Source organism: Pyrus communis, chromosome 5, assembly GCF_963583255.1.
Source record: "Pyrus communis chromosome 5, drPyrComm1.1, whole genome shotgun sequence".
NCBI classification, from domain to species: domain Eukaryota; kingdom Viridiplantae; phylum Streptophyta; class Magnoliopsida; order Rosales; family Rosaceae; genus Pyrus; species Pyrus communis.
The window spans coordinates 6,062,046-6,187,754 of NC_084807.1; the positions used below are offsets into that span (position 1 = coordinate 6,062,046).

Here is a 125,709-nt window from a genome sequence, read left to right on the forward strand (position 1 = left end):
GTCTACAATAACATATAAGCACAGATATCGTTCCACAAAGATCGAATTGATTCTAAAGTGTTACTAATTAAATTGAAAATAATTATAATCGTGAAGTTTTGACGTAAAAGATAGAGAATTTGATTAAACTAAAATGAAATAGAACTTGAAAATAAAATGTATGAAATAATAAAATTAAAATATAAGAAAATAAGACCTAGGCATCCGAATTCACCGCAACCACTTATACTTAATTCCCTTAATATGTTATGCTCAAGTAGTTCCCCAATATTGATGATTAATTTTCCCTAAATTATTCAATGGACATGGCATAAGGTTGCATCAAAAGTAGCTCTACATTTTAACCCTTTATGGCATCTAGATGAATTTAAACAAGTAAGAACCCCTTAAGCTTTATAGAAATCGTTGGAAAATCGCACAAACCCTAATTGCATGTCATCTACAAATAGGTGTTTGATAAGTAGATTTTATATTATATATTTAATTCTATTCTTAGTATATTTTGGCTATTATTTTGGAAGAATTTTGATACTTTGAATTGTATTTTCAATATAGGACTTTTGACTTCATTTGGGACAAAACGTAGTCAAATGAATGAATTTTGGAGTAATTCTAATTGGAGGACGTTCATAAGTTGTTTAGCTTAATTGTGTCAAAATATCAGATTTTTCCACCAAGTGGTTATTTTCTGACGATAGAATAAAGGAACAGTGCATGGTGATGGAAAAGTGACGTTTTGGGCTTGATTGCGAGTTTTGGAGCCCAAGATGACCTATTTTGGATTCGGCCCTTTCTGGATATGTGTTCAGACTATTTTGATCTTTAAAACAAGCTATCATGGACCGGATTTGGAGGATATTTGATGCTAAAACGTGGCTGGACAGTTCCCTAGAAAATTCTCCTAACTTAATTAGGACTTTATTTTCTAGTATATTTTATTATTATTTGGTTTCCTAGTTGGAGCCAAAGACTTTTATTGAGGGATCGTTTATGTAGAGCGATATAAGGCTTTGGCCGGCCCTAATCTTTTACTTCTTCTTCTTTTATGCGACTTGGGAGATAGGAAATTGGCTAGGGTTCTTGAAGAATTTCAAACTTTTACTTTAAGGTGTTTTCAATCTTTTTCTTCATAATAATATTTTCTTTGATTTTAATTATGAATATGCGTAACTAATCCGTTTTGCTAGGGCAAAGCCTTGAGCCTTAGCATGAATATGTAATTTTTATTTGATTGCTTATGATTGAGTGCATGCATGCTTTGAATTATTTATCATCACTATTTTAAACTATCTAATTGTCTTAATGCTTGATCACCATTAGGATCTTTAGAAAAGTAATTTGATGCAATTTTGGTCTGAAGATTCCCTAAAATTGATTCTGGTTTCTTGTGGTCAAAATTGTAATTTCACTTAAGATGAACACCACGTCTTAAGGGTTGCATGGTTTTTCAAAGGGTTTTCACAAAACATAATGAGTCTCTCATGTTCATATTTGATCCGAACATTCGGACAGATTGCATGTTAGATATACATTCTATGTTGGAGGTTCCAAGTATAATATATATTAGGAAAACCTAACCTTCAAAGTGGTATGTGTAGATCTAAGTAATTGGAAAAAAATACATAGGATTGCTGGGTGATGGTGGAACCCTAGTGCTTTTAAAAATTGGTATTCAAAAACTCTTTTCTTTTGTCTTCTTAATTTTGGCCGAATATGCTACTTGGTTTTTAATTAAAATTCGCTTTTAATATTACCGAAATTCAAAATCTCCTTTCTAAATTTTTTTAGTTTTAAGTAGTTAATTAGGAATTGGTTTTACATAAATTATTTAAATAGTCTTTGTAGAGAACGACCTTACATGAGCATCTATATTACAACATCCTTGTACTCTTGCAAGTATTTTGTGTGATTTTTACCTTCTTTTCGTAGGTACTAAAATTCCTATTAGTGTTTATGGTATCAATTGCAAGAAGCTAAACTCAAGTTAAGTATGACATCTTCTCTAACTTGCATCGAATCAACTTAATTGAAACCTAGATGGTGATCAAGCATCTAAATAAAAATCAAGCACATTACGAATAGCAAAAAGTACTCAATAAGGAAGAAAAACTTGATAATAACAATGCCACAAGGAAAAAAAAAAAAAACTCCAAATATCTCATCAGAGATTGCAATTTGTATCAACACTAACGCTCTAGCATCATGAGCAATCAGATCGTGAGCAGCGATTTGTTGCTTCTCGGTGATTTCTTCATACGAATTTGAGGGAAGTTCATATCCTTCTTCAACGAACTTCTGGAGGTTGTGCGACTTGGTGATCGTCTTTATTCTGATACACCAAAAGTCGTAGTTCACTCTGGTAAACACTGGAGCTCGATGATTAGTTCTACATCCACCACCGCAACTACGAGTTGTCTAAGTTCTTCTTTAAAAAGCCAGAAACCACAGTCACAGTTGATGCCCCTTGATTCAAATCAAACCAAGTTTTGAGGCCATGTTAGTGTTTGTTAATTGAATTGAATCATATTTTGCTGAATTTTATTCAATTTTGGAAAGAGAAGATTGTTTTTAAGCTATCTGAGCTTAAGGAAGAAGAAAGGTGGAGTTCATAGCTCCATTTCATTCACACATTCAGCATTACATCTTGGATCCGAAAACAAAGGGAAATATCAACATGATTGTTGGAGATTCCCACGCTCTGCACGAGCCACTCTCTTAAAACTACTCACGTGTTCTGCACATACATCATTTACTCTACACAATTGCTATGACAGCTGCCCTAAACAAGCCCTTAAATTGTTCTAAGCCTAGCCGTACATTGCAACTAAAACTAGGGGTAGAAATTTTTACCAAATTACCGTACCAACCGCCCTACCAACCATACTATGCCAAATTATTACCAAAAATTTGTACCAATTGGTAATGGTACAGTATCGGTACCGTACCACATACTGTTTTGGTATGCGACTAGTATCCAAAACCAGTACCGGTGTTATACCATACCTATCAATATTATTAATATTATATTATGTATTTATTCATATCATTATTTGAGGGCAAAATTAATAATAATTATTGTCGAAGTGTAAAAAATGTAAATAAAAATAAATAAATAAAATAAAAAAACAATTACTCATAGTGACAAACTTTGCAACTTTCATGAAGAAGTCAGCTTCAAAATCCAACGCTATAATTCATAAACCTTAAATTTATATTTAATCGTCAATTGTCATTTATGCTTTATTTTTCTTATTGAATTTCATTTTTAAAATTTTCTTTTTTGAAAACATGATCATCTGGCGGATGTAAGAAGATGAACGGTTCAGATATTTGATATCACGTTTCGATATTTACGGTTAATTGAAATATGAGTCGATGTCATATAGTTTGTAGAAACTTTATAAACATCAAGCAATATTTTTAGTAACCGTAAAACTCTGAACATAATATCAACGATCCAAATCGTTCATCTTCCTGCATCCTCTAATAGATCATGTTTTCAAAAGAGAAAATCCGAAAATAAAATAAAATTTGATGAGAGAAATGAAGCGTAAATGTAAACAACAATCAACGGTTAAATTTTAATCTATTATTTATATGATTATAATGGTGAATTTCAAAGTTAAGCTCTTCACGAAAGTTGTAAAGCTTGTCATTACAAGCGTTTATATATATTTTTTATATATTTTTTACGCTTCTACATTAATTAAAAAATATTAGATTTTGGGCAAATTAAGTGGTGTAAAACAAAATGGCAATTGCCATTAGCATACCATACCAACCAAACTATTTGGTATACCAAAATTTTGGTACGGTAATAGTAATAGATTTTGCCGTACCAAATATTTGGTATGGTAATTGGTACAGAGGTTTTGGTACGGTAATGTACCAAAACCACCCCTAACTAAAACAACACACTTAAAACAGAAATGAAAATGAAGAACAAAAACAAACTGCAAAATTTGAACTTTGTTGATTTGCAACAAGCTTACATCTCAAAAATATATATATGTGTATATATGTGCCAATAACTTTTTTTTTTTTGTAAGGTAAACATAAAAACAAAAACTGTTTACACTAAAAATATTATTGGGCCTTGGTTTTGGCCCAAGAAAATAGAGTTTGGACCTTTAATTTACTCTAAATGAACAATGTATGGCCCAAACCACTTTCACTTGTCGAATATACCAAGCCCCAGTTTTTCCTCTCCACTGCTATGAGCATTGAATGCAAAGTACTTTGATTATTATTTTAAGGGAAGATGATAAGAGATTTAGGCTAAATCACCGTCTTGATTATGCTAATCTGCATTCACTGCCTAGATATTTTGGATTACTTTTCCATTGATGCAATACTTTCTGGAAAGTAATCCTAGGTCAGTTTCAAGTGAAACATAGGAAGCATTGAAGAAGGAAGTGAAAGGTCTATAAATACAAGTAAAGATGTTAGAACAAAGGACACTCAAATCATTCAACAAAACAGGCTTCAAGCTTAACAACTAAAGCTCTCTACCTTTATTTGTTTCATCCGTTTTGCCTTGCTAAAAGATCACTTTGAAACCAACACCTTAGAACTCTAGGGAACCTTCCCTTAGACTCTAAGACCAATTAGAATTTGATTTGCTACCATCTCATTGTGTAATATCGATTTACCATTCATTACATAGGTTAATCTCTTTGGTTGAGATCCTTTATAAGGAAGCATCTTTAACTCAATCTGACAACCTTGAATCCAATCCGATAAGAGTTTTTATCAAATGTTTTAAGTTCATTTATGTATATATATACTTGTTTTGTGATATTTAGTATTTTTAATATCAATTTCAGTTATGTACTTACTACTTATGTTACTGTCTTTACTTTTTCTATTGTGAATGACTGAAGTAATGTATTTGAATATAACCAGTTTATATTCAATCTCATCTCAGTAGTTTCTAGTCTAATGCTGAGAAATAATTAAAGCTTTTAACATGCAAGGCATCAGAAAGAACCAAACTAAAGCCAAACATTGGCACAACCAGTTTTGACAAAGAAGTTTCATTTACTTGTGGTGCAAGTATCACAAATGCATATAACCTATTGTAAATACAACATATTATTTTGTTTTATGGCTGAAGCCAACGGTGGCATGCCTTACAAACAACAATCAAAGGATTCACTAAGCCTCTTTGAAGGCCAAAGAGTGAAGCCTATAAAAACTGAGAAACAAATTACTCAATGAGCCATCGTGTTTGTTTTTCACGAGAACAAAAACTTTTACTGTGTGAAGAAATGAAATTTGTAGAGCATGTGGAGTTTTTCATGTCTCCAAGGTTGAGAAAAAAAAAAATTACCATAATTATGTTGTCAGATTGTAAATTTGGACTATTGATTTTGTATTAATATACGTTATTTATGCTCATAGTATGTAAAGTAATTAATCACCTGTCTCGTATGTAGTATATATGGACGATCGAAATAACATTATCATATTATATGCGAGTGTGTTTCCTTATTTTTATTTCCCTTTGTATTACATGGTCCATAGTTGAGCCACCTAACGGAGCATTATGTAAACATGCGTTGCCAGGTGCTCATACTGTAGAGGTTGATATGGAGAAAGGCGAAATAAAGGCAAAGGAGTTTTCGACCCAACAAAAATTCAGAAACGGCTAGAGAAACTTTGTAAGAAAAGGATCGAGTTGGTATCACCCAAAATTCAGATCAAGGAAAGCACAGTAATAGAGAAAAAAGCTCTGAAGGAAACCAAAGAGATGGTGCTCTCTCTCACCCATATACTTCAAATATTTTATTGCTTAATATGGTTACCACTACTTAACAATCCAGGTGAATTATTTGATTGTCATCAATTACATTTCATTGATAGTCTGTTTAATCAACAGTCATGGCGGGTTCTTTTCCTTAAAAGTTGGCGTTTAGTTTCCACTTTACATTTTATTTATTGTTTAATCAGTGCACTAGTGTAGACATCTGCCAAAGTTAAGTACACAAGATACATTGTTGGTGATATTTTTGAGTGCTTAGTTGCTAATCAATTCTTAGGTGTGTTTAAATCCCACACAGAACTCTAAGAAGCCTCACATAGTAGTTTAACAGAGTTTAGACCGCTCCATGATTGCCAATTTGTTTTGAGTTAGATGTTCTAAATCTGTTATAATGTTGAGCAGGCCAGCATACTTACACTTTATCCCATGTCATATAATGAGTTTGAGAAACCTTTCATATAGTAGTTTACACATGGATATAAGCCCTATTTTTCAAAATTTCAATAAGCTATAATCGATGAAATGAAAGCATTAGAATAACCAATTCTGTCCTTTTATTCCGAAGGCAATTTCACGACAATAGTGGTGAAGTTTCACATGCATTGCGACAAATGCGAGTAAGATTTGAAGAAGTTAATAAAGAACAAAGGTATGATTTCCAAAGTTTGTTTGTGTATAATTTAGGGTTTTTTTTTTTTCTTCTAAAGAACATATATATATCAACGATGTATGTAGGTATTCACAATGTAAAACTGACATGAAAGCTCAAACTCTAGCAGTGGAAGGAACAATCGATCCTGAAAAACTAATATCGTATTTGTGAAAGAAAAAAAAGGTGCACAAACATGCAGAACTTGTGCCCTCGAAACCACAGAAAAAGGAAGACACAAAAGAGAAGGAGAAGGGTTCCCCAAAACCACCAGAGAAGGAGGAAAAGAAAGAGAAAAGGGAGGAGAAGAAAGACGGTAATCAATTACCAAGGTTATAGAAGTTAAGGAAGAGGTAAAAGTGGTGGAGGTTAAAACAAAAGAGACGTTGTTGCTCCCAAACCACAGAAAAAGGAAGAAACAAAAGAAAGACGGTAATCAATTACCAAGGCTCCATACTTCATTCACTATGTTTATGCTCCCAAACCTTTAGCAATGGAAATCCAAATGCTTGTTTTCTAATGTGAATAGGAGAGGGTAGAGTGTATATGTATACCTGTACTCCGGATTTGTTGTTTGGGACTAATTTCTTTATATTTGGCTGCTTGAATTGAAGAAGAGATGTTGCGTACATGGGGAAAATCAATTTCGCACCAGATTGTAAGAAAGTATATGATAAGGAAACTTAATGTGGATACTATGAACAAAGATGAGGCACTTTGTGTCTCATGCCGGAAATCTTACTAAATAGATCTCAACTTAAGTTAAGTGGTTTCACTTCTAATTGCATTGATTTTCTTCTGTATAAAGCTCCACCTTTGTTGGACTCAATATATATATATATATATAGGTATATATATAGGTCATGTGACTAAGTTGGGAACAATATCGATATTGGTTAGTACTGGTCCACTAGTCTCTCTTTAAAACTCTTAACATTAAGTAACACAACATAAAATGCACATCTTGCGCATATAAATCTCAAAGGTATAAACACTAGTGACTATACTATAGACAATATATTCGTTGCCTTATTTTTCAAACTCCTATATATCATCACCTCTTAGTTAAAAGACTATAAACTGCATACCACAACCATACCACAGAGAAATAATTATTCATAGTATTCACATTAATTTCTTGTAATGAGATACGAAGTGCCCTGATGGAATTTTTTAGGGGTGAAAACATGTGTGAAATCAAGTGCCCTAAATCATAATATAAAATCAACCTGAATCAACAAACATATAAACAGTGTTATCGATTAAGCCTCGTGAATTAATAGGTAGTTTTGGTTAGTTTATCGCAGCCTTACCCTCCATGGAAGCTCATGCTGCTGTGTGAGGTTCGCACTGGTATTCGCTGATTTTGCGACTTAGGTTGGAGAGAAGCCAAATTAGCTAATTCCTGAGATTAGGGTTTATTCTGAAAGTTTGATTTCCTTTCTCTGTTGTTTGAGTGAAGTGCGTCCTCTTTAACGAGGCCACACTTACAACCTTTCCCATGTATTTGTTATTATGAATGAATCAAATTTAATCTTGCAATAAGAAAAAGGAATTCAAGTATCTTTTCTTTTTTCTTATTGTTTAATAATATTATCATAACAAAGCATTTCCTAGTCCTTAATGTCTATCTGAATTAATTTCTTAAAGAAAAGTACTCCTTCAATATGTACGAACCATATAAACTAAGGATTAATTCTTGAATGAAAGAACCTCCCAAATAATTAGGAATATTTTAAGAAATGATAGAAAACTGAGAACAACTAAAAAAACCCCCTCTTATTATATACAGTGCAAGAGACTAGCTAGGACGATTTGGTTAGAAAATTGATTATCTGATTATGTGCGTGAAGTGGCCAGATCATGTGAGAGCTTTCTTTTAGTAGGTTTTGGTCGTTTCTTTCTTTATGGTGGAAGATAGGAGAGATATATTGGGGGGGGGGGGGGAGAGAGAGAGAGAGAGAGAGAGAGAGAGAGAGAGAGAGAGAGAGAGAGAGAGAGAGGGAGATCTAATTATATAAATTCACGTTTTTAATATTAGTTTCACTTGACCAAATATCATATAATTGTATAGCCTTCGAGTGGAAAGCATGTTTTCTATAGGTATATATACGCATCCTACACAGATGGACAAGGCACAAGTTAATCATCATTTTTATGACAAATCTCTAAGTATTAATATTAGCAGAAAATATTACCTGATTAATAATTTATATAATTTAGATTTTTTATCAAAGCTTATGTTGGAGGTTGTGATACTTATAACAAAATTATTTATCAGTCATATCATTCTGACAAGTATTATATCAAATTCAAATTAAGCTAAAATATTCTCTGAAACCATTTCTAATTAAGAAAAGTCATGAGTTCCAAAATCCAAACTTCTATCAACATTCCATGGAGATGATCATCAGTACAAGACAATATTAAAAAGCAATTCAAATTAGGAACCAAAATGAAGTTACGACAGGATAGATGAAAGAAATTAAGCAAGAAAAATAATTCTCCAAGGTTGGGAATGGGAGTGATGATATTAATGTAAAGATCGATTCTCTGACCTTGATTGACCTGACCTATAGCTAGCAAAAACTATCAATACGGCGGCCGCCCAGCAGAGTTTCCTCCCCAACTATCAACCTGCAGCTGATGAGTCATGTTATTGAGTGGCAGATTAAAAAAGGGAAGCCCCGAAGATGGATCTGGAAAGGGGTTGCTTGCTCCTCCGCCACCGCTGCCTTCACCACCGCCTCCGCCACCTGAGGACTGTGGCAAAGGCTGCTGCATCTGCAGCTGCTCCTCTTCCTCCAAGGGCAATCTCTCATAAGCCACGTTGGTAAAGGATGAGGCTATGACAATAACAGGTCCAGATGCTATTAGTGCTCCCACAACATTTCCGCCCACAACCTGGCCTTGTCCAGCAGCCAAAAATATTGTGAGGCTGGTGGCTCCAGGTGGCGCAGGTGGTGGCAGAAATGAGCCTGTTAATGAAAGAATCTCAAATCTGCCGTGCAGTGTGACAACTGCGCCAGCCGCAGTTGGCTGGCGCAAGCTCACGTTGGTCACCATTCCACTCCCACTCAAAACACAAATCCCTCGCTGCCTTTTCCTCGCGTAGGTGCCAACGGAATCAAACACATCACAACCACTGGTGACTTCCAAAATATGTGCTCTTAGGGTGTTTGCGCTCTCACGAGTTATGATCACCGGGGGCTTGGGCTTGTTTCTAGACCCTGGGGGCCGACCTCTGGAGCGTCGGCCCCCAGAGTCACCGGAACCAGAATTTGGGGTCACCAGGTCAAGCCCTTGATGATGAGGATTGTCATCATCAACATCATTTTGGTGGTGGTCAGAGGAGAAAAGATTGTTGCGGTTGGGGGTGGTGTGGTCATCTTCGGAGTCCGGTGGTCTTTGGAGGTGGAGATCAGGGAGTTGGAGCTGCTGATGAACAAACCGAGATGCCGAACCCAAGTCTAAGCCAGCCATACACAGAGAGCTAAAGAGAACAGAAAACAAGAAAAATATAGTAAAATATATGTATAAATTTTAATATAGCAAGGTTCAATATTTTATGGGTTTTTGGACAAAGGAGAGCTCCATAATTTCAAACCCTAGAACGAATAGAAAACAAAGGGGATCGAGTGCAGAGAAAGGGAAGGTATTAGTTGAGGAGAGAGGTGCAAGGAGGAGGAGAGGGATATCATAACGTGGCAAACGCAGCATTCTCAACATCCAAAGTACATAAATATAAAATGTATATGCTTATAAAATAGCAGAGATAAAATATTTCACTTCTTTAGTAACTTTTACTTTTTTATATGTGGGAATTGAATTTTCTATGTTGACACTGAATGTGCTTGAAATTGAATACTCGAATATGCTGAAACATTAGTTATTGTAAAGAGGAATAGCATTTTATGACCATATATATTAGTTGATAAGTTGGTACATAATCAATTATTATGCATGTAATAAGTGTGTTATCAAGCGTTATTCTATTTAAACTAATCTAAACAATGGTGAGAGAGAATTCAAACTAAAATGAGATCAACCGGGAAATCAATTATGCTTATACACTTTGGTTCGGGTTTGATAGATTACCACTGATTCCCCCTCCCCTCCTTTAACAACTAACTATCCAAGAATTGATGTGCTTAAAAAGTAGCATCCAGTGTGATCATGGCGACAATATGGACATAAGAACTGATACGTATTGTTTTACATCAATTATGATGATAAATTTTAACAAAAATAAATAATTCAAAAAACTTCTCCATTTCTACGAAGTGTTCTTGAGACCAAAAAAGAAACCCTAGCCATAAGGGGAGGAGGATCCTCCTCCCCATGCCGTACCTTCTTCTCCTTCTTTAGTCTTTTGTGGTGATTCCGTCTGAGTTATACTTAAGTTTTAGTACTTTATCATAATTTCTAACGTGCTCCTTATTTTTGAGAAATATATACGATATTCATTAATGAAAGAAATACATACAAATGGATGAGGATATGGTGCATATAAATGTGCTCCTTATTCAATGATCAATCCAATCACTCTCTTAAAAACTCTCTGCAAAATTTGTTTTCTCTTTGTTATAACTGCTTTTGGAGGAATTCGTTGCTATCTACTTAAGTATTTTTTGCCATCTTCACCTATATATTAGCTAGCTACTATATGTGCGTAAATGTACCGCTAGAGATCATGTTTTCCGCAGATCCGCCCATTATCCCACAATAATTTCCATGAGTTTAATAGTGGCTTTGCTTCATGTAGTGTCGGTGATTGTCATGATTTAGGTTTGTGGGTTGTCTTAATTTGGTGATTTGAGTTGTAATGCTGACACGGTTTATCCGTTGATGTAATTTTAATATTTTCGTATTGAAATTGAGTTCTTTTGTTTACTTGATAAATAATAATACACAAAAAAAATACTAACCGTAGCCGTTTTCGTTATCATGTTGCCATGAATTGTTAAATTAAATGAAGTCTGGTGATTTTTCCCAATATTAAAAGAAGTATCAGTTCCGATTCCGTACTTACCATTGATTAGCAGGAAAAAAAATAAAAATAAAAATAAACTGTTACATAATTTTGTTCATAAAATATGTTACAAAATGATGTTGGATCAACTAGCTAGTGTCGCTTTCTTTAAATATTACTCAATATTTACTTGAGATTATACAGTTTAATTAAGTACTACCTTTGTAAAAAAAAAAAAAAAAAAAAATCATTCTATTGGCCAAACCTTTCTAACAAGTTTCTTTAATTAAATGTTGGACCATAGATGATGTTGAACCTAAGGGATCTACTGTTTGATAGATATCCTTGGTAACTATAATCCTCTTAACAGTTCAGTAGTAGCATCTAAATGTGCAATTGTCATGGGTGGGGTAGGATCTATCAAATCGTCTGCAGGTACATAAACTGCTTGAATATAAGTTATAAGCCCCTCTTTGGTAGAAGTAGTTTTTTCTTGTTAAGTACCCATTTCAGTACGTACTATGGGTGGGTTGATAACCCACATAAGAATGCATTCTACGCAATAAAGCAGGTAATTAAATATTTGTTTAAATAGCTTCATGTGTATATCTACATTTCTGTCCACCTTTCTGAAAAATCGTATTCAAAGGGATTTAATAAAAGTGGACAGAAATGTAGATATCTCAAGACCTCCCTCTCCCCCTTAAGATCTCTTCCTTAAGAGATCTAACATAGGTAGACACAATTTAGTATGTTTACATAGGAGAACAGTATATATGGGATCAATTAGCACCCTAGTCTTTTTTTTTTCCTTATAAATTTATTATTATTAGAGGGAGGGATGTGTTCAAAACTATTACAATAATTTAGAGGAGAAGATCAGTATACAAATTGTATGTGAATCCGCATATGTTTTCATTCATGTGTAAATATATACATGAAAAGTCAATTATAATAATATAATAATTGTTTCTTAGTAAACGCATAAGAAAGTCACTCGTTTTATGTAACGTGTAAATAGATATATTATCAAAGATAATAAAATACTCCACAGAAACTCAGGATTATTTTTTTTCTTTCCTCTCATATTTAGGATCTACTATAACAAGAAACACAATTAGGAGTATCCTTCATCTCATCGTAGTTCATGTAACTTGAACGTACTAAGGTTTTTGGGAGACCAATGATTTTTTGGGAGAGAAATATATGATGAAGTGTCTTAAGCCGATGCTTTCCTTTCCTTAAAATTTGTCCCCCTCCTTTATATCTTTTAATAGAATATTTAGAGTTCATCATCCATGTGCATGGCCAGTATGTTAATCATATAAGAGGGGCTTGAGAGAAATTAAATATTCATATTCAGATAGGAAAAAGCATGTATTGAGTTAAACTTGAGATGTGCATTTAATTGTATTAAAAAATATGAGAGATTAATCAAATATTCTTTTAAGTTGCCGCGCTAGAATTTTATATTTAATTTTCGTATTTTTATATTTTTAAACATTTGTGTTATGTTGGATAAAGCAGAATGGCATCCTGTGTTGGATAAAGGTTCAATATTTTATATGTAATTTGCTATTGTACATCCAGGAGGATTATCTCCTGAATTTCTTTGAGATGATCTTGGAAATTCTTAAATCGTAATAGTTTATCGTATACCGTACGTTTAATTTTCATCAGGTACTATTTATATTTAATTTTAAATAAAAATATTTAAAATAATTTCTAATCGCATAAAATACGGTGAACGGATACGATTTAAAAATTCTCATGATGCTCACAAAGAGGATCCCGAGACATCCTCATTCATTCTTACATGGCTCGGTGCTAGCTAGGTAGCTATTTGTGTAAAGTGTCTATCACATCGCAACCCATTTTATATGCCATCCATTTGTGGTGCACCAGTCGTCATGATGGGTTCACAGAATCGAAGAATCTCATGATTCTCATGCGTACCTTAAAATTTTTGAAGTGTGATATTAACACATTCTTTTTTATTTTTCACATATTGTTTATCGTTTTTGGCAGTCAGATCGGATGAATTGAAGAAGATTAAAGGACAAAAATTATTAAAAAGTGTGTAAGAAATAAAAAGAGATGTCTGGATAACATTTCCTAAATTTCAACTCGACAAAGATATGCCTAATTTTTATTTTAGATCATCTCTTCTTCTTTTTTTTTTCCTTGGAGATTTCTTAGTTTTAGTTCTGTAATAATTTTGTTTAAATAATAACTAATACAGAATGCTATACTTTGTCCGTGGCTAATTCAGTTTCAATAGTTTTTTGGCCAAAACATAATGAAAGGCCTCGTTTGATTAAATGACTAGATTGAAATAATAATTCTCTAAATTTAAGGTATTTTGAAGGTGAAGAATATATTTTCATTAAGAGAGAATTGAAGGAAGATTAGACCAAAAAAAAAAAACTTCTCTCTTCTAATCAGATCTCATTTTAGAGAGAATTATAATGGAATAAACCCTAATCCTCTAACAATGAAGGGCCTTGAAGATCATGCAGTAAAGCATCACATGAAGTGGCTGCATATGTTTCCAGGGTGAACGATATGTTCTGATGGATACATTCGATTATAATAAAATCTAATATCAGTCTACCATTTAGAAAAAAAAAATAATAATAATAAATAAATAAAAGAAGCCTATTATGCAGCATGAACACAAAATGCCACGACAATAAAACGACCTACTAACTAATATCTTTTGTTCAATTATCTAATCCAAATGATCAACATCACCGTCACAGGAATAGTGCATGAAAGGAGTGAAGGAACTTTTATTTTATTTTTTTTGTTTCGTTGAACTTTCAGAAAACAAAAATTATTAAAGAAATAAGAGTAAAGCATGTATTATAGAATTGGCTAATATGTTTGGTTAGTGAAAACCTGAGAGCAAATAAAAGATAATACTTGCATTCATGGGAATGCACATATTTTACTTTTTGTGAATAATGTATTTTTATAGTATAAGTTCTATAATTAGAATCATTCAATTTCTCCTTCATCATTTGAAATCAACTATACAAAAAATTCATTTGAATAGAAGATCATTTATGCATTCCAAAGTTTGTAACAAATGGATAATGTGAGTCCAAGTAACACATTCATGATGAATCATCCATTTATTTGATACATTTGAATTATTCAACAATCTATGATTCGAATGATGATTTTTTGTCTATAAAGATGATTTTCAAATGAAAATTAAGAAATTGAACGGCTTTGATCATAAAACTTATATACTAGGAGTGCAATTTGGTTTGGGTCAGCTCAAATCTGTTCATATCCAACCCAATTTCAAACCCAATTGGGTGGGTTAGAAAGAAGAAAAAAACCGCCCAAACCCAACCCAACCTCAACCCGATCATTTATTGGGTTGGGTTGGGTTGATGTCTTGCCTGCCCATGTCAATCCAAACCCAACCCTATTTTGAGCTTGAATCCTCTCATACACATAGTATCCATCCTACTTCATATTATATAAATTATGTGTAATTTGAAATGACTATACTTGAAGTTTATTGTTAGTTTTTAAATGGATAATGAATGTTAGTGTCACTTTTACATTTCTTTTGGTTGAAGATTTGGTATACGTCTTGTAATTTAATTTCAATTTTTCATGGTTGAAACATTCAAAATAGTTTCCAAGTTGATTGATTTATCTTTTGTGTGGTTGATGATGTGCAAATGAAATTTTAACTAATATTAATTTTGTTTGGTTCATAATTTGAAAAAACATGCAAAACAATGTGTGTTATAATATTGAACTCGATAAAGTTGGGCGAACCTGAACCCAACTTGAAAAAACCCGAATTCAATTAAAACCCGAACTTGACCCAACCCAAACCCAAATTGTGAAAGTTGGTTAGGGTTGGATTGATGATCCAACCTGCCCAACCCGTCCGAGTTGCACCATATTATATATTGTAACAACAGTGCTCTCCTAAGGTCTTCTTTTTGAGGACCTGTAAGGACCTCTTTTATATTAGTCATAGGATTAATCTAACGGTAGAAAAACTATTGAGTTTATATAATCCTATTACACTAAAACAAAATCAAAACACCAAAAAAAAATAAAAATAGGGTTCACGCTCAAATTTTCGACATTGAAGGAGAGCAATGCGACCCGATTTCATAGTGCCCTAGGAAAATTAAAATTCTCTTCGAAGCTACGAAAAGGTATTTCCTTTGTGGTTGTATTGATTTCAATTTCTCCCTCTCCGCTGTTGAAAAAAAAGTAGAATGGAAACTGTAATTTAATCGAGAGCACCATTCTTCTTTTAATTGGGTTTCATCTAATGCTCTCCTAATAGCACCATTCTATTTTATATTCCTTTTTGGTGATGGTTCAACCTCGACTCCACTCTTCCCTTTTTTTTTTTTTTTTTTGCTTCACTTTTAATTTTAATTGCAGATTGCTGTATGATGGAAGAACAATCTTCCCAGGGACGATCTCGAACTGTTAGCGATGATCTTCAAGTGTGGGAGCGTAGCAGTAGAGAGGGAGGGTTGGGACGACGTCCTTGACAAAAGATTTCCTCTGAGATTGAATGGGTTGCAATTTTGCTCCTCTCTCGCGAAGCAGGAAGGTAGGATGAGCGTGAAGCCTGTTAGTGTGTTTTGATTTTATTTAGGTGTAATAGGTTTATATAAACTCATAAATTTTTTTACCGTAAGATTAATCTTATGACTCATATAAAAAAGGTCAAAAGATCCTTAGGAGAGCATTGTTGATATTGTAAAGATACTTTATTAGCAAAGAATGAAATACGTGTTGAAAATATGTAAATATTATCTAAATAAAATTAACCTTTTTTCTCGTCGAAAGAGGATAAAATTTTCATTTGAGTCCAAGATTTTGGTAAGTGCTCCCCATGAATTTCGGGCAACAAGGCCTACAGGTTCCAAAAGCTGTCATAAAAGTGACACAAAAAAAAAGCTATGCATTTGGCACTATAAAATAAAAGCACACATAAAACGCAGTGAGTAAAACACAGACAATCGATAAATAAGAATACCATAAGAGAAAGAACAAATAATAAGCCATATGTATGAACGAAGGGGTTGCCCTAACCTAAAGGACGAAAACCCTACCTTTGCTCATCCAATCCCATCTATCCTTGGATGCGAGATTTGACCAATCCTCTTATATCATTTCTGTCCACATCATATTTCACCATCATTCTTTCTTTCACTCCCCAATTCGCAAGGTCATCTTTGTTTATTTGTCGATGAGCTTGACCATACATACATACATACATACATTTGTCATACGTATCAACGTGTAAGAATGTCTAGGGACAGTTTTATGGATATTGACAAATAGTATTATTCAAAGCTTTCATGCTTCATACGGAAAGCAAATGTTATTATCAAATAAGTAAGATAATTAAGTCAATAATTATAAGCTTCAATTGACGAATCAAATGACCTAAAGCTAACTTTGCACATTGAATACCAAAATGACCCATCAACACTCAGTTAAGATGGCTAATCGTTTTGGGAGGAGCCTATTAGTCTTATTAGCTCTAATCTTGTAGAATGGGGTGCAAGGGGTAAGATTTTCCATTTTCACGAAAGCAAACATTTTTGTTGAGGGAAATTCACGTCTCAAGTGTTTTGTATGTTGATAGCGTGTGTTTATGACCTGAACACCATCGTTTTAAGTTGTCCAACATAAATTATAATCTTCGAATTGTTTTATTGACTCTGAGCAAACACCCTACCAATAAATTATAATAATCATCCATTAAATAAATGGTCATGTGTTTTAGGTGTGAAATGATGCTCCAAAAACCTCTTTACTGTGTAAGACTTGGCTCATTATACACTTGACATGGTTTAATAATGAGATAATTGGAACAGTAGTCCTTGATTTCTAGTACAATTGGAGCTTTGGTCCTGAATTAAAAATTTGTAAGTTTTGATCGTTGAACTTGTTATAATGTGTATTAATTGTCCGTTTGGTTAATTGCGTTAGAACTTTCATCCACTTTTTGTACTTTCCGAACCCTTTATTTTAGACGAAAGTTCTTACGAAATTAACCAAAAAAATTATAACTCTATATTATAACAAATTCATAAACCAATAATTACGAATTTTTAATATAAGAATCCAAGTTCCAATTGGGCCAGAATCCATGGACTATCGCCCCAGTTTGCTCTTTAATAATCTTTGTCCAACTTTGACTATTTCAAAAGATGATTAAGCACTTGGCACCATTTTACAATTGTTTAAGGGCAAGTGCTCCTTATGGAACCTAATGACATGCAATTTGTCGTTTTGAGAATTAAAATATTGACAACTTTCATTGATTATCTCAACAACGACAATATCATCGGCCAATCAAAATGTGTCTACGGACACAAGAAAAGTAATTAACAGTACCCTAATGTCTCATCAAATCCGGGGTCCCCACCACGTTGTGATTAAGAGTATTATATTTCCAACCCAATCTTGTCATATGAATTACATAATGTTGTGGGATTGTCAATTAGATTATACTTGGAGGGCAATTAGATCATGGCTCCACCTAACCTTTGTGCGCATTTTAAGCAATTCGAAGGTTAATGCTTCTTCGGTGCAAGTTGGATTGAATATTCCAATTCGAAATGAAAATTTATGCTCTAGGTCGAACATTTTGAACATTTTGAATTCCGAACATTTTCTAAAAGATTTAAACGGCAGTTGAAACGTATGTATCTGATTTGAAATTCTGAAAATTCTAATCGAAAATTTCTCTAACTTAGTTTGTGACGAATCTAGAAATTGTCAAGAGAAAGGAGAAATTTAAAAGGGTAGAAAGTCCCAACAAAATTTAACTAAAAAATAAGTGTTCTTTGCAACAAGAGGCATGAGAAACACACAACAAAACCAAAAGAAATCATCTTTTCATTTGACATTCACAGAAAACAAGAACTATTATTCTCAACAGGTTTAACAGACTAGAGAGTATTGACCAAATGGAAAAAGGCATACTAGCTGAAAGATGGTTTTGGTTGCTACTAGACCACGAATATACTTGAATAACAAACACATGAATACACTTGAATAATAAATAAATAAATAAAACACGATGAACCATACTTGCAGCATTCGGAGCTAACTTGAATAACAAACACATGAATACACTTGAATAATAAATAAATAAATAAAACACGATGAACCATACTTGCAGCATTCGGAGCTAACTTAAGTTAATGACTTATGCCAAAAGGGTATGGGCATCTTCTAATGTTCAAGTTTTTTTGAAATGTGAGTAGAAATAATTATCCCCCTTTTCTAAGAAATTGAAAAGATTTCGTGAATTCTACGTTTTAGATAATCAATCGTCAAGGATAACTAGACTGCCCATCAACCAAGTGCTAAACGAGTTAGATGGGGAGGTCTAGAGATAAATAAAGCCAATTGTTGGATACCATTCCCGAATCTGAACTACCAATTATAAGGTTAAATGAAAAAAAAAAAAAAAAAAAATCCTTTTCATATCTGAGTCAGTGAGCAATAAAATTAAAATTGTCTTTCTTATCTGCCACAGTAAACCAAAACTATAACCTAGAGAGTACTGACCAAATGACTCATTCTCTCTCTCTTTAACCTTCTCTCTCATTCAGTTAAATTTAGGCCACAACAACTTTTAAATAAGGTTTTTAGTTAAAATGATTTTTGAGATTTGTCTAACTTGTCATTTTGATCCTTAAGATTTGAAATCAATAGAAGTGGTTCATGAGATTGTCCACCATCAATCATTTTGGTCATTCGGTGAAAAATTATGTTAAATAAGGTTCAAAATGATAGAATTACCCTCGATTTAATAAACAATATGCCAAAATGATTTGACAAAAATTGAGGGTATTTTTGTCATTTTATCCTTATTTTATGGAGATTTTTCACGGAATGATCAAAATGATTGATTGTAGACAAACTTAGGGACCAATTCTATCGATTTTAAATCCCAGAGATCAAAGTGAGGAGTTATGCAAATCTTAGAAACTATTTTGGTTAAAAAAATATTTAAATAATTAAAAGTATTTTGATCGTTGATAAAAAATTAGGTTCAAATCTCGTGAATGGTAAATTCGATACCAAATTAGATTACCCATTGTGTGGCTTAGCTGAACTCTCATTCCTCTAGTGTAAAAATATCGATGTACTCAAAAGAAATTATAAAAAAATGTTATATTTCAAATGGTTCCATAGAAATCGGTTCTAATTATTTTTAAAGATGCAGACTAGGATCTTAATGAATTTTATCTTATTTTATGTATGTGTTCTTAGTAAAAGCAATATCAACAAAAGCGCTGTGAGCAAAAGTATTTCTTGCATAAACAAATTAATTTGAACAGAAAGTGCCTTGAGAAACTTTTGCGACTGAAATATCCGTAGATGTTAATTAGGTTTTTTTGTGACATCCGCATTAATCAATCGTGGTCAATTATTCATGCTATATGGGTGATTAGTGCTAACCTTATTCATAAAAATACACATAATCAACTATACTTTCGGTTGGAATTTGTATTGTAAGTGCTGGGCGCTTTTAAATTAGGAACAGAGAGCATGGTTTTATCCAATATTTTATGAGATAGACTATGTACAAGAAACATCGTTTTATTTATTTTTTAAGACGCGATCCATTAGGTTTTTTGTAGTTAATTTCCTAATGAAAGAGGCACACAAAAGTTGATTGATTAATTAATTAGCACCAAGTCGTTATTATCCTTCTTATAAAGGAAAACAATTGACACAACAATAGTATATCTGGTGATAAGCTTTATATTTAGTATCCTTTATCTATAGTATCCTTCATCTAGTGATTAACAAGACTTGATATGATGGAAATTCCTTAGACCGTGAGAAGATTCTTGGGTAATCATTTATGGACGACACACATCTCTGATTTTTATAGTCATAATCATGCATTTTATAATCTAAATTTGAAGGCTAAAAGGATTAACTTTCATCATCTTACAACAAAGGGGTTAATTACACCACCCCCTCGGTTTATCTCGCTTTTACTAACACCCCCTTGGGTTTAAGATATTACACTAATATCTCTCGAGTTTTAATTCACTTTTACCTAATCCCTTCAGTCAAAATTTTGTTAATAAATTGACAACTTTACCCTTATAACTAATTACTTAAACAATAAAAATTTCTTTACAATTATACGTAAAACAAATTAAAAAATATATTAAACATTAAGAAAAACCCTAAAGGGGGTGTATTCAATTGGAATTTTGAGGGATTTAAATTCTTTTAATGAATCTAGGCGTATTCAATCAGAATTTTAAGTGATTCTCTAAAATTCAAGGTATATTCAATTAGAATTTTAAGATAGTTTATTAAAAGGCCAAATTGGATAAATAATCCATATGGTCATAAGGTATTCAAAAGATAGCTCATGTGCTAAAAAAACTCGGAATTAAACCCCTGCGGTGTACTCCGTTAGCAAATGTAGTCCAAAAATGATTTTTCCATTAACTATTTGTTAATACATGGGTAAAATTGTACTTTGACATGTGCACTATTCCTCTCTTTCTCCTTAGTTTTGCTACGATGCACTCACTGTCATCACAGGCAGCGCACCCTCTCTCCTTTCCCTCTACCCACTCTCACTACTTCTGCCGTGTCTTCCCCCTCTCGCACCCCATTTTCCACAATTCCAAGTCCCACCCCAAAATTTTCACTATTTCTCCAAAAGCTCTGGCCTTGACGATCCGAAATTGCACCTCCATCTCCGCCAAGCCTTCATCGGAGCTCCGAAACAAGCAATCCAGTTCGGATTCTTTCGACAAGAAGCTACACGCCCTCCGCCAGCTTTTCTCGAAGCCCGGTGTCGGCATCGACGCCTATATCATTCCTTCTCAGGATGCTCACCAGGTTAAATTTCGTTGCTTTTTGGGTTTAATTTGAGGTTTTACTGTTCATTGGGAATTTAATGGCTGTACAATTTTATTGTGCTTTGTTTGGCTTGAGCTATTAACTACGAATTACGAGCTTTTTTATTTCTGAATTTTGGATAAGAAAAAGGTCTGTTTATCCATACTTCTCGAACATGGTGTTGTGAAAGTACAAAATACAGACCTTATTCTTATACATTGGACAGTATAAAAGACGAGGAAGAAGAAGGTGCACACGTCAAAGTACAATTTTACCCATGTATTAACAAATAGTTAACGGAAAAATCACTTTTGAACTAAATTTGCTAACGAAGTATACCATAGGGGTTTAAATCCGAGTTTTTTTTAGCACATGGGCTATCTTTCAATACCTTATGACCACAAGGATCATTTATCCGATTTGGCCTTATTAAATCCTTAGAAATCCGGTGTATTCAATTAGGATTTTAAAGAATTTTATTCAATTAGAAATTGATTTTAAAGAAGTTGAGAAAGTTGAGGAATTAGAGGGAATTGGAGAGATTTTGCAGTGTATTTTAAGCATCCACAAATCTCACCTATGTGGATACAAATTTTCGCAGTCTTCTCCTTTGACGAAAATGCACCTGCAAAATAATAACACCTAAGATTAATGTCAAAAGCCTCACGTGCCCACGATGAATGGGTGGGGCATTGGCCAAAGAATCTTCAATGCCAAAGTTATAATTTGAGAGAAAAAAGTGTTTAGGAATTTTGGGGAGAGAATAAACTTAGGTTTTTGGAGAAATGTGGGGCTATATATAAGGGTATGGCCAGCCCTATTTTGGAGAAATAGGGACCGGCCACTTATGGTGGAATTTTGGCTCTATTTGCAAGATATTATGTCAAATAATATCTTGCAATTAATTTGGTAATTAATCCCAATTTGAAAAGAATAATTGGAAGTTACCTTGTGGATGAGGATTTGATGAGAAATGATGACAGAGTTTTGAATAAATACCATTTTGATCTCCTTTAACCTCGATTGAGCTGTTATTGTCTATTGCATGTGCATGGGAATCCCGTTGTGTCTCGAGGGTAATTTTGTCTTTTTACCCAAAAGTCCATGTGTCGCCTCCATAATTTTTTTTATTATTTTTGGCTCCACAAATGCCCCCACACATGCTGGGCTACTCGCAGAAAAAGGCAACAATTGTAAAAATCTCCAACTTTGATGCACATTCCCATTTGGACTTGGAATTAGATTCTTCTAGGAAAGGAAAATAAATCGCCTCCAAAGTCTATTTAAGCCTACCTTAAGTAGGGGATTAAATCAATTTCGGAGGGCAATTATTTATCCTTACAAGAAAGAGAGAAAGCTAGAGAATATTTTTTTCTTCTTCCCTAACACTCTTATTTGCTTGCCTGTGCAAAGAGTCGTCTTCCGTTGATTTCTTTGTCTTCTTTGTGCCACACCGATGTAAGAAAAGCTTAATTTTCTTTGTCTTCTTCTTGGGTGATGTTGCCACGGGGCAGTCGTCGGGGTGGTGCTGCACGTCGGTTGGCAAGGGCCGGGAGTTCGCTTGGCATGAGGCGATGAGGTGGTGTGGCAGGGACCACAACTTGTGTTGCTCGGCTTGACTGAAACCAAGGGCTGGCTTGGCATGGTCCGAGGAAGTGGAGTGGCATGGGCCATGGTTTGGGCTACCACATCTAGGTTGCTTGCTAAGAATTAGGAAACTGCTTGAGTTTGACTTCTCAGTTGTCGTAGATAGAGCAATCAAGGATGGAGTTTCTAATATCGAAGCTATTGAAGATGAGTGTCGGATGAGCGAACTGTTGAGTGCGAAGTGGCTGTTGTCCCCTAACCATTTGCTGCTTAGCTGGTGTTCGAGTATTCGATCTTTTGAGTTGTGTGGCCTTCTAGCACTGGAGAGCAATTAGTTTATCCTCTCACACTAGAGAGCAGACCCGTATGGGTGTCGGAGAATTAGTTTACCCTCTCGCACAGGAAATCAATTAGTTTATCATCTCGCACTGGAGAGCAGACCCAGGTAGGTGTCAAGGAATTAGTTTAACCTCACTCACTGGAGAGTAATTAGTTTATTCTCTTGCACTGTAGAGTAGACTTGTATGGGTGTCGGGGAATTAGTTTATCCTTTCGTACTGGAGAGCAATTAGTTTATCATCTCGCACTGGAGGGCAAACCTATATGGGTGTTGGGGAATTGGTTTACCCTCTCGCATTAGATAGTAATTGGTTTATCCTCTCGCACCGGAGAGCAGACCCATATGGGTGTCGGGGAATTTGCTTACCCTCTCGCACTGGAGAGCAATTAGTTTATCTTCTCGCAATGAAGAGCAAACCTATATGGGTATCAGAGAATTAGTTTACCTTCTCGCACTAGAGAGCAAAGTTTACCCTCTCGCACTGGAAAGCATGGAAGTTGTTGTTGTAACCGCAGCTAAGGAAAATTGGACTGCTAGACAACTGAAATAATCCTGAACCTGTGAGGTCTTGTTCGACGATTTTATTAAGACTTCGAACTGTTTGTGGAACCCACGTAAATGTGTACGTGGGAAGCGTGATGAGCTACTCCCAAACTTTCTTCAAGTATTGCGTCATCGTTAGATGTTTAGTCGTGTGTCCTTTTGAAGCTTGGTTAGTGATCAGCTAAGAATATGAATGGATTGTAAGCTTTTTCACCGCTAAGTCTTTCGCTAGCAAAGGCTGCTAATAAAGCCATGTCTTCTGCTTCGTCGTTAGATGCTCTGAAGTTTGGAGTATCATAGGTTTGGTTGGTAAAAGCAAGTCAGGTCACTAGAGCAGGTCGGACGGCTAACGTAGGCTACCCCGCATGCAGTGCGCGTGGATGATGGGTCTGGGCTCGGTTCAAGAGTGTGATGGGCTCACGTTGGCCTTGGGCCCTGGAGCGCTAGGTTGTTTCTCCTCCTGCAGTTACTTAGGCTTGCGCTGATAAGATTATAGCTCGGGTCTAGTTCAGCTTCCTTGCAACGTAGGCTGCAAATTGGCCCGTGCGCCAAGTGGACGAGGCTTGGGCCTGCACTACTGGGGCGGCGGCTTGGGCTGTTTTTAGAGCTTGGGCTTGCTGCTTCAAAGTGGCATGGGTCTGGGCTATTGGCTGCCTCGCTGCTCCCTGTTTATCATAGGCTTGCTGCTATAGAGCTGGCTCACTCCCCACTACCACGGTGGTCCATGTGGCTATTATTGTGGTGGTGTTCCTTGGTGGCAAAGTTGCTCCTCTTACCATCATATTGAGTCTCGTGGATTGTCGTGGTAAGGCTACTTCTCGTCCTCCATTATTTGATCTGGATCTTTGAACGTATAAAGAATCATTTGTTGTGATTTTTGAATTTCCCGTCATTGTATCTTTTTTCCTCACCTCTATTCAAAGAATTAAAAAATTCTAGGAATAAGAAAGTATGAAAAATTTATGAACGAACGAGAAACGAGAAACTTTGAATGTGAGATTCTTCTTTAAGCGTATGAATCGAACTCTCAATGAAATTTGGGTCAATACAATCCCATGAATAGATGCCTCATACTTGGAGACATAAAGAGGCAACATCATGAGCAGCGTGGGTATACATGAACGTTGCGTTTTGGAATGTTTGAGCGCAATTCCAGATGTTGTGAATGATACCCTCCAAAGATGCATTCGTTCCAGTTTCCTTATTGATCGTTCACACAATTGGCTTTGCATCAGTTTCAATCTCAATAGATTGGATGCCTTGTTTTGCACACTCATGTAGCACTGCCCTCAACGCAGTAGCTTCAGCAATTTCAACATAATGGAAGTACAGGTTTCCCGATCCTCCTGCAGAATGCAGTAGGCTGGCAAAGTCCCTTATAACCCATCCCACTCTACCTTTATGTGATTGTGGATTCCAAGTTGCATCACAATTCACCTTAAGTGTCCCAAACCATGGTATTTTTCATCTCACCTTTCTTCCTACAAATTCTAGTTCATTGGCTCATTCCATTGCATGTGTGGTTGTTGTGCTTTCTCGTTGTGCATTGTTTTATTCAGACATTTGGATTCTATTTTTCACATTTGGATTTAGACAGTACAATGTAGTGTCTACTTCTTAGTTCCATTTCCTTGAGTTGAGTAGGCTCCTCCATGTAAACGAAGCGCACGAGAGAGAGAGAGAGAGAGAGAGAGAGAGAGAATAATAGAATATTCATGTTTCAACTATTTATAACAGCTAAAGCCCATATGACATTCATAGAGAGTGAGAGAGATAAGGAAAAAAGAGTCAAGTTCTAACTATTTATAATGACATAAAGCCCATATGGCATTCATCATTGTCTTGAGCCTAATTAATAAAAATGAGTCATTAATTAAGTCCAAAACAAAAATATGTCATTGATATATGGCTAGATAGTAAAGCTTTTATTGACTTTTACCTAAATTACCTTTATTTATTTATTATTGTTTAACTAATTAGTTAAAAGGGAAAATTTGTCAATTTATTAGTAGACTTTTTAACTTAAGAGGTTATGTGAAAATGAATTAAAACCTGAAGGGGTGTTAGTGTAACGGATGAGTCAACGAGACATATTCAAGATGATATTCCTTGGTATATGCTTTTCGTAGACGATATGGTGTTGATAGATGAAACTCAAGAAGGAGTAATTACAAAGCTTAACCTTTGAAGGGAAGTGTTGGAATCTAAAGGTCTTCGCTTTAGTTGGTCAAAGACAGAGTATATGAAGTGCAAGTTTAGTGCAAACGGAGGCTTAAATGAGTTAGGGGTGAGAATTGGAGATCAATAAGTACCAAAGAGCGATCGCTTTCGCTACCTAAGATCTATCTTGCAAAATAACGGAGAGTTGGATGGAGATCTCAACCATAGAATACAAACTTGATGGATGAAGTGGAAGAGTGCATTCAGTGTGTTGTGTGACCGTTGTATGTCACTGAAGCTCAAGGGCAATTTTTATAGGACGTTAATAAGGCTAGCAATGTTTTATGGCATGGAATGTTGGGCAGTGAAGTATCAACATGTACATAAAATGGGTGTAGTGAAGATGAGAATGCTTTGTTGAATGCGTGGGCACACGAGAAAGGATAAGATTAGGAATAAGGATATCCGAGGTAAAGTAGGAGTAGTCGAAATTGAAGGAAAGATGAGAGAAAATCGGTTACGGTGGTTTGGACATATAAAACGAAGGCCTACTGACGCTCCGGTTAGAAAATGCAATTATGTGACAGGGGTTCAGGGCTGAAGGGGTAGAGGAAGACCTAAGAAGACTTTGGAAGAAACTCTAAGAAAAGACTTAGAGCACTTGGATTTAACGGAGGACATGACACAGAACCAAGCACAATAGCGTTCTAGGATTCATACAGCCGATCTCACTTAATGGGAAAATGTTTTATTGTTGTTTGTGTATTTGTTATTAAGGTTTATAATTAAAAAGAGATATTAAACAAGGAAAGTAACTATACCTCGTTATTGAAGATTCTATTGAATAACAAGGTCAATAGCTTTATGATTACCCAAAAAAAAGAAAAAGAAAAAGGTCAATAACTTTATATAATTACCTGGTTTGAGGATTTTTCCGAATTTAAAAAGATTGCTGGTTTTTTGAGTTTTGTATATGGACTTGAATTTTGAAGGTCAATTATTAGAATAACTATGCCAGTTTTTGTCTTCCTCAAGCTGTGGAAAACATTTTAGTAAGAAAATGGAGGATGTAAACTCAATTAATTAATCAAGAGCCCATTTCAAACACAAGGTGATCACTTTTTCATTTTAAAAATGTGCCGGTGTAGATATAATAAGTGGGGAGAACAAAATGTTTTACACATGAGGCATGTACATGAACTGCCGCCAGCCAGAAGGGCAAATGAATCCTTTGCATGCCTTAACCTATTCTTTCGTTTTGAGCATCATCAATGAAAGATGAAAATACTTTAGAATGGACATTTTACATTTGTTGTTGGTTAGATACCAATTTAATAGACGGGGTCACGGGCTGTATAATGTTCATGTTGGCCGAAAAATATAAATTCACATCTTTTTACATTTTGAGGTGGGATCTGTGGCAGAGTCAAGATTTCATGTGAGGAAGGGCCTTTTCCAATTGCAAAAAAAAACGACGGATAACAATTACAAAATTATTGACCAAAACATCATAATAACACATGCATTGATAATATTATATATACTCAATAATCATAATTGCCTCTTACAAATTTTCATATTTTGAAATCGTTGAATGATGAACGATCAACAATAAAATGAAAGATAAACGATCGACAATAAAAAATAAAAAAAATTATAGAGAATAAGATAAATTTTACAAATAATATTGTTGTTTGTTGAATTAATTTGAACTTCCGTACGACGATAGATATGAAATTTCTAGAAAGGGGAAGAAGAATAGATTTGTAGTCTTGGAGTCCTACTTCCTAAGTTGCACCGTAAAAGAAAAAGATCAAAGAAGATTTTTTTTAGTTAAAGGTTATTGATTTTATATCAAATAAATATAGTAAAATAAATAATGTTGGGATGGAATCAGACCTAGGAGTTAGGAATATTTTTTCTTTTTTTTTTTTTTTTTTTTTTTTTTGGGTACAAAGGTGAATACATTATCAAACACTAATAAACAATGCAAGGCCCAAAGATAAATGAGCACAAACAAATAAAAGTGGACATGCCAAACTAGCCCAAAACCTAACCAACAATTGAGGCCCAAATTGTAAAATGCAGCAAAAGAAGGCCTAGCCTTCCACTGCAGCCACCGCCACCGAGCATCTCTACCAGCACAATCCCACACCACCAACCGACCAACGCCCTGCCAATTGCAACATCTAGCCACGAGCACCTCACCGAACACAACCATAAAGACAAGAACCAACAACCAAGTAAAGAAAGCCCATGGGATTCCACGAGCAACACTGCCAACAAAGGTAGACAGTGAGAAGGTTGTGGTATTGAACACCCGATCCGGTGGGAACACTGGAATTCTACATACCATCTCGAAGTACCTCAACAAATCGCGATTATGAAGCGGTTGCATATCGGAGCAAAAATGAGCAAGGAGGAGGGATGCCGATGGGGTGTGAAGAAATAGGCAAATTAGGAAGGATAGCAGGGGAAAAACAGCATAAGGAAAGAGAAGAGAAAAAGGAAAGCACATAGTGGCGGAGCTAGAAATCAAATTAGAAGGGCCTTTAAAGCCCTACAAAAAAAAAAAAAAAATTAGAAAAATTAATTACAACACAAATAATGAGAGGAAAATTAAAGTTTTTGTTTTTTGTGGTGATATGGAAAATTTTAATCAAACAAGAATGGTGGAGCCTTAATTTTGTATAAAAATCTTAGTATTAAAATGATTACATCATAAGAACAAAACTTGTTACGAGTTTTGAAATAAAAAAAGTCACACATTAAATTAAAACTAAATTTAAGGTTGTAACTTAAAATAAGACATTGCTCTCGACTATATGGTTTTTATAGTTAAAACATAAGGCCAATTATAACATAAAAAATAAAAATAAAATTAAAAAATTAAAAAAAAAAAAGATAAATCATAAGGGTTTTTTTTTTTCTTTCAGTTAAAAAAAAAAAAAAAATCTAAAAGTGTTGCCATACCAAAAGGTCTCAAACCATGACCTTTTGGAAGTGCAAAACATCACTAAACCATGGGGCACACGCTAATTTTTGTAAGCATTTGTAGATAATAGGCATTAAACGTTGTAATTGCAAGGTAGGCCTAGGCCAATCCTAGGCTTTATGTGGCTCCCCCATTGAAATCCACCGACTCCAGCCATGACTAGGGTCGGTGGCATCAGATTTGAATGGAATTGAAACCCTCATAGAAACAGTGAGAAAAACCCTCAAGCAAGGAGAGAGAAGTTTTTTGGAGTTGGAATTTGGAATAGGAGACAATAGGAGGGTTGTAAGGAAGAATAACAACAAAATGTCAGGATAAGCCGAGTCCCATCCTAATCTCTTCATCCTTTTGTCTCTGGAAGATATCCGCTAGTTAAAGAGAGAAAAATAAATTAGATCCCATATTTATATCTCACCATGTTGTGAAACTTATGTTTACATATCTAAAAAATGTAAAATAAAGGGCTGCTCAACCTTTCCTTTCACCTCTCTCTGTCGTTTGCTTGGCCCAATGTTGTGTTTAAGTTATTAAGTTGTTCAAGAGTCCAACAATGAAAGAATAGTAGCCTTATAACTGGGTTAGGATGAAAACAAAGGGGCCTAAGATATAAAACTCAGGCCCAACTACTTAGAATCAACAAAGCAAAGCCATGTATTTCCCATCCTGACCAATTATTTACTCCTCAATTTATTACATAACTTGACGTTGTCTCTTCTATTCCTACCCATTAATTTTATTCATACCAGTCTTCATGCAAGCGCTCACGCGAGTGCAGAAGGTATTTTTTGAATCACAGAATGCTATGCGTGACTTACACGTTTTAAATGTATTTATATGCGCATATTGACAAAAGGAAAGTTAAACATTTGAAGTAAATGAATAATCTTAGATCATGCTAGAACAAATCCCTCATAAACCAATTAAAGTAGTTGAATTTACATAATAATATCGGTCTATATAGAATTTACATTAAGAATAGAGAAAATAATATTTAATAAACAATTGATTGAATCACATTATTGATAGCTCATCGTGAGGCTAAACGCACCCCCTCCCCCTTAGTGTAGATAATATCGTTTGTTAAAAAAACAATCATTTGACAACTAATTTAATCACATTATTATCCGTGTGTGAAATACCTTTTTTTTTATAACTGACATTACACGCCTCTTAAGATGTTTTAAATGTGTTTAAAAATCGAGAAAATAATATTTAATAAACAACTTATTGAATTACATTATTGTTAGTCCATTGTGAGGAAGGAAAGGTAAGACGAGACATCTACCGAACATCACTTCCAAGCTTCACATTGGGGAGATAAAGTGGATTTGTTCTAAGGCCACCTCCCCTCCCCTTTAATGTAGATAATATTATTTGTTAAAAAAAAACAGCAATCATTTGACAACTAGCTTAATCACATTATTATGCGTGTATGAAGGACCTTTTTCATAACCAGAATTACACGCCTCTTAAGATGTTTTGAACGTGTTTTAAAATAGAGAAATTGAATCACATTATTACTAGCCTACTGTGAGGTACTAATTAAAAAAAAAACAGCACAAAAAAAAAGCACAAAAAAACTAATTAAAATGACGAAGGCATTTTTTGAATCACGGTGTGCTACGTGTGACTTACACGTTTTAAATGTGTTTATATGCGTAAATTGACAAAAGAAAAGTCAAATATTTCAAGTAGATGAATAATCTTAGATCATGCTAGAAGAAACCCCTCATAAACCAATTAAAACAGCTGAATTCACATAATAAAATCAGTCTCTATAGAATTTACATTAAGAGTAGAGATAATAATATTTAATAAACAATTGATTGAATCACATTATTACTAACCCATTGTGAGGCTAAGCCCACCCCCTTCACCTTAGTGTAGATAATATCGTTTGTAAAAAATAAAAAATAAAAAATAAAAAAAATCATTTGACAACTAATTTAGTCGCATTATTATTCGTATGCGAAAGACTTTTTTTATAATCGGTATTACAGGCCTCTTAAGATGTTTTAAATGTGTTTAAAAATAGAGAAATAATATTTAATAAACAAGTAATTGAATCACATTATTTGCTAACCTATTGTGAGGCTAAGCCCACCCCCTCCCCTTAGTGTAGATAGTATCGTTTGTTAAAAAAAAAAAAAAAAACCAATCATTTGACAACTACTTTAATGTAATTTAATCACATTATTATCCGCGTGTGAAAGACTTTTTTATAACCAGCATTACACGCCTCTTTAAAAATAGAGAAAATAATATTTAATAAACAACTGATTGAATCACATTATTGCTACCCCATTGTGAGGCTAAACCCATATTTGTAAGAGTATATAACTGAATCATTTAGATTGTGCCATCTGTTGTTAATACAACGGTTAGATTGAAGGATATGGTTGGGATATCCTAGCTGTCATAAGATCAAGATAATATATAGCTAAGATTCTGTAAGAAGGTTGTATGCAGAAAAATATTTCTTTCTCTCTCTAAAGTCTTCTCTCATCCTTTCTCTTCTCTCTCAAGCTTTCTTTCTTCTTGTGTTCTATGTTAATGGCTTCTGTGTGATATAGTTAACAACCTCCTTCCCCTTAGTGTAGATAATATCGTTTGTTAAAAAAAAAAACAATCATTTGACAACCAATTTAATCACATTATTATCCGTGGGCGAAAGACCTTTTTTATAACCAGTATTACAAACCTTTTAAGATGTTTTGAACGTGTTTAAAAATAGAGAAATTGAATCACATTATTGATAGCCTATTGTGAGGTACTGATTATAAAAAATAAAAATAAAAAGCCATAAAAAAATTAATTATTAAAAAATTACTATTACAATGATGAAAATACCCCTGCCTTATTTGATGCATTATTTTGAGATGCCTTGAAGTTTTTTGTCATGGGGGTATTTTTGTTCAAATATTTTGTTGAAGTTTGGTGACACCAAAATTACCATTCACCTTTCCATTGACTTTATATATAGATTAGTCATTAGTTGGAAACAATAATTAATCAACACAAATTCAATGTCATTAAAACATGCAATTCATTGATCAAAAAAAAAAAAAAAAAACCATGCATATTCAGATAAAAAAATTAAAATAAAACATGCACGAAAAAAAAAAAAAAAACCACTCATTTTAGAAGTATTTTACCAGCCAAATAACAACAAAGAAATAGTGAGTGGTTAGTGTCGGGAAAAGTTATAATTGTTTTTCCTTTAAGGTTGACAACCAGTGATGAACCATGGTTATCCACCTCTTTCAAGTCTGGAGGAGGCTAATTGGAAAGTGCACCACCATCACGCCTTTCTTCATGGAGACCTCCACCAAGTTTTTGAGCTCAAGGGGAGGAAGGGAAAGTTTTCAGGTGAAAAAAGGCGATATATGGTCTCAAGTAGTCTCCTCGGGCTTGGTTCGAGATATGAAGTTTGGTTATGACGAATGATTTTGAAAAATGAAAAGTCACTGTGCCAACATGTTAAATACAAGGACCATACTCATATAATTGTCATGCACCACTGCATCATTCTCCCCTTATCGAAAAAACTTGTTCTCGAGTTTTGCATTTTTTAATCTTGATTTGAAGTTTTTTTTTTTTTGAAACCCGATTTGAAGTTAGGTTTTCGACCTTCCCAACAATATGCCATCTGTTGTAATGTTCTCAAATCTTGATCTTTAAGATTTCGGTTATGATTAGTGATCGTACAGTGAAATGATGTCACGTTAGTAGGTTATTGAAAATGAGAGAGAAGTATTATTCTTTCTAACAATATATATATATATATATATATATATGTATGTATGTATATGTATATGTATAGACACACATACTTTATTTAAAAAAATGAAACGTACTTGGCTGCAATATTGGACAAGTTCTTAATTAAGTTTAATTAACAGTCACAATGAACGATATTAGGGCATATTCGTTCACTAGAAACAACTTTCTGGAATACTTCTTGGGGGTGTCATGATCTTAGAAACAACATGAGATGCAACCAACAAGATACATGTTTCGCCTAATGAACCGTAACTTATAGCTTTTATTCCTAACACTGTAATAAGAATGCAATCTGAATTCCATTGCAAGTATAAGAGTACCTTTCCAAGTTGCGACAATCTGATTCCATGAAATGAGACTGAACCATTACAAACATGATTATTAGATGATAATAAAGAGAATGAACAATTTTATAGATCTATATAGCCAAGTTAAAGTAGAAAAGGATTATCGTGTTTAGAATTTTTCTAGACATTGCACCTTGATTGTGATATAAAAATAAAAAAATAATAAAAAAAAAAGACGACAAATTTGATTATGATATTTGTACGGTGAAATGTTGCCACGTTAGTGGGTAGTGAGGACTTCGCTTCTTAGTAGAAATATATAAGCGCAGTATTATTCTTTCTGATGAATATAAGTACTGCTAAAAAAATGATAGAATTACAGGGAAAACCTGCATACATCAACAAATCCAAAACACAAAGTAATCAATCAAAGTTAGCATAATAAGCAAATTATTAAGCTGGATCGCACTTTGTTATGTAGGAGCTATTGGGTTGTGAAGCCAGTCTTGATATTCTCAATGGTACTAACATCTGTCTTAAATGATTTGGCAAGGATCATGTTGTTGATTCCGGTGCCAAAGACAGACGGCAGGACTGTAACTGCTCTAGCACTTGCACTTCCGAATGCTGCAATGGCAGTGGCTGGCAACTGAGGATCCGAATTGTACTGGTAATGGACTAACCCTTTGGGAAAAACAAACAGATCTCCAGTTTGAAGCTTTTGCGTATAGAGATTGTTTTTTGTGTCGATCAACCCTACTTCCAAGGTACCATCAAGAAGAAACAACAATCCAGTTGCGTCGGGGCGGGTGTGAGGTGGTAATAGCGAGTTAGGAGGAAACTGAAGGACTGCATACGACACACTTTGGCCATTGAGAGCGGGGAACTCAACACTGCTTGCCTTTCCTGCCTTAATGGTTTGAGGAGCTTGATCGAAGATGCCACGAAATCCAGTGAAAGTGAAGAACGTTCCATCAACCGTGCCGTTGTAATTCGGTGGGACTATAAAGTCTGAAATAATGTCAGGATCGCTTGCTAGTAATGCCCTTTCGAAGGTGGCCAAGGAAAATGCTAATATGATCGGTACTTGAATCAATCTCATAGCCAAAGCCATGGCAGACAACTAGAATGTATGGGATGTATATAATGCCGCTGTTCCTCTTTAGGGTTTTGTTTGTGGAGTTTGTAGTGCATTGCATCGATCACTGACTCGGTATTTATAGGGGTTTGTAGGAGCTAATCAGTTTCTATAGGAATGTGTATATATTGTTGTGTGCATGGTGGTGCTGAAATTTTCTATGTCATTTCTCCTTCTCTTTGTCCTGACTGAAACATGCCAAAAGCCGGCAAGAATATTATTTAGGAACTAACTGTACACAGCTAAGTAGCGCAACAACGCAATTACAATTTTTTTCATGGCAGATACATAGAGAGATCTGCCTACTTTTGGACATATGAAAATGAGGGGAGTTAAAATAAGTACCCCTCAATCGTTGCAAAGCACGTATAAGCGAGCAATGCGCACTAGCTAGTGGAATATCTCGCATACTTGGTCAACGATGATCATTACAAGCTTAGGAGATATTGAATACTAATAATTAGTTGGTTACAATGGATATTACTAAGTATATTATTAATTCTCCTTTGATTAACAGTGTACATTCGAGTATTGCCTTCCATCGTTGATCCCTTATACCCCATATTCAGAGATGAAGATGCAAATTCTTATATAGTTAACGCAAAATCCAATGTGGCAGGCTTCGGGCAACTGGGGTAACTTGGGCACTTGGTTAAGCATATGTAACAGCAATTGCATGCTCAAACACAACGCATGTATTTTTGTGGTATGAATTTCATAATCAGAATCGTTCAATTTTTTAATCCTTAGTTGAAGATTATCCGTATAAAAGAACATTCGAATTGGAAATCTATTATTCATCTAAATGTATTAAACGAGAAATTAGGTTCTCATCCCTCTTTTTTCTATTTAATTGATTGAAACCTTATTCTTTTGAATTTTTTTATCAAGGTCCTGTGATTTTATTCACTTGTTACATGTCAGCATATTTAAATTTAATTTTCCAAATGTATCGTTAAAAAGTTACATTTGGTGTATTTATATTTAAGGCTAAAATTTGTGTCATATATCGGTATTTTTAATTTTTACCCATTTTAAATTTGCAACCATTTTTTTTTTTTAATTTGTACCAATTTTCTTTCTAGTTTTAATTTGTATCCATATAATTAATTTCTTTTTATGCCCATATTTTTAAACTTTTATTTGTACTAATAATTTTTTTAATCTCTTATCCCTAATTTATTAATCATGTACCAATTTTATATATATAAAAATGTACCACTTTGTTATGTAAAACATACGAATCTTTTTTTATATAAAATGTACCCATTTTTTTTTATGTAAAATGTGCCTAGGTAAAATCTATTCTCTTTTTTAACTATAATGTATCCATATTTTTTTTTTTTACAATATTCATTGAATTGTAGAAATACATACATAATCGAGGATAGGGTGCTAACAGTGGACCTCAATAAAAACCTTGTCCAGGCTTTCAACCTGATTGAAGGAAAAAAGAGTATCCCGCACCAAATTAACTATTAAGACTATCCTCCAATAATAAATCAAAAATAACATCAAGGGGTTCTTCGAACCAAGAAATTAGGTGATCAAGCATTAGACTCAACTGTGCAAGCCGATGTGCCACTCTGTTCGTCTCTCTTGGTCCGAAAGAAATCTTCCATTGCTTAAACCCTTGAAGGATCAGCCGTGTATCAGCAAACAGGTGACCAAAATTACCATGCAAAGTTGTTCCTGCATTCTTAATATCAGCAACCACCATGAGAGCATCCCCTTCCACCTGCACTTGTTCCTCACTCCAATGTCGAGCAAACATAGCTGCGGCCTGTGCAGCATCAGCCTCTGCATGCATCGCCGAGCTGACTCTCATCTCCTGAACCACCATTGTTGCCATGAAACCTCTTGTTGAGTTTCGAACGACAATCCCTATACCCCCATACGAACCATTCTCATCCCAAGCAGCATCAAATTTACACTTTATCCAACCGAAATCCAGATGTTTCCACTTCTGAACACCAACCATTGCTGAGTGCGGTTGAACCTCATTCCATTTCTTGAATTCCGACAGCCACGTTTGGGCTTTAAGTTACATATCCAATGATAATGCATCCACACCCTTCCAAAGAAACTCGTTATGGACCTTCCAAACGCTCTACACCAACACAAAAAGCAACTAAAAACTATCCTTAGTTACTGTTTTTGCCATATTGATCAACCACCCACCAAAGCCCTCCACTACCCTCGAGAACATGCGAATTCCCAATGGACTACCAAACCAAATAGCATATGACCGTGGGCACTGTAACAAAGCGTGTTCAACTGTCTCTGCCTCTTTATCACAAAACCCACATATATCCTCTATAAGAGTCTATCTATTCTTCAAATTCACCTTCGTTGGCAATGCGTTCATACACCCATGCCAAACACATATTTTGACTTTCCCCGGGACCTTTGCACGCCATAGAGCTTTCCATAGAAATTTTGTCACCTTATTTAGTGTAGATCCATCCAGTTCATCTCTACCAAGACCATGACATGTTCGTGCCACAAAGTAAGCACTCTTAGTCGTAAATACACCCTTAGGCTCTTTAGTCCAAATCATGGAATCCGCTGGACTAAATAAACTCAAAGGGATACTCCAAATCAATCTTGCTTCCTCCTCCATAAACGAATTATGAATTAAACTTGTATTCCAATGCATACCATCGTTGTCCACCATCAAAGAACGCACGATAAGAGAAGGGTGCACCCTGACCGGTCTGGGACTAAGCACTTTATAAAAACTATCCCTTGGCAACCAACTATCCCCCCTTATCTGTATACATAATCCATCTCTAACCCTCCATCGAGCACCTCTCTAAATGATATTCTTGGAAGCCGCCACACTTATCCAACAATAAGAAGAATTAGATGAAGCTGAAGCTTGTAGAAAATATGTTGTGGGATAATAACGAGCTTTAAAAATACGAGCAACCAAAGAGTGAGGATATTAAATCAATCTCCACCTTTACTTAGCCAGCAACGCCATATTGAAAGCATATAAATCTTTAAATCCTATTGAAAGCATATAAATCCTTAAATCCTAGGCCACCCTCACTTTTTGGTTTACACAATTTTTGCCACTTCACCCAATGAATTTGACACTTAATTGCTTCCTTGCCCCACCAAAATTGAGCTACCATTTAGTTCAACTCCTCACAAATTGACTTAGGTAACAAGAATGTATTTATCATATACAGTGGTATTGCTTGAGCTACTGTTTTTATCAATATTTCTTTACCTGCACTACACAACATGGAGCTCCGCCATCACTTCAGCTTCTTCCAAAGACAGTCTTTAATATATGCGAAAGTCTCCTTCTTTGACCGACCCACAAAAATCGGTCAACCAAGGTAACGGTCATGATAATCCACCATTTCCATTCCAAGACAATCGGCCAGTAGTTGCGCATCCATAACCGTAAGGTTTCTACTAAAAGCCACACTGCTTTTGGCAAGATTCATAGCCTGTCCAAACGCCCGTTCATAAGTTTGTAGCAACTCCTTCATCTGTAAGCATTCCTGGAGAGAACTCCTAGCAAAGATAAAACTATCATCCACGAAAATGTGATACCTTGAATTTGACCTTGTGTTTCCCATGAGTCAAATAAACCTGACAGTCCCTCTGCACATAACACAAACAAAAACGGAGACAACATATCACCTTGACGAATGCCCTGTTTAGGTTGTACAAGACCCACAATCTCTCCATTTAGCTTGAATGAATAGGATACAGTAGTAACACACATCATTATCCAGTGAATCCATTCCTCCGCAAACCCTAACCTCCTCATCATTTGCTCCAAAAAACTCCATTCTATACGATCATACACTTTGCTAATATCTAATTTCAATGCCATCGCCCCCATTCCACCCATTGTTCCTTCTATGCATATAATGAGCGATCTCTGAAGCTACCAAATAATTATTTGAGATTAATCGGCTTGGAATAAATACACTTTGAGAAGGCAATACAATATCTGGCAATATAACTTTCAACCTATTAGTGAGAACCTTAGAACAAATCTTATAGATCTAATGTACCCATATTTAACATTTTATTTTGAAAAATAAAATCTAATCAGATTTCACAGAATTCCAATTTGAAGAAAAAGATTAAAAATTCTTATATGATATAATCTTTGCATGATTAGACCATCTCCAACCATTGGCCTAAAACCTAAAATTTTTAGCCTAGAAAATTTAGGTTTTAACCCAGAAACAGCTTTTCTGCTCCAACCCTTTTGGTCTAAAATTTTAGCCCCAAATTATTAAAGAATGAATTTAGACTAATTTTTTTCTTAAAGTAACTTTTTTAAAATAAAAAATTATGTAGACTATCCTAATTTAATTTTATGAACATTTTAACCTAAAAATATTTAGATTCTAACAAATACTGAAAAAATCACTAACCGACACCATGAAACTCGTTAAACACTATGAAAAAAATATGAAACAAATGAAAGATTTTTTTTAATTGTTTTAGCCGTTAGATTTAAATTTGGACAGTTAAATTATTTTTTTACTGTTGAATTTCATCAAATTAGATCTTAACCGTTGGATTCAATGAATTTATAAATATAAAACTAAATAATATATATATATATAGTGGGCCAGCCCTACTAATCCTGGGCTAAATTTGGCTTCCATTTGAGTTTTAGGTTTTAGGCCACATTTTAGCCTTGGATTGGGTTGAGTTTTGGAGGGGAATAGAAGTGGAAATTTGAGTTTTAGCCGAGGGTTGAAGAAGGGCTTACAAGAAGAAATTATCAATTTTCGTTATTAAATTTCTTAATTAATATTGAAATTTAACATTTATATACATTTTTTCCTTACAAACACAGAAACTAAAACCCAATAAGTAGAACACATGGGCTATTTTAACTTTTAAGCTTAAAATAAATATGGGTCGTAAGTATAACATTTTTATAGTAGAAAAGGGCGGTAAAAAGTTCTAAAAAGAAAGCTTACTCACCTTAGGCCCACTTGGATGATGAAGGTGAAACTTGCACGAGCTTAGGCCATCTCCAACCGAAGAAGGGTTAGAGGGGTCGTTTTAGCTCTATAGCCCTCCAAGAAATTAATATTTTAATGAACAATACCATACCATATTTTTTACCATCTCCAACTGAAGGGCCAGAGGGCCATAGGCCAACTGTGACAAAAAACCATCTCCAACCGAATGGGCCAAACATATTTTATTATTTTAATTGAATTAATACGATTACTTAAATTAAACTACCTCAATCATTTTTCGAGATGGAATGTCAATAATTTCTTGTCGATAAGGAATCTCAATAATGTTACATCTCGGAGATCGAGTGCCACATGTCGATATGTGAGTAACTCTCTAGATTTCTTGTCGATATGTAAGCTCAATATGAAACATTTTGTTGAGTACTTTATGTATATATGAGCAGCCTTGTTTTTTTCTTTGGAGATTAAAAGTCTTGCTAAAATTTTCAGTGTCAAATTTTCTTGACATCTAATAACTTGAAAGCTCTTTCTTGAGAACAGGTAAATTAAAGGGTTATTATTATTTTTTTTTTAAATACTCTTAACTTGCAAGATGTTTTTTCACTTGAGATATTAATAATTAAGAGGTGAAGTCATACTAGTAATTTAAAAGGAAAACTAATGAAAATGACTTGAAAACTTTGAGTTTTAACGATAAGGACAAAATAAAGGGTAAAGTGAATAGTACCAGGATTGACTTTTTAGTGTAAAAATGTGATTTTTCGTTAAAGTGAATAATACCAAGAGCTTTTCATTAAATTTCCTTAATTTAAAAGGTTAAAAAAACATATTTAGCATTCAATACTTCTGCAAGAGATGGAAAAAAGGGTGAAAGGCAAAATTGGGATAGAAAAAAATATTTAAATAGAATATGGTGGGTCCAAATTAGAAAAAGGGATAGAAAGAATGCAAAACGACAATGTTTCTTAAAAGTAAAAAAGCAGGGTGCAAAAGGACAACCCTTCTTCTTCATTTTGCCGGTTCTGCAACTTGAAATTTTATACTCCAGCGAATAAAACCCAGCGAATGGCGGCTCTTATATCTACTATGTTATCTTATTAATTCACTATACTTTATCATATCAAGTCCTTCATAGAGCACTGCCTAGGTTTTAGGGTGGTCCTTCGAGGTTCTTCACAAGCGTTTCTTCGATGTTCGGAGGGTCCCAGGACCACCCTGGTCCTTATAAATGCGCCTCTGGGTATACCCCGTTCAAAGTCCTTTTTTGTCCTAAAGTGGTAGCTTCATGTGCTAAATTTGCATATATCATATCTCAATTCTCCTTGCCACGAGGTCTATAGATGAAGCAGATGAAGCGAAGGTGAAGGGCTGGCCGTTCTTGGGCAGCCCGTTGGCCTGTTTTAAGATTTTTTTGGCCTGGTGGGGCCACAAGCCCTTTAGCCTAGCCCTCAGTTCAAGACAATTTTTTTATCAAAATGGGCTTTTTTTAGCCATTTGGCCGGGTCGGTTGAAGATAACCTTAGACCATCTCTAACTGAAGGGGCTAAAGGGCTGAAAATAACCTGAAAACCGTCTTCAACCGAGGCAAAGCCAAAGGGCTCATGGGTCCCACGAGACAAAAAAAAGAGGCCAAATGACCAACCGGTTGGCCATCTTCAGCCAGCCCACTAGCTAGCCCACATTTTTTTTTTGTTCTTTTCCATTCGCACAGCCCATTTTTTTTTTTAATTTTTTACTTTATATATATATATATATATATATATATATATATTTAGTTCTAATTTTTTTCCTACACCATTTCTCACATATTTTTCACCATTCCATACTATTTTACCGCACTTTATTTCAATTCTTCACATTCCATATTATACCTCTTTGGCCCTCGATTGGAGACTGTTTTTTGTGACAGGGCTAAAATGAGCCCTATGGTCCTTTGGGCCTCAGTTGGAGATGGTAAAAAATATGGCTCTGCACTATTCATTAAAATATTAATTTCTTGGAGGGCTAAAACGAGTTATTTGGTCCTTCTTTGGTTGGAGATGGTCTTACGAAAAATTTTTAAGGTCTGGCACCCAGACCACGTGTCCGTGAACTTCAAACACGAACACCACAACATACCTCACCCTTAATTTGTCATGCTAACCCTAGCCCACTTTAGCCCCACCTTCCCTCTCACATCAACCACAATTTGATTTTCCTACACAAAAACTTATCGAGCTTACGTGAGGTTGTGGTGGGTGTAAGCATGAGGTGGCTAGTCTATTGTGATGAGTAAGCAGAGAGCTACTACACTGAAGGGGAAAGGATATAGGCAAAGAATAGGAGAGCAACTTATATAAAACGGGTTCATTGTCATATGACGTCTTTAATCCAATAGTACAATGGCATGTGTTGAAAACTTTACACGTGTCAGTGTTTTATGCGAATGAGACGCCACGGTTGAAAGGGTTTGTATGAGTTAAGATTAAATTTTTATAAATTATTTAACCGTGCATGTACATATAAAGGAAGATTATAAGAATGCATGCACATATTAAGAGCAGAAGCAACGAAGCTGTTATTACTCAAAATTGATAACAAGAGTGATTCACCCTTAAAATTGACAACAAGGTCAACACAAGAATAGTATGGTTAACTTTTCGTAGTCTCAGTGTATAAAGCTAAATAATTGACAACAAGAGTGATTCACCCTTAAAAGTGAGCTATGTCCACAGTGACGATCTTGTTTGGTTCCTGATAAAATGGTGGAATTTTCAGAAGAGAAAGCAATGCGAACAGTAGAATATGCCATAATACTTGGTCAACAAAGACGTATACAAGCTTAGGATTTAGGATGGATACTAATTAGTTACTTACAATGGATATTACTAAATATATTGTTAATTCTCCTTTGATTAACTGCAACAATGGGGTATGTTCAAGTATTGCCTTTCATTGATTCCTTGAACACCATATTCAGAGTTGATGAAGGTGCAAATTCATATTTAGTTAAAGCACAATCTAATGTGGCAGGCTTCTGTCAGCTTTGGTAACTAGAGCATTTGGTTATGCATACGTAACAACAATTGCATGCTCAATCACAACAAATGCATATATTGAGAAACGCTGGCCTGATAATAAAACTTATACTTCCCTGGGATGAGCTTATTTCCTCAATTATAAATACTATATTTTTATTATAAAAATTTTTATAATCAGAACTGTTCAATTTTTTAATCTATCATCCTTATAAAAATCATTCGAATAAATGGATAGTTCATTATTAGTATGTTACTTGATACCTACACCGTTGATTTATATAATACATTTGAATTACTAAATCAATGTCCATGCGCTATTAGCTCATTTAAATCTCTTCACTCCGATAACCCTTCAAGAACCCGATAGTAAGCATGTGTTGGCGAGTCAACTGATTTTAAGTCTTATGAATGAGATCCGAGCTACCCAAAACAATTGAAGGGCTTTCCATCCTTTTGCAGGCTAAGTAGAATTTTGTCGTTCCTGAACCGACAAGGGAAGCTACTGGCAATCTTATCCCATCTTTTATGAGTATGTCTTCAACGTATAAATTTCATAATCGGAACGTCCATTTTCTTAATCTCAGTTTGAATGACTTGGGAATTGGTTTCCTGACTCATGGGCAAATAGAGGTGAAAGTGAAACCCATCCACCCCTCTTGGAAATAGGTATGAAAACCTCACCCAAAATATGACTAAATCCTAATCTGAATCATCAACTTAAAAAAAGAAAAGTTTGCTTGCGTGGGATGCTTGCCAAAGGGTGTAATTTGTCATTTACGATTCTTGAGTTTCCCCTAAAATAGTTTATCACATTCAGTCTAAAATCAAATCTTCTATTTAATAAATAACTATAGCACTTAGTACTATGGTCTAGTGGTTCGATTTTTTTTTCACTTGTAAGTAAGTGGTCTTAAGTTCGATTCTCCTTAAAGGCAAATTTGAACCACATTTTTTGCTAGCTCATTGCGAGGTTAAACCCACCCTCATCTCTCTTCATGTAAATAATATCGTATGTTAAAAAAAATAAAGTAAATTAAATAAAAAAAAAGAAAGAAGGAATTGGCTAAGCCTGACTATAGGCTAGACATAATAAAGTATGCATATGCTGCACATACATCTCGGATACGAAACTTGCCTATATTATATAACAGATTTAAATCTTTTCCCCTCCCCTGACCAAAAGTAATTGTTTTAAAAAGTATACATTTTAAAAATAGAAGGGGGAGATGAAATATATGTTAATGTGAGTCGTAATTGCAAATATTTTAGGAAGGATTAGGATTTGTAATCTCTTATATTTAGTTTCTGTATCTTTGTAATTATATTCCTTGTAGAATAAGAAATATACACATATACTGTAAATTCTAGAGAATGAATAGGTAACGAAGTATATTATATTCCTTGTAGAATAAGAAATATACACCTATATATTGTAAATTCTAGAGAATGAATAAGGTAACTAAGTATTTATCGTATTTCTTCTTGGCATCAAGAGCTTGATTTTGTTCAAAATTATAAATAATAAACCGTGTACAAGTGTTGTGATTTTGCAATTGTGCACCGTGTATAATTGTTGTGTAGCGGCCATATCTCTTTGTGCCGTGAGTTGAGCAATTTTTGTTGGGCCGTGTATTGGTGTGTGCTGCTTCCTATGTTGTGTGTGTCTCTGCAGTGGCTGCAAGCTTGCTACGTTAATAATTTTTAGGATAAATTACATAGAATTACTTTAATTATTGGGTCATTAACAGGTTTCATACTTCGTCTTTAAAAAGTGTAAACTTTTGGATTCTCATTATCTTTCTCTACAAGGCTACAAGGATTTATATACATGACTTCAAGTATTAAGATCAAATCACCCTAAATTAAGGGATACAAGTGTGTAGGTAGGACGGCTTATACTTTGTAGGTAGGACGGCTTATAGGACGGCTTATACTTTGTGGGTAGGACGGCTTATAGGACGGCTTATACTTTGTAGGTAGGACGGCTTATAGGACGGCTTGTACTTTGTAGGTAGGACGGCTTATGACTACTAACAACCTTATCAACATCCCCCCGCAAACTTGACTCCGGGGAGGAGACAAAGTTTGAACACAGAGATCGAAAACGCGCCGTAGACAGCCCCTTCGTAAAGACATCTGCAAGCTGCAATGTGGAAGGCAGAAACTGAACTCGATGAGTACCAGAAGCAACTCGTTCACGAACGAAATGTAGTCAAGGGCAATATGCTTAGTGCGAGCATGAAACACGGGGTTAGCAGCCATGTACGTTGCACTTAAGTTGTCACAATGCATCAAAACAGGAATACGAACAGGCACCCGTAGTTCATGTAGTAAACTGAGGATCCAAATGGTATCGGCACAAGCAAAGGCAAGAGCCCTATACTCCGCTTCAGCACTAGAGCGAGACACTGTCCGTTGCTTCTTGGCACACCAAGAAATTAAATTATTCCCCAAGTAAACACAAAAACCAGTTGTAGAACGGCGGGTGTCTGGACACCCCACCCAATCCGCATCCGAATAGGCAGCAAGCTGAAATGGTTGAGCAGAGGGTGTGAACGTAATTCCCATGCCCAAAGTCCCTTTAAGATATCGCAAGATACGTTTAACAGCATCCATATGGTCAGTGGTAGGACGTCCCATAAATTGAGCAACAGTTTGCACCGCAAAGGAGATGTCAGGACGCGTTAACGTGAGATACTGAAGTGAGCCCACAATTTGTCTATAAAGGGATGCATCTGGAAGAGGTGAACCTGAGGTAGCAGATAAAGAAGTCTTGGCAGCAACTGGAGTAGGGCATGGTTTACACTCAAGCATATTACTACGTTTCAAAATATCAAGAGTATATTTGTTTTGTGTCAACCGGAGGCCAGAAGATAGATGGGAGACTTCGACACCCAAGAAATAGTGTAAACGCCCAAGGTCTTTAAGTTCAAACTCCTTACCCAAAACTGCAATAAAGGTTTGAAGTAGAGAAGAAGCATTACCCGTCAACACTATGTCATCAACATAGAGAAGAAAAATCAAAATGGTAGAACCCTGATGAAAAGTGAACATGGAGCTATCCGCCCTACTTTGAACAAAGCCAGAATGGACAAGGAAAGCACTGAGGCGTTGAAACCAAGCACGTGGTGCTTGTTTAAGACCATAGAGTGCCTTGTGCAATTTACACACATAATTAGGGCGAGTGGGATCAACGAAACCTGGCGGCTGCTGCATATAAACCTCCTCCATAAGAGAGCCATGAAGAAAAGCATTCTTCACATCAAGTTGATGAAGAGGCCACCCAAAGTGCACTGCTAAACTCAAAACTGTGCGAATCGTCGTAGGTTTAACCACGGGACTAAAAGTTTCTGAATAATCAACACCGGCTTGTTGGTGAAACCCCTTGGCGACAAGACGCGCCTTATGACGTTCAATCGAGCCATCCGAATTCTGTTTCAACTTAAACACCCATTTACAACCGACGATGTTGGCACGAGGAACCGGAGGAACCAAAGACCACGTACGTTGTTTTAATAAAGCATTGAATTCATCTGACATCGCCTGTCTCCATTCAGGGGACCTAGATGCTTGGCTGTAACATGTAGGTTCAGAATCTTCCCCAACCAAAGCAATGAAGGCGTGAGGAATGGGATGGCGCGATGCAAAGTAAGACCGAGCTTTGGGTTTAAAGATACCCGATGTGGAGCGAGTTTGAGGTCCAATATATGGAACTGGGGCAGTAACAATAGCTTGAGATGGCTCGCTAGCTGACGGGAGTAAGCTACCAGATGCAGGTGGAGCTGTGACGCCAGGACCAGAGGGAGGCACAACACCCTGTCCAGTACCAGAATCTGAAGCAGCTGCTGCAGAGAGAGGAGCAACAGGTGGTTGCAGAGAACTAGTAGATGGCGGTGTAGGCAGAGTTTGCGTCTCAGAAGGCAGCGAGTAAGGTGCATGAATAATTGGCACAAATGCAAAGTCTGATGGTGGCATCGTGGAAGAAGCAGCAAGAGCACCATAAGGATAGGAGTCCTCATTAAAAATAACATGACGAGAGAGATATACTCGGCCAGTCGGAGGGTGAAGACATCGATAACCCTTGTATTGGTCACTGTAGCCAAGAAAAACACAAGCCAAAGATCTAGGTTGTAGTTTATTAGTCATATAATCACCAAGATACGGAAAGCAAGCACAACCAAAAGTTCGGAAAGCCATATAATCTGGAGACCGTCCAAATAGCATTTGGAATGGAGAGGCCCACTTAAGAACATGAGAGGGTAACCGATTCAAAACATAAACAGCGGTGCAAAGTGCCTCAGCCCAAAATTTAGGAGGAAGATTGGCAGCAAGTAACAATGTGCGTCCCATTTCAGAAATATGACGGTGTTTGCGTTCAGCAAGGCCGTTTTGCTGCGGGGTATGCGGACAAGAAAATCTGTGGTGAATCCCTTTTTGCGCACACAAGGTCCGAAACGATAAATTATCATACTTCTTACCCCCATCACTTTGGAAGATTTTAACCATGGTCGAATATTGATTATAAATAAGAGTGAGAAAAGTATTAAAGTGAGTAAAAACCTCTGACTTATTACGCATGGGATAAATCCATGTATACCGTGTGTAGTCATCGGTAAACAAGACATAATAACGAAAACCGGAGATTAACAAAATAGGAGACATCCAAACATCAGAATGAATTAATTCAAAATGAGACTTAGCATAATGTTCAGAAGAATGAAATGACAGGCGATGGGATTTAGCCAACGCACAATGATTACAAAATTTTTTATTTGAAACTGAAAAAGACGAGCCTAATACATCACTAGAGGCTAATACACTAAGAACTTGACGAGATGGATGCCCAAGACGACGATGCCAAAGTGATGACGACGCTAAAACGGAAACAAAAGCACGTTTGGGAGCTGACCAATTCCTAGAGGCAAGACCAAGCTTAATGGGATAGAGGCCATCCTCACATGGGCCCTGAAAAAGAACAACACCGGTTTTTAAATCACGGATGACAAAACAACGTTAAACTAACAAGATTATCACGTGTAAACTTAGCAACCGACAATAAATTCTTTTTAATTGCTGGAACATGTAAAACTTGGGATAATCGAAAAATAAACGACCCAGACTCAAATGAAATATTACCAGTGTGCGCAATAGGGAGGGCCTCACCACTACCAACAACCACCTTATCATGAGAACCATACCCAGTAGCCGAAGTCATTGTTCGAGCATCACTCGTCATATGATGAGTAGCCCTAGTATCGGGATACCATGTTGGATCAGAGGGAGAAGCAAGATGCATACCAGCAAAGGCACGAGAGATATCATCATTTGAACGAGTAGCTTGAGGACACAATGCAGCAATGTGGCCAAATTGGTTGCAGGCCCAACACTGAGGACCACGATTTACAGGAGCAGGTCCAAGAATACCAAGGCATTGTTGTACAGCACCACGTTGACCATATCACCCAACACCTCCATGTTGATTCAATCGGCCACCACTAGGGGTACGGGGAAACCAATTGCCACCAGAAACACCATTGGGGCGAGAAGAAGAGTGACCACCGCGTCCATTAGACGAACCACCAACCGTATGACGGGCAGAATAGAAAGCAGAATGGGATGATGCAGCAACCTGTTTCATGGCGTGCTTGGACTCAAAGACTAGGAGACGGGTACGCAGATCATTAAAGGATGGCAGATGTGGAAAATTGGTCAGGGCCAAGACAAGCATTTCATATTCAGGCCCCAAGCCGTTAAGCACATACGTAACCAAATCATCATTCTGAACAGGTTGACCAATGGAGGCCAATTGATCTGCCAAATGCTTGGCCAGACCCAAGTATTCTGCAATTGTTTGGTTCCCTTTCTGAAGAGAAAGCAACTGAAACCGATTATGGGTAGAATTGGCAAGGGATTGTTGAGAAAAATTCTGACGAAGATGCTCCCATATCTCACGAGAAGTGGACAGCCCAACAGTCAAAGAAAGAACGGGCTCAGTAAGCGTAGCACGTAGCAGGCTCACAAGTGTCTGATCAGTCTGGTACCACACAAGGTAATCGGGATTAGGAGTCGTAGTGACCACAGGAGGAACCACCGTAGAAGTAACATCAGAATCAACAGAAGCAGTGGGGGAGGCAACAGGCGCAGGGGTGGTGATAAAGAGAGGAGGACAGGGGTGAGTTCCATCAACAAAACGCCAAAGATTTTGGCCAATCAGAAAAGGCTTAACCTGACTTTCCCAAGGAAGATAGTTGGTTTCAGAAAGCTTAACGGAAACGAGGGTAGAGATATTGGGGATTGAAAAGGTGGAAGATGAAGTTGCGGAAGCCATGAAAAAAAAAGGAGGATCAGAGGCTCAATACCATGTAAACTTTTGGATTCTCATTATCTTTCTCTACAAGGATTTATATACATGACTTCAAGTATCAAGATCAAATCACCCTAAATTAAGGGATACAAGTGTGTAGGTAGGACGGCTTATACTTTGTAGGTAGGACGGCTTATAGGACGGCTTATACTTTGTGGGTAGGACGGCTTATACTTTGTAGGTAGGACGGCTTATAGGACGGCTTGTACTTTGTAGGTAGGACGACTTATGACTACTAACAACCTTATCAACAAAAAGTTTCAATATCATACCGTATCTTCGAATTTATTGTAATGTCATACATTCCGTCAATTGTCTGTCAATTCCTCATGTTAAATATTGACGTGTCACATTTTTTTAATTAAAAAACTAATAAAATATTATTAAAAATATAAAAATCATTTAATATTTATTAAATATTAAAATAATAATTAATTAAAAAAAAGTTACTTAAAACAATCATTTAAAGATTTTTTTTAAAAATAACTTTTCTTTAATTAATTATTATTTTAATATTTAAAAAAGGTTAAATGATTGTTTTTCAGTTTTTAATAATATTTTATTAGTTTTTTAATAGAAAGTGTGTCACGTCACAAGCCACGTTAGCATTTAACAGAGGAATTGACAGACAACTGACGGAAGGTATGACATTGCAACAAATTCGAAGATACGGTATGACATTGAAACTTTTTAAAGACGAGATATGAAACTGCTAATAACCCAATAGTTGAGGTAGTTATGTGTAATTTACCCTAATTTTTATCGGCACCTGGAATCTATTCATGAAGGATAATGCTAGGAGACTAATTGACAAAATTTGCGAACGAAATGATGTGTCACTAGTAAAAAAATATGCACGTTTATCAACACTTAAGCAATATCCAATCATCAACTTACATGTCATTTAATTTACAAAATTTTATCTATAAATTTAGTTTTTGTAGCATTACATTAATCATACTTCATCGCTTTTTTGGTTCAAGGTTGGGTGGCTTCGTTGCCGGGGTTTTGGGATTTTTTTCAAAGGGTTTTTAGAGTAATGCTATTCATACCATATTTTTGTACCACATTTTCATACCACATATGATGTGGACATCCACATCATTTGAATTGATCAGATTTTTAAATTTAGTTCATTATTTAATAAAATAATAATTAAGAAAAACTAGTTAAGTAAATAATAATTGTGGTATACGATGAGTTTTTCTTCTTCCTTTTCTTGGGTTTTGCAAATTTTTCAAATAATGTGGTTGTCCACATCATATGCCACCTAAGGTGGTATAAAAACATGGTATGAATAGCATTACTTGGGTTTTTATCACAAATGGTATCTGAAATTGACCACCTCCATCAAGATAGTCACTTAAATTGAAAATCAATCAATGTAGTTCCTGAAAATGGGATGTCGCAAATCAATCTAGTTATTCTGTTATAATTTTGTCAAAAATTCTGTTAAGTGATGACATGACCTATAACTGAATCCTACAAGTCTAATTAAATATGTCACGTGGATTAAAACAATTTTTTATTTTTTGTATAATTAAAAACTTAAAAAAATAAATAAATAAAAAAAGAAGACGAACGCATCTTCTTCTCCTCCCAACTGAACACAACCACACCTGCACTACACCCAAACCCCTCCTCACGATTTTAATTGCCAATACATCAACAACTTTGAAAAGTTTGGTGATGGAATTGATAGAACAATAAGCCAAAAAAATTAGCTACTGCTTCTCCACCCCCGTCATCACCTCCTCCAGCATAGCCACCACCTTCTCCACCAGCTGCCTCCTTCGGCTACGTCAGAACCCCACCAGATGCTTCCCCACCACCTCCATCAGAAGGTTCCCCCTCCCAAATCTTCCCCAACACCTCCAGCAGAAGCCTCACTCACCTCCACCTAAATCCACAGAGTCCCCACCTCCTCCAGCTGATGTCCCGCCCCCTTCGTCCGATTCTCCACTAGCACCACAAGGAGAAGCACCAGAAAAATCTCCTCCATCCCCCACCGTCACACCTCCTCCATCTGGTTCCAAATCTGCTCCTCCACCAGCTAATAACTCACCCCCTGCACCCACGATGCAATCACCACCTCCTTCGGTCCCTTCACCCCCTGGTACTTCGCTCCTTTAACTTCCCCATTAATTGAGAAATTAATACAATAAGAAAGGATTTGGGTGTGGTTGTGTTCGGGTGGGAGGAGAAGGGATTGACGCATCTTCCCTGCCTTTTTTATTTATTTTTTATTTTTTAACCTTTTTATAAGTTTTTAATTATACAAAAGATAACATTGTTTTAAATATTGTTTTTAATTATTTAAATATTTTTAATCCACATGGCAATATTTAATTAAACTTGTATGACCCAGTTATGTGCTATGTCATCACATAACGGAATGTTTTATGGAAACGTAATGGAAGGACTAGATTGATTTGCAACATCTATTTTCAAGGACTATATTGATTGATTTTTAATTTCAGGGATCATCTTGATGAGATGTGTCAATTTCAAGGACTATTTGTGATAAAAACCCTTTCTTAAATGAGGTGGAGATTGTCCTAATCTTCCTAATCAAGATTGGGAAATCAAATGTATTATATTTGTATTTTTTGTCTTGCTGTATATGGAGTTGTATATACAGTTTATGTTATAAACCGTATACCTTCTCAGGTCTTAAATTATCGAACACCAGTTCAAGAGCTTACTCAACATGTTCTAGTGGTTTCTACAAATACTTTTTCACCTCAAATCTTTGGTTGTGTGATCTATGTTCATATTCAGAAAGCTCATTGCAACTTGATCCATGTTCACTTCGCAATATCTTTATTGGATTTTCCCCACATTTGTCATGCCCCAAACTCGGGGTCGATAGAAAAACTCGAACCCGAATCCGAAATGTGAGTTAAAAGAAGAGGATCAAAACAATCTTAATGAAAAACCAGTAACAGACCTGAAATAAGTTTAAGAACCCAATGGATCAAGAGGTAGAGGTATTCCCATGTCTGATTTTAGCCGATTTGGTGCATCAAGTTGACCTTACTATTTTCCCTTTTTTACTAAGATCCGAGGTGGAAGCAAAGCTGCTCGGATTCAATAGACAATGCCTTTTGACAATGGGATTTGTCTACTTTGTTTTTTCCCTTGCTTCTTTGTTGCTCTTACTTTTTTGCTACTCCAAGGGACTTGCTATTTAATAAATAAAAGGACATAGAAACGGGTTGGAAAATAAATTCCTCTTATTAAAATAATTCATGATTCTTAAACAAATCTAGAATTCTTTACAACCTACAGTAAATAGATGAATAAACATTTTATTATCACATTTAATCCGATCTCATCCTACCTACCCTCTTGAATGTCTAGTTCGTAAACCTGCATAACAATAGAAGGATGAGTTTCAACAGCTCAGTAGGGACATAACCTTATCACAGTAAATTGACAATATTAAATTAAGTGTCATGAAATCATATAGCCAAATATCAAATCATAAATGATAACAATGCATGTATGCAATCCAACCTCTTCAGCTACACTCGTTAATTTATATAATAAAATACACAGACTTGCACGTCTCATACCATGCATTTTACCACTGCAATGGTGGTTCAAATGTTCTATTATAGAAACCAACCCCTATACGATATCCCAAGTTCATAAACCCTTTTGCTAGTCATCTTATCTAATTCATTGATCTCCAGCCCAAATCACCCACATCGACAATTATCCTGCCGATATCCTATTCTAATGTGCACACTGGGCTCGCCTGGAATTGGTTTCACAATGAATAGATTCAACTACACAAAAGATCATTTCCAACTACCCTCATTTCTCGAATTCCAATCTCAAATACTGAAGTTCCAACCGCATCTCACAACATGAGTGATGCACAAATAATGTCATTTCATCTTTCATATGTATCACGATATATTCTCAATGAATAGCATTCCATCAATAATTTCATAACCAATAACAAGTAAACACTTAACTAAAGCAATTAGTCAATTAATATCCAATCATTAATCAACCAAAAAGATAAAAAAATATTACAACATTTCACGAAATTTAATAAAATCAATTTCTGTAAAGGACTGCCTTAATTATTTCCCCTGCTTGGATTCCAAAGCTAGCAATAATGTAGGTTAGCTTCATATACCAATGCCACACCTTGTGAGACTTTCATTTTGATTTTTCGCCTTCAATTCAAAGCTTTGCAAGCTACAAATTAACCAGATATGTAATCATGTTTGATTCATGATTCAGACCCCATCCTTTTTGATAAACTACTTCTTCCTTTCTCATCCCTACCTTCTTTCTCTCTGCATGCCTTTCTCTCTCCTTGTCTTTGTTTCTTAAGATACTATGGCTCGTTTACTAATCCGTAATCAGATTGAGAGGAATTGAATTGAGGAGGAATTGAATTAAGGAGGAATTGAATTGAGGGGGAATTTGAATGATGTAGAATTAGAATCAGATTTTTGTTGAAGTTGTTTACTAAAACTAACTGGAATCGGAATATGAATACTATTGATCCACATAAATTGTTTACTAATTGTCATGAATCGGAATGAAAACTAATGTCATTACTAAAATGCCCCTATTCTAAATAATCTATATTATATGCTAATCTTTTTTATCTTTAATAAAAAATTTATGTTATTTTTAATTTATCTGAGAAAGGCTTTTTAAGTCCTTTTAAATCCAATCTAATCATTCTTCTTTATTCTCTGATATGCTAACAAAACGCCTCCTCCCCACCCTCTCACTCACGCTTGACCGCGACTACCCTCCCTGAGACTCTGACCATTCTTTGCTCTCCCTCCCTACCTCACCATCAAAGATTCAAGGTAAGCTTTTTATGTAAATTTTTATTTTTGGTTGATTTGATTATGCTGCGCCCTGACCTTCCCTATGCGGCTCTGTGTAATGATTCAAGCTAATATGTTCTTGAATTGTTGATCTTTCAAGTGTTTTAAGGATGCCCAATTGCAATCTTTATCCCCTATAAATTCTAACGAGAGTTTGAATTTGCAGTATTTGGAATTAGAATCGGTAGTTGAGCCCCAAATCGAAAGAGTTCGACATGGCAATGGATGGGGCACAGAGAGGTGGTGGTGGAGGAGCATAGAGCTGTTGGAGAGGATGGCGGAGGACAACGAAAAGATGGAAGGGAGTGCTGAAGGTGAAGGGTGCTTTGGGAAGAAACTTTTTATTCCAGATGAAGCCTTCTCCCCGGAATCCAAATACTACCTCCGTTTAAGTAATCCAATTCCGTCAATATCAGTAATTGAACTCCTAATTTTACATGGATCTCGCAACACTGTGCATTCTGATTGAATTGGTAAACAGAGGAATAATCATGAATGGGGAATGACTCCCATTCTGCCATTTCCTTTCCCCATATGTAAACACGCCACTAATCTCTAAAAAAGAATCAAATGTCCCTAGGAGAAGGCAACAACTTCCTAGTGTGTTGAATAAGTACTTAAAGAACCTTGCTGGCAACACCTCAACCATCCTCATCCATATATTTCTTTTGCCATCTAAAAATTCTACACGTCCAGCTTGAAAGAGTGCTTAGTAAGCACTACTAATGGTTAACTTTGAAAGTTGACACAACCATCAGCACTCCTGCTTGCTAGTCACTCTAGCAGCTGTACGTGGCAAGTCAGCCACATCTTGGCTGCCACATGGCTCTCATTCATTGGTCCACATAAAAATTAAATTAAAAATTCATCCGATCTCCACAAAATAATCCAAAAAATGCTATGAACTCGTAATGGCGGGCACAATCTTTTCATAAATACCTTCTCAATAAATAATCTAAACATATTTTTCCAAATATTTCTCTTCTTAGATAATAAATTCTTGGGATCTCACAACATTAGAAAGGAAGTGGCATCGATCTGCTTTTCGCATAAAATTGAACAGATTTCCCCAACCTTCGTCGCCAACCTTCATCGTCAAATAATCTTATCGCATAAAATTTAATAGATCTTCATCTCCCCAACCTTCCGCTGTGAGCTGCAATTGTCCCCCAAGCTCGAGCCACATTAAAGCAAGCACCCTCGACGACTTGGCCACAACGATGATGCCGAAGAAGAAGAAGGCAGAGCCTAGGGACTGGATGTCAAAGTTTAACAAGTGAAAGCTCAAATTAGATGTCGGCTCGCTTCTTTTTAGTCCTGGTTAATACCAAGTGAAAGCTTGGGACTAAATAACAAGGTTGAACGAAATGCAGAGGGTCTATTAGTCGAGGTGAATCCCATTTATCCTAGTCCAAGAACAACTAAATATAGGATTATTATCCTAGTTAAGCCCAATCCTTGCTGAAAAGTTGTAACAAACGCACCCTCACTCTAAAAAAAGATAAAAAGGGATTACACAACTAAGGCCAAATTAATCATTTAAGAAAAGTTTTCTCAAGTTTTTATTTATTATTTTGTTTGGGTCTGACTGAAATTTCGCAAAAAGTTTTAGTATGTGCTATTTACATATTTTTTATTAGTTTTTGTCTTTTGTTCTTTTTTAAATTATTTGGTTGAAAATTGAAAAAAGATATGAGAAGTAACTACGGATTTCACACAATGGGGGCAACTAAATTAACTAATAGTGTTTCTCCCTTGCATTACCCAATCCCGCAACTCGCAGCAGCAGCAGCAGCTGAGAAAAAACCAACAAACCTCCCACGCTACCACCACTCTTTCCCGTGGCGACCAACTCTCTAAAACTATAACCCTAACCTCTCTCTCTCTCTCTCTCTCTCTCTCTCTCACTGATTGCTAACTCCAACTCCAAGAAATGGCGTCGCTGCTTCACACAGCGTCCCGGTCCTCTCTCGCTTCTCGCGACTCTCTACGCCATCGCACTTACCTCCCCAACTACTCTCGCTCTCAAATCCCCATCCTGAATTACGTGGTAAGCCGCCGCAACCTTTTCGTTTTCTTGGTTCAAGAAATGCTTTAATTCTTGAATATTATCGCTAATTGGTTTCAGTTTCAATTCGAGCGATATTTTGGATAATATGATTTGAAATTTGTTGGTTCTGACTAATGTATTGCAGAGGTGTGGTGTGGGAGAGCCTCTCAAGTACGCAAATGGAAAGCCGTGCGTTCCACTCCTCAGGAGTGAAGATTTGGTGCCGAATTTTTCGGACACGAAAACACATTTGGTGAATGAAATTAGCAAGAATGATACCAGGCTCAGAATCTTTTCCGGCACTGCGAACCCTGCGCTGTCTCAGGTTTAGCTTTATACAAATTTTAACATTTAAGTTTGTCTATGTTTGTTTTATTGAATGGTAATTTTTTTATTCAAGGTCGACTTATTGAGTTTTAACAATTCATTTAGTGTTTTATGGATTGATCTGATGTAGATGCTTAGATACGAAAAGTTTCGCGTGCGATTGTTTGATTTTTATATGTTGCGGAAATAAGAATGTTAATAGTTATGGGACGAGTTACTAGTAACAGCTTGAGGGACACCTGCTCAGGATAAGATAGGGGAAAGTAGATACCAAAAGTATCGCGTTGCGATTCTTTGAGTTTTGGACCTTTTGGTTCTGCTGTAGTGTAGGAAGGACTTGGTAGAAGAGTTGTGAATCAGGGTTCACTTCTTTTTCATTGTTCATGTTTGTTGTGTTTCACTGATAATTTACAGTTGGAAACTCTCAGATTTACTTGGGAAAATATGAGGATAAAAAAACCCAAGGAAATTATGCATAGGATTCGTCCCTTGAAAAAAGAAAAAGAAAATGGTGATTTTGCAAAGGATTGCAATAAAAAATTGTGCAGGAAAACTGTCGGATTTCTATGTACTACTAGTTGACTTTATTTGGTTTTTCCTGAAAGTATAGAAGGAAACTGTTGGAAGGAGGTTATTGTGTTGGTGTAGTTTTCTGCTTTATATGTTTAGTTGTCAGTGCATTATGGTTAATAGTTATAATGACAAAGCTAGTGGGAAGAAGGTTTCATGAAAACAATCTAGATTCATGAAAATAATCGAAATTCATGAAAGCAAGCTAGTGTTTATTAGTTAGCGTGTCAAGATTTGTATGTACAAATGCTGTAGGTTATTGATTTTTTTTTTTTGTTACAGGAATGCGTAGTACCATCAACTTCCAATATATTTCAAAATACACCATTCTTCCTCGTTTAAGTAATGATTTGAGTTTCCTCTGTTTCTATAGCTCATGGTGATAGTCATTTGCATTACCCATGATTTTGGTGTTCATATGTTTGGAAAATGCATCCTTGTCTAGGAAATATAAATTTGAAGAAAAAAAATCTTCAATCACAAAAATTCTCTGGGAAATATACTGTTGGTAGATTTTAGAAAAATAATCTCTCGAGAGAATGTTTTCTTGATTATGCCATTTGACTTAACACAAAGAAGGGAAATTGTTTTTTTCTTTCCTTGTCTCTTAAGAAAACATTTCCTGACACACAAGCTGAAAAAATGCTCATATGTCCCAGGAAGTTGACCATTCAAACAAACATCAGAAAGTTTTTCTAATTAAGAAAACTTCTGCTTGGAACATTATTCCCCAAGGCAAACGTAGTCATAATGTATTGTAAACTTATTAACCATTTAGCACTGTGGTCTGACCAATTTTTTTTTATTTGATAGGAAATTGCTTGCTGCATGGGCCTGGAACTTGGAAGGATTAAGATCAAACGCTTTGCTGATGGAGAGATATATGTTCAGTTGCAAGAGAGTGTAAGAGGGTGTGATGTATATCTTGTGCAACCCACATGTCCTCCTGCAAATGAAAATCTTATGGAGCTTCTTGTCATGATTGATGCTTGTCGGAGGGCTTCAGCCAAGAATATCACTGCTGTGATTCCATATTTTGGCTATGCCAGGGCTGATAGAAAGGTAACTTCGTATTATCAGCAAGGACAGCTTTTCATCTTTGGTAAATTTGTACTTTCAGCATCAAAATATAGCTTAATGGTAATAGCTTATTCCTATTGTCCTAGTACAAAAATTCAATGAAGTATCTTGATGGAGAGTTATTACGAATATGCAAGTTAGATTGGTTAACTTGGAATTTAAGGTTTCTTAAGAAAGTTCAGGTCATTAACATTAAAATTGGATTCAAATATCATTTTTGCTTGAATTATTTCCGCAGATAGGTTGAGCTACACTATAGAATTATGAATAAGCAGAAGTTTAGAATGCTGAGTTGATAACATATATGCAAATGCATTCTGTAGTAAATTCCACAATGCCATAATTTTAGTTGAAATTGGTATGTAAACCAATTTTAGTTGAAATTGGTATGTAAACTAATTTTAAGTTCGAATTTGTTTTAATTATTATCTTAAATTGTTTTTGTTCCAGACTCAAGGGCGTGAATCTATTGCAGCCAAACTTGTTGCAAATTTGATTACAGAAGCAGGTGCAAATCGTGTTCTTGCATGTGATCTTCATTCTGGGCAGTCTATGGGATATTTTGATATTCCTGTGGATCATGTATATGGTCAGGTAATACCTGTAATACTATGCTCTATGCTCTCTTTTGTCTCATAATTCACGGACAGGGGGGTGTTGGACTCTTATAAGAATGTTACTTGGCCACCTGAATTAAAATCAAGTTGAAGTGACATAATATTTGTTAAATTGGCTGAAAGAGGTATTCCCTTGAATATATTTGTATCTGGACATCTTTTAAGGAAACAAATCTACAATGTTTTGATAAAATTCATTATGCTTGATTTAAGCTGTTTAAAGTATATATGCTTATTTACGAGTTGTCCTAGGTTCTTCCCTCGACTCCTGAGAGGCATATGATTCTAAATACTGTTGGTCATGAAGTTCGAATTGTTGGACATCTCCTCCTATGTGGTTCCCCTTCTTTATGACTTTTTTTTTTCTTATGTCCTAACAGCCTGTGATACTTGATTATCTTGCCAGCAAGACTATATACTCTGATGATTTGGTAGTGGTCTCACCCGATGTTGGGGGTGTTGCTAGAGCTCGTGCTTTCGCGAAAAAATTATCTGATGCTCCTTTAGCCATTGTTGATAAAAGACGTCACGGGCACAATGTGGCGGAGGTACGATCTATTCAGATGGGATTGACAACTATCTGATTTACCTCCCATGTTTGTCTTGTTCTTTCATTATATTTGAAGTAACACATGAAATTGCTGGAAAGGTAAATTGTTGTGAAACCTGAATGTTTTCACAATCACATTATCAAGCGATAAACCTGTGCAGACTGTGATGAACCAAGTTAATTTGAGAATGTTACATTTTCGAAAACAATCTGAAAAAGCTGTTACGTAACTCTAAATTAAGTTACTTAAAACATCCGTTAATGCACAACCTCCACCTCCTGCAAATTACAACACATAATCTAGGAAGTCCGAATCAATGGTACAACACATAATTTTTGAAATCATTTAAAAACTACCCCTCCTTTCTTTGACATCATTTGTAGTGTCAGCCTATTTTATCTGGGATATTATTCTTTGACATAACTTCAGATATCTTATTGTTGTTCTAACTGCTGTTTAGCTCTGAATCCTGACATAGCGCCAGTGTTGCTACTTTACTGTGAGAACATGATGACTTGATTGCATTTCTGTCATCTTTATTCTTTACCAGGACATTAAACTCCATTCACCTGAGCTATTACCACTTTTCTCACCCCTTGTGCTTACACACTGAAAATTATTGTTGAATGTGCCACTGTTCTGACAATCCTTTCTTTCTTTTTCTTCTTCTGTCTCTCTTCTCTCACTTTAATCTATGTCACAAGAAAAGGACAGTCATTCACATATGCATAAGTTTTATTTTTTGGGTTGCCACTGGAAACATATCTTGCAACTCATTTCTGTATCTCTTTTACAGGTGATGAATTTGATAGGTGATGTCAAGGGAAAAGTAGCAGTTATGGTGGATGACATGATTGACACAGCTGGTTAGTTTGTACATGCTCTAATCTGTTTACAAAATCGATCACAGGGAGTACCAAGAATGATATTACATAATATCGAACATTAAGATAAGGATGACAAGCCTAGCTCGTGATGGTAAAGCTATTCTCTGGAGAAATCGTAATCAACAAAAGAGGATATTGCGTATGATGCAAATGTTATGGAAAATAGAAATCATCATTAGCATAGTTAAATTAGAAATAGGGGGTAACAGGGGCTGAAAAGAACTATATATCTCTCTTATAAAAAGAAAAAAGTATATTTCAACCAATAGAAATTATAATAATAGTTTTTTCTGTGGATCGTAACCCTTGTCTTTTAACCCTAGGAAGTATTGCATTGTACTAGTTTAGATTTCATCTTCATAAATTTAACTTTTAAGGACATCTAACTGTAGATCATGATTGAAACAATTTTCCATTTTGATAAGAGAATTTATGTGCACAGCATTTTAATTGTATCTTGTAGGTTTGGATAAGTGGGTTATTCCTCGTTTGATAGTCTTTTATGTGGGTTTAACTTGAAAGTTCGTGCATAAGCCTATACACGGGATATCTGACAGTCTTGAAATCATCAAATCTTTGAAAGATGCCAAGGGAAGTTATCCCTGTCGTGGCCCCTCAATTTTGACTGTATGTTCATTTCACGCTTGAGTGGACCACATGCTGAGACCAGTATGAAATGTGCCTGCAGTCAACATGGGATAGTTGGCTCTTAGCACTGTTCCAAATCCAGTTATCGATTTACAATTTTGTACTTTTAAAGTCGTTAGTGCATGAGTTCTTGGTTGTGCATAAATAAATGCACAAAAATCCTTCTCGGTTATACAAAAGTCTTGTTTCACGAAACCAAAAGTTTGTTAACACAACCTGTCCTTTTAAATTTTAACCATCTTAGCTACAAATGCCACAAACAGTATTGACTCAGTGTCCAGGTTTTGAATTGATTGGTGTTATCATAATAGTTCCCTCTGTTATCAACTAGTCTTTGCAGTTATATCCTTGGTTGTTGCTCTTGTAAAAAAAAGTATCATTGTTTTGCTGTTGGGTTGTAGGGACTATTATGAAAGGTGCTGCTTTACTACACCAAGAGGGTGCCAGGGAAGTCTATGCATGTTGTACACATGCGGTTTTTAGGTATGTGGAATTTCTGTGCATGAATCTCTGCTTTCACTCTTATAATATGACGTATGGAGAGCGTTTTGAAGCAGAGGCTATGATCTTAATAATATCCACGGGAACCAACTACCATTTTTCTTTTATAATCTTATTCGGTACATATTGGCTTGACTTGGACAGAGTGTGTCTTTAGCATAAAAGGCATGGCTTGCCCTAAGCAACCCGGTGATCGCAGGAAAACCCTCTGTGGAAACATAGGTGGTGTGAGTGTTTATCTTGCAATCCTCAGAACACAAATTAGTGGGAGTTTAATGCACTCGGCCATGTACACATCTGTCCAAACATGCATTGTGATTATGTGAAAGTATCAAATAGAATATCCACAATGTCACTTCTAGTTGATTGACTTTTGAAGGAAAGAGTTTTAGAGCCCTTTTTTTTTTGTTCGTTCTCCCCTATTGTTATTTCTATGAGCCATTAGTCACTGTATACAGTAGCATGCTAGACTATTTACTTTTATCTGTTGTCTTTTTTTTCAGCCCTCCTGCTATAGAGAGGCTGTCGAGTGGTTTGTTTCAAGAGGTGATCATAACAAATACCATTCCAGTGTCGGAGCAGAATTATTTTCCCCAGCTAACTGTCTTGTCAGTAGCGAATCTTCTGGGCGAGACCATATGGCGTGTTCATGATGACTGCTCTGTGAGTAGCATATACCAATAAAATTTTGTTAATACGAATATGAAAGAAATTAGTTCATTCTCCCCTGTTATATAAACAAACCCAATTGATTTGTTTGTTCGTATGTATATGGCGATTAGCCTTTATAGAAAACCTTAATGGAATCAGTTTTAAACCATTTGGGTCATGTTTTAAACCATTTGGTTCTAGCTCTATACTTCCCCCCTTTAGGTCTTTTATTAATCAAATGTTTACATAGTTTTTACCATTTAAGTGGGGAAAACAATGCTGGATCACTGAGAGTTTTCGTTTTGAATTTTTCTCAGGGTGGCTATGAACCCTATTCCACCTTGGGCATTGATTGATCGAATTCATGGCGGTGTGCCCTCCCAGCTTCTGTTACTGCCGTATAGCTAGCTACCTTGTCGGAAACAGGATTGTCAATAGAAAAGTAAAGGTTTTCTAGAGAGAGACGCATGCTCCAGAGATTGTTGTTTCGGAACTTTATACGACTGAAGGTTGATGGTTTTGTGATAGAGAATCAGCATTGTTGTTGTTGTATGATATCACTGTTTGACCCTGTAAGTTGCCATTTTGTTGAGTAATCAGTCATATTCCGCTTACCTTACATATGATATACTCGAGTTTCTGCATTCGATCTTCCCGCCACATAAGTCGGTGTTATTCACACCAACAACAGAAACAACACATCACTGCAGTTTTCATAGATGTCATTCTCATGTGACAGCGAAATCAACGGTTGGAAGAGGGACTTGGGATCGGAATGGTTAGACGAAGGGGAGAAGTTGGAGGGATGGTGGGTGGAGTCGAAGAAGCCGCCATGGTAGTCATGGTAGTCATGGCATGAAAGCTTCGCAGACTCGTTAAGGGGATTTGGTTACATGTTTAAAAAGAGATTTGGGTGTTTGGTTACAAAGATACAAATTGTTAAGAGAAATTCACGATGACATGTTTCTTAAAAGGATAAATTGTACTCTTTTTTTCTTTTTTTTTTTTTTGGAGAAAAAAAGGATAAATTATATTTTAATTCCCAAGTTTTGGATCAATTGAAATTATTATTAAGGGAGAAAAAGAGTTCTAAATTTTTACAATACTTAGAAGAGAGGGGGGGGGGGAGTTTTGTACTCGAGACACATGAGTGGAAATTCAACATCCTATTCACTAGGATTGGATCATATGCAATATTTTTTTTAAACATCAATTTCATACATTTACTTACTTTTTCATTCATTACATATATCCGTTAAAAATCTGTTAAGTTAACCGTTAAATGATGACATGTCAACAGTGAATTTCACTTTTGTACTAACATGGCTGCATGGTTGGCCCTAAGCATAAGGGCCTATGCAAAACTTAAGGGGAGGCCCTTTATTTTTAATGCTATATTCTCTTTATTATTTATTATTTTTTTAGTTTTGTTTTCGTGCAAAACTTAAATGGAGATACTTTATTTTAATGATGTATTTTTTGTTATTTATTAGTTTTTAATTTTGTTATTATAGGTTGGCAAACAAAAATTAAGTTTGTTTTAGTGAAATTGAGTGTTTCCTACCTTCAAAAGATCGTGAGTTCGAACCGGGTTGCATGTTTTTATGTATATTTCTCGGCTTAATAAGTTTATAAACTTACAAAACTTAAAAATAACAAAGCAAAACCACAACGAGCTGAACGTAGCTCATGCACGAAAAGGCAGAAAACCTAAACCACTGGCACTGGTAGAGAACTTTGGTATTATCTTGCACATTCTAATATATGTACACATGTATATGTGTGCATGTAAAGAAAATTAAAGGTATCTTCCAAATTGGGGACCCTGTGTGGTAGCATCTCTAAGAGCAGGACTAAAGAGTGTGTATTCAATTGTGATTCCAAGAGATTTAAATCCTTGATAAATTAATATGAGTTGACGTTGTCGGTTAGTAGAGGATTAGAATAGTGATAACTTGGAATATTAGTTGTTCAGTGGAATTATGAAATTAGTTTTAGATTGACGTCATAAAGTGATAGATTGATGTAAAGTTTTAGTTTCTCAGTTTTTTATTTAGTGGTGACTTCTTCAAAGAGGACAAAGAGGACTTGATTATTTTAGATTCGGAGATATAAGCAATGCAGGTATGAATTGATAAAAATACTTGGAAGAGTATTAAATTTAAGTTGAACCCCCCTCAGGATATTTGAGATGGGATCTAAATACTTGATATTGATGACATAATATTTGGCACATGCACCCTACCTCAACTCCTTAATTTTCACTCTATTTTTTGCTCTATGGTTTGATTTTGAAGATATGCACAGTCGATTATAAATTATGAGCGGGAGTGAAGAGGGTGAAAGGGTGGGGGAGAAGGAGCTGGACGGGAAACGAAAAGGGAAGAGATGGAGAAAAAGGAGTAGAGATAGTTTGACTAAAGAAAAAGGGAGAGAAAAAACACTTCTAGAAAATAAGACAAAGAAAAAAAAGACAAAGAAAAATAATTTTTATTAATTATCCTGCTATTCAGTACGAAACTACATCAAACACTTCACTAAGTTAGTCCAGCTTAATTTATTTTAAGTTAATCTAGCTTAGTCCTTGAAGCTCATTCAGTTCGAAATAGTCCGGTGCAACAAATGCAACATAAGTGTACTAAATTGGCTACCAGACCCATCCATCATAACATTGCACAATAATATTTCACAATTATTAGTTCAACATATATTAATATCATATGTTTCAACTTTCATATATTAACAAAAATTCACAACCCCAAAGTAATCACAACCACAACCCCAATATCCAGTACAGAATAATTCACAACCCCAATATAATTAATCCTAATCACAGTCCCAATAATTCACCCTCACAAATTGAAAACCCTAATTTAATTTCAAAATCCCCACATCGAAATCTTAATTACAATTAAAAATCCCCAAATCGAAAACCTAATTCCATTTCAGAGTCCCCAAATCAAAATGCTAATTCAATTTCAAAAACCACAATTTTGTAAAATTTTGAAACCCTAATCCCTATTTAAAATCCCAAATTGAAACCCTAATTAAACGAATTAGGGTAAAACTTCTACCTTCTATAGTGGGAATGGGCGTTAGAAGTGAAAATTCTCACCTCTATTTCATGAAGAGACTAAGAAGGAGAGGGAGAGAGATAGTTACTCTTCATTGTATGGTGTGTGGTGTGGTGTGGATAGAGGAGGAGAGACCCTTGGAGTTGAAAGAGAGCGTCGGTCGAAGTTAAGAGAGAAGGCGAAGTCGTTGATTCGAGTCCAGACAGAATAAAATTGAGATCAGGTCGAGAGAGAAGGGATTGATTGAACGGTTGAGATTAAATCTCAACTAATATGACAGCGACAATAGTTTATAATCTTATAATATATTATATAATTTAAATGAGAATTGCTATTAGCACTTCAAAAATCTCATTTTAGACTCCTAACAAGTAGGGCTGGTTCGGGTTGGGATCCCAATCCGAAATCCCTAACCCAAATCCCAAACCAAAACATTTCGGGATGTGATTTTATATCCCGAAACCAAACTGAAACTATTCATTTCTCGAAAGTGTTTCGGGATTTTCTGATGCTGCTATGTTGCTAGAATTAGACAAGGAAAGCTCTACTGTGGTCTACTTCATTCTACAAAATTTCTATTTCAAATCTTTCTCAAGTCGTTTGAATATTAGTGAGAATGCTCCTGCAATTAACATAGAACCATATCTTATACATTTTCCTTTGCAAAACATTTGGAGAGAAGATACTTTGACAAAACACATAGAACCATATCCTGCATGCAGGTCCTGCACTTACCCACCCTAATTCGAAACCCACAGTCCTCAAACCCTCACACATTCGACAAAATACTTAGAAATCAAGTTAATCAACATGAAAATTGACCCTAAACACTAAAGAACAAAACCCCAGTGAAAATCAGAAACCCTTACCTGGATTTTGGGACTCGATTGGTGTCAGATTTGAGTCCTCCTTTCTGCGTCTGTGTGAGTCAATGGAGGAGTGGCGTGAGTTGATGGAGAACGAGGAGCGGCGTGGATTCGACGAAGGAGCGGAGCGGCGGGAGTGTTAGAGAGACTGAGAGACCTAACAAATGACCTAACTCAATGGGCGGTTGAATTAGATCTTAACAAATCCAATGGTTCAAGTAATTTCTAATTAAAAATTAAAAATAAATAAATATATATATATAATATTCGGTTCGTTTCGGGATTACCGAACGCTTTCAAAGCTGTGGTTGAATCCCAAACCGAAACTTTCGGGTACCGAATTTTTCGGGAAATTCGGTTCGGGCATTTTTGAGTCAAATTTTGGGATGGGTTCAGGACGATTTGGGATTTTCTGGAAAAAATTTCACCCCTACTAACAAGTGTATTTTTCTTTCTAATTATATTTGGAGTGCCAAATGAGATTTTTGAAGTGTTAATAACAATTCCCATTTGAATTAAAAAATACACACACACACACACACACACACCCTTTTATGCAAAGGGATTTTGTTTCAAAAAATGGTGATTAGGTGTGGGGCCCATTCCACATCGAACTTTAAAAATCCGAATCATCTATTTTATAAGTCTCGATTCATAGATCATTTTCGAAAAAAATTCAAGTTAATCCGAAATCATTTGCCTATTTAATTACCAAGAAAAAATTTCATTGTTTCTTATATAATAAAGTATTTGTTAATTTTTTTTTTAATCAAATTAGATATTTTAAATATTTTCAATTTGATTAATATTTTACAAGAATAATCTATGAGGTGCAATAGACAATTCAGATTCCATATGTTGTGCCCCACAACCAATCCTCATTTTTATAAAAAAAAAAAAATTAGATCCGATAACGTGCAAGAATTTTTTGGTTTCGATTACTGAGAGGTTTGATATTATCGGTTCGGTTTTTTTTGGAGCTGAGTTAGGTACGAATCGGTCGATTTTTTCCAGCCGTACCAAAGACCCGCCAGCAAAGCCCAACATCTCTCTACTTGTCCAAACTTCTAAACACTCTCCCTCTTATCATTTGCTCCTCAAACCCTCCATTTAGGGTTTGTTTGCGCCAAATTCCCGCCAAGAACCTACACTTCAGATTCAACAATTTTCTCGAGAAAATCCGAGAATTTCCGAGAAAGTGAAAGGAAAAGCATGGGCAAAGACGACGAAGAAATGAGGGGAGAGATAGAGGAGCGGTTGATAAACGAGGAGTACAAGATATGGAAGAAGAACACTCCATTTTTGTACGATCTGGTCATAACCCATGCCCTAGAATGGCCATCGCTTACTGTGGAGTGGCTTCCCGACCGAGAGGAGCCTCCGGGGAAGGACTATTCGGTGCAGAAGATGATTTTGGGGACCCACACCTCCGAGAACGAGCCGAATTACCTTATGCTCGCTCAGGTTCAGCTGCCGTTGGAGGACGCCGAGAACGATGCGCGGCATTATGATGATGATCGAGCTGAGGTTGGGGGTTTCGGTTGCGCCAACGGAAAGGTAATGCTTGATTTTGTGGTCTGAGTTGTTAATTTTGGCGGTGAAGAACATGAACAATTCGTACTGATTTGTTAAAGACTTCAAATTTGGGGGTTTTGGATTGTGGGCCTGTTCGGGGGTGTAGAGAAAGTGCTAGGAAATCCTATAAATTTTGAATCTTTTTTTTGTCCGAAATTCTGTCATGTTTGTTAGAGATAAAAAGCAATTACTGGATTCTAAATCAATTGTAAACTTGAAAGAAAATGGAAAAGTTCATTATGTTTTAGTCATTACTAAGGTTTGATTTTTAGAAGAAGTTGTTCTATGCGTAAAATAAAGGAAGAATTGAATAGAAACGAAATTGGGTGTGTCCGAAAACGAGAAAACACACCAGCTTTCTGAATTGTGTTCCAAGTTGACTCCAGAAGACAGGATTGCACCTGTTTGAATAACAAAGGTACTACTGGCTATTGGTATAACCGTCCCTAGAATTACAGAACCAAAAACATTGTCTATTAGCGAGTGGTTCATGCTCTGGTTGGGATTCATTACAGGTCCAAAAGCATTGTCTATTAGCAAGTGGTTCATGCTCTGGTCGGGATTCATGAGCTGCTCGCAGCCCATATGACACTCTAATAACTGAACCGAAGTACCATTGTTTGGCATATGATGTAGATATCTATATCATTCTGTGTCTAAATGGACTCAAGTATGTGGTCTTACATTTTCTTGCAGGTGCAAATAATCCAGCAAATAAATCATGATGGAGAGGTTAATCGGGCTCGTTATATGCCTCAGAATCCATTTATTATTGCCACAAAGACTGTCAATGCTGAAGTTTTTGTGTTTGATTATAGCAAACATCCATCTAAGCCTCCCGTAGATGGTGCATGCAGTCCTGATTTGAGGCTGAGGGGCCACAGCACTGAAGGATATGGTTTGTCGTGGAGTAAGTTCAAGCAGGGTCATTTACTCAGTGGTTCTGATGATGCTCAGATATGCCTATGGGATATTAATGCGACTGCTAAGAACAAAACCCTTGAAGCTATGCAGATATTTAAGGTATGCCTCGACATCTATGTATAGAGAGATATGAATCTTATCAAAGCATGTGTGAAATTGTAATATAGATGATTGTGCACAGATGTTGCTATTATTTAATGTAAAGAAAAAGCTACAATTTCATGTGTACCAGAGGAAGGCTATCATTAAACATGACGGCTGCGGTGTGTTGATTTGGATGCAATAAGATAGCACTTCATAGGAAAATACTTGTATATAGTTGCTACTTCTCTGCATCTTATATGTAAAAGTTTTCTGTTGTTTGAAATGGTTACTGGATTAGGTTCATGAAGGTGTAGTAGAAGATGTAGCATGGCATTTGAGGCATGAAAACTTATTTGGTTCTGTTGGCGATGATCAATACCTTCTTATATGGGATATCCGGACTCCATCGGTTACCAAGCCTGTCCAATCTGTAGTTGCTCATCAAAGTGAGGTGAGTGATGTGAATATTCTCTTGTTGGTACAGATAAGTTATGTTTATGCATCTAACATTTAAACGTCAATCTTGGTATAGTTAGGCCTGTTCGTGTATTATTTGTGTTCTAATATTTGAATTTATATGTTTTGATTGCTGTAAATTAGTGCCCTTAGCTGATCAGTACTGTAATTTGGTTAAATTGAAAAGCATGGTGACAATCTGGAGATATTTTGTGGAACCCGGAGGGATTGAGACAACAATAGCTATTCAGGAAAGCTAGGATGCCAGCTTTAACCATAATTATTGACATTTCTGTAATAAAAAGGGAAAATTTGTATTAGTGACATTTCGGCACTACTTAGATGGCTTGGTCAATTTGTTGCAATGAAATTTAACCTTATTGCAGGTTGTGGGATACCTAATTGAAACAAGCATGCAATCATTGTTGAGATAGTTATGCTGTATTTAGATGTGAATCATCTTTGTGGGCAAAGGTCTCTCCTGTGATTTTCTTCTAGACTCTCGAGCTCCTAACTTTGTGTAGAACAATATATCCGTTACACTTTTGCAAATTTGTGAGGTTTATAGTTTTCTTTATCTGATATTGTAATGGGTTAGTTCTTTACATGAATATTTATCATTAGAAAGTTGGGACAATTATGGAGTAGTTTGTTTATGTGATATTTTTTTCAGGTTAACTGTTTGGCTTTCAATCCCTTCAATGAATGGGTTGTTGCAACTGGATCTACTGACAAAACTGTTAAGTTGTTCGATCTACGCAAAATCAATACTGCACTCCACACCTTTGATTGTCATAAGTAAGGATCCTCCCCTGGATGTCATAAGTTTGGATGTTCTAAATTATCTTAGCTGCAATCCATCTATAGATCTGATATCAAATGTTTTTTCCGTGGTGTTTCAGGGAGGAGGTTTTCCAAGTTGGTTGGAATCCAAAGAATGAAACTATCTTAGCTTCTTGTTGTCTTGGTAGGAGACTCATGGTGTGGGATCTTAGCAGGTATTCCTTGAATAACCCATTGTCATATTTTATTTTTGTTATACAAGGAGAGGCGATCTCCACTCCAACTTGTTCTATACTAACTGAAATCAAAATGTTTCAAGTGCCTGTTCTGGTGAAAGCATTTCGGCTATGGCTCTAGATTAGTGGTTTAGTTGGGAAACCGGATAGTAAGAGCTTCAATAGATGCGTGACGAAAATAATTACAGAAGTATGGGTTTTAGGCATCAGACCACATGGAGGGATCATCTCTTAACAGTTGAAGTGCCACGTATATTTGAGCAGGCACTTACAGCCGGGCTTGTTCAAGCTTGCTGGTTATACATGGTCCTAACCAAAAAGAGTAGCCAAACTAAAATATAAGTGCACATAAAACAGAAGCCTTGAGTTAATGAAGCCAATGGAGACCTCAGATTAGAAGACTAAGATATGGTTGACCACACAATAACAAATATCCAAGTGCCAATTCCTCTTGAATATTTCATCTGATCTCACAATTGATGTTTCAGCAAATTTTGTCATAAGCATCAATAAATGCTTTTCAATACAACAAAGAAACCCCATGGAAACAAAATTTAGAAGTGACACTGGCAAAACCAGGGGTATGGAGGACTATTTTAGGGGGGGAAAAAAAACCCGTCATGGTCAATACCATTAAGCCAGTTCTGCCCCTCACATGTCCCAATTCACAATGCTACAAGAACAAAGATTTAGTTACTAGTGGTATGATAGCTTAAATATGAGGAATTCCAGGATATATGTATATGTGTCTTTGCCGTGTGTTTCTTCTAATTTTCGGATTTAACTGATGTGTTCAGAGTTGTGTCTTTTTGTGCTTAATTTGTAATAAAGAGAGAATCTTCGGACATGGGTTGAAGAAGCATCCACACCTGTATATTATGATGTCCTAGTAACTAGTTTTGATCATTGTGTACTATATATTATATTTGCATGAGAGCAAATCTTAACCTAGATGTCTTACAGAATCGATGAAGAGCAGACACCCGAGGATGCAGAAGATGGCCCCCCAGAGTTGCTTTTTATTCATGGGGGTCACACCAGCAAAATATCTGATTTTTCGTGGAACCCCTGTGAAGATTGGGTTATTTCTAGCGTCGCTGAAGATAACATACTCCAAATATGGCAGATGGCAGAGAACATTTACCATGACGAAGATGATTTACCTGAAGAACCGGCAAAGCCCTAGTGTAATTTCCAATACTTAGCCAAATGTAGTCGGTAGAAGGTAATTAGGGAAGGGGGCATGCAGCACGCTTTGTTTATTTATGTTTATCTGTAATTTTCTTATTTTCTGACCCATGCTTAGAAGCTAATTGAGGATTTGTGTTTTCTTTACCTAGTCCGACGAGCGATGTATTTGACCCATGCTTAGTAATTATATGCAGTACTCCGGCATGGAAGTAATTTTCCAGTGAAACTTTGTACTATTTTTCGGTCCAGTGAAAAACCAAGTCTGCATATTAAGAGATGGTTTTCCATGAAGCACCAAGTACTTCCTAGTTTGAATAAGCACATTTTTATCCATTTCTGACGAAATACTGGCATGGTTTGTGGTTATTTGAAAGTGCTTTTTGAGAAAATCTCAAAGTGCTTCGAGCATTCCACCAAACTGTTGTTGGGTATGTTGTCTCATTTTATTTTTTATTTTTTATAGTGCAGTCCAACATTTTCCTCTGGTCTTAGAAAAGATAAAAGGTTTTCAGTGCCATTTTGGGCTTGCATTCCAAGTTCAGCATGGATTATGTGCATGCAGTAATGAGTAATTGATGGAAACATGATCGCGATTTACACTTCATTACTTTGGAGTTAGAATAAAAATGCAAGAAACTTGTAGCTTAAGTGGTTAAAAGCGTTTTGCTCCTGCACCCGAGTCCTCAGTTCAACTACCCTCTCCTGCAATATCGCTCGTGCAAATGAAAGTAGAATAAAAATAAATAGGAAATATTGGAATGTAGATGAATTAGAAGATACTTCAAGAGAAACATCACAGATTTAAGACTCAAAGACAAATCCTTGCCACCTTATAATATTTTTTTTAAAACCATAGTTAAACGCTCAATTATACCTCATACACATTTTTTATTTATTTTTTAAAATTTGTTCGCTCTTCTTTGAGGTCCAAAATTCGACATGATTTAATTTTAATTCCTCCTTCATATATATATATATATATATATATATATATATATAGTAGGGTGAAGTACCGATTTAGTCCCTGAACTATCATCTCAATGAAAACTAGATCCTTGAATTATTTTTTCGGTAAAATAAGTTCCTAAATTCATTAAAAAATTGTTAATTTCATCCCTACACTGTGTGAAAAAAAATGTGACCAAATTGGGGGTGAAAAATGAATTACTCAAAAAAAAAAAAAAAAAAAAGGTAGGATTAGGAGGGAGAAGTTTCATTCATGTCTAATCCCCTTAAAATTGAAAAATAATTTTACTGTACTTCCATCCAGCACCTAACCCTATTTGTTTACAGGGATGACCAAATATTGTTCAATGGAGGTTTATCATACCTCGTTAACAGGATGTTTTCAGGTGCTCAAAATATGCCACTTTGGAGAACAGATGGGGTTATTTTTACAATTCTGCTTCATGCTGGTCCAGTGGAGTACCTCTACTATTGGTTTCACAGAGCACTTCACCATCATTACCTCTACTCTCGCTACCATTCTCATCACCATTCCTCAATCGTTACCGAGCCTATTACTTGTAAGACTGGCACTATATTTTGTTATCTTTGTTTTTTGTTAATTTTGAGCTGCTATTATTCACTTAATTTTTTGTTGTATCTATGTATCTATGTAATCATATTTTTGCAGCTGTGATTCACCCATTTGCGGAGCACGTAGTATATTCCATGATCTTCTCAATGCCAATTCAAGCAACTGTCTTCATGGGAACAGTTTCTGTCACATCCATTGCTGGTTATATTATTTACATCGACTTCATGAATAACATGGGACACTGTAATTTTGAGCTCATTCCGAACAGCCTCTTTTTTCGCTTTCCTCCTCTCAAGTATCTCATGTACACCCCTACGTAAGACTCTCTCTTCTCTCTATCCATACATACATACATACATACATATATATATATATATATATGTATCTATATCTGTATGTATGTATATACATAGCCTTTTATTCAAAGGGATCTCCATTTTTACCAAAAAAAAAAAAAGGACTAGTTGTGAGGCCCATTGTACATCAAACTTCAACAATTCGAACATCTGTTTTTTAAGTCTTCATTCATAAGTCACCCTTGCAAAAAATCAATTCAATCAGAAAACCTATACTTATTTGATTGTCATGATGAAATTTCAACATTTCTTAGAATATAGTGTTGGTCAATTTCTTTAAACTCAATTAGATGCCTCAAACATTTCCAATTTGGCTATTATTTTGCAAGAATGATCTATGAAGTGCAACTTAAGAAGTAGACAGATTTGGATCATTGAAATTAGATGTGAAGTGGGCTCTACAACAAGTCCCCATTTTTACCCAAAAATTGGGGATTCCTGAGAATAAAGGCCCTGCATACGCGCGCGCGCGCACACACACACACACATATATATATATATATATATATTATACACACACATATATTTATGTTTGTATTAGATAAAAAAACTATCCATATTCATAGGTAGTATATGTAGTGAAGCATACCAATTCAAAAGCTCTTTCATCCTAATTAATATTGTGCATAAAAACTGAGCTTGCTTGTTGTTTAGGATAACTGAATAAGATAACTTTTCAGAGTCTAATTTCTTCTACCCTAAAAGAAAGAGTCCAATTTCTTCAAATAAATAATATAATTAAAGAAATGATTTTTTTATTAGCACCCCACTTAATTTTGAATAAACCCCACATGATATTTTATTACTAAATAACTTATATACCAGAATATGCAATTACTATTTAGGCCATATATGAATTAAAAAACAAAAATTATTTTCTGAATACACCCCAAATATTTGTCAATAAGTATTCTAAGATTGTTTTCTTTCAAGCTCTTGAAAATACTCTCAATTCCATTATAAAACAAAACCCTAACTAAAAGCACAGCATAGTTAATGAAAAAAAGAGGTTAATTTTGACGAATGAAACATGAAATCAATGTTTTGGAGGCTTCAACGTCGTCCGCAGCTCTGTCACTTGGGTATTGACTACAACATCTATATCATTTGTAACTTCGACATTGATTCCAACATCCATATCACCTGTAAGTTTGAAACTAAGATGTCATCTCCAACTTTTGTATTATTAGAATTTAAAAAAAAAAATGCATGTGCTTGTATATTTCTTCATAAATACATCTCTTGACATACAGTTTCCATTGCATGAAAATCATTTAAAATCTCTAATTGATATGCAAAGGGACTTTTGGGTGGAGCTTTAGTTACCAGGCATGAATTGTAACATTAAAATTTCTTTATTGATCCTATAGTTGCCCAGAATTATTCAAACATAAAATAAGCAAGAAAGACAATATGGGCATATACTTCTTCTCATAACGTGATCCACATATCTGAGAAATCTATGACTCTCTTCTCCCCCAAAACTCTAGCAAGTTCTTTGCAGAAAAACAAAACACCAAAAACTATTTGAATAATGTAATTAAATAATGTAATTAACGAAGAGTTTGATTGTAGGGTTTAAGTAGGGTGTGAGGTGTATGTAGAGGGGTGTGGGGGTGTAAGGATAGTATTGGAAAATAAGTGGGGTGTATTAAGATAAATTTTTAGTTAAAAAGTAGATTTAGGGTGTATTAAATATGTGGGGTGTAGTCAACAAAATATAAGGTGTTAATAAAACATTAAAGAAAAAAGGCAAACTTCTTTCGTTCGATTTTTATGAAGGTGAGAGCTAGCTATCATTGGTGATTGCGATACTATGTCAAGGTATACTCAACCCAAAAGCTTAGGCTGATTGGTGATAAGACCCAAAAAGTATATATAAATGTATAAAACACGTGTGTAGCTTAACAATGCAAACAACTAGTGCCAATCAACTGTTAATTTGAAGATTTACTTGATTCCATCTCTTAATTTATGTTGCGCTGATTAATTCTAACTCTTAATCGAACAAAAAATTATTGAATTTATTCTCTTAAGTGGCTTGATAGAAACTTAAGACCTTTATAATATACGAATTATATAATTAATGTAGTTATAAATTGCGTACAGATTCCACTATTTGCATCACACACAATTCCGAACCAATTACTCTCTCTTCATGCCAATCTACGATTACATATATGGTACAATGGACAAATCTACTGATGCCCTCTGAATCTTCACTGAAAAGAGGAGATGAATTGCCAGATGTCGTGCATCTAACTCATCTAACGACACCTGAGTCCATCTATCATTTACCGTTAGGGTTTGCTTCGGTGGCCTCTAGGCCCCACAAATCAACATGGTATATGTGGTTGATGTGACCTGTGACATTTCTGTACATGGTACTAACTCGAATATATGGCCGTCCGTTTGTGGTTGAGCGGCAGTTCTTTAACAAGCTCACATTACAAACTTGGGTTATACCCAGATACACTACGCAGGTGAGAACCATTTTCTTCTCTCTACTAAAAGCATACTTCTTTATTGGTATGATTGAGCTTTGTTTATACATATTACTGCAGTACTACCTGCAATTGCAAAATGGATCTATAAATAGCTTGATTGAGGAAGCCATAGTTGAAGCTGAGAAAAAGGGTGTCAAAGTTATAAGTCTCGGCCTCTTGAATCAGGTCATTCTCTACCTGCCAATATCTGAGTATGTTATGGTCATGGTCTCATCGAGTTTGTATCTGAATTGCACTTTATAGTCTTAAAATTTTAGTCTTTATGATCCCAAGGATGTCCACTCTGTTACATATTTGCGAAGGACAATACTTGCACAGTTGCACCCTGCGGGCGTGCAACACTTTGTCCACTTGCGAGTAACATATTTTCACAATAAAATTTTTAGAAAGAGAACATTTTATTTTCTTAGTCATCAGTTTAATAATTTATATATCAAATAAATGGACAAGGTCACTATAAATATGTTACTACATACCATCATCTAATTGTTTGACATGTATGGATGACTAACTAATTTTTGAATTGATTGATTTCTTATACATATGATCATGAAATAATGATTTAAAAAATAAACGATTTTGATTATAAAATTTGTATATTAAAAATACGTTATTCGCAAAAAAAATGAATAAAGTCCCAATAAAAGGAACTCTTTAATTTTATATACTAGACTTTTTTTATATTTATTAACAGTATACCAAGTGAAGGTGTGTACAAAAAGATGAGTCTAGTATACCAAGTGAAAAGAAAAGTCAACTTTTTTTTTTCTCCGAAAAAAATGAAGTTCCAACCTAGTACCTAACTAAAATTTTCTGTAATCTTATATTAAAAAATTCTCAGAAACATTCAGAACACCAAAAATTTCTCTCTCTTAATTAGACATTGATACAAATGATAAACACAATGAGAAGAAGTGCACTGGTACAAATTCTACCTAGTTAGCTACTAGGTATATATTCAATGGTTTTACATACTAAACACCTCTTTGTGCATGATTAATCTCTCACTATTTTCTGATTGCAAACTCTTGCAAGCAGGGTGAGGAGCTGAACGGATATGGTGGTCTCTATGTTCGCAGGCATCCCCATCTCAAACTCAAGGTGGTGGATGGAAGTAGCTTAGCAGTTGCTGTAATCCCAAACAGCATTCCAAAAGGGACAACCCAAGTTGTTCTTACAGGCAACGTCACAAAGGTTGCTTATGCCATTGCCTTTGCTTTGAGCCAGAAGGGTTCCAGTTATATATATATATATATATATATATATGTGTGTGTGTGTGTGTGTGTGTGTGTGTGTGTGTGTTATATTTTTCATATGTATCAAATACATACATCATGGCTATAGCTCCCCTTTAGACAGTGACGGTTTTGGACATGTGCAATAGGTGCCCCTGCATAGGGCCCCAATTCTAAAGGCCCCCTGATATCATTTAGATTTGTGCCAACTTAGTTTGTGGCAAAACATAAAAAAATAAAAAAATAAAAAAAAAGCAAAACAAAACAAAATCTTCATCTTTGGAAAATTTTCTGGGTAATTGCATGTGAATAAGAGAAATATGGCGTCCATATGCATAAGAGAAATCATGTTTATATTTTTAGTTTGGTTCTGCCGGCTTTGCTCTAGATTTTGTTTTTCATTATTTTTGTTGACTTGAATTATAACTCTAGTAATAATACTCCATTTAGATCATTTATTAAAACAACTATAGACATATATACAAGGCTCATTTACTATCTTCCGCATAGAGCCCTAAAATCTCTAGTCGACCCTAGTGTTAGATGTAATATAACTTGTTAGAAGGTATTTTTGTATTTTTGATACACCTATATATTCACACTAAGGGATGAAGAGAATAAATACTTTTGTTTGTTAAGTAATGCTGCATATGTGGATGCAAATTTCTTCTTCCTTGATCTTGGACAAAATTGCACCTACAAAACAAATAACACCTTAGGTCAAGGCCAAGAGCCTCACGCACCCACGATGAATGAGGGGGAGGCTTTGGCCGAAGAACCTCCGATGCCAAAATTAGAATTTAGAGAGAAAAGTGTTTGAGAGTTTTGGAGAATTTTAGCAAGAGTATTGGCCTAGCTTTTTAGAGAAAATAGGGTCATATATATAGGGAATGGAAGTGGCCATTTAGGTATTTTTTGGGTGTAAATTGTGGTTAAATTGGTGATTAATGGATTAATTAGGAATTAATCCATTAATTAGCCAATTAACCTCCACTTAAATGGAATGTTATGTAGGTTATAAAATAATTACCTAAGATGAGGATGGATGAGAATATCTTTGAATTGGTTACCTATTTTGGACACTTTTGACTTGATTGACGGATGATTGTCCACTGCTCGCGTGTAGAAATCCCAGTATGTCTTAAGGTTATTTTTGTCCTCTTTTACCCAAAAATCCATGTGTCGCCTTGTGATTATTTTTGGCTCCACAAATACCCCCACACCTGCTGGGCTGCTTGTAGGAAAGGGCAGTAGGTGTAGAGATCTTCTTGCTCTAGGAAACTTAGGATTGCTTCCTGTTTTGATGTAGATTCCCTCTTTAATATGAAATTAGATCCTTCTAGGAAAGGGAAATAAATTTGTCTCAAAGCCTATTTAAGTTCACCTTAAGTGGGTTATTAAATCAACTTTGGAGAGTGATTTATTCTACCCTACAAGAAAGAGTGAGCTTAGATGATATTTGTTCCCCCTTCTTTAGCAATCTTCTACATCTTGCCCGTGCAAAGGACCGTCTTTCGTTGTTTTCTTCGTCTTCTCCGTGCCTCACCAGTGTAATAAAAACTTAATTTCTTCTTGTCTTCTTCTTGGATAGTGCTGTCATGGGGCATCCGGACAGGGTGGTGCGGCATGTCTGTTAGCAAGGGCCAGGAATCGGCTCGGCATGGGCTGATGAGGTGTTGTGGCAGGGACCACTGCTTTAGGCTGCTTGGCTTGGCTATACCAAAGGGTAGTTTGCGCGGCTGTGGTCGCGAATTATGGCGTTGGGGCGTAGTGGCGAGTCGCGTGGCTCATGTCCTTTATGTTCTTGGACCAGACACGGGCCATGCTGGCGATTGAGAGAGATGAGGAGGTCGAGGGCCTCATCGGCTGCTGAAATGTTGGGTAAGCATGCCTTCTGCCTCCTGGTCTGAGAGAAAAAATGAGGAAAAAGCCAGTAGGGTTGGGTTCCTCTGCTGAGTACCATGAATATCGTTGGCTGCTTAGTTTTCTTCGCTGGGAGAAATGTGGGTTGCTATCTGGAAAGAAGGTAAAGAGAACCAAGACAGATACTTTAGCTCGTCTGATCGCTATCATGGAGCTTACTGTGAATGAAGGTGGAAAGAAGAGATTTTCCCCGTCTGCTCAAGAGATGCTGGTTAAGAAAGAACTGAAGATTTCCTCTGCTGCTCGTAAGGGTCCACCAGCTGTCGAGAGGCCTATGATTGACATGACTTCTTCCAATGGGAAGAAAAATAAGGCTGCTAGATCTAAGCATGTGGCACCTGCTATGTCGAGAATGGCTAATTCAATTGTTGATAGTATTGCTCAGTGTAGAGGTCTTGTCATGCCCCTAGTGCCGAAGTCTATACCAAGACGTCTGTTGGGAACTAAGTCCGGTTTTCATTCGAAAAGGCTTGCTATTATGAAAAGTGATAAGATGGACTCTGCTGCTAAAGTGGTGCTAAGGCCCACTCCCTCTGCTGCTGAGACAGATTCGTCTGCTGGGAAGGAGGAGACTGCTCGCGTGGGCAGCAGTGAGAAATCCACTAAGCCTCTTCTAGGGAGGCTACTGTGATATGTGTGCTCTTGAAACCAAATCTGCTTGAAAACATGAACAATTGTGCCAAGTTTGTTGATGTCGTTAGAAAGGTTTGTTTGCCCAAGTTCCTTTGTGAAGCATACGGCCTAATATAGAAGGACTGCTCTACTTGCTATGATGCATATACAGCAAGGCTGCCAAGGAGGTGATGAAGACTATGGTAGCTGAAGATTATTCATTGTCCGAGGAGATCAAGAGGTTGGACTCTGAGCTCGTTGCTTTAAAAGGATCTAATATTTCTGCCCTCACTTTTCTACAGCTTGAGACCGCTTGCCAAGAGATCATTGTCTTGAAGACTAGGCTTGACGCGATCCAAGTTAAGTATGAAAATGCAGAAAAGGAGATTGGATGTTACGTACCTCAGATTCAAGATCTTGAGTTTGCAGTTTCTGAGCTTCATTTCGTTGCTTATGCAAAGGATGAAGAGTTAATTGTTGCTTATAATCAAGTGATCAACTTCAAGAGAATCGTCAATAAGCTTAAACCCCAAGTATTGGAACTTCAAGGTGTACTGAAGATCAATGAAAGTTTGAAGAAGGAAGTGGATGAGCTACAACGCGTTCGTGTTAGTCTGCTCGAGGAGAATGAACAGCTGAAGGGTGATAATGATGGGCTCGAGGTTTCGAGATCTTCTCTATTTCTCTGGAAGACTTGCTTGCTTTTACTTTTGAGGCTTCCATTGGTGAAGTAGTTGAAAAAGTTTGTGCCCAGATTAGGGAAGTCAGGGGTGAAACGCTGGATAATGATGCTGCTAAGAGCGTCGCTGCTGCTAAAGGTATGGCAACCGAGTAGTCATAGGATGTTCAAGCTGCTGAAGTGTAGTCTTCTAGGTAGCCTTTAGGATTTTCTTTGTTTTTCCCTGTAGCTCTTGTTTTGCTTGAACTCATTCGGCCTTTGCTAGTTGTTTATAAACATCATTCCTTCGTTTTCTTCATCTTTGCTTCTTTTGTTCATGCCCTAACCTTTAGATTTTATAGACCAATGGCAGGCATGCTACTTTTCTATAAGCAGACATGCCTGCGTAGTCTATGTAGTCGTATGTGTTGGTATAGAACTTTGCAAAGTTGTTAGCCATAGGGTTGGCAGTCGGATGCCTTACTTACAAAAGCAGACAAATCTGCGTAACCACTAGGCTGTTAACCTTGGCTTTCTCCAATTTTGTAGGTTGCTTAGCAAGTATCACAACACTTTATGACTTGGTGTAAGTTGTTCCACACTTGGCAGAGGTGAAGTTTATCGACTACGTAGCATGTCGGTTGATGAGAAAATTAATTTAACACACAAATTAAACCCTATTTTGACAATTGTAGTATATAAGTAAGTAGGGATCGTTCTTAAACCGAGGATTATGAGGGATTGCTAAACACTTTAAACTGACTCAAATAGATAGCACTAAGCTTTAAAATACTTAACTCAACTTAAAAGACTCAAAACAAGTTCACAAGACTCAAACTAAGCTAAAAACACTCAAAACTGCCTAAAAACACAAACTGGGCAGATTTGACTCTAGACATAATTTTGGATGAATTTTGGTTCTAACTTGACTCAAATCACTTGAAAACATAATCTAAAATAGATTCTAAGTAGTTAGACACTCTAAAATAAATGGGGATTTGGTTTTGGACGAAAATAAAGTAAGCAAAACAGAAATTAGAACTAGGCAGATTTGCACGAATTTGGTGGAAATAAATGGATGATGGGCTAGCTAGGAGGTCTTTCTCCACACATGACATATTTGCATACAAAACAATCTCCAGTTGTTTTTTCAATGAATCATTAACCTCAACACCCCAAGTTAATTAGGTACGCTTAAATTAACTCTCAGATTTTCCTTAGGTCATTGAATTGAATGGAATTAGCGCATTGCAATCAAATTATTCGTCAAAAGTTCTCTACATGAAAGCGCATAATAGAGAAGCAATCAAAGATCATTAAATTCTATGAAAATCATAAGTGTTGATGAGGCATTCGTAACTATGAAAGCGCATGATACTTATGCCAAAAATTTACTTGACATGATTGTGACTAACAACCTTTACTACTTATGAATATAAGTTCACAACGATTAGGTGAAGTTTTCTTATATCCTAGCATCAGATTTATGCATGCAAATTAAGTGTGCACTCTCACCCACATACATAAACATGTTTTAATTCAAATAGATAAGTAAATTGGATTCACAATTCATGAAATCACAACTGGAAGTAAGGAGGAGTCGATTGAGCATGTTTTGATTTTTTGCCCTTGGGTGGATCAGGTGTGGTTTGGTGGGGCGTTGAACCTTAGGGTGGAGAAAAATGAGGTGACTAACCTGCATGCATGGCTGGAATCTGTTTGGTGCAGTTTGCCTGGAGGCACGGTGGAACGGAGGAAAACAATGTCATATATTGTTTCTTGTGCTGGTCAATATGGAAAGCTAGGTACGATGAAGCCTTTAATTCGAGAACCCCATCCTCGACTCGTACTGTGTAGGCCATTTAGCATGCTAGTTCTGCCTTCCTGGAGGCTCATTCAAGGGAGCGGGCTCTGCGAGTTTCGGAGGGGAATAATGTTCGGGCTTGAACCCTTCCCCCACCTGGGGTCATCAAGGTGAATGTGGACGATAGTTGGAATAGGATTGATGAGGGCTGCCATATTGGGATTGTTATGAGGGATTCTGGGTCTCGTTGCTTGGCGGTGAGGAGAAAGAGGATCAGTGCCTCTTCTGCCCTTATGGCGGAGGCTCGAGGAGTCTTAGAGGGACGCTTAATGGCTCGGCAACGAGGTTATTCCCGTATTGTGGTTGAAATGGATTCTAAGGCGATTATTACGTGGTTGGACGGCTGTATCAAGTAGGGCTCATGGCTTGCTTTTCAAGTTCTGTACGAGATCAGTATGGAAAGGAGGGCGTTCTCTTTATGCGCCTGGTCTTGGGTGCCACGAGAAGCCAATGAAGCGGCAGATTTTGTTGCCTCACATCCTGGTGCGAAGATGTACGACTTTGTCTGGGTCAGAAGACCTTCATCTTCGTTCGTACGTATTCTTAACAAAGATGGGCTCCCCTGCCCTCCGCTTTAGATTTTGTTTGGGTAGGATTAAGGGTTACATGGTGATGTTCTATGTCTTGTTTTCCGTCCCTTGTTTCTACTTCTTGTTTACTGTTGTTGGCCACCCTGGCTTTCTGTTACCTTTTGGCTATGGCCCTGGTTAATGATATTTTCCAGTGCACAAAAAAAAAAAAAAAAAGATAGAGACTAGTAATCTTCCCTTTAGGGCCGGCTTTTACTCTTACAAATGGAAAGGTTTTTATTAGTATTCCCTCCTTAATATGCTTCTTGAATTGTAGATCAAGGTGATGGAAATGATCAATGCATTTCAATTTTCTTAGATTACTGCCATATGTAAATTAATATTCAAAACATTGCTCAACTGCTGTGCACTTTCTCTCTTAGTTAGAAAAAATGCAGAGCCTATTTCGGTGGCACTTTCTCAAGGGTAAGATTTTATTTTCTCTTCACTTTCTCAGCAACCGTGACCTTTAACTGAAATACTCCGGTGGGAATCAGCAATCTGTTTGTCTATGACGATGGCGTTTCTATGCCCGCAATGCTACTAAAGCATCGAATCAGATCAAAGTTTTTGGCCAAACTAGACTAGATGCATGTGACTGGTTCTGCGGGAGAGTAAGCATCCACTGCCCTTGAGGCCGTGCTCAACCAGAACGACAACATTATGAGTTTTGGCTATCGGGAAACCCTAATTGCGATGGGATGGGATCATATTGATAGAAGATGGAAAGTCCCAGACGTCTGGAAAGTTTGAGACAAAAAAACTTTGAGATTCAGAATCAAATTGGGAGCTAGGGGTTTACGTGAGAGAATGAAGGAGTAAAGTGAAGAGAGAGAAATGTATATAATATATTTCTTTGATTACGCCAAAAATAAAAATGACCTCTGATATATGATATTTTTTTTTTGGTCAAACGACAGATTTGTTAAATTAAGAAGCCGACGGGGTTCGATTTTTTTGGTCAAACGACAGATTTGTTAAATTAAGAAGCCGACGGGGTTCGAACTCACGTCGTGATGCAAGGGCAACACTCATCTCCACCATTATGGTAGAGGGCCACTTCCATTGATATATGATTAATCAGTAAAGATTTTGTTGACCATTGGCCAAATAACCTTTTGAAAAATGTTATATAATATAACTCAATGGACATATTCATCATTATTGTAGATGGTTAAAGAATTTGAGAAAGTTGAGGAATTAGAGGGAATTGGAGAGATTTCGTAATGTATTTTAAGCATCCACAAATGTCACATCTCCTCATGAGATTTCGAGAGAATTGAATCAAAATTTTATATGGAATCTCTACAAATCAGTTAAACTCCATAAAAATCCATAGATTTATAAATCCATTAAAGTATCTCAAATTCTCAATTAAATACACCCCTCTAAGGTTTTAAAGGATTTTAAAAGTGATAGATTTGATAGGATTTAAAAGGATTTAAGACTCCTACAAAATTCATATGGATTTTAAAGAATTTGAATGGATGTTTGTAGATTTTGGTGGATTGTGGTTTAGACAAGAATTGATTAATAAAAAATAGTTTATTTGCCTTGTGCATTTGAAGTGAGTGATTTCTCCTTCTCAAACCAAGCGTTTGGATTGGTCATGTGAATGAATCCACAATTAGCAATGTCGAGCCAGCTCCGTTGCCCCTGGTTAAGTGATTCCCAGATTATCTCTCTCGGTCCTTTAGTTCTTCCCTGGATCATGAGGTGGTTAGCATGATCACGACATTGACCTCAGTGTGTCAACGATATGTCCATACACATTTAAAGGGGCAAGATATTTCGGGGCCCTTGTCGTTTGTGTGGCAAATGCACCTCGAAGAGAACTGTGTCCAAGTCCTCAAACAAGTTAGAAAGAAATGAGATGATTGTCCGAGTCCTAGTTTGGGCTTCGAAGTTAGTGAACCCAAGTCATGCCACCTTTGCGTGAATAAAAATGGATAGGCCTCATAAAAGACCTTATTTTTATTTATGGCTCAAACACTTGGACAGTCCATATGCTTTTTTTTTTTTTTTTTTTTTTTTATGACAAATGATAAGATAATCTACACAAAATTTATCTACATTACATAAAGGTAAATTCAAACAGGAGACCTTGACTGCGAGAGTAATGCCTATAGTCTCAGTTTTGAGGATATGAACATGATAGATCATCTGGAAAATACATGCACTGAAGATTTCGGAGAAGATAAATGGTGCATCTGGCGCAGAACTGAAGGTATTTTATTTTTTCTGTTTTTAATTTATCTCATGATTTCTTAGGAAGTCAGGGGTTTGTGTGCACATATTAAAATGCGCCTGTTGTCTTTCTCCTTGATGCGGGCAGTTTGCGAAGAAAGTTGAGGTTCCACCATAAAACCAATTGACAATATGGGGAGTAGTTCAACCTTTTATAAGCTCATGTAAGGTCCCTCTTCTCATAAATGTGGGATTCATTCATTCTCAACAGTTTGCGCGGAAGCAGGGATGTTTGCTTAAGGGAGTGGAGGATTCAAGTTACACAAGAAGATTTTGAGATGGTAGTTGCCAAGGTAATGAAGGAGACTGAGAAGAAGATGTCGTGGCGGAAGTTTTGGAAGTAATCATGTTATCATGGGTTCTTTAAGCCAATCTAAGCATGAACATAAAACGATGTTTCCAAGGAAGCAGATGTATCTTAGAAGGATATTCGCACACACGTATGCATGTTAGAGAGAACACACAATGGAAGTTACACAAAACTATAGCTGCAATTTGGAATGCTGAATTCTGTAAAGAATTGGATATCAGAATATCCAGTCTGTCCAAAATGGAAGTTTTAAATTTTGAGTTTCCGAGTTGAAGTATCCCCAACACTTTCGAATCCAAAAGGCCACTTATATTTCACATTTATACGTATGACATGTTATAAATTTGGTTGAACAAGAATTACAAGAGAAGAATGGCAGAAGAGTGTGTGGGGGCATGAAAGGAGTAAATGAAAGTGAATTTGGTAGTGTTATTTACCCTAAAGTGAATTTGTATATAATCCGTTGGGATAATCCCAAATGGGTAAAAGGTTACGATAAATCAAGGGTTCGATTCCTCTTTCAAACAGGAAAAAAGAAAACTCGTAAGGATTTGTGGTTAAGCTAAAAGGTGGGTAATAATGGTAGAAAATGTGCTGAAATCCAACCAAGAAAACATTATTAAGAGCAGTTAGCGAGGGTAGTGTGCCCCCTTGCACCCAAGTTTGAATTTACTTCTCAGTAATTAGAGCGGATCCAAGAGAATGTCAGAAATTAGGACTCGTCTTAGACTCTCACCGTCTCACGTAACTGTGTTGTCCATGATTTCTAGTGGCAAATTTTCTTCCTCCGGAAATCAAGCAACTCCGTGTAAGTAAACGCCGCATCGGTAACCAACTGATTAATTATGCACTAATGACTAAATTCTATCTGAAATGGAGGGTTTATACACTTTAATGCAGATAAGTTGCAACAAGATTCTTAGAATTATTTTTTATTTTCAGCCACAATGATGCTTAATTGGTAAGTTCTGCTAATTTTTATTTTTCATTCGAGCTAAACTACGGGGAGAGAGATTATAACTTGGGTGCAAATGGGGATTCTCATGAATTCTGCATTTATATAGAATAAAATAAGCGACTAATTTTTATTTTTTCATTCGAGCTACAAAATAAAATAAACTACTTGATTGATCTATAATACTTCAGAAGCTGGGTTTATTTAAAGATTTGCTAAGTTGTTGAAGTTCTGGGATCGCTTTGAGTACTCGTTTATGAGTTTAGAAAATAAGGACTCTTCTCTCTCTAGTAGCTTGGCTGGCGTGTCGTACTCTGCAACCCGTCCTGTTTGCACGAAAAATTTGCTCAAACTCTATATCAGTAATGTAATGTGTCTGTGTGTGCTATGTGCATGTGGTTTTGTACGTGTTTGTTGTGTTTATACTTACCATCACTGAGGACCAAAACCAGATCACTATCTATTACTGTGTGGATTCTGTGAGCAATTGTGACAACCGTTCGATCTTTGAATTCTTGGCTGATGACCTTCTGTATCACTCCATCAGTTGCAGAATCAACTGATGCCGTTGCTTCATCCAATACCAGAATTCTGCTTTTCTTCAGCAAGGCTCTTCCAAGACAAACTAACTGCCTTTGCCCCACGCTCCAGTTTTCGCCATTTTCGACCACTGTCATAGCTATGCGTATTAGCAGTTTACTATAGAGAATAAGTTTGGTGTAACAATCAAAAGTAATGAGTCTGACCTGAGGCATCCAACTTCTCTTCCTTCGCACGCACCAGATGACCTAACTGACATTTCTCTAGAGCCTGCAAATTTGGAAATTTACTTTCGTTACATATACAAGTCATCACCTGTATCCTATTAATGCTTATTTGATCAAAATAATTACCTCCCAAACATCACTGTCGGAATATTGCTCTAGTGGATCGAGGTTCCCTCTAACTGTTCCTTCAAACATTGTTGGGTCTTGGGGAATGATGCTAAGCCTTGATCTTAGGTCATGAAGGCCAATTTTGCAGATGTCGACATCATCAATTATAATGCTTCCTTCTCTAGGTTCAACTACCCTGAAAATGGCTTGTATGAGGGTTGTTTTCCCACTTCCGGTCCTTCCTACAACACCAACTTTGTTCTGTCCGGGGAATGTGCAGTTGATGTTTTTCAGAACAGATGGGAGATGCTCAGCATAGCGAATCTGCACCGCAGTTCAATGTATGCATAAGGATTGTTAAAATACTTTTTATCAGGACAGAAAGTAAGAATGCGGCAGCTAGAGCTGTGTCATTCCTAATTTTTTTTTTTTTTTTTTTTTTGGGTGCAGTATGAGCTACTTGGTGCTGAATTGAAAGCAAATTTTAAAACTTTTTGTGTCCGTGATCTAAAACCTTGTAGAGGCTTACCTGCAGATTTTTGAAACAGATTGTTCCAACTTGTGGCCAGTTGACTGGTGGCCTGCACTCTTCGATTACCATAGGTGCTTCACTTTTTAGTTTTGAGTACTGCAGAATTCTCTCGACTGAGATCATCTTATTTTCTGCGTTGCATATGTTCCATATAACAGAAGCTTGCAAAACATTCAGATTTATTCCATATGTTACCGCCAACCCTGCAATGCCTGCTCGAATGAAATTATACAAAGCAAAATCTCTGTAAGTGATATTTTTATGAGTCATAATAGTGTTCGGGTTTTGGAATGATGATGATACTCACTAGGATTTATAACTCCTTCTGGGAGGGTAACCAACAGAATCAATGAGAAGGCGAAAACAAAGTTGGAGAGCAGATTTAGTCTGAAAGAAAGCCATTCCATTGCTGACATATTATGAAACCACGGCCTGGAATGGTTGTCAATAAGACTGAGATTTGAATCACTGAATCGTTCTTGTTGATCAAAAGCACGGATTGTCGCAGCTCCTGCTAGTGATTCTGCAAAGTGGTGGAGGATCGGAGCTCTTTCTATGCCTGATAAACGTGCCAGTTCTCTTGCTGTTGGTATGTAGTATCGCTGGGTAATAAGCATCAATTTTTCAGTCAATTCCCAAACACACACACGTATGACTCATTTTGATGCAAACCATTCATATCATGTTTTCTTCATCGGTAGCATTTCAAATGAGTTCAGTTTGCTTTTCAAATCATTTTCTTAGTAGTTTATATGCATCACATAATATATTCATGATTTAAAATCGTCATTTAAGATAATTTAAAATCTTCATGATTCAAATTAACTGCTGCAATGCTGTAATTATATGCATCACATAATATATTCATGATTAACGTTCTTATTTACATGAGGAACTTGAACTTTGAAATTTTATAGGACTTCTTCCATCCCCTTTTTCTTTTTCAGCGTTCGTATTTATATTGATTATATAAGCTCAATGGAAAATGAAGTTGTTACCTGATACCATATGCAGATTGCAGTTACTGGAATGAAGATGACGAAGACTTCCCATGCTACCTGCGACATCACTGCAACGGTCCCTAAAAGCTGTATTATTGAGAAAGCACACCAACCTAATTTGTTAGCAATTTCCAGATCGAGCACGCTTTGATCAGTAGATGCCTGCAAAATGAAATGAAGGTCCTATCAGTCATGCTCTTCTTTTTATGACACAGATACATATTCAAAATCATGCATATTTTTCAAACTATAACTTACCCGGTTTAAGATTCTTCCAGTTGGAGTTGAATCAAAAAAGGACATTGGTGCTCGGAGCACACTATGTAGCATCGTTGTGAAGAGCTTCTGTGCTGTTGAAAGTCCTGCTATTACAACTAGGGAGGATCGTAATAGCACGCAAAGTGAACTTCCAACGGCAAGTAGTATATAAATAAGTAATACGAAACTCATTTCCATGTGAGGTTCGGTCTCACTGGTAGGAGGTGAAGCCCATGCCATCCAGTAGTTACTACCTACCTGTAGCACTTGGAATGATGACTGTGCCAAGATTATAATTGGTACTAGCACCCCACCTTTCACGATGGTCAAATAAGACCAGTAAACTTCTTTTCCTATGCTCCCTTTCTCTCTCTCTTCATCTTGTACCAACTTGCCTTCTTTTTCTGTAATCTCTAGAGAGAGACTGTGCTCTGATTCCTGTCGCGTCTGTTGAAGTTCTGCAATTGAAGTGGAGTCTGTGTTCGATTCACTGTCAGGTGTTGGATCTTGAGAAGCTCTACTAGTATTTTCAACTGTGATGATTGACTCTAGAGCTCGGCTATGAGCACCAACTAAAAGCTCAAATCCTATGTTTTGTGCCAGAAGCTCTTCGAATCCTCCAGCTTGTGCGATTTTTCCATCTTGCATTACCTGTTGAAAAACATATCAGTTACTGTGTTGTACAAGTTCCTTACAACTCAGGTTATTTTGGAAGGATATTTGAATTTGGAACTCGTCAGTTGACTTGACCTGAAGGGGAGAGAAGGAAAACAAAATGCCTATAAAATGCCGAGAAATTTAGGTTGTTGCTTACCAGAATGAAGTCTGCTGCTGGAAGAAACTCAACTTGGTGGGTGACATAAAGTATAGTCTTTTCCCTGAGAATTCCCATCATGCAGTCCTACAGCAGTAAAAAAACTACAAAACTCACTAGGCCGTTGCTTCTAAGTATGAAATGTTCGAATTTTTAAGTTCAATCATCATATTGTTATTCCTGACACAACAAGTGCAGGAAAACTAACCTCAAAGAGTTGGGTGCCTGTGTGAGCATCAACGGCGCTAAAAGGGTCGTCAAGTAAATATATATCAGCATCCTGGTAAACCGCACGAGCAATCTGTATCCTTTGCTTCTGTCCTCCACTCATATTTATGCCTCTCTCTCCAATTTCTGTTAGATCCCCTGCAGAGAATAGCTCAAAGTCCTTCTCCAAAGCACATGCTTTAACAGTTCTGTCATACTTGGCCTTGTTGTATGCATTTCCAAATAGAATATTGTCCCTGATATTTCCTGTAAGTATCCATGGAGATTGAGGAACATAAGCCTTTGTACCGCTGATTTTCACTGAGCCAGAAACTTTCTGTATTTCTCCAAGAATGCATGACAGCAGGCTGGATTTCCCTGATCCGACAGTCCCACAAATTGCTACTTTCATACCCCTCTTCACATTTAAGTTTATTGCATCAAGAGTTGTTCTGCTTGAATCAGTATCCCAGCCAAACTTTCCATTCCCTATAACAATTGCAAACTCCATCTGATCTTTCGGAATATGTTCAATGGCATCCTGTTGAATTTCATCTTCCTGGAGATAGGAAGCTACTCTATCTGCCGAAACCTTTCCCTGTGCAATCACAGAGAGTAAGTCAGGCAGATTAAATATAGGGTCTTGTAACATTCTGAAGGTGGCCAATGCTGACAAAACTCTCCCCGCTGTGAGTTCTATTCCCATAAACGTGCACGCCACGAAAGTCACCACAGAGATAAATGTGGGTGATCCCCAGAAGACAAAAGCCCCAATTGCCGACAGTCTCAGTGACTTCCACAGCCAATTGTACTCTATCTTCCTCAAGCTTTCTAACTTGTGTAGGAACTGACTATCCCATGCCTGAAGTTTAATCGTCTTCATGCTTTGAAGAACTTCTGATGTGGCTTTCATCCTGTTGTCCTTTGCTTCCATGATCCTAGTCTGGTATCTTTTCTGCATTGTAGTCATCGGTATGTTGATAAGAAGAACCCCCAAAGTTGCTGCCAATGCAGCAAAAGAACCCATGCCAAGATTCGTATGAAGAATGTAGATTGCTAATGAGATTTGAATAGGCATCATCCATATTATGTTTAAGTACCAGATGAAGTCTGTGATTCTTTGGATATCTACACTCATGTAATTGATGACTTCTCCGCTAGTGTGGCTTTGGCGGGATTGGCTTGACAGAAGTAAGCCCTTTTTGTAAATTTGAGATATAAGTGCAGCTCTAAGCCAAAGGCCTAGCTGTCGAGCCCCAAAAATCCATTGCCTCTGTGCTGTCGTCTCAACCATCTTAGCTCCTAGAAAGGCAAGTGCAAGAATGTAACCGCTCTGCAAGCTTCGTGTGCTCTTCTGACTCAGAAAGGTTACGAAGTCATCAATGAGGTATGGACCAACATATGATGCTCCTGCACTTATTACAGCGAACATTGCGTTAATTGCTGCTTTCTTCCTGATGAATAAATAGATTGTCTTGTAGATTGTTGGGTCTGTGGTTCCATCTCTCTCCTTGATAAATTTTAGTTTCTCGTCAAAAGAGCGAGACAGAAATTCAGCAGAGTCTTTGATATCAACATTTGGGACTTCATCCGGTTCAAGGGGTTTCTTGTATCCAATGACAAACAAGGGATTGAGCCAAGAGAACGTTATGAGTTGGAGAAGAGTGGCTTTTCCATATAGAGATTCTCTCTTTCCTTCAGAATGTTTGTGAGCTTTTCCGTTGAGAAGTGGTTCGGTAACGCCATTTGGGATGGCGAATGTTAGTCCTGTCTTCCCTCGTATTGAAATACCACATAGGCAGGTGGATGCAAGGAGACTTAGGAAGCCAGCATAATCTTGTAACCTAAGCTCGCCATGGTAGGTGAGTCGGAAATGAGTATCAACAGCCACGGAGATAATAGACGAGAAGAAGCTGCAAAGCCACCACGTTCTTAATAGCCAAGGGAACTTGATCGACTTACTATTCGCAATCTGGTATAATGCAACTGATGAAATTGCCCACGATACCACCTGCATGCTCTCCGAAGAAACAGGACGAAACTTATAGTTGCAGTATGTTACCCTTCCATTTAGCAACAGCACAAATACTACGAAATGAGTGCACATCAGAAGAAGGGAACAAGCCATGCTGGTTTTGTAGGTGGTGCTGAATCGTATGCCAATGCTGCCATACTTCTCTGTGCCTTTGTCTGGGAACTTTGATCTTTGTTTGCAGATTTTACGTACAAAATGTAGTGCCAAGATGCCAAGGAAACCAAGTTGCATACCGATGCTAATGTGCTCGGATAGGCAGGGCAAGTTTTGCTGGAGCCATTCTGTCCGAAATTGAAGAAGCCTAAAATCTGTAACACAAAAATATGGTTGTGGTACGTTTCTTTCCAAAAATATAATATTCAGTTAATCATGAGAAACTTATGAAAATTCGACCTTTTCACACTCTTTTAAAACTACATGTAATGCAATCAATGTAACTTTACAAGCAGAATAAGTATCTGTAAAATTGAACATGTTGCAACTGTTCAAGCTCATCAATGTCGAAAAGTGTTTAACTGATGTTTTATACCAAACATTTTACTAGTCTTTTCTTAATTTGCGTCTCGTTAGGGGACGAAGGAATCCGTTCGTTCTACTAACTATCTTGTGACATACTACAAACACTGTACAGTGAATTTGTTACAGCTTACAATCAAGCAGTTCTATAATCAGCAGTGTGTGTGTGTTTTTCTATGCCAATATTCTTGAAAAAAAAAATTTGTCATCTGGAAATTATAACAATAATTTAGAAGAGGGCGAAGTTTCGTTTCAAACCCGAGATACATTTGTAGAAACCCAATACTCTATCCACTAAAATATTGAACCATATCCAATCCCATTATTGTCCAATTTATGCAGATTTTCATGGAAAAATTAATTGACTATGTTGGCCTTCACCAAGTTAATTGTTTGTGAAATTCTCTGTTAGAACAAGTTTCAAGAAAACTGAAGTGCTCTAACTTTGGCGGTATAGTTGAATTTCTAGGCAGGGATTATGCAAATTTTATGTCCTAAATTGCTACATTTTTTTTTCTTTTTTTAACAAACGATATGATAATTGTCTAAATTTTACAAAAAATGCAAGGAGATTTGAACTCAGGTACAGAGGTTGAAGTACATAGTACGCTACTCGAGTCAATTTGGCTAAACCCAAATCTTATGTTCTAAGTTTCTATTTAAGAAAGAATGAAACAGATTTAGTAAACTGTGATTAATTAGTCAAAACTAATCATAATACTATAACCACAAACCAAAGAGGTCCAGTCAAGTCTTTAAACACAGATTAATGCATGCATACTACTTGGCTTAGCAAACAAATTGGGGGTACCGTTAAGCTATATATATGGTCACCTATTACCAACTGGTCCAACTCTACAAAAATAGAGAGCCTATCTATAAAAGGCCCTTTGACTAAATAGAAAGAAAAATAAACATTCAGTCTTTTTTAAGATATTATTCCATGAAAAAGAAGAAGAAATTATTAAAGAAAATTAAGAAACCACTTGGCCTTTGGTGAGGGTGACGATTACATCAAGACAACTTAGCAACAAGAAAGACAACAACAACGAGAAGAAGAACAACATCTAGAGATGAACAAAATGATTTTCTTGAGAGAAATCAAATATATAAACTCTCTCTTTCTTCATATATATATATATATATATATATATATATATATCATATACAACTACAAACACATATGTATGTGTGTCTGTAACCATGTATACATGTATCTATGAATATTTTCATGCTTTTTGTGCAACTGGTGGAAAACGATATTAAAACTTACTTATAATGGCACTCCGAAAACCGAGTATGTGTTCCCAAGCCATGCTTCTCCAGCTTACAGCTTCTCTCTCTCTCTCTCTCTCTCTCTCTCTCTCTCTCTCTCTCCCCTCTTGCAGTTTAGCCTTAGGATTCTGAGAGTAAGAACATATGAGTGTCCAAAACCAAATTATATAGAAAGTTGGAAGGTTGTGGCAACTCTGTGTGTGTGTGTGTGTGTGTATTTATTTATTTATTTATATATCAGAGGAGAGTTTCATTTGAATTTTGGAATCGATCACAACGTACGACAATCAAGTTCTTCAACTTCAAGTGTCTTTCATGGTTCTTATGAACTTGATTGAGAGAGAGAGAGAGAGAGAGAGAGAGAGGCGATTGTGTGTTTTATTAGGGAAAGGGTGTGGGCAAGATATCACGTGAGAAATCAAATGGGGACGGTCGTTTTGGCTGGTTATGTGAAATGATGCGAATGTTTTTAACCAACAAAAAGGAGGCATGTGAGAAGCGAATTAATTAACAAAGCTATCTAACCTATGTGGTATATATGTTGTGACGGGTCAAATAAAAAAAGTAAAATAAGAAGAATAAAAACCTGCTACAAAGTGAATAGTGCTTTACTTGTTAGAAAATGTTTTCAAGGCGGATGGTTAATTGATTTAATCGTTAAACATAAAACGGTCACTCAATCACATACTTGTATGTCTTCATATGTAAGTGTGACTTCTGAGTTGGCCATTATGCGACCCATTATTAATTATGAGAAATCGTTGTATTAGTTATTGCATGTAAGCTCCACTAATTATTAAAGGGTGTTGTAACCTGTATATATGAATCGTATGTAATTATTTAGCTCCACTCACCCTGTAACGTTTAAAGCTGCGGGTAAAAGTGGAGTAAAACGGCTCACAATTGTTCTTTTTAAAATTTATTTGGTCAAGAAGCTCACAATTATTTTACTCCAAAGCTAACAATCCATTAACGTGGAGAGTGTGGTGCAGGAAAAATAAAGCCATAAGGAAGGCTGAAATTTGTAGCTTTTTAATGGTGGAATATCTTACAAAAGCACAAGAAAAATTTGATGCCATTTCTGATAATTTTTGTCCCATTCTGTTCTGTTCTTGATAAGAAAAGCAGATCTTATATTATTTTTATATATAAAATCAACAATCTTTTTTGGGGTCACAAGTTTCACCAAAATTTTTTTAACAAAAATGTCCCCAAAACAAAAAAGTTCAAAAGCAACTCAAAATAATACACCAAATAATGTAGGAGTATTTTTGTCATTTTAACAGTGTTTTTTTAATAATTAATTATTTTTGTATCATTTTTTTTAAATTAATACCTTATAATTGACTAGCAATAATGTGATTTAATTAGTTGTTCATTTTAAATATTATTTTCTCTATTTTTAAATAAGTTTAAAAAATCTTACAAGGCATGTAACACCGGTTATAAAAAAGGTATTTCGCACGAGCATAATAATGTGATTAAATTAGTTGTTAAATGATTTTTTTTTTTTTTAACAAACGATATTATCTATACTAAAAAGGAAAGGAAAGGGTGAGCTTAGCCTCACAATAGGCTAGTAATAATATGGTTTAAATTTTCCTTTAGCGAGAATTGAATCTAAAACCTCTCACTTACTAGTAAAAAAAACATCACTCGACTATAATAGTAAGTGGCTTGAATACCTCAATTTTTAGAAAGTCCTCTAAACATTTCTCTATTTATTTTTACTTGTCTGTCTGTACGTATTTTTGTCGAAAGATTATTTAACCACACTGAAAATCTTTCCGTCCTTTCACAATTTATTAAAGGGATTTGGGATCCAAAGGTTTTGTTTTTTCCGTGGGAGGCCACAAGCATGTGATGTTTTGTTTTTTCCCCGAGAGGCCAAAAGTATGTGATGCGGTTGGTGAGTTTTACCTTTTTACTACTTCCTTTATTGAGCAAACCCCAGTGCAATTAACCACTAGTTGTAATTGTTCAAAATGATTTCGCCAACGCATTTTTAAGGTCTTTGTATTTTTCTTCCATCAATTTAAGATTCTTTCTATAAAAAACAAAGATATTTATTAGTAAAAAGACAACAAATACATGAAAATATGTAAATGATATGAATCTGGACGTGTCTGCAAAAGTAAAAACTCTAAAAGCTAAACTAAAGTCGGCCAAATTTGCACAAATAGCCAAAAAATTGGTAACACAAAAATCTAGCCTAACATGTATTCGAGACCGCATAGACGAAAACAATCAAAACCTATATTAAACCATTACCTAAGTCATGTAAAAATATGACTCCTTGGATGGGTTAATCTAATCGAGACCACATGTGGGTTTTACAAAACTCATATGTCGGAGGAATTCTAAAATCGTTACGGTAAAAAATTACATTCCTATATTTACAGAAAACTTTATGGATTAACTAAATCTATTCCAACACAACTCCAACGTAGAACGAACCGCATTTAACCAAGAAAGACCAGTACAATGCAGGGCATGAGAAAATCAATTTCCAATGATCCATCTATGTACAGTAGTGAATAATAGTGCATGGTAGCGACTAAGAGCCGCCATATCACAAATTTGGCCAAGAACATATGGACAAATCGCAATGAAGTGGTTTAGATTAAGCGTAGAAATAAAGTTAGATAGACCCAAAAAGTTGGAGAATGTGTTTGGTGGAAGGATTGGAATGACAGATAAGCACGAAAAAGGTGATTGGGTGTTAAATTTGAGCACAACTCAAACTAATTCACCACAGATTTAAGACCCAATCACCTCTTTCGTAGTGAACACTGTAAACCCATATTCTTTAATCTTTCAGTTCTGCTGTGCAAATACACGCAACAGAATACATAAACTTCATCCATAACGTAGCAAACTCTATACCTAAACCAGAACATCTAACTGCCCTACTTAAGCCCTAGCTACATAAAAATTGTAATCTTCTGTAGAACATACTTCGTAAGTGTCGAAATGTCAGCAACTGGCCTTGGTAGAGTGGCAGTTGTCTTCACAAGTTCACCTAGTTGGATAAAGTCTTAGGGTCGACTCATATGAACCAATATACAGACTTATGCAAATTTAATTCTTAGTTATGGCAAACTCATTTTAGGCGGGATATTGTTGTGAGTTGTTCCAGTGTAAATAGCTTTCGAAAAAACTGACTTAAAAAGAGTTCTGCAACTTCCAAATTTCTGTAAATTACAAAACACCAAACACTCATGAGTATTTCACATTCAGAAATAACTAATGGAACCGGCATGTTAGATTACGACCCCATGAATTATGTTGCCGTATTATTGACAACTAATGGTCCTTCCATCCTCTGACAATTACTAAATTTGGAGTGTATTTTATGTTTATCACTTTATTTATTACCATTGAATGGGTTTAAATTTTGAGATTTATATCTATCCATTATACAGATCTCAAAATTTAAACTCATATAAGAGTGATCAATAAGATGGTAATGCTCGTTTGAGAGTGATGAGCATAAATATTCCTCTTAAGTTTGGGAGTTGTTGAATTACTATAAGAAATCGGAATTTCACCTACAAGTTTGATCACTAGGGATACCTGTGAATCTATGATCAATTGCTACACATGCTTAAGTTTCTGTGTTGTGTGTATGTATGTTTCTGTGTTGACTGGTGGATTTAAGTCAGCTTCATTTGACTGGTTGGTTTAGGTCAAATTGATATCTGATACAGCAAGAGTAATCCATTTTCAGCCTAATAATAATGATGACTATTGCTTTTGCTGATTTAGACGAGAGAGCCTTGGGTCGAAGAGGAATTATTTCTCAAGATCTATTTTTTCGTATAACCTCGGCTGAATGACAAAATTTTGAGATGAGAAGATAAAACTGTTACACCTCGTTATAAACTTTGGTCTCATAAAGTGAGAAATTATTTCTTGAGATACTTTGTGATCGATTCACAAAACTTATGATGAGAATAATTCATATTATAAATTTCTTGTAAAGATTATCTTCATAAAAAAATCAAATCGTTTAGTCAATTTAACTTTAAAAACAGATGTTTTTTTTGGCAACAAATTTTTTTCTTGTAAGCCTACCAATGCCAAAATAAAAAACGATAACTTCGCCGCAGGTTCGGCATGAAGATTAAATTATATGAATTGTTTTTTAAATTTATATGATTGTCAAAGCTTTTTATCAACCAAACAACCAAAGAAAACTTAGGTACGTAAATAGTGGCACACAAATATTAAAGAGAAAAGGCAACAATAATTCCATTCATTTTAAAAGTAGCACTTCCACTTGGCAGTACTACTCGTCCATGATTTAGCTAGAGACATGATTGACTGCGAAGGATTTACATTTCGATTGGTGCCTCTTTTGCTTTGACTAATAACATCAAAACTTTTTACTGCTAAAGTGTTTTATTAGTCGTATAAACTTGTTTGTCTTCCAAAATAGGTAGGACCTTTCGCAGCATCGTATGTATATCGAACGCAAGATTCAACGTTCCTCCCAAAAGAACAAGGCCCTTCAATCAATCATTCGGCACTCAAAGTTGAGGGTTGGTTGATTTAATAATTCTTCTTTCTCTAGTAAAGAAAACTGAAGATTCGAATTTAGACGTCTTCTTTGATCTAACTTTAGGGCTATACTTATTTAGAAAGAATGGATTTTTTTTTTTTTCCACAAACGATATTAGCTACACGTTAAGGAGGTGAGGGAGCCTAAGCCTTACAATTGGTTTGCCATAATAATGTGGTTAAACTTCATTTTTTATGAGAATCGAACATAATACTTCTCACTAACAAATGAAGAGAAATATCATTAAACTATCATACTAAATAGCTAAAAAGAATGGATTTATTATAAGAAATGAATATCATTCTCATGTGTTTACTAACAAATAAAAGAATATAAAAAATAAATATTTTTGGGTACTCATACCTGAAAAATCAAGGTATGAGATTACAATGGGAAGGAGGGTTGTTTTTCCTATTCTCATTCTTTTATATTCTCATTCTTTCACCTGACACGTAAATATTGCCTAATAATATAATTAAGCTTTTTAGCCAAAATGGTCCATGAGATTTGCATAACTCCTCACTTTGGTCCTTGAGATTGTCCATCATCCATCATTTTGGTCCTTCCGTTAAAAACTCCGTTAAGTGTCTCGGAGCTCTTGGCCGAAAGTTTGAGTAGCTTTTAAAGCTTTGTAAGTTAATCGTTTCTTAACCAAATTCGACCCATAATATATCAAAATGAAGATAGAAAAGTGTTGAATAAGATTATACCTATTTGGAAGACCAATGGTTGCCGGAGATGGTTGGAAAATAGCCTTAAAGTTGACTGATCCGAGGGAAAACTGAAAAACTTGCCGGAAACTGGGTAAACTTTAAACGTTCATAACTTCTTCAATACTCAACGAAATCAAGTGATTCAAAAACGAAAATCATACTTATCGACGAGACAAAGAGAATGGTACTGTTTGGACCCAAAATTACACCATCGGCCCGAGTAATCAAGGTCGTTGGGTAAGCATACTTCCAACCTCGGATGAAAAGTGAAGGTAATTTTGGTATTATTGAAAGATATATTGTGGTTTTAATCATGGCATTATCTTTTAATATGTTTTAGCCTTTCTCTGCATAGGATAATATTAAGTAGAAGAATTGCAATTCATTTGCAATTCTTTAAGTCAGCACATGCATATACGTGGAAGGGTGGGAGACTATTTCCTAGGTAATTATACACCACAAATTTGTGATGGTTATCTCCAAAAAGCAACCAACCACAACGGTGTACGTGGATTGGTGGTTATTTTGATGGGCATTATTTGATCAAATCCAAGCATCTAGGCTACCTTGGGATTTGATATGATAGGGCTGCATAAGGATTGAATTAGGTTGCAATTTTGACTAAGTTCAAAGTTTCGGGAATAGTAAGGCTTATCTGACGCAATCAGTGGAAGAGTTCTAATGCATGGCGGAAGCCTATATCAGCTTATCAACCAACACGCATATGTCCCTATAAATACAGAGGTAGTGGCAACGTAAAAAGGGCTCCAATTGAACACATAAATGCCCTGCGCAAAACCTCTCAACACCTTGAGATTTTTTATTTTCTTTTTTCCGCCGACACATCTTCAGTTTGGATAAACAGCACTGTGAAGGCAACCGGCGAACATCTTCAGTTTGGATAAACAGCACTGTTGCCGTAGAATCAGCCGTTCTCGAAGCACCTTCAGTTTGGATAAACAGCACTGCGTCGAGGCCGATTGGTTATCTATCCAAGTCTCGGTCGAGAAGGATTTTCAAATCTTTATTGGCAGAGGTCATCTCATTAGCCTTTTCGGCAAAGTGAGGTGTTACTAGGTTACTACATTCGGCACCCAGAGAGCCGAATTTAATATTGAACTTCGTAGAACTAGCAGCCTTGTCTTCAGGCTCGAGAATCCAAAGGCCGAGATTTGTTCCTTCCTCGGCCGCAGTCGCAAGATAAAGAAGTCAGCAACGCGCTCAACGCAACATCAACAAATTTTACTCCTCGGCCAGGCTCGGCCGACGGGTTGGCACGCCCCGCATTCGACCGAATGACGTAGTTAGCTTATTAGTTACTCGGCCTGCGTGCCACGTAGGCTTTGTAATTTTTAGGGTCAACAGGTACCTTTTTCAATGGCTAAATCGCTGAGGTTTGGCCGGAAAACGACTCGAAAGTGGCAGTCTTGGTCTCAAGTTAGGCAATTTCAAGCCCTTTTTTGGCCAAAGAACAGCGAGTTAGCCATCAAAAAGGTACCATTCTATTCGTCTCATTGAGAAGTATGATTTTTGTTTTTAAATCACTTGATTTCGTTGAGTATTGAAGAAGTTATGAACGTTTAAAGTTTATCCAGTTTTCGGCGAGTTTTCCAGTTTTCCCTTGGAACAGTCAACTTTGAGGCTATTTTCTGACCATCTCCAGCAACTATTGGGCTTTCAAATAGGTATAATCTTATTCTACATTTTCCTATCTTCATTTTGATATATTATGGGTCGAATTTGGTTAAGAAACGATTGATTTATGAAGCTTTGAAAATTGCTCAAACTTCCTGCCAAGAGCTATAAGACACTTAACGGAGTTTTTAACGGAAAAACCAAAATGATGGATAGTGGTCAATCTCAGGAACCACTTCTATTGACTTGAAATCTCAGAGACCAAAGTGATGAGTTATGTAAATCTCAGAGACCATTTTGGCTAAAAAGTCATATAATTATATCACCCGTTCAAAAGTTAGTTGGTTAATTAATTGTCCAGTTGGTTAATAGGAAAATGCCCAATTGGTTCCTCATTCTTTTATCTTCTCATTCCTTCTATGTTTCAGGAATCGGCTGGTTAATATATAGGAGAATTGTTTATCTTATCCTCATTTTTTTATATTTGCATGCCTTCTATGTTTCTTAATAGGAAAACGCCCAGCTGGTTCCTAGAAGAAAACAAAAAAAAGCGCAATTAACATCGTGGGTCGAAGATTAAACCCTTACAGATTAAGTTAACAGAAATTTTATTTACCAGAACAATCCACGAATTGCAGTATCAATTGCATAAAATATAAGGCTTTGAATTTAAGCGTGCCCACACAACAATACTACTTTATATCAAAGCTTTCAATTCAACATATTTCCGGTAGGACCCAAGGAGTTTGGCTCTTTCACATATTCTCGTAAAAGTTAGGCAAGTAAAAGTAGATGTTGCAAATCAACTAATTAGATTGTTGATAGATTCTATTAAGATTTATTTAGTTTAATTTCACGTTACATTATCATCACAATTACTAATCTCAACTCTATATTATAGTGATATCAAATTAAATGAGTGTTAACAGATACCTACTAACAACCTAATGAATTAATTTTTCACCTCTACGTGCAAGTGTACAAACACAACAATTAATCCGAAGCACTCATAGCTAATTCTCTTGGGCACATAGTTTTTTTGGGTACTTTTGCAAGTTATTATTTTGTTTTTTAAGATTTTTAGGTTTCTGGCCAATTAGTTTTTAAATTAATTTTTGGTGGTACGTCCTTATCAAGCATATTATGAAATGGACTTTTGTAATAATAACCAAAGTAGATCCTTATTAAGTATATTATGTAAGGAACTTTAATGAAAACCTCTGGTACTGTTCATTTTAACGAAAAATCACATTTTTACACTAAAAAGTAAATCATGGTACTATTCACTTTACCCTTTATTTTTTTCCTTAGCGTTAAAACTCGAAGTTTTCAAATTATTTTAATTAGTTTTTCTTATTATGTAACGAGACTTCGCAATATTAACAACACATATTACGCGCTAAAAACAGTCAAGACACTAATCCAACGTTAGTATTAATGTGCACGGGCTTTTCTGACAAAGTTAAATTTGGAGTCATTGATGCCTACACAACATATATACTTAAATTAATAAGGTTGTTGAAAATACTAGTGGGTAATGAATGCCCACAGTATTGAATACCTGCCACAACATTGAAAACATTGCCAAATGGTTGAAAACCTTGGCAGAATATTGATATGTGGAGATTGTAATGTCAAAGATGTGTGCTTGGAGTTGCTCTATAAATAGAGCACTCCGTATACTTTGAAGAGAGAGCACAGAGAGAAAAAGAGACGAGGGAAGAGAAAGAGAGGAAGAGGAGAGGAGAGAATTAATAGAGTTATCTTTGTACTCTTATTATTCCAATTATAATGAAAGCATCACTACTGCCCGAGGACGTACTCCAGTCACACTGACTGTAGAGGAACCTCGTAAAATTTGTGTCTTGTTTTATTTATTCCACTGCACACACACCATCGATTTTACAACACGTTATCAGCACGAAAGCCTCTCATGTCAGTGGAAAGCATAACGCCATAAATCCGGTAAAGCACTATCCACCTCTCACCTCAGTCATCTAAAATCTCACAGAATAAAAGGTATGTCCATTTTTCGTCTCTCCCACTGCGCCAGAAGCGCCCCACCGAATTCCGGTGAAAAATTGAAATTTACGACCTGAAGTCGTCACGAGATGAGAAAACTCGTACTTGACAACTGGTTTCCAGAGATCTAGAAGAATCTCATCAGACTTGGAAACCCAGATCACGTTGTTTTCTACGGATCTTGAGAACTCCCATGAATACTTGGTTGTTTGAGATGGTGATGGCAAAAATGAATCCACACAGACCTCCCTCTCTTGTGCCTTCGTCAACCCCACTGTCATATATGTCTCTGTAAGGAGGTTCTTGCTTAACGATGACATGTTCCCTGGGTCATGCAAGAACCACGCCAGCCTCTGGTAGCGTTTTTTGGAGTGAATTGAATTTTGAGCAACCTCCATAACTACCCAGCAGGTCCTGCGTTTCGAGATTGGCAGAGACAGAAAAGAAAAAAAAAGGGAGATGTTGACTGCAACCTAACAAAATATATATATATATATATATATTGGATTTGAATGGTGCAGAATGGTGCATGACACCATTTAGTCAAAATGACATAAATGGTTTCTGTTGGTGCATGGCACCATGCTACAGAAATAAGAAAAGTAAGGTTTGAATAAGTGCTGACAAAAAGAAAGAAAAATAATAAATAAAATGAGGTATGATACTTCTTGTTATTTATGTGAATTGGTGTTGGTTTAAAACCCTTTCACAAGTTCTATTTCCTTTAAAGCAATTTATTTATCATGGACGGTTTTACCGCCTACTGCTTTAAGTTTTGATTTATGTGAATGGTGCTAAATTAAAGCCATTGTCCCAAGCTTTATTTACTTAAATGCAATTTATTCATTATGGCTGGAATTACCGCATATTGCTTTAATTTATTTATTGTACTTCTTTTTGTTACGATGAGTACATACTGGACCCGAAGTTCCTTGATCAGATCAGAACCTGCAGTTTCTTGATCCTCATCAAATAAAAATGATTGGACCTGAAGTTCCATCAAACAAAAAGATCAGGACATGAAGTTCCTTGATAAGTACCTTAAGTTTGAAGTGCCGCAGTGCCTCAACTTAATTGCAATAAAAGTCATAAGAGTCTCAGTCTGCAGACTATTAAATAAGGACCAGAAGTTCCTTATGTCCATCCTCAAAAATGGTTTAGCAGAAGCATTTATTAAGCGGATGAAATTGATTACCCGCGTTCTGCTGATGAAAATAAAATTGCCAGTTTTTACATGGGTACATGTCATTTTACATGATACATTATTGATTTGGTTGAGACCTGTTGATAACCATCAATACTTCTTAGTACAACTCGTGTTTGGGAACCAGCCAAACATTATACATTTACGAGTTTTTGGTTGTGTTATCTATGTGCCTATTGCACTGCCACAACATACTGAAATGAAGCATCATTGCGGATTAGGCATTGATGTTGGACATCATCTATCATTCAATATTTAAAACCCTTGACTGGGGATATATTTATCGCGTGGTTTGCGGACTGTCATTTTGATAAGACAATTTTCCCGCCGTTAGGGGGAGAAAATAACTTCGTTTTAGAAGAACGATGAACAAATATCATTCCAGAAGAATGATAAGAAAAAATCGTTCCAGAAGAACGAAGAGAATTTGTCTTATTTTGATTCATGAAGCAATCAATATACAAACGAAGTGAGAATAATTGAATGATGCATTTAATGATGCAACGAAAGTGATGAAATCACATATACTTGCTGCAAATGTGCCTACAAGAATTAATGTCCCTGTTGGACAAAATAATATGGCAGCAAATGATTTATCTGTTGCACGCCTGAAGTGTGGCAGACCCTCAGACTCAAAAGGTTCAGTCCTTCGAAAGAAGAAAAATATGGCACTACTGAACTATTGCATAACTGTTGCATGCCAGAAGCATGACAGTTGTTGCAAGGATACTTGTCCCGGAAAGGTCAATCCGCAGACATGAGAGTATTGATGTCTCATGCATGAAGCATGATAGACGTATAGGTTCTAATGACTCAACTCCCGAAGTGGAGATTAAAATCCAAGCTCTATAACGCTCAAAAGGAGGTTATGATCCGCATTCTCTAAATTATAACTATCCTAGAAGAGATAGTGTAATGCCCTTGAAGAGGCAATGGATATCCCAAAAGAAATGAAAAACTTTTATGCATGCGCATGCACATGAGAATATAGGATCACAGATTGATGATAACCAATGGTAATTTTGGTTTTTACCAGTAGCTACTAAATTCATCAATGAGCTGTGGTGATATTGAGTCCCGTTTTTTTTTCCATCAACAAAATTATGGGCTAAAGATGGAGAAAGGCAAATTCCATTATAATTTTGTAAGAACGTAGAAAAATAGACCTATATACTTGGATACAATACAAATAGCCAAAAGATGTTGAACCTAGAAGGTTACATATGGGCATTTGTAATACCGTGAAATACACTCATATGATAAGACACAGGGTTGGAAACGAGTTCATATGAATGGAGAATTATATATGAAGGGTTATGAGTCGCCCACATAATATCTCCATAAATAAATCCTTCAAATATACATGGAAGCAAATTGCTCTGTATAAATTCTAGAGGAAAATGTGTCATGAAATGTAGAAAATCCCTGAAGGATTCAAATTGCTTGAAGAAAGCCCCGGAAGGGTAAAGCATGAAATATGTACTCAATACCAATGGATGGTATAAATTGCCTTAGTAAGTACTTCCATTATGGTATTATTGCAACATACTAAAATCTCTTGCAAGAGTTGATGATATTAAATTGGGACTCCTGAAGAGTCAAGAAAGATTATAAAGTGTTGAGAGAAATATTGTCTCGAACTGCAGAATCGAACAATATGCCAACACGAATCTTATCCATGATGTTTACGACATTAAAGAATCATATGGATTGAAGATTATGAGTTGAATACTCAAATAATTAATACACTAAGAATGATCATTTATCTTCGCGAGGGGTAAAGATAAATTGATATTTGGTCCAGAAGTACCACATCTTAGTGAAATATATGCTTTATTGTATTTAATACAATACACTGAATGAAATAAAGCTTATATATTAATATCTCCGAGAAATTACATACACATGAGTTAAAACAAACAAACAGAAAGGAACCTTCACAAAGGTTACTCATGTGAAGCCTCAGTACTCGGAAGTACCCCAGAAGGGGAAGACACCAGAAGTTGATTATTTGGAGTCTCAATACTTGGTGAAACTCCAGACAGCTAAGACAATGGATGTCTTTGGAATAAAGACTCGAACCCCCGATTGTCATTTTGAGTCCGACCTTCGGATTCCAGTAGCTGGTCGAGCTTTCTTTTCATGCTCGTAGAGTAATTATTTGCAAGCATGTGTAACACTTTATTCTCATGCTTAAGCCCTCTAATCTCTTGTTTAAGACTTGCCACCTCAGCCATTAATGATTCAACTTGGTGGGTTCGAGCAAGTAAGCGCTGGCCCATATTGGATACAGAGCCCGCACATTGAACACTGAGTGCCAATGAGTCTTGAACGGCCGCTTCATCAGACCGGTTTGAAAGGATTATGTTGTCCTTTGGAGTGAGAAGATTCCTGGCTACCACTGTAGCAGTTATGTTATCCTTCATCACAGAGTCCTCAACCGTAAGAGGACCATTAGAAGATGAGAAGGACGGGCGCCATATATTATCCTGACGCTGCTCGTCTGTATCAATCCTGAGACTCAAATCTAAGCAAATGTTAGATGGGCAAGCCATTTTCAGAAATGATGAAGGAAGTCAGATAAAATCTCAGAAGTGCAAGAAAGGGAAATTTTTACAGGCAACAATTTTCTGAGTGTTTCTGAACAAAATTGATATCTCTATAAAAGGAGAGGCAACATGACCACTTATTCAAAAATCGAAGAGACACCGATTTTCGAATCTCAAAAGCTGGATTTCCCTGCATGACGTCTGTCAACATTTTCTCAGATGCAATCTCAGCTCTTGGATATCACGTGCAACTTTGTCAAAGATCTCTGATAAAGTTGAAAACGCGTGAATCTTACTGTTCTAATTACACCACAGTTGCTGACAAGAGTAAAGGCACAGCACTACTACCTGCTATTGGGAAATCCATATATATGTCAACCTCTGTTCTCCATGGCAAGGCAGAACTGAAAAATATCTAACTCTTCCTCATCTCCGAGAATGCATCTTTCACAAAGTATCTCGAAATACTCAGTTTTCTTCCTCTCTGAGAATACCTCTACAAACAAGTCACACCAGAGTAAGAGTATCTCATATCATCAGGGACGAGAGCAAGAGTATCTCATATCATGCAATCTCCCTGTCCTTTCCTTTGTCCTTGTTCTTACCTGCCAAGACAAGGACAAAGAAAGCAATATGTCGGAACCTCCACTCAAACTTGCGTTGCCACCAAGAAGTGATGGTCCATTCAAATACCAGGTTTGCATCCCACTCCTGTATCAGAGGACAAATACTACACGAGAAGATGCCAAACCTGCATAAGGAAAATACCACTTCTGCAAGGGGAGCAAGTAAGGCAAGTGAAAATGATACATTGAAGCCTGTGGAGACAACCACAACAAACACATGTCAGTTCATCCCCGACAAAGTCTAAGATCACTTGTCACATGAAGCTCCTCATGGTCCAATTTCATTCAAGATCAAGCCTAGACGGCCTTTAAAGAAATCACAAGTCCGATTCAAGATTAAGTGTCCACCACCCTTGAATCAAATTCAGCTCCAGATAAAATAGGTAAATTCAGACCTTTGGAGGAAGTCTAGCAGAAGACCCTCTAACCCAGTTCAAGAACAAGTCTGTGGAAAGTTAACAACAAGTGAAACACCTCATTCGACAACTATCACCGCTAAGAGACTAAAGTAGCAGGATCAATGATCAGCCTAAAGAATGTGAAATCAGGGGGAGAAACTCATCAAGGGGGAGCATCCAAAAATAGATCAAGATTTTAACGAGGCAACTAATGTTGATATGTGGGCATCCAAGGGGGAGTGTTGAAAATACTAGTGGGTAATGAATGCCCACAGTATTGAATACCTGCCACAACATTGAAAACATTGCCAAATGGTTGAAAACCTTGGCAGAATATTGATATGTGGAGATTGTAATGTCAAAGATGTGTGCTTGGAGTTGCTCTATAAATAGAGCACTCCGTATACTTTGAAGAGAGAGCACAGAGAGAAAAAGAGACGAGGGAAGAGAAAGAGAGGAAGAGGAGAGGAGAGAATTAATAGAGTTATCTTTGTACTCTTATTATTCCAATTATAATGAAAGCATCACTACTGCCCGAGGACGTACTCCAGTCACACTGACTGTAGAGGAACCTCGTAAAATTTGTGTCTTGTTTTATTTATTCCACTGCACACACACCATCGATTTTACAACAAAGGTGGCATTATTAGGCGTCATTGATGCCTACACAACATATATACTTAAATTAATAAGGTGGCATTATTAAAATAAACTCTATGAGGAAGTGCGCATATCTTATCCCGTGTCATATTTTTGTATTGTATAAACTCTATAATCAGAATTGTTCAATTTCTTAATTTTAATTTGAAGATTATCTCTACTAAATCATTCCAATAAGAGATTGTTTAGTTATCTAAATGTATCTAATAAATAGATAGCTCATCATATATATTTTACTTGATACACATATCATCGATTTGTTCTTTAAGTTTGAATAAGTAAACGATGTCCGATTCAAATGATTTTTAAAGGGATAAGTTTCGAATGAAGATTAAAAATTTGAATGTTTCCGATTATAAAATTTAGACTTTGAATATACATCATTCGCAAGAAATAAAATATTTGCATTCTCCAGAAAAGATGCATTATCCTATTAAAAAAAAAATGCAATCATCTATAATCTAGATGACTTATTTTTTTGTCCCCTTGGAATTCTCCGACACAGATGCTAACATGCATGTGGAATATTATCATTCCACGTATGATACATGCATTTTAATTAGTTGGTCTTGGTGTTTTGTTGGTTTGATACTATGAAGTGTTTGGTGAGTGAAAGAGATCAGTCTAAGAGAAAAAAGGGTCTCTTATTAAAACAAAGAAAAAGAAAACATTATTGTTAAGAAAGCTATTGTGTGGTTCCACAATTCAAAGATGAAACGCACATTAAGTACAAACGTGCAATTCTTTTGTTAGTACATGTGAATATTTCACTCCATGCAAGGGCGGAGTTACAAAATCTTGAGAGGCTGGGCTAGCTTTAAGCTTTAATGTTCTATTTTCTTAAGCTCGTATGTATATAAATTATACAAAATGAAGAACTAAGTATAATTTTGTAAACCATGCAAGTATATAAATTTGTTTTAATAGTCCCTTAGCTTAGGGGATTGAACATCAAACATAAAACCATATAAGTCGATTGTCAAGTTTTAATGGTCGTTCAGCTAATGGGTTCCTTCTCGAATTTATGGCTTATATTTGTGTCAAAGCGATTTCTTCACAACTCTACAATATCCGGTTAGAATTAGGTTTTTTCTTTCTTTCTTATTAATGGCTTTTTGGAAGATACATAATAAAGTGAAGCTTGAAAGTAAGGTTCCTCCCTATGTATGCCTTTGTTGTTCTAATTTAGCCTGGATTAGGCAAGTTGGAGTTTCACTCCTGGTCTATTGGAATTTTGGATAAGCAACTTTTTCCAAGATTTTGCAAGTTATTTTCTTGATGTTTTCACCCAGAGCTTTGGGCATCATACTTCTTTCTATGAGGAGCTTCATGTTATCATCCTTGTTGTGGAGTTAGCTCATGTGCAGGGTTGCCAAAATTTATGGCTTGAAAGTGACTCTTCTAGTGTGATATCTAAATGTCCAGAAAAAAAAAATAAAAAAACCAAGAAATGTGGAAATAAACAATTTAGCCTGGATTGGGCAAGTTGGAGTTTCATTCCTGGTCTATTGGAATTTTGGATAAGCAACTTTTTCCGAGATTTTGCAAGTTATTTTCTTGATGTTTTCGCCCAGAGCTTGGGGCATCATACTTCTTTCTATGAGGAGCTTCATGCTATCATCCTTTTTGTGGAGTTAGCTCATGTGCAAGGTTGCCAAAATTTATGGCTTGAAAGTGACTCTTCTAGTGTGATATCTAAATGTCCAGAAAAAATAAAAATAAAAACCAAGAAATGTGGAAATAAAAAGAAAAAGAGAAACTAACAGGCAAGTGTTGGGCTAGAGTGAAGCAGTAGGCTAAGTTGGACTTTCACTGCATGTTCTTGGGTTGTTGAACTTGGTTCTCCAAAAGATGGCGGGTTTATGCTTCGATTAGTCGGAACAAAAAATTTCAAAACCCATAAGCATCATTTAAATTGAGAACTATAATTGGTGAAAGTGTTAGAACAAGCAAAAACATAATAATTCGACGTGAACGAGATTTTGATATCTTCTAACTAAGAGAAAAGTGGTGTTATTATTATAAGTATGGTATGCAGAAGATAAATGATATGATCTTAGAACAAAGGATAAGTTGTCAATACGTGCGTATGCGCATACATAATATTTATTTATGGAAGTAACTCAAGTAAGGATGGATGTATTTATACCTGTGATTCTGCCAAGGCAATAATTAAGATCAGAAGGCTGGACAATGCCGCTAGGACATTGAATGGAGGCAACCTTGGCGTTCAAGTATTCTGAATAAGCGTTTGCGACGAATACAGCAGTTGAAGTGTACTGAAGATTGTTCCATGGCAAAAACCATAACAACCCACCAGGCGTCTTCTACACATTGTTGTTACCCTTGTGAATGCAAGAGCTCAGCTTGGCTCTTGTATTGTCCCCATGCACCTGAAGAATTTACCTTGCCCTCCAAAACAAGGACTTGTGTGCCAATAAACTTGTCATCCCAAGCAAACAAAGTTGTAGCACCACCAGTACTGCCTGCTTGGCCAAGATAATCCAGGTAGGTTTTATCATCAGTAGAACGATGAAGCCATGCAGCAGCCCACAATAGTTCATCCTGATGAGAAACAAAAGTATACAGTTTTTTTTTAAATTTTATCACAAAGATTAACTGATTAACTAGACTTAATAACCCCATGTTAAGTTTTGATTATTACCTTATATCCGCTGCTGGCGCAGAATTTTTCCTGCTGTAGAAATGCTATTCTGATAAATGCAAAAGTGGTTGCGAGCAAACTCGAATAACTATAAATTTTCACGTATCTTTAGATATTGATACACCAATTATACATGTGTGTGTGAAAAGTAAATGGGAGTTTTGATATAGATGCCTTGTTTTTAATAATATAGTACGAAATTTGTGAACCCAAAAATAGGGTACGAGATTTGAAGCTGGATTAATAACAGAAATATTAAGGATCTGACCCTGCACTCATTCTGTCTCAACACTTGCGGAAAAAATCCGAAAATAAACAAGTTCGTACTTATATTTTGAATCAGATGCCATCAACAAATAGTCTGGGTGGTGTAGTCGGTTATCACGCTAGTCTCACACACTAGAGGTCCCCGGTTCGAACCCGGGCTCAGACACTTTATGATTTTTGTATAAACCATTACTTTAATCTTGTTGCATACCTTTGCCATCAATTTTCTCGTTGACATTTGGCTTGGCCGCCATTGATAAGGCCTCCAAAATTTTAATATAAAATTTAAATTTGACAACTTATACGACATTTTGATATTTTTTTAAAATTTAGTTTTTTACTCGATATGTCAAATTAAACTATTATTTTATTACACTATTTTATTTTAATAATTATATTATATATTTTAATTTTACATATATAAATAATTGATAATAAAAATTATTCGAATTAGATTGCAAATATTCTAAAAGTGAAATAAAAACCCCAAATCTGAAGTCTTTGATTGTTTGATTCGCGGGAGGAGAGATGGAGGGAGAGAGAGCGTGACATGATGAAGAGGGGAGCATAGAGACCGACTAATTCCACAACGATCTACGGAGTTTTAGGCCTTTGCGGCATCGCTTTGTTTGAAAACAAAGAAAAGCTATCAGAGTCTGAGAGGTGGGTGGAAATTCTAGGTTTCTAGGAAGATGACGTTCTAGAAACTGGACAAGATTTAATTTTGAAATTGGATTTGGGTCATTAGCGTTTCTTGATTTTTTTGCACAAGATTAATTTTGACTGTGATTTGTGTTTTAGAAAGCGCATAACACAAAGAAGGAGCCCGATCTTAATCCCTATAGCTGTTCTTGATCTTGAGGATGCAAATCGATAAAATGAAATTCCTATTAACCCAGCCACTTTCCTCACCATGTTTTAGATTGTGATCATGAGGTTGATTTCTGAGTTTGGTTCTGAGAAAAGGGAAGAAGAAGGCGAGGAGAATCGAGTGAGAGAGGAGATAAAAATAATAATAAAATATTTGAAGCTGTTGTCAAATTTGACAGCAACCCCCTTTGTCACGCCCCAATCCTAACATACGTTCAGAATTGACACGTGACGTCACCAAAAATCTGTATCTATCATACCCCACCTCCGGGATATGGGCAAGCACAACTCAATAATCGAATCGCATAGTTATTTCTCGTATGCATTATGGCTACATCTAACCTCCCTGTTAGATTGCCTACGTACCCTAGACAGGGATCAAGCCATTCGTAGTTCGTCATGCACAATAATTGACATACAACACAGTCCAATTAAGTTGAAAGGCATAACATTTCTCAATCAATCAATAGAACTTGACAAGCATGAAATTACTCGACTCAGGGTTACATAACAAACCCACCTGAAAATCATGATTTCCCCTCCATCTATATATAAATCATTATGTCGCAACATGATACTGCAATTCACAACATATATCATTTCAAGAACCAACGAAGCACAATATCATTCTCTAGCCACATTTATCAACAAGTCTAATCATAACAATAACCATGATATCCAACATAACAATCCCACATGACGATTAACATTTCCACTTCATCCATCACATAATTCATCACGTTTCCCACATAAAATCGCATTTCATAGTGTGTAACATAGTTAAGAATTAACAAACTACACTTTATTCTCTAGAAATATTAATCAACTAAAAATACTCATGATACTCATATCCAACATCATTCTATAATCACATCAATCAATAATGTCGACCATCACATCATCAATAACACATACAACATGTCGAAATGCAAGGCTAGAGCAACACAATTCGGTTGAAGACTACATCTTTGAAAAAGGGGATTTTGGACCACCCAACGAACCAAGGCACCAAAGGGGATTCTGGACCATCACTCAACGGAATCCAAACAGAACTTAGTTCTAGACCACCCAACCGAATTGAACGGAAGTCCAAGAAGCATAACAACGGCTTGAATGAACAAGACATGATTCAAGTTACCCAATTCACGAAAACTCAACGAAACGAAGCAATATCGAGCACAAATCCACATCACAATGGGTTATCGGTCAATTACTAGACCTCACATCTCCCAAGCAATTCAACATGCATTTCAATCACATGTCACAACCATTTCCAATACACAAGTCAAATCACATTTCACTTCATCATACCAATCACTATACTTCAACATTATATCTCAATACATAGCTTGTAACATATCAAGGAATCACGAAGCACAATATTAATATTTAATTACGTTAATCAATCAGTGAGATAACATATCATTTCACGAATTTAATTAAAGAACTCTACATAATTCCCAACTTGGGTTATGAATAATAACATGGTAATTCTAATTTATTTTCACAATATCTATTGTGGGTAATTCCCATCTACTCGAATTTAGGATTCTAAGATCATCTTACGGAATGAACAAGAGCAAGGATTCCGAACCACTCAACGGAATCCAACAACATTGGGTTCCGGACCACTCAATGGAACCAAAATATCAAGCGGTTTCTCATAATTTACCCAGACTTGTCATATGTAAAGTCAAAGCCAATATTATGGAATTGGTGCACTGGCAAATCAGGCACTCAGATAAGCTGAGAGGCTCAGGTGAGGGACAATAAAATAAGCATGTGATACAATAATAAAACCAACCATCAATCATAATTTATAAACCTTGAATATAAATCTTTCATAAGAAATCAATACCAAACTTTTGAAAACTCCAAGGGAGTCACCCAGACATCCAAAAGTTCATTTCAAACAACCATAACATCTCACACCCATATTCACATACACACAATGAAAGTAGAATTAGGGTGACACAGTTCATCCAAAGCCTACACCTTTGCAACCATCTCAAACTAACTCAATGAACTAAGGTGGATACAATCTCGGACCATCACTCAACGGGATCGCGGAGTAAGAGGGATTCCAGACCATCACTCAACGGAATCCAAACCAGGATACGATTCTGGACCATCACTCAACGGAATCGCGGAGTACATTGCATAACCACCAATCAATGAAACAACACATGAATCAAGTTACTCAAGTTATAAAGGCTCAACGAAACAAGAAATGAACTAATGAAACGAGCATTGACACATGTTTCAAAGCAACAAACCCCATGACAATGGATTAACGGTCCACCACTAGCCCTCACCTTCATCAAATCAAGCCAATCATACAAAACAAACCATATTTCCAATATGCACGTCAAATCACATATCACGATCATCATCAGTACACAAGCCAAATCATGTTTAATAAACATAGGTCTATGGCTATATATATATATATATAATCACATTTCAATAGAATCACATTATAAGACCAAGTCAAATTCACAGATGATACCAATATAAGAAATCAAGGTAATAACCATATCACATATGTTCAAGTCACTCTCTAACCAATGTAGGCCCACTAGACTTCACTTAAGTCTCCCATAGTACTAATTTTATTATTTAGAACGTTCCGAGACATGTTGACTATAATTCAACTCTCGGTCAACGATGGGGTCCACAACGATCCACAAATCAGATTTATGATCCATAACTTCCCAAAGTCCACATTAAGCTTCGAGAATAACATACTAAAGTTTCATTATGATCCAATGGTCGGATTGTCGTCAATCACACAAACAAGTGGCGGTCCAAATTGATCACCACACCAAACAATTGAATCTTTGGAAACCAAGCTAGACATAGGTTCACATGGTCACTAGAAGGTATTTGAAACCTAAACAACACTCGTGAACAATCCCACGCACCGCCACACGCGGTGGAAGTCAAGATGGAGGGTTTACAAACCCCGAATTTCAACATTAACTAGATGAGCTCAAATTTACGTGGTAGCTAGAGCTCAACAAGGGAAACACTTTTCACAACTAGGCCGACGATAAGTTCAAACCGGAAACCGTCCAATTTCATCGGAGAAAACTGGATTTCTAGGGTTCTAAACACCCAAGTCTAAAATGAATACGAAAGCACAAACTAAGCATACACTTGAAGATTATGAAGAGTAGATGAAGTTTCATACCTCACTCGAAGTAAATCGCTGTCGGAATCGCGGAAAAAATGATAAAACCACCGGAAAAGTCGTGGACTTTGCGACCTCGAACTGAAAAGATGGAAAAGAAATGGGAAATCTAACATCATAGAGATGTAGGGCTCGTCAACAGATTTCCATGGATATCAAGATCACCCAAAACAGAGCTCGGATGAAGAAGATACAAGCGGGTCAATTTTGGTGGGTTTATGGGTCCAATTCTCCCTAAAACAGGTTAGGCAGCCCCCCTTTCCATTTTCTGAAAACTCCCCCCTTTTCTAGAGGTTTCACTCCAATTATAGCATTTTGGTAAAATTACCAAAATGCCACCAACTTCAAACGACTCTAACTTCTCCGTTCGGACTCAGAAATAAGATCTATTTACGCCTACGCGCTCATGGAATTGAACTCTACCTAACCAATTCAAGAGTTGACCGAAAAGATCGAGAAAATTTGAAATGACTAAAGTACCCCTCACTTCGTTTTCCTTAAATTTGGAGAAATAAAGAACTAGTTCCAATCAAATCTTCGAAATACGTCAAGAATAAAATAAAATAATAATTTTGGGGACGGGATATCACACCCTTGCTGCCAATTCATGTCATTGCCACATAGGAATTGGCATTTCGGTTGGAGAATAATATTGTGGTCATTTTTTTACTGTTATAGCCTATGTGGACATTTTGACATCTCTTTTGGATATGCTCTTACCAACACCAAGGAGTCCTATTCTTTTGTCTAACTTAGCAGGAGGCTAATGGGCATAGGGTTGGAAAAAATTCCCGAAAATTCGGAACCAAACCAAAAAAATCTCGATCCCAAACTAAGAAAGTCCCAAACCAGAATTCTTAAAATTTTTGGGCATGAAATACCAAACTGATCTCGAAATTTCGTTACGGGATTTGGTATTGTCCACTCAATTTTTATGTAATCCCATACCAAATCGAAAATAAATGATATGTATATTATTATGTATATATGTATTATTATACATTTAAATTGTTGCTAACTATTAGTAACAATATAATTGGTGTGGTCTAAGGTAGTAACCATAGCCCTTTATCCCACATTTATTGATATGAATCTTCCACAAATGTGTCTATTTCTTCAACACGAAATCAAAAAATTATGTTGTTAGTTTTCGAACATATTAGGTTTGTAACTTATTATTTTTGCTTTTGGGTTTGCCACTTATTTTATTTTGATTGCATGTTAATTTAACTTAGTATGAATGATTGCTATTTCAATTTGTATGAAATTTGAGAATACCAAACCATATCGAAATACCAAAAATATTTCGAAATTCCCAAAATTTGGGAATATCGAAATTTTGATTCAGGATTGGTCTTTGAATTCTCATCCCAAAATTTTTTTGATTTAGGATCTCATACCAAACCACGCCCTTATGGTCATATATATTATCTGTTTCTCTTTACTTCCTCTGCGCGACTGGTATCCTGCCAGTACCAGCCAACAATTTCTTCCAAATTTTGCCCCATTTTAACATTTTGAAGGAAATGATTGACAACCATTTGCACCCACCATTCCAAGTCTTTGTCTAATTTCTGTATTCCCCCACAGCCACAGGTAAACGATTTGCTATCCTCTCTTTGTTAACAACTCTTAATTCCGGATTTGGTTACGATATTTACATCTATATGTTGCGCTAACAAGTAAGTTGGTGTTGGTACTCGGTACTACGATATGGTGGTGCTCTCCACTTGTAAATAAGAGGTTTTAAGTTTGAATCTCGTTGATAACAAATTCAGTACCAAATAAGTTACCCATTGTAGCTTTAGCCGAACTTCCTCATCCTCTTAGTGTAAACTATATAGTTGCACTAAAAATAAAGAAAACAAGTAAGTTGGTGTCTTTGATTGATTGTTTCCACATTGTAAGCATAGCCCAGAGTGTGTTATATGTGCGTTTGACAGTTTGTTTATGTCGAACGCAATGTGTTTGATGAAATGCGCAAGTGATCTCGTAGTAAGCGTGTGAGAGGCTTGCTACTACTCCATAGGGCATATATCCGTTGTTTATCTGGGGTTCCACTCATTTTCTTTTAGTTTTTGATTTATTTACATTAGCAGAAACACGGTTTCTAGGAAACTGAAAGAACGGAAAATGTACACTGAGCGCTTCTTACAGTGAAGAAGTAGACCTTAGAGAGTGGAAGCAGACCGAGATTGACTTGAATCACGCGTTTTCAAAGCATTACTATTCCTGAGTGCAGGTTCGGTGAGTTGCAGACAGTTAAACATTCTTGCGAAAATTGCAGTGATGTGATCTGGGTACAACAAACAAAAGAAATGCAAGTTCAAACACTTTCACTCCAGAGTTACACTCTCAGTCCACCCACTGTCTCGCTACCACAGCAACTTTCCAGTAAACCGTTGAGGTCGAATCCAAATTCAAATTTTGGCTTTTGCAATCCACTCAGAAGGATGTCCAAATCACCAAATGGTTCGAGAAGTCATGGTAAATCTGTTGGGGTCACGTGTGGGATGGCACAAGAAGCGGGTGCAGATGATGGGTTCTATATGAGGAGGTGTGTAGAGCTTGCAAGAAAGGCTATCGGGTGTACCAGCCCCAATCCTATGGTGGGTTGTGTTATTGTCAAGGATGGCAAGGTTGTTGGTGAAGGCTTTCACCCAAAAGCTGGCCAGCCGCATGCTGAGGTATACTTATTTTCCTTAGTTTTAATGAAGTGGTTGAAACTTTCGGTCGCTTTGCTCTTTGGTTGGTTGCTTACAAGTTAAAATATTTTGGAAAGATCACAAAAATAATTAAACGAAGGGAAAGTAAATACCTAGATGCCGAGTCCTTCAACTTTTATTGTGGACCGTATGGTTCTGTTCTTTCTGGTTTTTTTTTTTTTTTCTCTGGTTTTTTCTTAAGAGTTTTATAATTGATTTCGTAATTATCATGCGATTTACCAAATTTTACCTGTTGTTGTACATGAACTTATAAGTAGCTGTTAATGTAAACTTAGATCAAGAAGTCAAAATGTCAAATGTTACAGGTTTTTGCTCTGAGAGAAGCTGGGGATTTGGCTGAAAATGCAACAGCATATGTGAGCTTGGAACCGTGCAATCACTATGGGAGAACACCACCATGCAGCGAAGCCCTAATTAAAGCCAAAGTGAAAAAAGTGGTGGTTGGAATGGTGGATCCGAATCCAATCGTGGCATCAAAGGGGTTGGATAGATTAAGAGATGTTGGAATTGATGTTACTACCGGTGTAGAAGAAGAACTATGCAAAAGGCTAAATGAGGCTTATATCCATCGCATGCTAACGGGGAATCCTTTCGTCACTATCCGGTAAACTTTTTTTGTTTAGATTAGTCAATAGTAAAGACAATAAAAATGAGTGCAAATGATACCTTATTCGATACTTTTGTTTTGTATATGCCTTGATGTATTTGATTAGAGTGAAGTTGAGAGTTATTTGACCCTTTTGTTCTTGTTAGCAGATACTCGATCTCAGTCAATGGAAACTTTCTGGATCAGCTTGGACAAGGAGTTGCTGAGTCTGGTGGTTACTATTCGCAATTGTTACAGGAATATGATGCAGTTATTCTTTCTTCTTCCGCAATAATGGAGAACGTCTCTATTCCAGCGTCCCAAGAAGCTGGAGCCAATCAACCACTTCGGATTATAATAGCTAGGGATAGTACTTCTCCAATCCAAATCCCTGCTGTCACCGTGGAACCAACTGATAAGCTAATAGTCTTTGCAGACAAAGAGACATCAGTAGAACTAGAAAGAGCTCAAACAGGTATTGAAACGGTGGCGTTCGATCAAATAAGCTTAAGTGCTATTTTGGAATACTGTAACTCTCAAGGAATGTGTAGTGTTTTGTTCGATTTAAAGGGAAACGTAAGTGATTTTGAAGAGCTTCTCCAAGACAGCATTGAACAGAATTTGTTGCAAAAAATTGTGGTAGAAGTATTGCCCCTGTGGGATGAAAATGATGTCGGGAACTTTCCTGTTGCATTGAAGAGTCTGAGTAAAAGAGTGGAACTGAAGAATTTGCAGCCTAAGATTTCAAATGAGAATGTTGTGCTTGAGGGATATCTGTGATATAAGTGACTATTACACGAAGAGATTTGAATCATTTTCGTGCTGATGCGGGAGAGAAATACGAGGATTTTACAGCGTTCGGGAAGAGTGGCGGACGGAGGCCAAGATCGTTTCTGATCTTCGGTCTCTGGGGCTTAGAGAGTTACTACTTTTTCGGTATTTTATTTACCTGCATATTGAGGGTTGCCAACTTGCCATAGCCAAGAATGAAGGGAAACTGTATATGTAAGTTTGTATTGGAATCTACATGTTAAATGATTAATAAAATTTGTTTTTGTTTTTGTTTTTTTGTTTTTTTTTTTTTTTTGTTTTTTTGTTTTTTGTTTTTTGTTTTTTTATTAAATCTGGTGGATGTGAATTGCGCATTATCTTTTGAATTTTAAGCTCATTTTGGAATTTCAAAGGAAGAAAATCATCTTAGAATTCTAGTAAAACAGCCTCAAGTTAGAAATTTTGAAAAGTCTCCAATTTTTAAGATTGTGTTATTAGCATTGGACGCCACAATGATGGTATATCTGTGTGATGAAAATCCTTCCCGACTTATAGTGAGAACCCTAACATCATTGAAAATTATTGAGTTTGAAGGAACTTCACTGTTAAACTCATTGCTACCTAGCACAATATGCTACCTGTAGTCTAGGGGTGGGAAAAAAAACCGACGAATTGAGAAACCGAATCAGACTATGAGAAAAAACCGAAAATAAACCTAGTTGACCACAACCCAAAACTGGGATCGAACCGAACCGAGTTATTAAATATGTACATTTATATATGTAAATTACGTGTCGATTTTTTTAATTTAGTACTGTTGATTTGATATTAATTACCATAATACAGTAATGTCGGTTTCTACTTTCTACCCATAAGCTCGAGTTCAAAACTTCTCTTTCCTTAAATTATTGTAATAATTTCGAATTCTCTCATCCTCTTTACTAATAATAAAATGAGGATTTACAATGAGGATAAGCCAAACCAAATTGTAAGAAAAAACCGACAAATCCTAAACCTAAATCATGTTAAAAAAACCAAATTTTTGGTTTAGATTTTTTATTTTTTTATCAAACGATAGATTTTGTAAATTAGAATGCCCTACATCTTTTCTATAGTTGTTAGGTTAAACATTCATCTCTTTTAAAGATTTGATTAAGGTGCTTTAATCAATTGCCACCTCAATAATTATCTGTTTATTTAATTTCCATGTCATTAATTTAAATGCATTTATATAGAGGCATAAGGTAACTTAGCAACTAATTGCTTACAATTCGTCAATCCCCTTCTACACATTAAATGACATCTTTTTAATAAAATAAAATAAAAAATTAACTAACTAATTCCTCATTACCTTATTATCAGCATTTAAAAAAAAAAATTCTCTTTCTATCAAAAATGTCTCAATAAAAAGTCTTCAATATATTTTTTTTTCATGTATAGATATATAAAATGTCACATCCCGGCCCGGGCGGGACCACTTCCCGGGCCCGACTCCACCGTAACACGATATTGTCCGCTTTGGGCTTACCATTCCCTCACGGTTTTGTTTTTGGGAACTCACGAGCAACTTTCCAGTGGGTCACCCATCATGAGATTGCTCTAGCCCCCCTTCTCGCTAAACTTCGGAGTTCCTACGGAACTTGAAGCCAGTGAGCTCCCAAAAGACCTCGTGCTAGGTAGGAATGAGAATATACATATAAGGATCACTCCCCTGGGTGATGTGGGATGTCACAATCCACCCCCCTTAGGGGCCCGACGTCCTCGTCGACACACCACGGCTAGGGTTAGGCTCTGATACCAAATGTCACATCCCGGCCCGGGCGAGACCACTTCTCGGGCCCGACTCCACCGTAGCACGATATTGTCCGCTTTGAGCTTACCATTCCCTCACGGTTTTGTTTTTGGGAACTCACGAGCAACTTCCCAGTGGGTCACCCATCATGGGATTGCTCTAGCCCCCTTCTCGCTTAACTTCGGAGTTCCTACGGAACTTGAAGCCAGTGAGCTCCCAAAAGGCCTCTGTTTGGACCCAAAATTACATCATCTGCCTGAGCAATCGAGACCGTTGAATAAGCGAATTTTAGACCGTTGGATGATAAAGTGGTTGAAATAAATTTTAGTTATTATTGAGAAGTAATATTTTGATTTTTATCGTAATATTATCTTAATAATAACTAGGATAGTTAAAACCTAATTTTTGATATATCCAGTTGGTTGTTTCGGAAAAAATGATCTGATCCGTCTTCAAAGGATTGCGCAGAGACATTCGAATTGGCTCATTATATAAGAATTTAAGTGTATGCAATCTCTTACGTGGCTAATTATGACCTAAACCTAAGTCCTATTTCTGATATAGAAGTGGGTGGTGCGGTACAAAGTGACTTGGAATTCATGGATGAGATTGGTGCATGTGGTCTTATCTAGGAATTGGTGAAGGAGTCATGCATGCATGTGGTCTTTGGCAGAAGGTTTTGATGATGGATAAAGGTTATTAGTCAAAGCAGGATTGCATCAGGTTGCAGGATGACAGCAAATTTTGATAAGATGTGAGCAATAAAGACATAGAGTCACAGTACAATTAGGATTGGTTTTCGCGACTTTGGCTTGCAGATCTCTATAAATACCAAGCGGCAGACAATTAAAAGATGAGCTCCAATTCAGCATACAATTGCCCTGCGCAAAACCTCTCAAACGCCTTGAGATTTTTCCTTTTCTTTTCCTGCCGACACACCTTCAGTTTGGATAAACAGCACTGTGGAAGCACCCGGCGAGCACCTTCAGTTTGGATAAACAGCACTGCTGTCGCAGAATCAGCCGACCGAGAAGTACCTTCAGTTTGGATAAACAGCACTGCGTCGAGGTCGACCGGTTATCTATCTAAATCTCGGCCGAGAGGGGTTTTCAAACCTTTGTTGGCAGAGGTCACCTTGCTAGCCTTCTCGGCATAGTCAGGTGTTACAAATTGCATTGCTCGGCGTACTGGACGCCGAGTGGTTTTATGATTGGATACTCACAAGTAAGTTTCAGGGTTCGGCATTCCGACGGCCGAACTACGTTTACCATCAAGACATACATCACGTTTGAGTACCTGTGCCCATATAGTTTGGTCTCGATTCGACGTGCTTATACTCTTACAAATATAATCACAGTGACTGAATCGGGCTCTGACGATTTGTGAACTCCGCAGAATTAGCAGCCTTGTCTTCAGGCTGTAGAACCCAGAGACCGAGAGTGTTCCTTCCTCGGTCGCAATCGCAAGATAGAGAAGTCAACGACGCGCTCAAAGCTACATCAACAAATTTTACTCCTCGGCCAAGCTCGGCCGACGAGTTGGCACGCCCCCCATTCGACCGAAGGACGTAGTTGGCACGCCCCCCACGTAGGTTTTGTAATTTTTAGAGTCAACATTTTGGCACGCCCAGTGGGACCCAGTGCTAAAACTACGAAGTTCATATGATATATCAAGATTCCAATCCGGGTCCACGTAGCCGATCGTACGAGCTCCTAGAGGAATTGAAAAAAGACAATGAGGAACGAAAAAGATCTTTGGAAGTGGAAAAAATTCTTCGTGGCCATACAGAGATGCAAAAGTCATTCGCTTACATATTGAGAATAAAAGCTCCTGTTACTCTGCAAAAGCAATGGGTAAACGAAGACAGGGCTCGATTTAATACCTGGCTAGATGGAAAATATTTTCCTTACGTTTTCGACTACAAATCGATTCCATTTCAGGAATGGTTGGTTGAAAAGACCAGGGGCAATTTCCTGCTTCGACCGTAATCAGACATCGACCTAAGAAAATTGTTACTTTAGACAAAGAACAAAGGCCACCTATTTTTTCGGACAAGACTGAAAATATGGTCGGCCAAGAAGAAAAACCTATGCCACCTATTTTTTCGGTTGAGGCTGCAAGTGTGGTAGGCCTAACAGAAAATGTTCAAGTTTTTGAGTCAAAAATTGACTCAAAAAATAATTCGTCAAAAAAGTGTTCCAATGACAAATAAGACCAATTCATGGTTTCAGTCAAACAAACCACGCCAATTGATATGATTATTGGTGATAAAGCCGATATGGAGCAATCCTGTTCGGCTCAGTTGTTCGGGTTAAAAGCCGAAATGGGCGAAATTATTATGCCTGGGGGGCATAATAATTGTCCAACACATTCGGCGGCTGAAAATGAAAAATATTCCGTCGAGTCAAAAATATTTGGAGAAAAATCTTTTTTCGGCCTAGAGCGAAATCAATTTGAGAAATTTGATGTAAAAAGATCTCGGCTCGAAATAAAACATCGTTGGCCTCCTCCACTTTATGGTTCGGCCACTTTTATTTTCATTTGTTAAAATATATATATATAATAAATAAATTCTTTTCTTAACCATTCGGCTCATCAGCCGACGCATAAGAAAATAAGGGGAGCAATAAGTTGGAAGGCCATTCGACGAGTCGAGTACAAGGCCAAGTTCACATTCGGTGGAAGTATTTGATTTTCTCAAGTATTAAAGAGGATTGGGTGTTAGCAGCTGATTGAGACATGTGTATAGAGAAATCACTTCAGTACTTGCATCAAATTTTTCTTAGAAAATTTGATCATTCCTACTGCGACGACTGTGCTTGCTATCAGTAAAGTGGTGGTGTTTGCTGTGATTCCATTTGAGACAACCGAATGGAGTTGGCCGAGCCACATTAAGTGTAAAGTTTGTCAGCAATGTGTTTCCCAATGTTAACGTATAGATGTCGGCCATGCTGCAACGATATAAGCATACATATATATATATATATATATATATATATATATAGCCTGTAACGTCACATCAAAATAGGCCAAATGAGAGATGGCATGCAAAAGCAAACGGCAAGTTCAAAAGTTTAATGAAAAGCCACTCACTTTAAATTGTAGGCTTCCATGTGGGCACACCTTCTCATTCGGTGAGAAAGTTATTCGGTGGAGGTTTAGATATAAGTACATCTGCGGGCTTTTAACATCATATGTTATTCTTTAGCCGAGAAGGAAAATATTTGCAGCATATATTTATTTCTAGCTTCTGTCGAGAAGTTCCCACGCCCTTCAGACGTTTCTCTTCAGTATCTTTGACTAATCTCGGCATCGCCTTCGTCGAGAAGATGCAGATCATTTCCAGTTCGATGATAGCAGACGTACCCGTTGCCATTTTGAGCAACCTAATGGTTCCGTTGATTGCACGACCGCAGGCTTCAAACAAGACCGAAACAGGATGTGGCCTTGAGAATCAGGGACGACAGAGCGTACATGCCTCGATGGATGTATGGTTATAGATCAATTCATGCATGCAGGTACAACTTTCTTTGAAGGAGTAAGCGGTGGGCGAGAGTCCCCGAGCTTTCGATCCCATTTGGTTTTTCCGACCTTCGACCCTATTTGATTTTTCCGACCTTCGACCCTATTTGATTTTTCTCAGCCTTCGACCCCATTTGGTTTTTCTCGGCCCTCGACCATATTTGGTTTTCCTCGGTCCTTTGACAGTACTAGGCGAAGACACATCTGGAATCGTGGCCTATCTTATTTCTTGCAGTTGACATGCACATGCTTATTGCAACTCATGACAATGGATTTGTAAAGGTGTTCTGTTTACCCGTGTCCGAGCTAGAATTATGTTAGGCCGAGCTCGGCCAACTCGTCGAGGTTTCTTTCAAGACATAACAGGCTATGAAGTGGATATACCACGGGAAATGAATTTAGTTCAACTTTGGCCGAGTGATCAAGGCCGTTGAGTTTTTGTTTTTTTTCCTTCGGCAGTGGATGCTTTTTCTTTTCTTTTCTCGATCATATATTTCTCGTTGTCACGTGGAGGTACTCAGCGGTCAGGGAACGTACGATTATTGGTTTGCATCGAATCACTTCATTTTCGGCGGTATGAGGGTTGTTCGACTGCGCTAATTTCCTTAACCATTCGGCTTACGAGTCGAAGCTCAAGGAAACTGGGGGGCAATGTTTGGACCCAAAATTACACTATCGGCCTGAGCAATCGAGACCGTTGAATAAGCGAATTTTAGACCGTTGGATGATAAAGTGGTTGAAATAATTTTTAGTTATTATTGAGAAGTAATATTTTGATTTTTATCGTAATATTATATCTTAATAATAACTAGGATAGTTAAAACCTAATTTTTGATATATCCAGTTGGTTGTTTCGGAAAAAATGATCTGATCCGTCTTCAAAGGATTGCGCAGAGACATTCGAATTGGCTCATTATATAAGACTTTAAGTGTATGCAGTTTCTTACGTGGCTAATTATGACCTAAACCTAAGTCCTATTTCTGATATAGAAGTGGGTGGTGCGGTACAAAGTGACTTGGAATTCATGGATGAGATTGGTGCATGTGGTCTTATCTAGGAATTGGTGAAGGAGTCATGCATGCATGTGGTCTTTGGCAGAAGGTTTTGATGATGGATAAAGGTTATGATAATGATGGATAAAGGTTATTAGTCAAAGCAGGGGGGGGGGTGGGGGGGGAGTCAACAAACGGCACCGTTTAGGCGGTTTAGGTTCACCAGCGGATCTGCTGACTCCTTGTTTTGCACAAAGACAAAGATTGAAAGACATCTCTCTCTGCATTTTTGCAAATTGCATTATTTTCGAGAAAGGATCTTCGTTAGATCCTTTTTGTGGGGATACTCGGAAATCTTTAATTACATTCGTTTATTGTATATCGTACGATTAATTTATGGATTGCATCAGGTTGCAGGATGACAGCAAATTTTGATAAGATGTGAGCAATAAAGACTTAGAGTCACAGTACAATTAGGATTGGTTTTCGCGACTTTGGCTTGCAGATCTCTATAAATACCAAGCGGCAGACAATTAAAAGAGGAGCTCCAATTCAGCATACAATTGCCCTGCGCAAAACCTCTCAAACACCTTGAGACTTTTCCTTTTCTTTTCCTGCCGACACACCTTCAGTTTGGATAAACAGCACTGTGGAAGCACCCGGCGAGCACCTTCAGTTTGGATAAACAGCACTGCTGCCGCAGAATCAGCCGACCGAGAAGCACCTTCAGTTTGGATAAACAGCACTGCGTCGAGGTCGACCGGTTATCTATCTAAATCTCGGCCGAGAGGGGTTTTCGAACCTTTGTTGGCAGAGGTCACCTTGCTAGCCTTCTCGGCATAGTCAGGTGTTACGAATTGCATTGCTCGGCGTACTGGACGCCGAGTGGTTTTATGATTGGATACTCACAAGTGAGTTTCAGGGTTCGGCATTCCGACGGCCGAACTACGTTTACCATCAAGACATACATCACGTTTGAGTACCTGTGCCCATATAGTTTGGTCTCGATTCGACGTGCTTATACTCTTACGAATATAATCACAGTGACTGAATCGGGCTCTGACGATTTGTGAACTCCGCAGAATTAGCAGCCTTGTCTTCAGGATGTAGAACCCAGAGACCGAGAGTGTTCCTTCCTCGGTCGCAATCGCAAGATAGAGAAGTCAACGACGCGCTCAAAGCTACATCAACAAATTTTACTCCTCGGCCAAGCTCGGCCGACGAGTTGGCACGCCCCGCATTCGACCGAATGACGTAGT

At 36.5% G+C, this 125,709-nt stretch overlaps 8 protein-coding genes, 1 non-coding gene and 1 pseudogene across 11 annotated transcripts; 5 read left to right on the forward strand and 5 right to left on the reverse strand.

Annotated features, from left to right (window-relative positions):
- Window positions 1-9,005: 9,005 nt before the first annotated feature.
- Window positions 9,006-9,896, reverse strand: LOC137733210 (AT-hook motif nuclear-localized protein 23-like). The gene has a single exon (XM_068472366.1). It carries the CDS (start codon window positions 9,894-9,896, stop codon window positions 9,006-9,008), a length of 891 nt encoding a protein of 296 aa, XP_068328467.1.
- A 23,562-nt stretch (window positions 9,897-33,458) lies between these two features.
- LOC137734190 (putative germin-like protein 9-2) lies at window positions 33,459-34,088 on the reverse strand. The gene has a single exon (XM_068473498.1). It carries the CDS (start codon window positions 34,086-34,088, stop codon window positions 33,459-33,461), a length of 630 nt encoding a protein of 209 aa, XP_068329599.1.
- A 1,495-nt stretch (window positions 34,089-35,583) lies between these two features.
- LOC137734191 (uncharacterized) lies at window positions 35,584-36,093 on the reverse strand. The gene has a single exon (XM_068473499.1). The coding sequence runs from the start codon at window positions 36,091-36,093 to the stop codon at window positions 35,584-35,586; it is 510 nt and encodes a 169-aa protein (XP_068329600.1).
- A 14,262-nt stretch (window positions 36,094-50,355) lies between these two features.
- On the reverse strand, window positions 50,356-51,274 carry LOC137734192 (small RNA binding protein 1-like). Its single transcript, XM_068473500.1, has 2 exons — window positions 51,213-51,274; window positions 50,356-50,596 (listed from the first exon to the last, which is right to left on the reverse strand). Exons 1-2 carry the CDS (start codon window positions 51,272-51,274, stop codon window positions 50,356-50,358), a joined length of 303 nt encoding a protein of 100 aa, XP_068329601.1.
- A 3,809-nt stretch (window positions 51,275-55,083) lies between these two features.
- LOC137735691 (ribose-phosphate pyrophosphokinase 1-like) lies at window positions 55,084-61,842 on the forward strand. Its single transcript, XM_068475135.1, has 9 exons — window positions 55,084-55,384; window positions 55,530-55,709; window positions 57,095-57,343; window positions 57,812-57,955; window positions 58,359-58,526; window positions 59,326-59,395; window positions 60,466-60,547; window positions 61,069-61,228; window positions 61,534-61,842. The coding sequence occupies exons 1-9, from the start codon at window positions 55,268-55,270 to the stop codon at window positions 61,570-61,572; spliced, it is 1,209 nt and encodes a 402-aa protein (XP_068331236.1). The 5' UTR covers window positions 55,084-55,267; the 3' UTR covers window positions 61,573-61,842.
- Window positions 61,843-66,196: 4,354 nt separating this feature from the next.
- On the forward strand, window positions 66,197-70,678 carry LOC137735692 (WD-40 repeat-containing protein MSI1-like). Its single transcript, XM_068475137.1, has 6 exons — window positions 66,197-66,713; window positions 67,428-67,754; window positions 68,038-68,190; window positions 68,869-68,993; window positions 69,098-69,193; window positions 70,178-70,678. The coding sequence occupies exons 1-6, from the start codon at window positions 66,369-66,371 to the stop codon at window positions 70,398-70,400; spliced, it is 1,269 nt and encodes a 422-aa protein (XP_068331238.1). The 5' UTR covers window positions 66,197-66,368; the 3' UTR covers window positions 70,401-70,678.
- Window positions 70,679-71,768: 1,090 nt separating this feature from the next.
- On the forward strand, window positions 71,769-77,879 carry LOC137734193 (very-long-chain aldehyde decarbonylase CER1-like; annotated as a pseudogene).
- Window positions 77,880-85,264: 7,385 nt separating this feature from the next.
- Window positions 85,265-92,988, reverse strand: LOC137735693 (putative ABC transporter C family member 15). Its single transcript, XM_068475138.1, has 11 exons — window positions 92,693-92,988; window positions 88,870-91,211; window positions 88,662-88,748; window positions 87,848-88,498; window positions 87,587-87,751; window positions 86,896-87,190; window positions 86,586-86,800; window positions 86,075-86,380; window positions 85,928-85,991; window positions 85,612-85,851; window positions 85,265-85,507 (listed from the first exon to the last, which is right to left on the reverse strand). Exons 1-11 carry the CDS (start codon window positions 92,733-92,735, stop codon window positions 85,386-85,388), a joined length of 4,530 nt encoding a protein of 1,509 aa, XP_068331239.1. The 5' UTR covers window positions 92,736-92,988; the 3' UTR covers window positions 85,265-85,385.
- Window positions 92,989-110,089: 17,101 nt separating this feature from the next.
- TRNAV-CAC (transfer RNA valine (anticodon CAC)) lies at window positions 110,090-110,163 on the forward strand. Its single transcript has one exon. It is a non-coding gene; the product is annotated as a tRNA-Val (tRNA).
- Window positions 110,164-115,525: 5,362 nt separating this feature from the next.
- Window positions 115,526-118,375, forward strand: LOC137735392 (riboflavin biosynthesis protein PYRD, chloroplastic-like). Of its 3 annotated transcripts, none has more exons than XM_068474815.1 (4): window positions 115,526-115,656; window positions 116,160-116,747; window positions 117,062-117,390; window positions 117,543-118,375. In XM_068474815.1, exons 2-4 carry the CDS (start codon window positions 116,379-116,381, stop codon window positions 118,150-118,152), a joined length of 1,308 nt encoding a protein of 435 aa, XP_068330916.1. In that variant the 5' UTR covers window positions 115,526-115,656; window positions 116,160-116,378; the 3' UTR covers window positions 118,153-118,375. The 3 variants fall into 3 exon arrangements, with proteins under 3 accessions (XP_068330916.1, XP_068330917.1, XP_068330918.1); XM_068474816.1 differs by having other exon boundaries at window positions 115,533-115,656; window positions 116,303-116,747; XM_068474817.1 differs by having other exon boundaries at window positions 115,533-116,747; window positions 117,092-117,390.
- Window positions 118,376-125,709: the final 7,334 nt, after the last annotated feature.

Coding starts and splice junctions, on each gene's coding strand:
- LOC137735693 (XM_068475138.1), bottom strand. CDS start 92,735: ATGGCTTGGGAACACATACTCGGTTTTCGGAGTGCCATTATAA. Junction 86,801..86,895: donor AGAAGGAGTTATAAATCCTA/GTGAGTATCATC, acceptor TCATTCGAGCAG/GCATTGCAGGGTTGGCGGTA. Junction 85,508..85,611: donor GGTTTTGGTCCTCAGTGATG/GTAAGTATAAAC, acceptor TCGTGCAAACAG/GACGGGTTGCAGAGTACGAC.
- LOC137734191 (XM_068473499.1), bottom strand. CDS start 36,093: ATGGTTGGTGTTCAGAAGTGGAAACATCTGGATTTCGGTTGGATAAAG.
- LOC137734190 (XM_068473498.1), bottom strand. CDS start 34,088: ATGGCTTTGGCTATGAGATTGATTCAAGTACCGATCATATTAGCATTT.
- LOC137735692 (XM_068475137.1), top strand. CDS start 66,369: ATGGGCAAAGACGACGAAGAAATGAGGGGAGAGATAGAGGAGCGGTTG. Junction 67,755..68,037: donor AAGCTATGCAGATATTTAAG/GTATGCCTCGAC, acceptor TTACTGGATTAG/GTTCATGAAGGTGTAGTAGA. Junction 68,994..69,097: donor CACACCTTTGATTGTCATAA/GTAAGGATCCTC, acceptor GTGGTGTTTCAG/GGAGGAGGTTTTCCAAGTTG.
- LOC137735392 (XM_068474815.1), top strand. CDS start 116,379: ATGCAAGTTCAAACACTTTCACTCCAGAGTTACACTCTCAGTCCACCC. Junction 116,748..117,061: donor CTGGCCAGCCGCATGCTGAG/GTATACTTATTT, acceptor ATGTAAACTTAG/ATCAAGAAGTCAAAATGTCA. Junction 117,391..117,542: donor AATCCTTTCGTCACTATCCG/GTAAACTTTTTT, acceptor TCTTGTTAGCAG/ATACTCGATCTCAGTCAATG.
- LOC137733210 (XM_068472366.1), bottom strand. CDS start 9,896: ATGGCTGGCTTAGACTTGGGTTCGGCATCTCGGTTTGTTCATCAGCAG.
- LOC137735691 (XM_068475135.1), top strand. CDS start 55,268: ATGGCGTCGCTGCTTCACACAGCGTCCCGGTCCTCTCTCGCTTCTCGC. Junction 55,710..57,094: donor CGAACCCTGCGCTGTCTCAG/GTTTAGCTTTAT, acceptor TTTATTTGATAG/GAAATTGCTTGCTGCATGGG. Junction 57,956..58,358: donor TGGATCATGTATATGGTCAG/GTAATACCTGTA, acceptor ATGTCCTAACAG/CCTGTGATACTTGATTATCT.
- LOC137734192 (XM_068473500.1), bottom strand. CDS start 51,274: ATGGATCAAGTTGCAATGAGCTTTCTGAATATGAACATAGATCACACA. Junction 50,597..51,212: donor CACACAACCAAAGATTTGAG/GTGAAAAAGTAT, acceptor GGGAAGTTAAAG/GAGCGAAGTACCAGGGGGTG.